General features: G+C 45.4%; 4 protein-coding genes, 3 long non-coding RNA genes and 2 pseudogenes across 8 annotated transcripts; 4 read left to right on the forward strand and 5 right to left on the reverse strand.

Moving 5' to 3' along the window:
• Positions 1-2394: 2394 nt before the first annotated feature.
• Positions 2395-25397, reverse strand: LOC101065807 (thyroid hormone receptor alpha). The gene is given in 14 exon segments (XM_029836721.1): positions 2395-5214; positions 5217-5249; positions 7231-7489; positions 8537-8565; positions 8568-8601; positions 8603-8670; positions 9470-9619; positions 9622-9687; positions 10225-10372; positions 12315-12388; positions 12391-12426; positions 13620-13681; positions 20412-20628; positions 23894-25397. Coding segments are annotated over 13 exon segments (1230 nt in total). The 5' UTR covers positions 20468-20628; positions 23894-25397; the 3' UTR covers positions 2395-4999.
• A 6336-nt stretch (positions 25398-31733) lies between these two features.
• Positions 31734-53798, reverse strand: LOC115249992 (uncharacterized). Its single transcript, XR_003888571.1, has 3 exons — positions 53472-53798; positions 32211-33154; positions 31734-31805 (listed from the first exon to the last, which is right to left on the reverse strand). It is a non-coding gene; the product is annotated as an uncharacterized lncRNA (long non-coding RNA).
• Positions 53799-54719: 921 nt separating this feature from the next.
• Positions 54720-81333, reverse strand: LOC101068366 (vesicle-fusing ATPase). Of its 2 annotated transcripts, XM_029836720.1 has the most exons (21): positions 81183-81275; positions 69634-69651; positions 64681-64766; positions 62757-62856; positions 62642-62681; positions 62217-62383; positions 62023-62130; positions 61568-61643; positions 61037-61192; positions 60741-60940; positions 60491-60656; positions 59853-59927; positions 58833-59020; positions 58599-58694; positions 58372-58528; positions 57981-58114; positions 57672-57818; positions 56999-57133; positions 56810-56923; positions 56538-56593; positions 54720-55883 (listed from the first exon to the last, which is right to left on the reverse strand). In XM_029836720.1, exons 1-21 carry the CDS (start codon positions 81192-81194, stop codon positions 55862-55864), a joined length of 2253 nt encoding a protein of 750 aa, XP_029692580.1. In that variant the 5' UTR covers positions 81195-81275; the 3' UTR covers positions 54720-55861. The 2 variants fall into 2 exon arrangements, with proteins under 2 accessions (XP_029692580.1, XP_003964450.2); XM_003964401.3 differs by lacking the exon at positions 69634-69651 and having other exon boundaries at positions 81183-81333.
• A 4788-nt stretch (positions 81334-86121) lies between these two features.
• On the reverse strand, positions 86122-91213 carry LOC101066331 (cyclin-dependent kinase 5 activator 1-like). The gene is made up of 3 exons (XM_003964393.3): positions 90535-91213; positions 89010-89613; positions 86122-88740 (listed from the first exon to the last, which is right to left on the reverse strand). Exons 2-3 carry the CDS (start codon positions 89523-89525, stop codon positions 88249-88251), a joined length of 1008 nt encoding a protein of 335 aa, XP_003964442.2. The 5' UTR covers positions 89526-89613; positions 90535-91213; the 3' UTR covers positions 86122-88248.
• A 1835-nt stretch (positions 91214-93048) lies between these two features.
• On the forward strand, positions 93049-95068 carry LOC115249940 (RPA-interacting protein A-like; annotated as a pseudogene).
• Positions 95069-95539: 471 nt separating this feature from the next.
• LOC115249913 (26S proteasome non-ATPase regulatory subunit 11A-like) lies at positions 95540-106510 on the forward strand (annotated as a pseudogene).
• A 1598-nt stretch (positions 106511-108108) lies between these two features.
• Positions 108109-113031, forward strand: LOC115249912 (homeobox protein Dlx3b-like). Its single transcript, XM_029836509.1, has 3 exons — positions 108109-108821; positions 110769-110953; positions 111862-113031. The coding sequence occupies exons 1-3, from the start codon at positions 108455-108457 to the stop codon at positions 112294-112296; spliced, it is 987 nt and encodes a 328-aa protein (XP_029692369.1). The 5' UTR covers positions 108109-108454; the 3' UTR covers positions 112297-113031.
• A 1556-nt stretch (positions 113032-114587) lies between these two features.
• On the forward strand, positions 114588-117333 carry LOC115249921 (uncharacterized). The gene is made up of 2 exons (XR_003888529.1): positions 114588-114854; positions 116730-117333. It is a non-coding gene; the product is annotated as an uncharacterized lncRNA (long non-coding RNA).
• A 584-nt stretch (positions 117334-117917) lies between these two features.
• Positions 117918-121481, reverse strand: LOC115250053 (uncharacterized). The gene is made up of 2 exons (XR_003888632.1): positions 121421-121481; positions 117918-118913 (listed from the first exon to the last, which is right to left on the reverse strand). It is a non-coding gene; the product is annotated as an uncharacterized lncRNA (long non-coding RNA).
• Positions 121482-122533: the final 1052 nt, after the last annotated feature.

A 122533-nucleotide genomic window follows, 5' to 3' on the forward strand; every position in this document is an offset into this window, starting at 1 on the left:
GCTAATTGTATTAGCTGTTAACTCCAAAAGCTAGGGTGAATTTTTACAAACCGCTATTAGCTGTAGCTTGCTAGTCTGACTGAATACAAGCTAGCAGGAAACAGGCCTGAAAGTGACATAGTTTCTGTACTCAAATGGCTGCAATTCTCTGCATTTGTTGTGCTAGTTTTCTGCAGATGTTTTGTCATTTTAAAGTTCTTAACCCAACAAAGAGCCAATTTTGTTGTAGCAACACGATTTGTGAAGTATTGATTGTTTTAGCGACCGTAACAACACAGGTCAGAAGATGTGCATGAAGAGTGATAACAGTTTACTTTGATTCCCAAATCGTGTGAAACGAAACAAAAGACAGGAAATTTCAAGAGGTTTCACAAAAAGATGATTGAACCTGACCCCATTTGGAGTCACGGCCATTTTCCAAAGAGTACCGCTAATGAATTTGGACAGTTCATTGAGTTTTAACAAGGGAGATGGACAACTGACAAAGACTCTGGAGGAGGAAAGAATATCACAATGAATGTAAAAACAGAGAGTTTACAGCCTGATACAAACCACTGGGAACATGCGAAAAATGTAAAATAAAAGTAGACTAATCTAATCAGCTGAAACGGAGACAAACTGATAATAACATGAGAAGATGCCCTTCGCTTGCATCCTTTCCTCCTCATCGGGTCATTGCCAGAAAGACAGAGTCATTTGGTGACTGAATATTTCTGCACCCTAAGACGCAACGACCAATAAAAGCAAGGTGCACCAACACTTTTGGGCCCCTAAAAAATGGGAGGGGCGCTGCAAAAAACAGCAAACGACACATATTTTTGTGAAACTTCTGAAAGTCCGCAATTGGATCACAACTTGATGACTCCTTGATCAGGGGATAATATCGGCAACACTGGTTAGTACAGATGAACCATCGCTCCCACTCCACCCATGCTAATGGGTTTCCTCTAAAGGGTTTTTGATTGCAAACTGTAACAGATTTTTAAAGGGGCCATTCAAAGATTTCGTCCAGCTGAACCTCGAATCTCGGGTGACGTCTCAGAACGAGCCACTGCTACACCGACGATGGTTTCAAAGTGCATGACACGGCCACTGGCTCACAGTAAAGCATCAACACAGATAAACATTCACTTACCAAAATGCAAAAGAAAGGAAAGCTAGGAGAATAGTTCTGAAACAAACAGCCTTTTGCTCCTTCCAAAATAAGTTGCTTTGCCTCCCGCTCACCTCTAGCTTAGCTATTGACATGCTAGTAAATTGTCACACGTACTATTGTCAATTGACAACGTGCACTTGCTGCACAACGAATGTACGTCAACAAAGTCCAGTGATGAAGGTGAGTGCGGGACTTCACCCGGTGGCTTAAACTGTACGGTTTTCAGGATATATTACATTCCACGTGCGGGACGGAGTCCCGTGGCTCGTCTGTTTCCACCAAACTGCTAGCGGGGGGCTGTGGAGGAGAGACCGCGTAGACGGAACCTTCCGCGTGTGCTATGGGCGCACCATAAATATGGCGGTCCTGTAAGCGAGTGGTGCTCAGAGCCGTCCTTCCAGGTTCACATTATCATCAGCTGTAAACAATACAAAACTCTGACGCAGCAGGCGGCTCCGGCCAGGAGGACCGTCCCATCGGGCTGAAGGCCTCCCTCCCCACAGACTTTGTTTGGACGAGCAAGTTCTGAGGACCCCGATCATCAGGGCCTCAGAGCAGGAGGGGTGAAGGGGCTCCAGACGTCGCCGTGTGGAGGAGCCTCTCTGGTGAGGAGACCTGACAGGATAAAGTTCTTCACTCCTGCTGATGTGGAGAAGTCGGAAAAGTGCCTGTTTCAGGATTGTGGGGGACGGATGGATGGATGCGATGCGAGGGATGGGCGGGGCCCTGCAAATTTCCAGTGGAACAAATTATTGCCTAAGAATAATGGTGTGATTCTGGGGTGACTTGGGGGTGAGGGGGTCACGCCACCATGGCAACCGAGGTGGACCTGACTCCGGTCTGCTGTGAGAAGGAAACCCTGGCAGAGAGGTCCGTTTTTGGTGCGGAGGGGATTTGATCTGTCTCTGCTAAATGCTGGTGCAGCGGATCATGGCTGAAGGCAGTGTGCTCTGTGCTGCTGGTGTGTGTTCTTGTTGTTTCATAAGAGGACGAGCGGAGAGGTCTCCAATGATCATTTGGCTGAAAGAGAGAGAGAGAGAGAGAGAGAGAGGCGAGAGAGAGATAGAGAGAGAGAGAGAGAGAGAGAGAGAGAGAGAGAGAGAGAGAGAGAGAGAGAGAGACCCTATAGCTCTGAGGACCAGACCTGAACTCCTGCAGGGGCAGAAAGGAGGGGTAGGAAAGCTTGTGCCAGCTGTGCAAGGCATCAGAATCAACTCAAGAACGGCTTGAAGTTTGGCTCTGCTAACGTGACCGGTCCCGCCGGCAGCCATACATTCAGCCACTGACGGCGAATGCCACTTAAAAGCCTCAGAGCGTGTTCTATAGATCTATTCTTTCCGTGTCGTGTGTGTTTGAGCATCTGTTGGATGCCGGAGAGTCGACGTCTGCCTGTGGCGTGACCGGGTTTCAATCACCTGTGAGCTCAGAACCACCAGCTCAGACACGCGTGGAACTCCACTCCTTGGTCATCTATGCTGTGCATCTGTGCGTATAGACTCTATATTATTCTATTTATATCCCTGTATAACTTTACCCTGCAACATAGATTAGGTAACACTGAGAGTGTCCCCGCAGTGCTCGGGACAGTAAGGTGTGTGTGTGGGGGGGGGGGGGGGCTGAGGGGGGTGAGAGATACAGGACATCGTGGCTTTAAGTGCAACAGAAAAAGACCTGATATTGGAAAGGGATGGCGAGTTGGGATCTGGACCAGGGAGCTCGTTTCAGTAGTTTTCATTTAGAGCGAACAGAACTCAAGGAGTGGCGAGGGAAAGTTTCTGGGAAGTGTTCTGGTGGTCCTCAGGGTGCTGCGTGGCGGCCTGCTAGCTCCCCACATCGCCACTTCCTTTCCCCGCGGCTGTAAAGACGCCATTTCCTCTGTCCGAACCTGCTGATTCTTCTGTTGCTTACAAGTGTTCTGTTCGCCACCCACATGATTTTGTTGGCCGGACCCGACCGGGCCAAATGGCTTCCCCCGGTTGTCCCGGCTGCGAGCCGTCGTTCCCCACAATGACAGTTCATCCCCTGCGGCGGGCTCGTGGCAGCTTCCAAAAAGAACGGCAGGATGCGTATAAGTGTTGGTCCAGTCTGATGGGATAAACGTGGGGGGGGGGCAATAAAAAGACAAAAAAAACCCCAAACAAACCCCAAAACAAAACAAATAGACACCAGAATCACTTCACAGTCCAGTAGGTTTAAATATTGATTCTTTGCCCGTTTGTGCCAGTAAACCATTTGTGTGTTTCCTGTGTGGCAGCTCGGAGATGAGAGGTGAGGTAGAATCTGTCGGTTTCAGGCTGAGCGTGAGGTCCCGGTGACGGGAGGGGGGTGGGGGGCAGATCCGCCATCACCGGGTTGTCAGCGCTGAAAGCATCACAGCGGCGAGGAGAACCTGCAGGAGCGACTGTGAGAGGAGATCGGGGGCGGGGTGTAAGTGGCGAGTGAGGTAACAGTGACAAACCATAGTGTCAGGACATCAGTGGATCTATGAGGTAATGACCAACGGAGGTACGTGTCAGCTATGTTTCCTAATGACTTTGGAATCTACGTGATTATAGTCCAGTCAGAACTAGAACAGCAGGGAACCCCCCGCCTACATCGCACTATAAACAGTGACAATGAAATGTGGTCACGCTGAAGTAGGACAAGATTTCTACGATAACTCCTTAACGTAATCAGATTGTTGGGGATTGTGTACATTAACCAAACCCAAAAAAGGGTTTAAGTTGCTTGGTAATTCTTATGTAGCAACAACATGTTCGAAGCAATTAAGAGGACGTTTGGCTGTCGATCGGCGAAATTGTCTCTTCCCACACGACAGCACGCTGGCACCAGTAAATGACCGACCGGGTTTGTCCACTGAACGGCTAGCACACGCGGCTAAAGCTACACCTGAAGCAACCAAGCTAGCAAACCTTCCCTCCAGACCGCCGCGCTGCCAAACAGATCAGATGGAATCAGATAGAATCAGGTGGATTCAGGTGTGACCTGCTGCCAGCCGACCTCGTTAAGCGCCCCAGCGTCCTCTTGATCTCCCCGATCCAGCCGTTAAAACGTATCTCTATCGATGTGCATCTCTGCGACCTTTGGGTCGTGCACACACCGAAGCCTAAACGGAGCGCCCCCCCCCCCGACAGAGGTTGGTAACACATGGTGCACAGGTCAAGGGCCTCGTTATGGGACAATGAGATGATGGATTACTGAGCCTCCGTGCAAACAATAAAAAATGAAAGTACATTTAACCAGCTATGAGGTAACGCGGGGGTGTCAGCAAGTGTGTCTCTGTGTGTAGGTCGAGACCAAGAGGTCAGTGTGTGAGGGAGGTAGGTCAACGAACAGGAACTCGGGGGGGAGGGGGGGTGAGGAGCTGTAGAAGGGTGCGGGGGGCAGTTGGGAGTTGGGTCCAGTTGATTTAAAAGACACTTTTTTAAGCGGAGATGTTACTGTTGGGGGCAGAGAAATGACCGTGCCCCCCCCCCCCCCCCGTTGACATGAGCATGGATGTTTTGTCCGTACTGGTGCGTAAAGGGGAGCTACGTTTGCATATCTATCGACTGTATGGTCGCGGCGGTGTGCGTGGAATCTGTGACTCTTTACAACGGAAGCAGAAATCCAGAAGTTTTCCTAAGTTTCCCGTAAGGTTGAGGTGCGACTGCTGGTGGCGGGGGTTGTGGGGGTGTAAAAAAAAACCAAACACCAACTGAAAGAAGAAGTTCCCAGGGCACGTTCCCAATATAGACGCTAACGCTATTGTCCTTTTCTCGTTCCCCTTCTCACTTACTCTACTGCCTTTCTCTTTAGTGTTCAGGCTTCTCTCAGGAAGGGGGGGGTCACTCAGGAAATCAATCACACTTCTTGGTCCTCAAAGACCTCCAGGAAGAGAGGCGGAAACAGTTCGTTGGGACATTCCACCTTCATATGGAGGAAGCGGCTAGCGTGGCAGGCTCCGATCATGCGGAGGTCCGTCACCTTCATCAGCAGCTTGGGCCAGAAGTGGGGAATCTGGTGTTTGCGGTAGTTGATGTAGTGCTCGAACGCCAACAGGTAGGCCTCTTGGCACGTTCGATCTTCTCCACGCTGGTCAGGCTGAGCGGGTCTGAGCAGACAAAGGCGATAAGAGAAAAAAACGGCACTTGAGTCAAACACGGAGGGTTCTTCTTCTCTGAGAGGTTCATGGTTCTCGGGTCGCTTCATAAAAGGTAAACTAGAAACCACATTGATGCACTCAAGCTAAAAGACGGAGCAGGCAGCTGGAAGCAACTTACTGTAAATAAGGTTGTGTGTCTGAAAGTCAGCTGAGCCATTTATTTTTGCCGACTGGTGGCTTCCAAGTAGAGGCTAAGCTGATTTGTTTCAGGCCCCATTGCACGAAACTTTCCCTTTTGAACACTGACACCACTTCTGCTAGCTTGCCTATTCCCCCTCAATGGTGTGGAATAGACAGGAAACTTGTTCTGGAAATGATTCTCTGCCTTTGAAAATATAAAAGACCGATCTGAAAACAGGTCATCATAAGGGAAGAGGTTACCCCACTCAACTCCTATACTGACAGCTTGTTATAATGAATGTACGTATTTCCCTGATCTCTGCCTATTCTATCCTCTACCTGTCCTCCCCCCTCTCCTCTCTCTCTTCCCAGCCCCCCATCAGCAGGAGGGTCCCCCTACATGAGCCTGGTCCTGCTCAAGGTTTCTTCCTGTTAAAGGGGAGTTTTTCCTTGCCACTGTTGCTTGTTGGGGGTCAGGCCCTGGGATTCTGGAAAGCGCCTAGAAACAGTTCTGATTGTAAAAGACGCTATATTAAAAATGGTTGGCTGAGAGGTCCGATAGGTGCCCACCGAGACCAGGGCGCCTCATGACGTTCCCGCCTGCTGAAGGCTCTATCTTGTCACTGCTCCGGAGCAGAAGTGCCGGCACGCTCTCATTTAAGCCACTGCCGCCATCTGTGGAGTGATCTCCAGGAAATGTCAGCATGAGCAAATAGATGCCAGAAACATTCTACCTCTGGAGCACTAAAGTCAAGAAACAATCTTTCCTGCTCAGGTCCAGGAAATCCACCATCCCTGACCCACACTGTGTATCTGAGGCCTGTGGATAAAATACACATCCTGGCTAAAAAAAAGAGTCGCTTCCTGGATTTAACCGAGCTAACAGGTGGGCCATTTTGATTCAGCAGGGTAACGAGCTGTTTAACCTAAACTGAGCTTCTCTTTGCTGAAACAAGCATCTTGGAAGCCTGGTGGTGGGGGAACCCTCATCAAGGAAGGTTCTGAATGATTCAATTCTTAGTGATTGTGCTCACGATCAAGTGAAGGTTTGGTGACATCATATTATAGATAAACAGAATTAGAGGTCAGCACTGTGTTTAATAGTGAGAGGAAGAGCATGTACCCCACAATGCAACGGGAATGTAGTGGAATAGGTCTGAACAGCTGTGCAGCCTCAAGAAATCCACTAATCAGTGTGGCAAATTGGGAAAAAGGCCTCAGTTTTCCTGGGAGCATAATGATTGGACTCTGGAGCATATGGAAGAAGGTCAGGTGACCTGATGAGTTCACATTTCCCCTGTTCCAGACTGATGGGTGCATCAGGGCAGGAAGAGAGGCAGCTGAAATGATGCCGCCTGAACCAGCCTGTGGGGGGCGAGTCAGGTCCAGGTCCAGGTCCAGCGACATCACGGCCCCAAAGAGTGAGGTCAGCTGACTACCTGAACACACTGAACCACCAGGTTCTTCCATCAATGGATCTTTGGTTCCCCGGTGGCTCGGGAATATTCCGAGATGACAATACCAGGATTCACCAGGCTCCAATTGTGAAAGGGTGGTTCAGGGAGCATGAGACATCGTTCACACCTGAGCTGTCCAGACCTTCACCCCATTGAGAATCTTTGGGACGGTGCTGGGGAGCAGTTGGCTGCAGCCCAAACGTCTTTCAGCATATTTAAGGGGAACATCGGCCCACATCTCTAAGCTGGAGACAGTTGTGCTGAGTCGGCCCTTATTCCCATTAGGACAAATCAATCGGATCAGTTCAGTGATGAGAAGAACGAGCAATGGTTAAAAACTCCTGCGTTCTCACCTGAGCTCATAAGCAGCACCGCCTGCATCAGCGCCACCTCCGTGTCGTCCAGGTTAAACTGAGCCAGGCTTTTGCCCAAATCAAAGATGGCGTCCGACACCACGCCCAAGCCGCCGTTCTTCAGCTGCTCGCGTTTCACCGCGATTTTCCCGCTAAGCGTCAGCGTCTCGCTCTCCGGGTCGTAGCGCACCGCGGCGCGCAGCGACATGATCTCCATGCAGCAACCCTTCAGGAGGATGATCTGATCTTCGCATGGCAACTGGAAATCACCGTGGCAACAAATGAGGTCATCAGCAAGTGTGTTTTATGATTGTTGTGGTTGTGAATTTAATATGAATTCTACAATTCTAGTTTCTGTCTAAAATCCTCATGTGCTAAGCTAATGTGCTAATGTGCTAAGCTGGATTTTGATCGTCAAACAAACCTTTCAGAAATTAGCTTTTTTTTTTCAAAAACAGAAAACTTAAAATGCACCGTTTCAAAACATTTTCTAGGTTGTAAAGAACTGATTTGCCGCATCTGGAGGTCACGTGCACGGAAATCAAAATCCATTTTAATCGAAAAGTTACTTCAATTTAGGATTTTAACCCTCGTGTGGTGTTGGGGTCTGTGGGACCCGTTTTCACTTTTTATTAAAAGAAATAAAAATAAGTAATAAAAATAAGTTCAAAGAAATAAAAGTCAGTAGTTTTGAAAAACCTTGCTTCACTTGTACATTTGTTTCCACTCATATCTTGATTTTAATTGATTTGCTTTATTATGTTTTAAATAATAAGTTATAAATGTGACCCAACAAAGGTAAAGGGCAAATTGGGATAAGGTAAACATCTGTTCAGTATTTTACCATAAAAGTGTTTGATTGTGAGGCATTAAAAGCCACAAAATGCAACGGGTCCATCAGACCCCCAAACACTGGCTGAGGAACAACAATATGAACATTACAGAAGGGTTAAGAGCAGATTCTTGCCTCCATTGAACTGGTTTGTTTTTGGAGGGTTTCTGCTTGAATCCTTCTAGATGCCAGCACAGCCTCCCACTACTGCTGCTGGCCAGGCTCACCCAGCAAACGCATGATCACAGGTGTCTGACACTGTTTTCAGTGATCCAAAGAGCCCGGAGACACAATTATGACACGTAAACCCAATTTGAATAACGATTTCCAATGCGGTGCGCTGGAGGGATCACATGACTGTCCTCTGGTTGCCACCCCAAAGGCAAGGAAGCATTTATCAACGTAAGCTCTACATGTCAATGCGGAAGCAGCAGTGATGTGGACTGAGGTGTTGGAGTTAAAGGAATACCGGACCTCTGAGAACATGGGCAGCTTCTTGGCAAGTCGACGACGCGGGTGATGGCAGGAGTCATGATCTTGGGTGAATTCACTGAAGGCCTCCAGGTCCACCTTATCTCCATCTGAAGAGGGCACCACTGGACCCGTCCAATGTCTCATCGGACTGGAAGCGAGAAAGCGCATTTTGCGTGTCAAAATTCCAGATCAGCTGCAAGTTTTCCCAAAACCAAACAGAAACAAAGCCAGGACAGGGAGGCCCGTGATCGAAGGCTGAGGCACCACTTTGACAGATGGGCGGTAATTATGTTTGCTTTCCAAAGATGCTTTAGATGTTTCTGTCATTTCCAGCCACAGAACTGGGCCTCAGCAGTGTAATTAAAGTATCAGAATGATCAGGCATGTCTCAAGCAACCTTGGCAACAGTAGATTTTGGAGTATTTTAAGGTGATACAGGCCAACCTAATGATCCCGGGGACACAAGGAGCAAACATCCATGAGAACCGTCACACGCGCGCAGAAAGGAGCTCAAAAATCGGATTTCCTGAGCTTTAAGGGACAAATGTTGCATGTTTGCATCGACTGGCTCTGTTTCACCCAACAAGGCCTGTAGGTAAATTTCCATTGGATGCCGTCTGCCCATCAGGGAACCTTGGACAGCCCTTCCCGCTCCCTCAAGGATTTGAATGATTCCAAAATGATTCCAAAAATAAAAGAGTCTCTTTCATATTTTCAGGTGTCGGCATCCTTGTGCCAGAACATTCTGGAATAATGAGCGGAGCATCGGGAAAAGATAATCACTAAACTACTGAACTTCATGAAGATATGACCAATAAATCCACTTATCAAAATGAAAATCAGATCGCTGGAGATAAACTGACGACTTTAATCATCCCTAATGGCATAAACCAGGCTTGAGAAGCCCTATTCAAAGAGAACTTTAGCTCGTTTCGACAAGGCTCACCAGAAATTTGCGCTTCTGTTTCCAGGTGGAGCCTTCGGCGTTGGTGTGTCGGTGGGCTTCAGTCACCATCCTGATTAGCTCCCACTCCGCCGTGTCCGGCTCCGGCCTCGCTTGCAGCATCCGAACCATCTCCTCCTCTTCCTCCTCTGTCGGTTCTCCTCGATCAGACGGCGCTTGGCTACGCGCTTTGAATCATCCAAGACCACTGAGCGGAAGGGGGAGAAGATTCATCACTGATAAAGCAGAGACGAGGAGGCTCCACAGAGTCTGTGGGAGAGTATCGCCCTGGGGTGAGGGTGCCATCGGGTCCCTGGGGTCCAGAGACAGCTCTTCCACCTCAGGGGTTCCACTCTAACATGGCGGCTCTAAGAGCGCTGACAGACGAGTGCTTTTTGTAACCAGGATGTTAAAGTAAAGTCCGTTCTCCAGAAATGTAATTTAAGAGTCATTCGTGTGCTGACACGTGTTCTGAATTCGTACTGTCTTAACTTTATTTCATTAAAGGTCGCAGCTGTGACTGAAATGGGATCATTTTGTTCTGGTTATTGTGCATGTGTGTGCCTGAGGAATGGGAGAGAGAGGAAGGAGACTCTGCTTCTTGTTAAAGAGCTAGATGGACCGGTCCCTGAAGTGACATTGACGCGCTCGGCCCACTTAATTGGAATGCAATCGCTCCTGTGTGTGATTTACATCAATGTGCTTATAAAAGGCCTTTTATATGAGCCACATGAATATGACTCACAGTCCATGGCCATGCCCACGGAGGTGCACTTTTTGAAGCGGCACAGCTGACACTGGTTCCGTGTGATCTTGTCAATGATGCAGCAGCCTTCATACTTGCAGGAGTAGGCTGGATGAAGGTTCTTCTGAATGGTTCTACGGAAGAAACCCTGAATAAAGACAATACAAAGACACAAGTGTGTAAATAAAGAAGAGAAAAAGAACAGGTAGTGACGAGCCTCCTCAGAGGGAGGAAATGCTTCTGCCTTTTTATACTATTTATGTGATATTTGTGAGCCAAAATATCAATTTAGTTCGTTAGTTAATCGTCCCCAAAGAGGCTAACATGCTGAATTCTATTCGACATTGTGGATGCGCATTAGAGCAACGGGACCGAGCTGGCTGAACGTTTACGTGCGACACATCCAAATTAGTTAGCTTAGCTGCACGTTCATTTAGTGCAATTAAAAGCTTCATTATAACCTTGAATTCTCTCGGATTAATGAATATCAGCAATATGTTCTGGCCTTAATGTATAGCACATTTAATATATTCACTGATCTGACGGTAGCTGGGAACTGTTACTAACTGAAACGTTCACAAGGCCTTGCAGAGGGTGGTGAAAACTGCCCAACGCATCACAAGGACTACACTCCCTGCCATCGGAGATGTCCAGAGGAAGCGCTGCCTGCATCGAGCACGCAGCATACTCAAGGACTCCTCCCACCCGGCCCACAGACTATTTTCCCTCCTGCCCTCTGGGAGGCGCTACAGAACCCTCAGGACTCGGACCAGTAGACCGAGGAACAGCTTCTTCCCCAGAGCGGTGTCCCTGTTGAACTCCTGCTGACCCTTACACACTCCACACCTCACTACACTACAGCAGTTTACACAACAACTCACTAGCTTAGTAACCAATGTAGCTACTGTTTAAACCTGTCCTGCGCACTCATGCACTTTATCATCTGTATACACGTAATTTATAATTTGCACATCTCCTCTATCTTATGTAAATAGCTAAATAGCTCCTGCACTTATAGTCCAAGGCATTTAATGTAAACACCATCTGTAAAATATGTTTATAGCACAAACCGGTAAACAATTGTAAAATAAACCGCCCATACTGTATTTATTAAGTATTATCCTCACTTGCTGCTTCTTTTGCACTTCTGGTTTAGATGCTAAACTGCATTTTGTTGCTCTGTACTGTACATGTGCAATAACAATAAAGTTGAATCTAATCTAATCTAATCTAATTTGGTGTTAACGGCTCAATAACTCAATAAGAGGAAAGATTCATTTTCAAAAGAAACCCTCATCTTAATCGTCGCGATCTATACTATCAACTATAACCTGATTTTGAATTCACGATGAGAACTTCCACGGATGAACACATCTAAAAGAACCACGTCTGTTTGACATCAGTTCTTGTGGTGGGTTTTGTTAAATTATTAAACGTCATATTTTACAGTATAATTTACTTAAACCGCTACCGCCTCGTGACAGTCGCTGTCTTCAACGGCTTGACTACAATCAGCCCGTTAACAGCAGTGGTATCGGTTCTGGGTGGGTATACAGGTCAGATAAACATAATACAATCATGATTAGCATACATTAACAGACATACATTAAATATGTGTTATCAACAAGGCAGACTGCCTCTTGTGTTGAGACTAGCATATCACTCTCCTTAATGGGAAGTATCTTTGCTAGCTGGACAATTCAGACACGAATGTTCGATTTTAACGTCACACCAACGTGTTGCGAGTGCAGGAAGCACGACTTTTGTTGCAGGATCATATCAAAAATTGAACGTTCGCGATTAAAAAAGACAATAAACCTAATTAGTCGGGACGATCTGCTTGCGCCGGAGAACAATCTTTCAACGGGTGACAGAAAGCATGTTAGCAGGACAGTGTTGAGCTGTCTGAGAGCACCTTTTCCAACCTTCTCTAAAGAGATGGTGGTTATTTATAATAGTGTTTATCATGGGAAAATGGCTGCCTCAGGCTCTGCTCTAGGACTGCAGTAGTCTTTCCATGTAGCATGTACAATAGCTGTCCAACGTCAGGACAGCCCCCACCCTTTAAAGCTCCTCTAATATCAGAAGACTCTGCAGTACCTTTGCCACCCTCCACATGTGATGCAGCGATAGTGGTAACCAGTAGCTTTATCCCCACAGACACACACGGCTCATCCTTCTCCAGGTAGCTGGGGATGTAACCTGGAACAGAGACACTAAAAGCTAAAGTAAGGAAAGAGGAGAAGTTTGAAGAGGAAGACGGCCGGAGCGGGGAGAGAGAGGGAGAATGGGAGCGGGGGAAGTGGTCGACAACGAGGAGGGGGTGGGGGTGGTTCGAAGAGAGGAGCAGAAATGTGGTGGTGAGAGGAGTGGTAGAGGAGACGGAGGAGCAGAAGAGAAGAGGTGAGGAGAATTAACATCGGGGCCTGAGTGAAGCTCCTGTGCTCGGGGCCCCAAGAGGCTGACATGGTGTAGAAGAGAGCGGCGGGACTCACAGGGGTCCCAGCTGCAGTCTCTCCACAAACCCTCACTACTGTCATTTTATATCCCGCCGAGTTTTGATTTGGACCTTTTGACGACCATCCACCCAAAGATTAAAGACAAGAAGACAAGGCAGGACCTCAGCCACCATCCGTGTTCAAACGGTCCATTAAATGTCATGAAAGAGATGAATCAATGCCACTTCTGCACATATAAATAACTCCTGACAACATTTGAGCCCATATCAGGAAAAGTGTCAACACCGAAGACGTTTCAAAATATTAATGGTTTTCTTTAGCACTCGTGAATACACAGTAATCAGATCAATGGACATACACCGGACAGTTATCAAGACCTTATCAATAAAAGGCAGATCATTAAATTGACCAATGTTGTGCATCACCCCCCCCCCCCCCCCGGAGGGAAAATATACCTCAGTTATGCTCCGTTTTGGGGGGAAGGAAACCTGATTGAATCTGTGGTACATTCCATTGAAAGCCTCAGCTTATCTGTGAGTTATGCCGCTTAAAGATAACGGGGTGGGGAGATGATTGCTTTCCAGGCGGGGGCCAGGATGAGTGCGGCCATCTTCACCGGTGGCAACAGTCTGGGTAAAGCTCAGAGAACGTGGCGCGGCAGCGCTCGGCCGCTATGGAAACGAGCCTTCAGTTTGCCAGAGTAATCACATCCCAATGAAGCAGGAGCAAAGACAGATTTAGTTCCCTCTAAGTTTCTCTGCCTGCCCCCCCCCCCCCCCCCCCCCCCCCCTGAGATTATCAGAGCAGTGAAACCAACCCCTGGGTCAGTCTGGATGAGGGGCTATATGTAATGAGCCACAGTGGACACGGGTTTAAATCTCAAGTCAGAACGAAGTGGGCAAAACCAAAAAGAGGGCGATGATGGTGTGTGCTTACCAGACATACTCTTCTCTGAACAATGGCTGTTCTTGCACCTCCTCTTCGGCACATTTGGCCACCTGGGGGGATGAGAAGAAGGCTGCCATTAACACATGTGCTCATCAGTCAGTGGCCGGCAGACTATTTTTGCAGCGCCCCCTTCTGGAGATATCTGTTTTCACCCCCACCTCAGGCAATCTCAGACATGAGATTTGAATAGAACACATTATAGATCCTTTTCTTCCTTCACCATGTGCTGCAGTTTTTTCAAATTTGAGAAGTTTTGTTGCCAACTTGTCCAGTCTAGTGCCATAAATGGTGTGTGAAGTGTTTCCATCTTTAAATGGCCCTTCTAAGAGTAGCCTCCTGATGTTATTGTGGGGGGGGCATTTGAAAACCACTGGGCTGAGTACTGACCAACTCATGACAATATTGAAATATGGGTAATTGTGTGACTTTTACTAGACATTAAAGTCATGAACTTGACATGCTTCTATATGGAGCTGGTGTATTGTCTTCTGGACTGTGTCTCCTCTAGATATTCCAGTTTTCTAATGGAGTCCTCCAGTTTCAGTTTGCTGTTAGCGTTAGAGTTCTCCTAAAGAGGGTCTGATGCAGTACTAAAATATTTATTATTATAATATTTATATTTATTATTAAAGATATCAAATTAGTGGGGACGGTTGTAGCTCAGTCTGTTGTGGACTGTGCTGAGGAGTGGAGGAACTGAACTCCCAAATGCTCACATTTGCCCTGTGATGAGCTGGGGTCTCCCATCCCAGCATCCCAGCTGCAGCCCCCCCCCCCCCCCCCCATGACCATGAAAAAATGGTCCAAAAGAATTAAAAAAGAAGAAACTGGCAATCAGTTCTCAAACCAGCAGAGGGAATCCCAACTGAAAAGCCAGGAAGGTTCTACTGCAGCTGTTGGTAGCGTTAGCGCTAACACAAGCTACACGTGTAGAAACCAACACGTGTTATTCACTGTGAGCTCCAAAAAAGGTGTCAAATGTACATTACATATACATTTCATTCCACATTTCTACATTACATCTACATTTCCACCTCCTCCCCTGAACAGTTCCCATATATTGGACTCCCTGCTACTAGCCACTCATAATGCAGCACATAAAGCCAAAGCGTTACACCAATACACACAGGCTGACACAGCAAGACGCCTTGTGCCAAAGGAAACACACACACCATGAACTCATATTGACGACCGAGGTTGTGAACACACAACCACGGGGTCTCACAGTGGTCTCCTGCCTCCCACTGTGTCTTTTTATTCTTATGTGAAAGAGCTCCTTTTGAAAATGGTCCCTCTCCCCTTTTTCTTGCATCCTTGAGTCCTTTTCCCTCGACTCGCCCTCTGTCCCACTTTGGTTTATTCGCTGGCGGTCTTTTCCTCGCCGTTTACTCGTGCGGTTGCTGCTGCTGCGTGTTAAACAAGCAGGTAGTGATCCGGCGCTGCTCGGACTGCTGATCACCCTGAGGTGAGTTAGTTGCCGAGCTTGGGAAGTTTGACACGGAACTCCAAGCACAACTATCTTCACCGCCAACATTACATTTTATACATGATGCCTTTCATTTTTTATTTTTAGTATTAATGTGGGATATTTACATTCAGATAAAATGCATAGTCGGTTCGTAGTGGTGTGAATAATCTGTCTTCTACGACAGCACCAAAGGGCAGATCAGATCCAACAGGCAGTTTCCAATAGGTCAATAAATGCTGAGTAATCAGGAAGCTGTCAATCGTTTCGTCCCTTAGCCAGCGTTGGTTATTTTCACCACTTCAGAGGCAGAAAGTGAGCCTTGTTTCAAAGACGGTGTGTGAGAATGAAAGGAAAACAGCCGGGGGGGGGGGGGGACAAACGCTGTACCTGCAAACGTGCCTCGCCAGCACAGCAATAGTTCGGCTCTTAATGGATCAAGGGGCGCGCTTTAGTTGTTAATAATACGACCGCTGGTCCTGATAAATAACTGGATGCTTCGTCTACGGGCTGCCCCAGTAGTCAGGAGTCACACAACACGAGTGCACTACAGGAGGACACAAACACACCCACCTGTTGATGCAGTACGGCTGTAAAATATGCATGTTTCTCTTCGTGCAGGAGTCTCGCTGCCGTAGAAAACGTTTGGCCAGCGGGTCGTTCTGCTCGTCAACGCCCCGATCTTCACTACAGTCCCATTCAGCCGCGGTTCAATGAAAAACTCTTCTTCCCCCTCCCCGCCTCGCCACTTTTTAGGTGTTTCTAAGTCAGAAAAGTGGCCAACGCGGCTCTCGGGAGCATCGTTTCAACTTGTTGTGGCTCCGGAGCTCAGTTGGCTAAAGATTAGAGCTTAGCACGACCTCAACCTGCTGCTGGCAGCTGAGACGTCTGAGCCAGTGAAGCGCTCTGCCTCACACTCGCAGCTCGGAGGAGAGGCTTCCCTGTTTGTCCTTCCCCTCATCCTCTTCCTCTCTCCCTCCCTTCGGGTTGTTTTTGACCAGCCTCCCCTTAAACACCTCCCTGTCTGCCCTTTCCTGTCTGCGTGTCTGTGGAGTTTCTCTCTCTGTGCCCTGCGTTCTGTGTCATAAACCTGAGCTTATGACAGTTAGTCGACCGTCTTACACCCCTTTTCCCTCTTTACTTATGTGGTGTATCTTTCTACACCACACAAATGTGACTTTTGTCTACGTCGCCTTTATGTTGTTGTGTTTTTTCCTTTTCTGTAGCCTACAGGAGTGTACACATAGCTGTGGCGTCTCTTGTCATTGCAGGCACACTTTAAGCTAACTAGATTATTGTAACGCAGGCTGATGCGGTCTCTCTCTAGTACAGCCTGCATCAGGTCCTGTAAGGACAAAGAGCCCTTTCCCGTGTTCTGCGGTGCAGTATTTGCCCTAATTTTCCATCAATTCAAGTATTGTGAATGTCTACGCTGACAGATGAATCCAGCATTGCCTTAATGAGTGAAGCTAAAAGATGCCAAACAGGATACAAACTGAGGCAAAAATGGCTCTCAGACATAAAAAGTCCACATCAAAGCTTCCCTCCCGGCGGCCACTAACACGTAAATCACTGGCAGGCCGCCTGGCGCTGGTAGGAATAATATTATTAGAGTCACTTTCATAACACTATCGTTGCTTTTGCTTAAATCAACATGCAAATTTCCCTACACTCTAAAAATAATTTGAGCCTTAATGACTTCATTATTCTGGTAAACATACTTGACATTAAATACTCATTACAGACAGTAATAAGCAGTATTGTAAGTTTGCATATTATATTTAGTTTTGCTATACTGTTGAAGTAGGCCAACAAATCTAGTATTCCAATGAATTTTTGAAGGGACGTGGACAAACTTGAAAAGGTAAAAGTGCAACATTTACCTCCAACATATTACCAATAAAGGTCAACAGCAGCTTAAAACACTGATATCATGATACTTATGGAGCTTCTTACCCAGTAAGCTCTCACATTTGCTTTACTCTACATGAACCATTCACATGGTAACTGTCGATTACATTCTGTCATTTTCTTTCACGTCTCTCGCCGGTTCTGATTTCCACCGGCAGCTCTGACATTTTGCTGACGATGCGATACTTTATGAGGCGTCAGTCTGGAGGTTCAGCAGCACCTTGAGGCAATTTCCAAAGTGTCAGTTATCTGTCAGACGCATCAGTGGATGAAGAAGGAGAAAGCAACGTGTTTTTGGGGTTTGTTCTATGTTCTCTCCCAGAGTTAGGAAGCTGTTGAAACAACAACAACAACAACAACAAAATAGCAAAAGGATGCCAAGACTCACAGAAATACTGATTCCCCTGGTTTGAGTTCCACAACAACATGTATATCTGAGATTTGTTGTTGTTTTCCCACCTCTATGTGAGCTTTGGCCAATTTGATCCCTTCCTTCTGCTACAGAATGGAGGAGGGGACCGTTCTGAGGTTCCAGTCCTGCTTTCCTGTCTAAAAAAAAGGATTCTTCAGAGTTTTTCCAGGGCTAAAGTTGCCCACCGGGGTGCTTCTTGGTTCACCTTAAGACTGACCAGCAGCCTTCTGAGACCATGTGATGTTCATGTTTAGACATGTATATACTGTATAAGAAAGACACAGACATGTTATTCCTAAACGGTCATTTTAATAATCCAGCTTTGCAAATTCCGCTTTGGAAGGAAAACACCTGTCAACTGAGTAGCTCTTCCAATTCTGTCCTCGGCATTTATTTAATATGAAGCTCAGAGGTGGTTGCTCGTGACTACAGCTCTCTTAAGCGTCCTCCTACATCTCACACACACCCGAGGACCTCGGGGAGCCGTGACTCTTTCTCTCTCCTGTCTTAATATATGGATGCTGCATTAATCCTCGCCACCTGCTGGGTCTTATGGATGTTAATTGGAGAGGTTTATCCGGCCTGCGCGAAAACTGTTGGTAGCATCAGGCATCGCTGCAGGTGTGTGTGCTGCTGTCCTCACAGTGCACGACAAGAAACGTTGGCGTGCGGCCTGACATGCTTCCAGTCATAGGGAACAAATCCCAAATTCACACTGTACAAAATGGCATAGAGTCAATAAAGCTCCCCATCTCAGCAAGTGGGTCGCACGTAGAGGCTGTGCGGGGCACACACACACACACACACACACACACAAATCTAAACTATTATTGTAATAATTATTTGTGTTGTACCCCGTTGAGCCCTCTCTGTAGCTTCCAGACAAGTAATTCCAGTATTTGCTACTCTACACACAATGGACCCCGATCGTGCACTTGAGACATGCAGTGCTGTTAGTGTAGTGCACGTTTAGAGGGACGCCAGTCATGTGACGTTCGAAGTCTTGCTTGCGGTGATTCAAAAGCAGTCAACACATTGTCCCCAGCTTTCCTCGCTGTCCTGAGTCTGACTCTTGTGGTGATTGTTCTCGGCTCTGCAGCCAAATCCAGCCCTCATGGTGGATGTGTGAGGGGCGTCTGTGGCCTGTTAATGTGTTCACCCGGGTTTAACCACACCCCTTGACCTGTGTTGCTGCTGTTTGACTTTATGCTCCCTTAACTTCTCCCTTCAGGTTGAAAGCACCAAATGGAAGCAGCAGATAATCTAAAACAAAGGCCCGTCCGAAGGGATGGTCAAACTCTTTAACCTTTGACTGTACTGCAGCTTTTATTTCCCCTCAATCATCACGCAGATTTAAAAAAACTATTCTTTAACATATCTTTAGGCTGTAGCTTATTGGAACTGTGAAAATGAGAGAGAAGGCTGCGGCTGATTCAAGCAGGCTGTTTCAGCTTCAGCCACTGGCTTTAGGGTATACGGTCGCCTAGATCTTCGAGATTTGGGTCTGAATGCAACATTTTTATTAAATTTCTCACTCAAACATCTCGTCCCCTAAACCTGTCAAACACATTTTCACCCGCCCTGCACTCCAGCCGTCATGTGTCCTTGTGTGTGTATCCCAGAAAAACTCAGTGAGTCGGAATTTACAGTAGGGAGGAGCTGAGGCATGAGGCAGGTCCACGTGCGTGCTGTCTGGCAGGGAAACGTGCACATGCGTACAAGCACATGGCAAAAATCCGCTGCTGTTGTCACATCGACTATCACATCCTAAAACTGTTGTCTGTGTTCTGTGGCTCCATCTGCTCTCAGCGCTTCTAATCCAGCTCTCTCTGCTAAACTAATCTACGCTGGCAGGTTGCGCGCGCACACTCACACTCACACACACACACTGACACACACACACTCACACACATAAATGCTTTTATTTTCAATTCCTCAAGCCCACCTGTGCAGATACGCCCGTGCATATCAAATACAGACAAGCTAGCGGGACCCCTGCCAAACCCAATTACAACCACAGGTACACCGGAGGCTAAAAACATGAGGGTAACCATAGCAACGGAGTGGCCAAAGGTCAAAGGTCTGGTTCCACTAGAAGGCCGGTGGTTATTGCATTACAACTAAGTAGTTTTGTGGGATTATCCTGACAAAAGGTGACAAGGTCATCTTTCTTTATTCTGTGTCTGAATGATGAGAATACACTGACCTCTTTATCCAAGTGTCCTCACTGGTTGTAAAATCCTTTAGGTGGTGGGAAGTTCTGCTAATATATACTGAAGGAGGGGGGAGACACATCCCTGACTTACAGTAAATGTGATTTCGGAGACTTTTTTGCTAAAATAGTGGGTGAGTTTTTCTGCATAAACATATCTGAGGCGTATTTGGTCCATCCTACCAGCCCAGACTAGATGTGTGAGAGGGAAGCACAAAGAAAAGAACTGAAATGTGGCTCCCAGCCATCAGACGTTTTCCATGAAGTGGACAAACACTGTCAGGAATGGTGATGAGCAGTCGAGGAACTATTTGAGATGCCTTTGTGATATGATGGAAAAATAACATTCAAGAAAATGGCACCACAAACTGCTGTTCTACCTCTTGTGTCAGGCCCCTCTAACTTTTAAAGTCTCAGGATTCCAAACATTCCGGAATCACTTTTGAAATGTCTTTAGACTCGAGCCAGAACCCCTCCTGGAGTGCTGGCTTTGACTGTTGACTTGCATTCAACCATCATTTTCTTTTCTCATTCATATCAGCCCACTGGGCCCTTCAGGTGAGTTCTCCTCTACACAAATACTCGCACGTGTGTGTGTCCTCTTCAACTGTGAGGGTGTGTTAACGCACTTTTGTATCCGTCCATTCATCCATCAGTAAAAACATCAGTCTTTCATCTGTCACAATCAATTTTTATCTCTTCTTTCCTTTCAAGTTGACATCAAAGTTAGTGCAGATGTAGAACACACACACACACACACACACATGGCGGGCGTCTCACCCTTTCTCATCTCCCTCTGATGTGTTGCTTTCCGGCTCGTTTGACATTGGCTCCATCCGGCCTCAGTCCCGTCTGGCTGCCAATCACAGGACGCCGAGGCGGGCCTCAGTCTCTCCAGCCTGCTCAGCATTCGCTGGCGCCCACTTCAGTGGACAACCATCGCGAGCCCGGGGCGGTGCGACAGGTAGCGCAGGATGGACACGGAAGCTACAGACTGCTGGAGAGATTGAAAGATGAAAGCAAAAGCAACGTTACTCTGAAACGAGCTTCACATCACCATCATTTTAGGCTCATTCATCCTTTCTTTAAATGCTTTGTGTTCTGAATGAGGCAGACAGATGGTCTGACCCAGGGGTCGACAACGCAGAAAGAGTCATATTGGACCAAAAAAACAAAAAACTAATCTGTCTGGAACCGCAAAAAATTAAAAGCCTTATTATGAAGGCAACACACGCTGTAAGTGTCTATATTAGTTGTATTAGCCTACTTTCAAAATGATGAGTAGGAGGTTACAAATCCATAATGAGCATTCATGATTAAATGTTTATTTTCCCTGCAGCATCCTGGAGAGAATGAGGCACCACGAGACTACGCTGTCATACGATGCTGCTTTAAGTTTAACTTCCATTTTAATGGGATGTTGAAATTAAATATTTATTATACACATTTTTACAGCATTGGAAAACTTTAAGAATGTTTGTCACGTTTTTCCTCCTACAGAAATTATATTAAAACACTTTCCATTTTCATATTCTTGAAAAAAGCTCCAGGAAGCCACTAGGGCGGCGCTAAAGAGCCGCATGCGGCTCCAGAGCCGCGGGTTGCCGACCCCTGGACTAACCTAATGATGCCACGACAAACATGGGATCGTTATTATATCCAACGCATGATCCTGTATTCCTATTATGACGGTTAACACTTATATAATATATTCCTCAGCTTTAAATCCCAAAGCTGCCATGTTGTTGCTAATCACAGGTGCAGTTGCTGTGATAGAGCCGCTGGATGATGGGCTTGGTTTGGGTTTTATGTTTATAAAACCCAAGAACTTAAAAACACAAAGCGAGGCTCTACGAAGCACGCGTTTAATATTGGAACAACGTGTCACTGGGAGCACCACCGTGGGCTGTGAGCGCTCTGGCTGCCTGTTCTTGAATGACACACAACAGCTCCCCAGACAGTCAGGCAGCAGTCACACAAAGGAACGCAACAGCCAGTCAGTGAAATATAAAGCTTAAATACTTTTGATAATCATTTTTTTAAGGTTACACTGGAGATCCAGTGTTTCAAAAAGCTGCGAGAACGAACAGCCGGGGGAGAGACGAGGGTGTGAATGGTGTTTTTAGTTCATCTGTCACTTGTTCTGGCATTTTTCTGACGTCACACTAAGAGTTACGGCCCCCGACAGACACAACAGGTGGCCTCAGACACACAAAAACCCACCGGGTAAAGACTGGGTGCAGCGGTTCCTCATTACAAACTGTTTGGGGTCCGCTTTTCATCCAAAAGCTCTGCTCAACTGTGAAGGCAACAATCCCGCCTCTATTAGCAGCAACAGATTCCTGCCAAATCGAATTTACAATAAGCCACTTCCGCATCCCGAGGAAGGAATTTGGGGTAAACTGTACACCGCAAGTTTGCCCCGGCCTTTCTTTTAGATTATTCGGCCAGTTTTCCCTGGGTTAAGCTGAAAAGCTGCAGTTAAACAAACTGCTTCAAGGATTTAAAGTCACTTGGAACGAGTAGCCACAAGGTGAACGTCATGTTTGATATTCACTAGCAGCTGGAAGTGATGGAGGAAGGAAGCATTCTAACCTCTGGCAACACTGCAGAGCTGATGACAGCCCCAATACTCTCATCTTAAAAAACCAAAACCAAATAGCCCCTCCATCCCAGCCATAGTGCAATCTGTGGGCCCATCTAGTGGCACGTTGGGTCCATGTCATGTTGCCATGAGCCCGGTGGTGTACTTCATTACGCCACGGTTTTTCTTGCTTAGGAAATAAAATCCGAGTGTGTTTCTGCTCATTTGTGGCCAACACTCCACCCTGCTCATGAACCGCGACACATCCCATCATCTTAAGTGACCAACATCCCTGATGAACCCTTCTGTGCCAGGATGCACCATGTAGTCACCAGTGTGATGATAAAATTCTGATATATAATAAAACATAAATGCTATATAAATAAAGATTGATTGATTGATCCAGAGTTACACGTGCCTGGACTGTCTGTAGACTATAATCCCTAATCAATAATCCTTAATGAACAATAAAATACTTAAAAACAAAGTTATATATATATATATATATATATATATATATATATATAGATATATATATATATATATATATATATATATATCATAAGATATATCATAAGAGCAGGAGAAACTCAGGTTAGTCGAAGCAAACCTGCCAGCGAGCAGGCCAACGTCACGGAGTCTGTTGCCCGGAGTAACTGACTCCAGGGCGATGCTGTACTGGCGAGTGAAACCAAAAAAGCCAGCCAAAAGAGCCAGTTTCAGCCTTACCTGAGTTCTGAAAACAGGCTCCTGGTCTGAAACTGGCTCTCATGGACGGATTAACTTGGTTGCTCATTCGCTACCATCATTTTTTAAATTATGACGTTGTTAAATTCAGCTTTAATTAGCAACCGAGATGCTGAGATCTACAGTGTTTGAGGAGCAAAATGACTAACAGGTCAAAGTATTCATTGACCCAAGAAGCTAAGAGCTTCCATTATTGTTATACACTAAACACAAAACTAAATTTAACAACCATACATAACATAACACAACAACATAACTTGTTGGTTGCGTGTGCTCTGTACAACTTGCAGTTACGCGTGAGGTGACAGCAGGGGGCACCAGAGTGCGGAAGTTGAGAGTTCACCTACGTCAACAAGAAATCTAAAGTCACATTCCAGAATTCAGTGTCCGCTCAGGCTTAGTTTCACCAGAAATGCATCTGAAATAAGAGACAGTGTGGACATGTACTGCAGCTTTTCTTCATATTCCAGGTTTTACTGTGAACAGCTTTCTACTTTGGTATTAAAATGTCTACGTTCTACCTACCCAACTAACACTGATTTGTATGTTTACTCATTAACTTCTGCTGTATACTGCTGACTCTACTCTGCATGATTGTGGCATAATTCTCTGTACGATTTCAAACATGTTCCACACCAGCTCCAAATATAATAATAATAATAATAGTTTGTTGCTGCTAATCGGCTTCCGACCACTAGAGGGCAGCTGCTCATTATCCAGCCGCTGCTTCACATCCTTATTCCATCAACACAGCTGTAATATAAGTCCAAATATGCAATGTGGCTTAGCAATATATCCAACAAATGATATATTGGCTTCATCAAACAATATTAAAACCTTTGCAAACCAGGACATTGATGTTGTTTCAGCAAATGTATGTGAGAAAATGTTTTCTTGAGCGGGAGCAACTATAATGACTATAGGAACTTACAGGAAATGTATGCTGTGTTTCCTAAAGCGCCATTTGGAAAAGTGAAAGAAAGCTCAGTCATAGTCAGGAAAATAAAAAACGCAACTGTGAAAAACAGAAGTTCAGTAAAGCTAGCACGATACAACATAGTCAAGGGCCGAGGTCTACGCCGCCAGACCGGCTTTTCACTTGTTGCTGGCCGTGTAAACAAGCACAAAACTTGCTTTGATCCCGGATGACTAGTTTCTATAACTCGCATTTACTGGGTGGGGCTCGTTACACCGCATTTTTCAATAGGCCTGGAAAAGATCATTTTTAAGAGCAATGGGGCGATGTACGGACTCCATAGGGACGGGTTAACGGGTGTGCCGCTGCGTATGTGCTGCATTCAACATTTCCCAACCAGTTTGGCCAGTTGAAAGGTGTAAAAATGGGAAAAGCTGAGGGGTCAATTTGGGACGATTTGGTCCTTTGTTTATGAGGACTGAGTAATTGATTGGCCAGCCTCCTCATAAACGACCAGCACACGTCTTCCCTTTTCTACTGACATGTCTACAATCAGTTGTTTTGAAGGTATTTGTTTCCTCTCTCCTGTCTATTGATCAGTGTTCCGCAGGGGGAACAAGCAGCTCATTTCTCCAGCTATTGTGGCTGAAGCCTGCATGACAGTAAATACTGTATAAAGGCAGCAGTAATGCAAGGTTACATCACAATGAAGGCTGTGTTATGATTCATTACAGTGGAATTTTGTAACAGTTAATACAAAGACCACTTTATTTTAATCTCGGTCTTTGATCTTTGGAAGATCAAAGTCTCTCGGCAGCCAAGAAAATCACCAAAATTGAAGCGTCTCTTTCCCGGCTGTGTTCCGGCAAATTCCATTAACGTTCAGAAGTTTTTGAGGTTTTTGCTCAGACGCCGGCTGTCGCCCACCCTCCTTGGTGGAGGTAACGATTGAAGGAACTACTGGAAACAATATTCACTTTAAACGTGGAAATGTTCAAAATCTAATCAGCAAATTTTATTTGCAGTGCAAGAAACGAAAATTTTCTATAATCGAACCTCACTAGCAAAATTGGGGCAAAATTGTGGGATTTATCCAATAACCATCAAGTTTCACCACAATGAGAAAAAAAACAAAAACGCTCCATTCAGTCTCGTTGAAGAGCCGATTCTGAAGCACTGCTAAAACCACAGGACATATTTGACTATTTAATTTTTGACATTTTACGGGAGGCTGAGCAGGTTTAGAGGAATCCCCTCTGCTCTATGCACGACCTTAACAATATCTACAGCACAGCAACACTAGTAAACAAGTTCAACAGCAACTCTGCTTCTAACTGGCTAATCTTCTTATCTTATCTTGCTGTGGCACACATCCAGAGGAACATTTAACAAATCCAGTCCAAACTGCTTCAGAGTCTTGAAAGTTCCTCTTACCTGTAATTTCTCTCAAGATGTTTCCAAGCATGGAAACATGTTCGCCGGGTAGCACGAGGGACTTATGGCGGCTAACATAACAGCTAGCTCTAGTCAACATTAATGCTTTTATTTTATTGGCTGCTATATCCTGTTCATGCATCACAACTCAAAGTACTTTGAGCATATGCATATGATTTCTAGCTCCTCATCAACCTGAACAAATGCTTAAGGGCTTGTTTGACAAAAGACTGCTATTGCCTGTCGCGACATGCACCAGAAAATGAGACAGTGCTAGAAAAATGCTAGAAAAACGTACAGGAAAATTAACTGTGGCTTTTAATATGCAAATGTAGTCACAGCAATTATATTGGGAATAAAAAAAACAAATATCTGAGTGCAAGCAGCTGCAGTTCATACATGAGTGTATCTCAAGTGATTTGTGCTACATTTATTGCATTTATTGCTATTCAGAATAATAAATAATACCTATCACAATTTCTATGGACTCAGTTTCGGATATACAGTAGATCCTCCTCTCCTTAGAAGAGGCAGAAGCTACCAGCTATTTTTTTTTTTACCTTGTTTTAAAAATGTATTTCAAAATTGATTCTAATGAAATTAACTTTTACACCGTGCTGTAAGCCTTGCTAGCAGCCTAAGCTGCTGCACATAAATAAAAAAAATGGTGAAATCATGCAGGTAAATGTCAGAAATAATAATGACCGGTGGCTGTGAGCTGAGCTCTCCCAGAGTTCACCCAACGCGGCCGATTGCTCCGATGATTCTCCTCCACGCGCTCGTCCCAAGTGCATCTTAAAATGTCACGGTTTAAGCTGCCAGAACCTGCTTTTCTGCTTCTTCTGCCAGCAGGCTTCTAACACCAACTCATTCTGTCTGCAGTATATTACAGCGTGTCGTCTGCTCAGGACCACTTCCTGCTGCATTACGCTGCTCAGGCCTTCCTACATCATTGGAAAACCAACGGGGGGGGCCTTGAGTGAAACGCACACGTATCAGCTTAAGCCTTTATCCCGTGAGAAAACGTCTCGCAGCAAGTTAAAGCGCGAGCGGATTTTCATACTCGGGATTTAACTTTGATGTTAAAGCAGCAAAGATTGCAACGTTGGGGCGTATCCAAGAAGATCCTGGTCAATATTCCAATGAATCAGTCACATCATGGTTAGGCTTTTGTACCGTTTCAGACAGCTAATCATACATATCTGGTTATTTCAGGTCATTTCCTATGCAGGAGCTCTACAAGAAAAGAGATTCTTCCCTAACTCCAAACAACAGTACTTCAGTGTTGTGGCAAATGTATGCATCAAAGCAAAAATGTAGGTTTTATAATGATAAACAGTTACAGATGAGGAAACATGCACTGGTTGTGTTTTCAGTGACATGCCACCTTTTATTCCTATTTACGCACATCAATCTCCACACGGAGCAATAAAGAGAACATATACACTTTTTTTTTTTTTTTTTTTACAAATTTACAAAGTTTTCCAGACTGTTGCAGGCTGCTGCCACCTCCGACCGCCTGCTGGCCCTGACACAATTAGCAGATATGAAGGTCTGAAGTGATGCTTCGCTAATATCAAATGTGCTAGCGATTATTTCTATATCAGAGAGGAGAATCTGAAGCTTTATTTGAGCGGGGGAAAAATTGCAACTTAAGGCCAAAAAAACCCAAACCTGAGGCGACTATTCCAACATTAGCATTCATTTTAGTATCATCTGTATCATCTATATGCTAAAAACAGCTGATCTGCTGTTGCAGAGGCCATCTTCCAGTCCATCCCCACACATCATCCTGAGACCTTCAAAGGGCTTCACTTCCAGTGACTTTCCTCCTAATTACGATGGATGAACGTCACTTTAAGTCAGAAGATCTTTGGTGTTTTGCAGACACGTATGTTTACAGGCACAACTGTGCTACATGCTGCCTACACCACCGCTAAGAAGATGGCTTGAATTCAGCTTTCTGTCATATTTGATGGACGATGATACATAAATAAATAAATACTTCATACCCTGGCAGATGACGTGAAACAGGCCCGTCTGTTGCCGCTGTCAGTTTCCCCTGATCTGTCGTTATTGATCAACATAATAGCATAATAGCAACGCAGCTGCAGTTTCTGGCTACAGTGTAATGCAAAGAAATAGGACATTTGAAAGAGGGACCATCGTATTTACTCAAAAACAACAGCAACAGAACATAAGCTCACCTTTCTGAAACCCACTGCTGGTCCTCACATTTATTTTATTCCCATAATAATAAATTCCCATACTCCAACACTTTTGCCAACAGAGCTGTACAAATATTTACCCCACAAATACCAGAGAGCACAGCGTCACAAGCATGAATGCTAAACGTCCCAGACGTCAATACCCAGCACGTTACACACACACACACACACACACACACACACACACAAAACTGTCCATCGCTGCATTACTTTACCATCTAATCTGGGTTTTGTTCCAGCCACTGTGTCAAACTGAATTTGAAGCCAGAACTAATACGAGAGTCTGTGTTTCCAATCACAAGCTTCTAATCGAGCTGTTTACTGTGAGTGTGTGAGAGGACGACCGACAGAAGGGCCTCAGCTCGTGCTGCCACACTGGGAGCCAGCTGAACCGGACCACAGACTCTGTTAGCTTCACACGCCAAGGTTCCACAACGGTCTGTGGAGAGAATGGTAAAGGCCAGCAGAGGAAAGGCCCTGGATCCCAGATGAAAAAGCCCCGCGAAAAGAGAGATGAAGGCCAAAGGTCGAAGTGGGCTGAAGATGAGGGGGATGAAGCAAACTGTGCCGGTCCTGCACCCCCACGCGCGTCACACTGCAGGTGTCCTCCCAGGTTTACCAGGAAGGGCCGAGGATTAAGTTAAGCGTGGATGTTTTTGGGCTCGAGGCCTCATACACAGAAAGCATGTACATGTGTGACCTGCTGACCTCTGACCCCACTGACCAGCTCAGCTTGGTTTGATTCCATGTAATTATTTTATTTGCCTATATGACGCATGTCTATTCTCTCCTGTATCTTCCTCCTCTTCACCTCCTCTTTCAGCCAGCCCCCAGCAGGAGAATTACCCCCCCCCCCCCATATGAGCCTGGTCCTGCTCAAGGTTTCTTCTTGTTAAAGGGGAGTTCTTCCTGCCACTGTTGCTTGTTGGGGGTCAGGCCCTGGGATTCTGGGAAGCCACTTTTGCTTGTAGCAGACGCTATATAATAATGATGATCAAAGCAACTTGATATCAAAGAACCAAGACTCCAAAACCTTCAATGTGGATCATTCTACTGCACCCTAAAAACAGGTTAACGTGTTCTACCCGTGCACTACGTCAGGGAACACTCATTTATAGGTGCACAGTTACACACAGGCATGGATGCAAACACAACCTTCTTCCAGCATCTTTGATGAGAAGTCAAACACGGGTCCAGAGACAACGATGAGGAAGCTGTAGGAACCGACCGGTTCTGACTGAGGCCCGCGACTTCTGCAGCACTTTATCAAGGCTGCTCACACCCAACTGCAGGGTGCTTAAGCCTCAAGGTGAATGGGTTATTCTGTGTTTGAGGTCGTTCTACATCCCACCACGACATTCTGTTAACTTCAGATATGGATACCAGCACTGTCGGGAGTTCTGAACCCATCGGGGTGGATTTCAGAGGCCGCTTTCAAAGTGCTCTTTCATGACCACCATACCCCAAAAGGGGGTCGTTGCTGTGCTCAGACATCACAAATGGCTCAGTCTGGAAAGAAAGCGTCAAAGAAATGTGCATTAAAAACCTGAGATTCCATTTACCGTTGACATCTAACTGGAAATCTGGCTCATTGGGTTCATTTACAATCCTCACTCATCATTTCTGGGCTTTTCTAATCGCTGCAGCATTAAATTTACAGGAACAAATGGGAGCAAATGCAACATAAAGATGGCAAACCCCCCCAGATGGAGCCCGTTCCCTGACAATGCAGCCGTTTTCTGCATCCAATATTTGTGTTTAGTGTTAATTCAACCATTATCTGCCCCCTCTGTCGCTTCCATAAATGCAAGCTGTTTACCTTTTAAATGATTCAGTCCAATGTTAAGGCAGAAATCCACTCCAGAGTCAAGATGTTCTCAAACCGTTTGCGAGGGAGTCAGAGAGTGCACGCCGCAGAGCAAACACGATACCACGCGCAGTTTAATGGCACCTTTCTGGTCAACAACAATGAGCGAGGCAACAAAAACAAGAAAACAAAGCACCAATTAAAGAATATAACATCATCAGAGTTTCTAAAACAGCTTCACTTGCTTTAAATCTGCCCACCGGCAGCTAAAAACCTCCTAATTAACTTTCGATATTGTTTGGGCACAGGAACCCAAAGAAGCCCCCGAGTGTTTTATGTCATCGGAATATTCCCCCACCAGAGACGTGAGCAGTCAGTAGTAAACAACAACACTCATCATCCACCGTTTGACTCAACAACCTGTAATTAAACAGCAACTAAACGCACAACTCCTCCAGCACGACTGCCGCAGAAACAGACAATAATGATGGGAGAGCCACTCGGCGACCCGCCAGGAGGCTCCCGAGGCTCCGCTCCTCCGTCAGGGTGGTCCGGCACCAGGAATCCGATGGGCCACTTCAATACTTTTGGGGAAAAACCCGAATCTTCTTCCGGCAAAGCGTGAAAATGACTTTATTGTTCCAAAGTGGGCGTTTTCTACTTCTCATCAAGAGTGCAGAAATGTTCAGTGGTCCATCTTGAGCTAATGTTCCGCCCCAGATAGCACCAGAGTCCAAGTCCTCACCGGTGAGCAGAAAGCCTTCATTCATTTAAAATATTAATCATATTAATCGTGCTATTTAAATGATTTTACAAGCCCTAGTTTTTTTCCCAGTTCCCCTGGGGGTGGACCCTGGGTGCAGGTGGCCCAAGTGGACCTTCTGGTGCTCCTGGATCTGCCTGAATTATAAAGGCATCCGTCTGTTCTACTGCAGGTCTGAGGTGGTGAAGCAGAGGCCTGTGATACATTAAATAATCTATGATGACAAAAAGGAGAAGCGACATCAAAACTATGCTCCAGTTCATGCTAGAGCCGGGAATAATCCGAGCTCCTGGCGGTCCGAAGCTCTACCTGGCACTTTGTTACTGAAGCCAAAGAATAAACGGAACAAAAGCACCAACGATCCTATTATGACCCGGTTTAACATTCTCAGTCAACTGGATCAGAGGCAACTTATTCTGGACTAGACGGACAACGAGACGGCTTATTTTTAGGCCGACGCACCATGGAATAGGCAGCACGACACAAGCGGGCCAGTTGTGCACCGCGCACGCGCACGTCCATGCGCACCCCGCTGCGCCGTCGACCTCGGCCACGCCGTGCAGCTTCAGCACAAACAAACATCCGCTGTGATTGGCTGACGTGCGTCGACGCGTGTCTCGCACATCACCGTAAATCAAAGCCACGAGTGCCAAAGGAAGGTGAATCGCCATGGCAACACAGAGCAGGGGTACGGAGAATTTCAATGATGAGCAATACGTGCACGAGTCCCTGTAGGCGACAGAAGAGCAGCTCCTTTCCGAGTCCACTCTACCCTCGTTTCAGCCTCCAAAGTTTATTGGAAACAAACGTACGAGACACTTTATTTGCTAAACTTTAACAAACGCTGAGTTTGGTGGATTCAGACTGTGCAGAGACGACGTTGCCGAGTCACAGGCGGAGCTGAGCCTGTGATCCGGTGGAGTTCCACCATATGGGCGGAGCTCCTGCTGCCGTTAGGTGGTGCAGACGTCTGTGCCGCTCATCGGGCCAGTAAATTTTGTGCGTCTCGCCGGAGCGTTTGGATTTTATTCGCTACTTAAGCACTTCTGGTTGGATGCTAACTGCATTTCGTTGCCTTGTACTTGTGACATGTGTAATGACAATAAAGTTGAATCTAATCTAATCTAATCTAATCTAATCTAATCTAATCTAATCTAATCTAATCTAATCTAATCTAATCTAATTTCTGAATTCTGCTTTTGTGATTAGGAATAGGGAAGATCTGTCTGCGTTCCTGGGTTCCTCACGACCTGGTTGAAGACCCGGTTGAGTCATTAAGAATTCGAGCCTGCTTGCTGGTCTGTCTTCACCGAAATCTCATGATTTGCTCGTCCCTCTGCTGCCTCTAACAGTGTCAGAAGGAGACGTCGGACGTTTGTCTCCGTCCACCCACCCGATCCTCCGTGCTTCATCCTCTCATCCCGACTTAAGAAAGAATTTCAGCCCATAAAGGACCGACTGGCCTCACGATGTTACAGAACATCTCCAAAGCTGTCCTTTTTTATGCGGCACGCTCTCATGGTTAGAAATATCAACTTCCTGAAGGTCTAATCAACAAGTCACAATTGTTCTCTTTATTTCGAGCAGTTTGCAGCATTTAAAGCCTCGTTGGAGCTGTTGGAACTCGCCTGTATTTCATCGACTTGTCCGCCTCAGTGCTGAGAGGTTGGGTCCATTCCCAGTCAAGGCGATAAGCTGCACAGGAGAAGTGGGTAAAACAAATAGCTCAGTTCAAAAAGGAAGAAAAAAAAGTCAATAAAGGCAAATAAATCAATCGAGAATGCATTTAAAAGGCAAGAACCCGGGGCAACCTTTCATTATCGTTATTCTTATGATTATATGCTCTTTTATTCTCTTTGTAAATCCAAGTATATCTGTTGGAAGCTTCAAATTCCCCAAATGGCCTTTAGTGCAACGCACTGAGTGGGACACATCTAATAAAGCACAAATGCCATTTAAATGTCACGCAGGGATATGTGACTGAAAAAGAAAAGGAATAAGACAGGAAGCCGCAAATATATCCAATAGAATTACGCAAAGATTCTGCCATCAAGGGTCGGACACAAAAATAGGCATTTCGATTGAGGAAAAGGAACTCACCGCTGCATTCTCCTCTTCAATCTCAAGCTTATTTCCAGCCGTTATCGCTCTTTAACTGTTGCCAAACTCCCTTCTATCTGCCAGGAAGCTCCTTCTCCTTCTCTCTTCAGGGTGGATGATTGAAGACAAAACACAGGGAAAAAAAGAAGAACAAGGTACCTTCTGAGCCTCTGTGGTCCCTGTGGGCTTGACTGGATAAACTTTGTGCTTCTGCTTAGATCACAAAGGTGCGTAGGATGTGACGCTGAGAAAAAGAAACTGAGCGCGTCTGGCAGCCGAGGATCCTGAGTGTCCCCCCTCCCGTCCTTCTCTGGGGGTCTCCCCTGGTTACTCCTGTTCACCTCCCACTTCTAAGGCAAATGGAAGACGCTGGAGCGAGGTGTGTTTGGTCGACTGGGGCACCTGGTGTGTGGTTCCCAGTTACCTTCTGCGTCGGGTGAAGCGCTGGGATGCAGACAGAAGTCTGTGTTCACTGTAATTCTGAAGCTGTTGAGGTATATAGTTGGTCGAGACGTGAGGCTATTATGAGCGCGTGGCCGCTGAGCTAACTATGCTGTGTCTTCTAATGATGGATCGTTACGATCTAGGCTTTGGGTGGGCATGAGCTGGCAGGCGGCGAGAAGACCGAGGTCACTGCTGCTCATTACTTTTGCACCGAGGTGAGCTTTAAGAGGCATGGAGGTTGTCACTGGTGAGGAGAGCGTGAGGTCACAGGTAGCTTCTTGATCCGCTTGGCTGATCTGGTGGAGGAGGTAGGCAGTGGGAGAAAAATCCCTGAGGTAACAGAGGAAGCAGAATCAGACACTAAACCATCCTGTAGGTCTCCAGGAGGCAGAAAGCAGATGAGGTTGGCCTGAAACAAGGGAGGGGCGATGGCGGCTGGAGGTCAAACTGCGCTGCATCTGGCTTGATTCGGTTCTTCTTAACATGCATTGGGTCTCCACCTGTAGGACACAAAAACATGCAGACAGGTTACAATACGACACAGGAGAGGAAAACATGGCGTTTTACGATACAGCGTGCAGTCAAAGTCATCTGTAAACACAAAAAGACTGGATCTTTTGCATTTCTAGGACAGGCTCTATTCAGCCACAGGCAAATGTCCCATACAACAACTAAGACCCTTCGTGTCACTGCAGCAGTCACCTGACCACCTCAGGTCAAATGTAGATTAATGTGGATTACTATAATTCAACCATATCTCCATCACTAATCTAGTTATCCACACATGTTTATGACTGTGCTATAAGAGAAAGGCTGTATTTTCAGGACACCACGAGCGTGCACGGGCCAGGCGTGCACGCTGGACAGTTCCAGGCACACACATTTGTGGTGGCATCAACAGGGCACTTGAACATCTTGCTTTTGGCCCCGCGGGCCACCAAAAACACGGATCGAGTGGCAGCTGAATTAGAAGAGAGGGAGTTTTTTCCTGCTGTAATTGCAGTAAATTAGGAGCGTCGCGCTACAATCCGCCAAACACGCGACTGGCTGCAATTATACGCATACTAAAAAAAGACGTGCGCTGTCAGCTGCCAGCAACGTGCCCATCATAACAAGCCATTGTATCATTTGCATATACGATGACACAGGCCATGCTGCTTCAGCTGTACGATTTTCTCAACAACAACGACAACAAAAAGTGACAAATAAAAAGGGTTAAATGAGTCTCTATGATCAGCGACGGCTACAACCTCAGGGGAACGCGCTGCGCAGCAGAACATTCCGACTTTCCAAAGATCTACTTAAGCGTAGCGATGGCTAACGTCTTTCTATTTCCATAAAAATAACTGAAGGATTCAAAAGGGGGGGGGGGTGTCTCCAGTGTTGTGTATTTATGCTGGGGTGTGTGTAACACACAGCAGGGCTGATTGAGCTGGGTTCTCTATTTCAGAAAGATTTCCAAGGCTCAGACATGGATTTGAATCCGAATAACCTTTCAGGAAGCGCAGTTCCTCTCTGCATTGTCTTCACAACAAATGAAACATGCAAATGAAGACACAGAGCGATCTATGGGAAATGTCAGCATGTTCCATACATTCATGTTGATTAGAATTTTTAATTCTTTACCCTTTGGTACAGCTGCATTTTCCGCATTGGGAAGTTTATCCCTCACTATATTTGAAGAAAAGCCTTTGGTCTCTGTCAGACAAAATGAATCTTGTCTTATTATATTTGAAAATGAAATACAAATGTGCTACATATACATTCACATCATGTATAAAATGGGCCCTAATCAAGAACATGAAAAAAAAACTCAACTCAAGCGGAGGTGACATTTGTCGAGTCCCTCTGTGGTTTCCACCTTAAGCAAGCTAGTAGCAATAACATGACTGCACTCCACAACGACGGTAGTTTGTAGGCTCAGAAGTCTGTCTGACATTCAAGAAAGGGGCAGCAGCAGGATGGGGGGTGGGGGGGGCGGGGGGGGTGGGGGGGGGGGTGCGGAGGAGCTCATCGCTGGCTGGAGAGCAGCTGCAGAGCAAACGGTGCTATCAGTGTCAGACTGTCTGTGCCAAATCACACTCGTCAACCAAAATAAAGTGGCAAAGCGAGTTTATGATTGGCTAACCTGCTACGAGTCGATTCGTATCCCAACACGGTATTTAAGTACAGAAGATACAACACTGCTCTTCTGGAAACAGGAAAACATGGACACAGAACTGATTGGTGGGATGAAAAGGAATTAGAATGTATCCTTCAACCGCGTCTGGAAACTAATCCCCATTCACCTATAGGACCCCCTGGGAAAACGTGCATTATAATGGCGGCCATGTTGGTTTTCTGTCATTTTGGGAGGAAACTGTGGAAAGGCGGGAAACCGAACCCTGAGAACCAAACTCAGAGGCCCTGGACCCTGGACCGTCCGCAGTCTTTGCCCCTGTAGCCAACACTGGTTTAGCACAAAGACTGAAGCCCAGTCACAACATCCATCCTCGGCTTCAGGATTTTTAACCCACAGGTCTCAGCACGGGAACGTCAGTGGGGAGCTATCGTCTCCTGGATGACCAGGGGCGCTGATGTTCATGGCGACCCGATATGGACGCCACAACAGAATAATTCTGCCTAAATACGACTGTCTTTACCTGAACATGGACCTAAGTGACTTTGGTTTTCATTTATTTGCCTGGAATGTGTTAATAAGCCTCAAAAACAAGAACTGGCCGCAGCGTCCTGTTAAGTTAGGTCATTTTAAACAAAGGTTTAGAGCTTCGCTCCTGCAGCAAATGGATCTCTGAACAACTACAATAATGTGTCCTTATTCTGTATTAATACTTTTCTTGTCCAGGCTGAAATTCACAGCATTCTGGTACAAGCAGAGTGTGTTCCACAGGTCTTTTATATACAGCAGTGGTAAATAATCATTTTCTCCGTTTCAGAGGTGAAACTTTCAAAGCTGGACTTTGATTTCTATTTTTTTTAACTGCAAAAACGGGTTATGTATCAGCTCTATATAGTGTGATATACTAGCAGTGGCTAAATCCGAAGATAAAGAATGCGTTCCAAATTCTGAGCTCCCCACGGTGAGCAGGAGAGCCTTGAAGGATTCTGGATTTCAAATGCAGCTCTTGTCCATCATGTCTCTCACCAACACAACGAACCTACTGTATGATGATAGAAATGAAGTGTGCTTCTGTAAAAACCCTCAATCCCCCTAAAATGGCCCAACAAAGTGGACTATGATGCTTTCATCCTGCAGGTCCTTGTCTTCATATTCCAGGTGTGTACTGCTCTCCCAGCAGCTTCTTCATCTTCTGGAATACATGATTAATAAGCAGTAACTCAAAAAATATACAGCTCTAAAAGCTCCCAATAAAAGGTCATTCTGACACAGAGGTGTTGAGGCTCTACTGTAGTGGTTCAGAGAGTCCAGGGAAGGACAAGTAGGACAATGTAGGACAAGTAGGACAATGTAGGACAATGTAGGATAATGTAGGATAATGTAGGACAATGTAGGACAAGTAGGACAATGTAGAACAAGTAGGACAAAAAGGATAATGTAAGATAATGTAGGACAAGTAGGACAATGTAGGACAAGTAGGATACTGTAGGACAAGTAGGATAATGTAGGACAAGTAGGATAATGTAGGACAAGTAGGACAATGTAGGACAAGTAGGACAATATAGGACAAGTAGGACAAGTAGGACAATATAGGACAAGTAGGACACAAGATGGACCAAATTGGAAAAAGCTGAAGAATGTTGATGTTAGAAGTCTGGAATATTCCCAAGAGTTCTGATCAAACAAGGAATGTTGCTTATCACTGTCGTGTCGTTGCATCAGGCCATTTTTCGCCTCTGTAGTTATTTGTGAATGACCTTTGACCCCTGAATCACAGTCTTCTGCTCTACTGACTCAGTTTAAAATTCTGGATAAACAGCCTCCAAAAATGTAGTTTGTTGCCCTGATTTGCACAGAATTTGCACAATTCCTTTGTGTTGGTTGAACAGCGGGTTGTGAAATATGGTTAAAGTTGTTTGGGGCTTTGAAAACCCCAAAACCCCCAAAACTAGACACCAACTTAGTGATGGAAAGTGAACCAACCAGAAGATTCTCTAAGCTACCGCTGGAGCTACGCAGCTATAACGGACACTGCAACAGAAAAACTCTCCTTCAGTGTTTCATAACCATTGTTGATTCAAAGCTGAGCGCAACCAAAGTGGGTCAGCGCACAGATGTGGCAGAGCCCTGGTAACCTGACCTTTGACCCCAGATTGACGGCGGTTCATCCCGCACTCAGTTAGCAGCTATTGATGCGTTCATCAGGATCAACAAAGAGACAGACGGACGATGGATAAAAGAACAAGAATTTTCTTGTCACCCATTCTGGCTCTAATTTCTGGCTCTGGCGCCTCGTGCACGATGATTAAAACTGAACCGCCGGCATCTGACGTTGGGCTGAAAGCGCTTGGAGCAGCAGAACACAAACACAAACCCTGTTGAGACGGGACGGCTGGATGACGTGAGCCGCTTTATTAATGCCTGATGGATTGGAGCTGCAGGCTTTATGGTGGAGTCAGTGCTGCAATCAAGCCTCAACAAAACAGAGCGATCCCTCAAACGATGAGCAGAAACCAGAGCTACTATTCAATTTACATCTTTTATTTATGTTTACAACAGCGTTCTTTAGGCACCAAAGTGGGCCAGAACAGATTCAAGAGGAGAGGAATCAGTAAGACGGCATCTCCTGCATGGTGTCGCTATATAAATAAAGATTGATTTGATTTTGATTTGACCTTCACAGGCAACTTCCAAAGCTCAGGAGCAGCAGCAACACTGTTCTGAGGAGCTTCTTCTTCCCCCTTCAAGGATGAGCCCGGCTGCCCACCAGGAGACTCATCTGCCTGGAGGTGGGATCCAGTTGGACCATTCCATTGTCCCACTGCTTGTCCATAAGATTCCGGGATACTTGAATCGTTTCCAACGTTCTCATCTTAATCAACCAACACCTCTCAATAGCACCTCCATAATGTGAGGAAAGAAGCTCCTCTGTCGGCTCTGTTCCACCCTTAGTGATGTAATGAAAATGCACTGAGCTAAAGTGCACGTGTTCCACAAAGTACAATTACGCCATTTTAATATTTTATGGGACTCTTGAGACCTGAAGGAATAGTGCGAAACATCAGGGTTCAAAGACTAATGAGCTCCAACTGTGTTGCACTGTTAAAAACACGCCTGTCCGGATTGTGTGTGCACACACACGTGGATGGACACAGACAGCTTGACCCTTTCCTGACTGTCTGCTCTACTTTATCCAAGGCTTTGCCTCGCCATCAGGTATTGTTCACGCTCCTTCTCTTTTTCCTGGTGGCACCAATTAACAATGAAGACATCAATTTAATGTGAAACCAGGCTACTTCTTAACCCAATTACCACATGTATTACCAGAGGTTTAGATAAATCGTGGCTTTTACAGTACATTTCAGGAAAACATAAAAAAGACCTCATCGAGCAGCAGGGGCGCTAGCAGGCTAACTATGTACAGGCTCACCATGTACAGGCTAACCATGTACAGGCTAACCACATACAGGCTTACCATATATGTACATTTTAAAAATTGTTATTTATAATTGTTACTTATTAATTATGATGTACAGATTTTAGTGTGTGTGTGTGTGTGTGTCTGCTGTAAATAAGTATGCAAATTCAAAGGGGAATAAACGCATTGCAATAATGTAAGGTTCACTTGCCACATAACAGTGATTATTAAACATAAACACGTACAATTTTTCATATTAAGACTAAAAAAAAACAGAAAGAAATACAGTACAGTGAATTAAAACTCTTGGCAAGTATCTTTGAAGAGCCCTCACAACATGATACTTGCCCAAAAGATTGGTTTCCATCTAAATGCAAATTGGATGTTTCTCAGGTTCCAAATTCAAATTAGTCCCAATTTTGTCTAATGGACTTTTAAAGTGCACCAGTGCTCCCAGAACATCTGGACTGATGAGTTTATAAGCACAAAACTAAACTCCAGAGTCAAAACACACAAGTGGGAGTGAAAAAGGAAAAGAATGTGAGGGAAAAAAGAGTTCTTTTTTAGATGAGCAGGAAAGACAAAGTGATGATGATGATGATGATGCTGATGCTGATGATGATGATGATGATGATGACGAAGCACGTCATCAGAGCAACAGCCATCAATGTTGCTCTGTAAAATTTGGGCATTTTCATCAGACTGCGTGACCCACAGACTCTCATACATATTTTTGATCTTGTGATTATAAAAAAAGCACAAGAAAAAAGGGCTCATTGAACATTAAAAAAACCAAACAGCACTGTGTATTTATAAGAAGAAAAGAGCTCATGTGGTTGAAAACAGTAGCAATTTTTCTAGAATGTCCCCTTCAGTTGCCTGCTCACAGCACTGACAACTGTCTTCATTACAAATAATAAAGGAAATGACTAAAAACTGGTGGATTTGGGGCCGTGGACATTTGGTCAGCCCTGTGGGTCCCTAACATGGCGCATGGTGCATGATGTGCACCCCACGCTACCCATGATGCACCTGGTTTTCTGTAAGTCCTTTCACACCTAATGTTGCAATCACACAACTGTCAGCTAAACTACTGCTTCAATATGAGTTAATCATTGTCGGAAATGCAACTTTACACCCAGGCACACGTCACCATTTAGTCTAGAGAACCACAGACAGAAGAGTCCAAGAGACTAAAGAGCACCTGAAGACATGAAGGTCTGTAGAAGCTCTGCAAAGAGTGCAACACAACAGCAGCAGCAGTGCAGCCAGTGGTTCTGGCGCAGCAGCCAGTGGTTTTGATACAGCAGCCAGTGGTTCTGGCGCAGCAGCCAGTGGTTTTGATACAGCAGCCAGTGGTTCTGGCGCAGCAGCCAGTGGTTTTGATACAGCAGCCAGTGGTTCTGGCGCAGCAGCCAGTGGTTCTGATGCAGCAGCCAGTGGTTCTGACGCAGCAGCCAGTGGTTCTGGTGCAGCAGCCAGTGGTTCTGACGCAGCAGCCAGTGGTTCTGGCGCAGCAGCCAGTGGTTCTGACGCAGCAGCCTGTGGTTCTGATACAGCAGCCAGTGGTTCTGACGCAGCAGCCAGTGGTTCTGGCGCAGCAGCCAGTGGTTCTGACGCAGCAGCCTGTGGTTCTGATACAGCAGCCAGTGGTTCTGGCACAGCAGCCAGTGGTTCTGATGCAGCAGCGGACCGCTTCATGCCAGAACCCTTCCCGACCAGCCCCATTCTCAAATCTCCATTGGAGGCTCATCATGTTGTAACTGCGGCAGAAGAAATGCAGCCGAGCTTGAATGCAGGTTCGTACATCCCTTCGCTGTGTCTCTGATTGGATTCTGGCTCCACTACTTTTTTAGGATCTCAACAAATTGGATTTCACAAGATCACATGATTTTAGTTAGATTTATTAACCTATTTTGTCCATTTGGAGTCATTTAAAGAGCCTCCAAGTCGACCCGGGATCAGGAACATCGTGCCCTCTTTACTGGGGTTTCATGTCTTATCTTGTGGATCTTTTCTCTGAAGATACTGAAACTTTGTTTAGAGCTGCGGCTTTATTAACATCTCGTTAAAGAACCGCAGTTTACTCAGTAACATTTTGGCTTTTACACTGTAGCTTTTTTCTTATTACCTCCACTAAAAATGTGACACAACGTTGTGTGGAGCACCTGTGCATCCTGCTATATAAACTTTATTAGCATTAGTGCTAATAGTGCTATCGGTAGTAGCAGTAGTAGCATTGTAATTATCTTTATTATTACTAGACCTGTTGTGCCAACACTGATTTAACACAACAATGTATCAAAGACGATCTCTGTGCACCAGGAGCACACCTGCCAGGCCAGGAGTGAACCTGTGATCAGGTGCTGTGATCAGGTGCTGTGATCAGGTTCAGTGGTCAGGTGCTGTGATCAGGTTCAGTGATCAGGTTCAGTGATCAGGTGCTGTGATCAGGTGCTGTGATCAGGTTCAGTGGTCAGGTGCTGTGATCAGGTTCAGTGATCAGGTTCAGTGATCAGGTTCAGTGATCAGGTGCTGTGATCAGGTTCAGTGATCAGGTGCTGTGATCAGGTGCTGTGATCAGCTTCTGTGATCAGGTTCTGTGACTTTTCTTCCATAGTGATACTACTCAGCATACATGCCAAACATGCCACACCTGTGGCCGAGTCTTTAACGTGGCTCCATTTCACCTGATTCTTGCTTTAAGTGATCCACTCGATCACCTAATTGCTATGCCCTTCTGCAGGCGCTGAGTCAGCTGATCGTACACAGAGCCGAGGAGCTCTTAAGTGGTTCCATCAGACATTAAAATCACTGTTGCAGGCAGATGTGGATGAACGTGACAGGAGGAAGGTTTGTCTGGTTGTTGATGGCAGCGAGGGAGGTGATGCAGGGGATCGTGGGGAGATCTGGAGAGGATTACTGGCTGCCAGGAGGAGGAGGAATCAAACTATGTTAATGGGGGTAAACCTTGTGTTCCCTGCGTCTACAGAGCCGACAAAAGAAAAGGAAGGGCATTTAAGAGCGACAAGTTGCAGCTTTACTTAATAGGAAGGCGCAAAAATGGTCCCTCATAAGATTTGTAACAGATGTTTGGTTGTATTTTATTTATAGTTGGAATGACAGTGTAATGAGAGGCAGATAGGCTCATTTCTGCTCTGGTAACTGACTGTTGCAACACTGAAAACGTCCCCACTGTGGGACGAATAAAGGTTCCTTATTCTTATTACGGTAGTTCAGTACAAAACGACACCTTTTGTTTTAGAAAACAAAAGTAAACATGCTTGGTTACCTTCTTATATCGGCTATGACTTCAAATCCACTACAGAGTTGGTTGTTTTCTAAGCTAACGTGAGCTAACGTCCACTCGACTCACACTTGACTCGGACTTGGACTGGAACTCAAGCTTGACCGGGAACGTGGTGACCTGAACTCCCCCGCTGGCCCGATCCGTTACAAGGATGGAGCTTCAAGGCCGACCCGCTGGGCTTCACGCATGAAATTAGCAGAGCATTAGCTTGAATCATGGATTTAATTCCGTTAACGTCTCTGTGACGTTTATACACCGTTAATAATTGAGCAGCTTACATCACGGGGTTGTTTTTCTGTTTTTAATCAGGTTTAGTACTTTTAGATGCTTCAGTCCAGGGAAAACTGACCTGCTTCATAGTCCAATTTGATTAAGAAGCCCTTGAGAAGCTACTACCTACTATACATTCGTCTTTTTTATTTAGCATATTTATTTCTCCTAACTTTAAGGCATAAAATCCAGCTATGGAGTAAACATCCAATCAATAGACATCAATGTTGGAGGAGTCCCAAATTGGGTCAAATCAAATATTGAGAAAAGGAATTTGGCTCCCGTCAGTTGTTGATCGTTACAGAAACATGCAAATAATAATGAGATTGCTGATTCATACAGGCCTAATTAGGCAGAAATTCTCACAGCCCTGAGTGTGCTGAAAGATAAATGGATTTGTGTTTGTGTCCACAGCTCCCGTTCCAGTGACGCCAGGCTCGTTTCGCTGCATTTGACGCTGTCTAGAAAGCAAAATAAATCACCCTTCTTTATTAAAAGGAAGCCAGGCGCCGGGTTTGATTCATTATGACAACTGATTGTCAGATAATACATTTCTGAGCAGATTCCTGAAGGCTGCGGCTCCAAATCTTCCTCTTATTAAAAGCACCGACCACGTTGCACAAACTGCAGAGCTATTTTTAAAGAACGTGCCAGACTCCAGCTCTCACACCTCACAGCATCAGGGAGGTAGCGGCAGATTCCGACTGCTGCGCCGGGCAGAATCCCAATGATTACCATCATTCCAATGATTAGCAAGCAGGAGGAGAAGCCCATTTCTAACATGCGCTACAACAGTCGGCTGCATCTGATGGGATGTTATTTCTTGTGTAGTTTTTCTGCCCCCCCCCCCCCCTCCTTCCTTCTGTATTCATCTACAGGTATCGCCGCCTTCAGAGCTGCATACTGACCTCCGACCCCGCTGACCCACCCAACTTGACTCTAACGGCAGCTTACTTTACTTAGTATAATGTATTTCTGGATGTATTTTCTATGAGCTATGCCTATTCTCTCCTCTACCTCTCCTCCTCTCCCCTCCTCTCCTCTCCTACCCATTCTATCCTCTACCTGTCCCCCCTCCTCCCCACTTCTCCTCTCCTCTACCCCTCTCCTCTCCTCTCCTCTCCTCTCCTCTCCTCTCCTCTCCTCTCCTCTCCTCTCCTCTCCTCTCTCTCTACCCAGTCCCCCATCAGCAGGAGGGTCCCCCTACATGAGCCTGGTCCTGCTCAAGGTTTCTTCCTGTTAAAGGGGAGTTTTTCCTTGCCACTGTTGCTTGTTGGGGGTCAGGCCCTGGGATTCTGGAAAGCACCTAGAAACAATTTAGATTGTAACAGAAGCTATATAAATAAAGGTTGATTGATTGATTGAATCATTCCAATCTGCAGTTTCCTCCTGGACACCTGTCAGGGGAGGAGACGCAGGTGAGGAGTGCATCGAGTCAGTGGTGACTTGTGATGCGTCGCATCTCGTGCGCTTCATTTGCAGCGTGCTGCTGCGTACTTGGGCCTAGAGTTTCCGCTAGACAATAATAAATGATTAAAGAGCTTGGCATCGTATCCGGACACTGGCTCCACGTTTCTGTAAATCACCTCAATTTGAACCGTTTCCCGAGGAGATCTTAAGGACCGACGTGCACGTCATCGGTCCCATTTGACAACATTTGACCCCTCAAGCTGCAATAAAGCGGTAAAGACCTGAAAACTCAGACTCATCATCTTTCTGGTCATCATTTATTCATCGCCCACATCCAGACAGGGGCCATCCCATCATTTCACAGGTTATGCTGAGCTCAACACCGACTCTACTGGATGTTCTTCTTTTGTTTGTTTTTTTTTCGCATTTTTATGGTTCCCCTGTGCCATTGAGGGCAAAATCAGCTTTTTTTCCCCAACTTATTTTATCGGGCAATCGGTAACTGCAAAAACGGGAAGCACATGGCCCAGATGGAGTCAGCGATATTAAAATAAAGTGCATCCAAATCAAACCCTGAATCACATTAGCATTGCTCGGCGATGCCAGATCTGACTAAACGAACCCTAATAGGTTCAAAATGTAATCAGTTCCTGTTGTGTAAGGCTAACTTCCTGACCGTTGCGCTAACACTGTTGCCCTTAAGGAAGTTTTCTTTGAACTGGTTTTCACAGATGTCATAGAGGATAAAATAGATAAAATATGGCCTTTTTTATTTTTATATCTGACCCCATGAAGGAAAAACTATCGGCCTTGGGGTCCGTCCCTGTTTCGTCTGTTGTCAGGAGCAGAACAACCAAAATAACATCCTCAGTTACGTGGATATTGTTGATTGGTGGATAAATCCCACGTAAACCATGCAATATAACTGCTTATTCAATGAATATTAACTGCATATTCATTCTAAATGGGACAATGCGAAAGAACTTGTGAATGTTAAACACAACCGGGAGACATGCAAGAAAACGTTACGCCAATTCCCCTTGATCTCCAGAGCTACGGCCGCGCGTTTCATCGGCGAATTGCTCTTCTGGCACTGAAATAAAATCAGTGAGCGCCGCTCTGTCGGTTCACCCAGCATGACTAATGAAGCCAAACAAGCACTAGTCATTTCCAACATTGGTGGGAAGTGGAGCGAGGCTGCAACACTGCGGTCATAGACGGTCGCCTGCGTCAACATTGGTGATGGTGTTGAGGCGGAGATGTGAAGGAAAGAAAAGAACCATTTATTGCTTTAACAGGCACATCTTATTATCCCTTTAAGGTCCAGTTATACTTCTACAACACAGAGGTGATGGTCTGCCTTCTGGCTGAAGTTTGGCACTTCCTGTCCTAAAGTGATGCAGAGATTAGTCCAAGCATTCATTTCTCCCAGGCTGGTTGACTATAGTTCACTGCTACTGGTCACTAGGAGCTGTGAGAGGCTCTACAGCTAGTCCAGAAACTTGGAGCTCCTTATCATCTAACTCGAGTGCTGCGCCCTCCAAATGCAGGTTTACTTGGAGTTCCTACAGTTTCCAAAAGGAGTACAGGGGGCAGAGCCGTCAGCTATCCTGGTTCTCTGGGACCGGCTCCCATTCCTGATCCATGTTGCACAGTGTCAGTTTTAAAACCACGCTAATAACCCTCCTCTGTGATGCACCTGCACCTCTCCCTCTTCCCCCACGTCCTCTATCCCTTGTCACACGAATGTGCAGGTTACTGCTGGAGCCTGTCTTGTTTTCCAGCCTTGCAGATCCCGGATATGGTCTATCAAGATCTGAGGGTCAAGTGGCCCAGAGCTCTGTATGAGGACATCTGGAGCAGAGCTATAAAACTAATGCTAAACTCATACGTGGGATCTTCTGTAGAGAGCGGATCTCTAAGGATCTCCTGTGTGACAGCCAGTGCCACAACTGCAGTCTGTAAAGCTCTCTGAGCCAAACAAGTGATCCAGTTTGACTTGAACTGATCCTAAAAACACGCCTGCATGAGCCGGTTATGATGCAGCCTGTACGTACAACATACGTTGTTTTTGAGGACATTACGAAAACAGCTTAGGAGTTCAAGTCATGTGTCTGTACTTAATTAAAAAGCTTTCAGAGCAAAAATGCCCCCGGGTTTCTCCTGTCAACGCTCAGAAGAATGCTGCTGTTGACACCCTGCAGTAGGGTGCTGCGCCCTGCAGCCACCACGTGACACGCCCACTCCCTTAATGTTGAGCTCACCTACAGACCGCATGGAATAACTACTGCTACCACAGACCGACGTTCGAAATAAATGAAGTCGGTGATAAATCTGCAGACCTGACTAATTCCTGCCTTTCGTTGATTTTAGTTAAACTCTTAGTTAATTGGTTTAACCCGATTTAACAGGATTTAAACTCCTGAAACCTGTAGTCTACGGGCTGGCCTAGAGCTCTGCCGCTCAGGATGTACATTAAATCATTTATACATGAAGGCAGCTGTGACTGCTAAATTAAGCATCCGGTACCTGTACTGAGAGATTAGACAGTTTCTGTCCTCCAACCATAATCAGGGAACCTCAAAGAGGTGAAAAGAAGCAACCTGTTTCAATGCAGATAGAGCAGGGGGTGCTCTGATGCAAACAACAGCGTCCTCACTGAAACAGAAATACAGCCCCGACATCTGGCTTAAAATGTAAAAGGGAAAGGAAAAAATGATCAAATGCTTGGCTTCTTTTTATGTTCAGCTTGTTGCAGAAACAGCGGTTGGTTTATCTTTCGTTCACACGAGTAGCGCTGAATTTGTTCAAAAGGGAAGCTAGTTAACGTCTAGCTAACGCAGAAAATCCTTTATTCCGTCGGTTCAGAAACTCTTCGTGAAGCCTCCGCTGCGAGGAAATTCTGAGTTGCTTCCATCACGATCGTCAATCATTCCACAGCAGCTGCTTTAATCGTGCCGATGCAGCACATTAAACTAAAATCATCTTTTACATTAAACACAATGGTGAAGCTAAGGCAGCTTTACAAAACATTTATTTTTCCTTGTTATAGCAAAACAAGAAAATCAGGGTGAATCCCAGGGTACACGTTCAGTAAATTAAACCAAAAAAACATGCTTGATACGCACTTACTTTGAGAAATCAAAGGAATTTTGTGGTGGAAACATTCTAAAAGACTCCACCAAGTCCAAGACTCTTCTCATTATCCACTGGGATCATCACTGACAACTCAACGTAACCTGAACAACACATTACACTTGTAATAGTGGTCTTCTTTTAAACAAATGGAGAGAAGATAAATCCAGGATCTAGACGTTTGCATCGTTTATAAGGTCAGCCATAACCTCCAGTCACGCCACGTCAGTCTGGAATCGGGATTATTTCCTCAACTCACATCACAGCAACCCGGATAAAGACTACTGCTTTAGACCTCCCAGTGAATACAGCTTTGACCCAGATAGAAACAAAGGAGAACACGCTTAATCAGCTAACTATAGCTAGAGCTTGTGCATTTGCGATGTGGCGTTTGTGGTAAAACAAATAAAGCTGCTGGCTTGAGGCTAATCCTGCAATCCTTTGGACAGCGAAAACAAACCGACACAGAAATAATAAAACAGTCTAGATTACCAGTGTCACATGACACGATCGCTGTGAAAGTGTTACGTTATTTTGACTTCATTTAGATTCCACAACAGGTCCAGATTGTGACGACCCACATTTGAGTCTTTTGCTACAGTGATGAGGCTACTAAGAAATTGTCTAATAAAACCTTTTTTGAACATTTTCCTTTGCAAAAAATGCCTCAGTGTTAGAGTTCCTGTCGATGGTATCAGATATCAGCTTTGTGTTCATCCTGTCAACGACTGTGTCCAGCGACAGGTAGCTACAGCAATGACACCCGGCAGCTCAGCGGTTTGACGGGGGTGGCTAATTTCTGGGTCGTTTGCAGGTCAGTTCGATCCAGGATGACATGCTGCAACAACCCTGTCAGAGTTTGGGAATTTAGATTTTTGCGTAGTGTGAAAGAGGCCTAATAAGTCCACACACACATTTGCTTTGAACTTGTAAAACTTGCAAAAAGAACAAAATGGCAAAGTGCGAAACAACACGGCGACTGCTGGCCATGTGAAAATGCCTGTTGGAAAATCCCACATCCCAGGAAAAGCAGGAGAAAATGCTCAGAAATCGATGGAATGAACTTAATGAAAGCTCACTACGTCTACGAGCAATGTTCCCTCTAAGCTGCGCGCTTGCGCAGTCGCGCACTGCTTGCACATACTCAGCGCACAAGAACATCTATGCAGCGCACAAAATAAAATTCAACAGAAATGTATCAATTAATATCTAATTTTAGAACTGACATGATCTAGTTAATTAGACCAGTAATATTGTTTTCTGTACCATTTTACATAACTCGATGAGCGACAGGTGTCCAGCCAATAATCCGATACAGTTCACTTCCGCTACGCAGCCAATCAGCATTGACAGTGTTTGCGTATGTGCCCTGCCTTTACTCGCCGTGCACGTTAGCTAGTTAACAACAGTGCAGCGGAGTTAAGAGACGGAAATGCTAATCCCTTATCATGGCTAAACGAACGGCAGAGCCACATCCACTCATCAAGCCAAAGTAAAAAAGAAATCTTTTAAGATGGAATGGATGTCGGAGTATGTGCAAATAGAAGCGGTGAAACTGAGTGAGATTTAAAGCAGGACTCTCACATATAACATAGTACACATCTCATGAACAACAAGATTTTTGCCTTTTTCATTTTATGTGCTGCTGTCATTTGATTCTTTTAATAAGCCATGTAACTTGCTATGATCCAAGGTTTTGAACAAGCGTGATACTGGTGTGGCCACAGCGTACCCATCTGATGTTGCTCACAGTGGTCCTCAGGGAGCTTGGGAGTCTGCTCAGACACATGAAAAATTAGAGGGAACATTGTCTACAAGTTCAAGCCTCCTCAGAAGTATTTAAAATATTCGCTGTAATTAGTCTTATCCCTTCAGAAATCAGTGCTTTTTTAACACATTTTCTCTACACTGCTGCGCTCACAGCAGCTTGTTTTCATGCCCAGCACCGAATCTCTTCCTTCTATCTATTTCCTGTCCCTCAGAGAGCAGCAGACAAACAGGACCCTTTAGTTATGATGAGAGCTTTACTGCACAAGACCACCAGCCCCCCCCATAAAGGCCTTGGCCTCCTCGCAGAAGAGCACTGGGAGCAGGGAGTCTGTTCTTTTCATGTAATCTCTGGAACACTTCCTGTTATGGCCACTCCTAATGCCGGTCTCTGTTCTTTTACAGGCCAGAGAATCCACAAGTGTTTCATTAGCTGCTGTATGGGAACGTTTGTGCGTCGGGGGAGTTCTGACATCCCAGCAAAGCAGTTTTGGGGTTTTATATTGCTCTTGAACAATACACGCCCTGGGAAAGATGCTCCTCTTTTAGACTCTGCACACAGAGAGCCAACAACAAATATTCTTCAGTAATGCTGCTGACCTTCCTCCACATATGCAAAATATACAAAATACAAACAGAATAATTTCTTTTCATCTTTTTGATTAGTCTCCCTGCTAGTACCAGGTATTATAATGTTGTGCTAGTGCGGTATCACACCAGACTGGTGCAAAAAGTTCCATTTGTTGCCCTCCTACAGACCACTCAACCATTCCAGGTGGACTTTTCTGATCTGGCAACTCCTCCAGACTCTGAAATAGACAGCGAACCTTCCAGCCCTGGCATATAAATACACACCCCCCCGCTGCTGCGCTGCCTCAGCGGGTTGCAACTGATGCTAACGTCAGTGCGTGGAGGGCTCTGAGAAAATGCTGGCTGGGAATCAGCCAGAGACAATGACGTGCAAGAAGCTTTTCCTAATAGAGGCTGCTGACCTGGCTGCCCTACTTGCACCATTATGTTCCATTTCAATTTTGTCATTTTATGCTGGGCGGCAGTCAATATATACACTTCCCGCTCTTTAGCCGCGTTGATGTTCCAACAAATGCTAGGCAAAGTTTGGAATTCTCCTTTAGAAATCCAAAAATGTGTTCTGAAATTAATTAATTAATTAATTAAACAATTAAAAGTCTCATTTTGGAACCCCAAGTTTTTCCCTTCAAAACACGATTCCCATCTATTGTTTGTGGCATTGAGCGTTGACCCACTTCTCGCAGCTGGCACAATTCTGCTGGGGAAAACACAAACGCTGACTCGATCAGTGGCCGTTTCAAGCTTAAAGTTGCACAACGCAACAGTACACACGAGCAACATCCGTCATATCAGGCCGATAAATGATTACGTGCTCGTCACATCACGAGCAACAAAACCTATATTTTCAGGCTCTCCTGTCATGTCATGGCTGGTGATCACCACTGGAGCACCTGACTCGGTCCAGGCTGTGGGCAACGCAACTTTTGTGCGTCTAAAACGTCATGAGGTGAAGACGGCATGGGCGAGAACTTTGACTGCAGTCAGGCGGTCGGCTGCAGCCCGACTCTGAGTCTCAGACTCGACCTGAATGGGCGACAATGACATAAAAGGGGCCGATGAAACGTGAGCTTTGTTATTTAGCGCTGCTCTCACCGCTGGTCTGTCAAGCACAGTGCAGCGTGCCTCATTAACATACATCCTCATGTGGTCCCAGATTGTGATTTGTTCTCTGACGTTGGCTTTGTTGTGATTTAAATTAAATGTGGAAGCGCCCCAGAGCAGCAGCAGCAGCTTTCTCTCTGGTTTTTTACTGCATAGTAGCGCACAAACAAACCTTTCTGCTTTACAACTACAGTGGGACCTCTACTTACGAACGTCTCTACATGCGGAATTTTCAGGTTACGAAACGTCTCAACGGGAAAATATTTCCTCGTTACGAAAGAAATTTCAGGATACGAAAGGCAAAAATATGCTACCGCTACTCGCAGCTCGCGGAGCTTAGCGAACACAAACATGCTTGTAGCTGCTCTGCCATTGGCTATCGCCTAGCATCTTCCTGTAATCCCATTGGCTAGGAGGGACGTCAATATGTACCAGTTTGTGTGTATCCCAGCGTCGCCTTCGTTTAATTTTTATTTATTGTGGGTGTTCGTATGTTTTTCCATTAGATAGCAATGTTACCACAAGTGTTAACGTTCGTTGCTAGTAATGACAGCTAATGTAAGATTAGCCTGTAATAAAGTTCATTTTTTTCCTGGAGAAGCCTTGCACTGAATTCCTACATTTATTGTACGGTAATCTAATTGTAACATCTATTTGTTACATGTTTTGATGCATTTTTATGATTTATAAAAAGAATTATGTCCGAATTTTTGGGGGCTTGGAACGGATTAGGGCATTTACATGGAAAACGCTTCTCTACTTACGTAACTTTCAGGTTACGAAACAACTTCCGGAACCAATTAATTTCATAAGTAGAGGTCCCACTGTATGTTCACAATGAAAAACATGCTGCATGAGTTCTGGATACATGTTTACAGCCTAAGCAGAGCAGTCGGCCACGCCTGCAGATGGCGTGTAGCGTGACCCCCCTCCCGTCACCAACCAGTCATGTTGGCATTAGACTCTCCTTTTTCTCTGGTTAGCGTTTATTTGCCTGTAAACAAGGTGTAGTCCGTGCTTCTGGCAGAGCGGCGTTCTGACTTCGGTTGTTCCAGGAGATTAAAGACAAGTTTAAAACAAAAACCACACCAGTGTAAAGTATTGTTCCTTTCTGGGGACAAACAAGAACATTTTTAGACAGCTTATTCTAATTTTGTTCTGGAGATAAGGTGCAAAACAAAAAAGTCCAGTTTCATAAAGGGAGCCTTGTTATTCAATCATGATTTCTGAAACTACCGAGGGCCCCGAACCAGACGCCGGCCATATTTTGTGCTTAATAGGAAAAGGGAACGTTATCACCCCAAAGTGTGTAACGATCCCCTGGACATGAGTGGGTGTGATCCTCCACGTCCTGTCTGTCTCCTTAGGTGACCCGCCCCACTGGATCCTGGCAGCCGCTCCTTCCACACCTGTTATGTAACTCCTTTTCCCTCAGACAGCCAGGGGGGGGGAGTCTATTTTCCTGTCTCTACCCCTCCACCCTGCTCCTCCCCCATTATATACATCCAGCCTCTGCTACAGAAAACCACCACAGAGCCTTTCAGCAATGAGTAATGTAAACAGAGGGAAGGGGGGGGGGGGGGTCAAAGGAGGTCATGTCTGGTTTAATACACACACACACACACACACACACACACACACACACACACACACACACGTATGTATGTATGTATGTATGTATGTATGTATGTATGTATGTATGTATGTATGTATGTATGTATGTATGTATGTACGTGTTTCTTTAGACTCTCTGCTAGTTAAACTGGTCCAGTCAGATATCAGTTGCACTGGAATTTACATTGGAGGACAACAGTCATATAATCTGTTTCCATTATGTCAGTGAGCACAGACACTGATGAAAGAGATAATGTCACATTGTATGTGGCCATATTGACGCTTCGTTTTACAAAACATCGTAGAATTGGTGCAAAACATATCGGGAATGGGAAAAGAGACAGATAGGGCTTCCTTGCTTCCTTCCATATTCCACTATATTTTCCCTCAGCACGCTCAGGAGTGGGTTAAACATAAACTTTGACTAGTTTTCAAACAATTTTCCTACTTTTCTCTTTTTTTCTTACTTTATTTTTCACACATCCAGTGTTTTTTAATCACTGTTATTCAGATTTTTGGGTCAAACTAAACTCAAAATTGAATTCTTTGTTATTCATTTTTCTAGACACTATTTACTTTAAAACCTATCAACTATAATCTATAATTGGGTCTAACTAAATAATGATAATAATCATTATTTATGTGCACTATAGACATGAATACACCTGCAAAACAGGTTCCACACTGTTGCTGTCTTTCAACTGTTGTTCTTGGCTTAACTTCATGTTATGACTATGTCGCTTCCATTTTCCAAGGTTTTTTTTAAAACAAATGTTCAGATTATATAGAAATCATATTCAATTTTATTCCATCTGTTTAATTTTGATAGAGCCAAATCTACAGCAAATCTTAAATCATGACAGCTGAAACATGCACTACATACACTTTATTTTAAAAAAAGTACTTCTCCAAATATAATATTTTGGGGTTTGTGTGTTTTTGTTTTTGCAAAAGGGCAAAAAGTACTGTACTAGAATCATTATGCATGAACATTTTTCCACATTTCACAGACACTTGTGCATGACTGCAAAGTTTTATGGCACAAAAGGGTAAAACGTTGTTGCAAAACGTATTAAGAGTAAACGCACAATTTAAATGTTAAATGTTATCAAAAATTGTAATTATTAATGAGTCAAAGCAACCATGTCTCCAGGTGTGATTCAAGGCTCAGGGGCCTGGAGCCTGTGTGGGTTTTCTCCAGGTACTCTGGCTTTACCCCAAAGCAACATAACGTGCACAATCATTTGACTGGTGACACGAAATGCCCCCTAGACATGCCTGCGCCCGTGTGCGTGTGCGCATACACAGACTGTATGCCCCCTTCTACCAGATGATTTCGGGTACTGTTAAAAGTCGCTCTCTCTCTCTCTCTCTCTCACACACACACACACACACACACACACACACACATACACACACAGATGCACACGCGCGCCACTAATTAGGGATTACCTACGATTAACAGAAATGGAGGCACGGAAGTGTAAACTAGCTCGAACAAAATTCACATTACTGCACATCACATTAGCACGCTCATATGCTTTGGAAGCTGCTTAAATATGTTCTGTGCGTGCGTGTGTGTGTGTGTGTGTGTGCGCGTGTGTGTGTGAGAGAGAGAGACAACAAAAACAAACGCCGATCTTGTAGTTGAACTTTGTCACACTTTTTCACGCGCACAAACTTGCGGAAGACGCGCTCGTGCAAGCTCTGCGCGCGAGCGCCGCGTGCCCCGCTGGGTGTCATTACTCTGTTATGTAGGACACAACGTTCAGGTTCTCTTATCGCTGCGATCCTATACCGCCGCCCGCCCGCCCGACCCTCGCCGCGAACCCTTGACGCTCCCGGCCCGGGTTTCTCCGCGCTACGTCCGGCCGCGGAAGCACATGGTCGGCTCGCTTTCGCTAATGACACCCGGCAGACGTGTGCGCACGGCGGCGCTGACCTGTTTTCATTCCTCTAATTGGACGGTACAGTAAGCGGGCCGCCGGGTTGACGTGAGGACAGCGTTCGCGTCCCGGCCACCGCCGCCCCGGAAAGCAGCCTTCACCTGATTCTGCAAATGCAACGTAGTGACACACTTACCGATGCTCGACTTGTACAAAGCCACCTCCCGCGCCGTCAACATCTAGCCCGGTGTCAGGGCTAGGAAGTCAGGAAGGGGGTGGAAAATAAAGCAAACAACACGCAGGCGAGTCCGGTTGATAGCCTTCTCTACGACATCGCTGATAGCTGCCCCCCGTAGGTAGCCGCCTCAAGAGAGGCGTGGAGACGGGAGCGCTGGATCTTCCCAGGACGGGCAGAATTCACGGCAAGCGGAGCTCCACGGCGTTTATTTGCTCTCTGTGCGCGGTCCTCCCCCCTCCTGGTTGTGTCGTACAGGGTGAATGCGGGTCAGTGGAAGAAGAGCCTCCGAGTGGGGGTTATTCATTCGGAAGTGAAACAGCGCCCTCTAGCGATCGCACGGGGGCGCGTAAGCACATTGCGTAATGAATGGATTCAGAATGACAGGAGAAAACAGGGAAACGAGGACGAGCAGTGGAAAATAAAACTCCTCCTTCCGACCAGGTTTATCGCTGGAACACTATTCCCCGCATTTCTTTCACATTAATGAATGTTTTCACAAGAAAGCATGTGTATAGAGTAGTAATAAAACAACTATGCCTGACCCTCATTGCTGCCCTGTTACGCAGTGTGGCATTATTACTGGTACAGACATTAATATTATTAGCCCATATTAACAGTTCTGTCATGTGTTTTAAAGATGTACATCTGATGAGAATTGATTCCATATGCTATTGTGCGTTGTGGTCATGTGTTGAAAGGCATTCATAACTGCATAATTAATCCCAATTTTAGTTTTCAGTATCAGATTTACATTGGCATTACCAGTAATGATTATGGCGATCATGGTTTGTGTCTGTAAATGTAATAAGACTCCTCATTGAGCTAATGTGTTGAGCTAATGTGGGTCCATATATGAATTTTATGGAAGTAAAAACAGTGAAGGTTTGAAGGTCAAAATAATCACAAACGTTCTTGTGAAATGTGTGCCAACATCAAAACACCACATAAGGAATCATCTACTCCATGTTGTTCTGGATTGCTTGTTTTTCCTCTTGCTTGATGGCTTTTCACCTGTCATTTCTGATGTGTCCTTTATGGTTTTCAGATGTACTTTTTAGCACACGTAGGGACTTTTTGCCTGTTTTTAGGTACCATAAAAACACAGCAGAGCAGACTAAAGACACACATGCAATGAGATGGCACTTATATTCTCAGATATTTGTTATTTAACTTCAGTCAAAATAGGAACAGAGACACAGTTGAGTGTTTTTCCTGTGCACCTGCGGCTTTTATTGCAATAATACATCTGCATGTTAATATATTTTCACATCCACACACACACACCCGCACACACTGTAAAAGATCAAAGCCAACACAAACATTGGACACAAAAGAAAAAAAAACAACACAAAATGAATCACCAATTATATAACCCCCCAGATATAGACGTTAATGCATGCATGCTCACTCACATAATCACATTCCACGACCCCGCGTGCGCTCTCCCACACCAAACACATGCAGCATGTGGTCTCGCCACACATGCACACGAGCGCACACCAAAAGGGACTGAGATAAGTAGCAAAGGTCTCTCGATTCTATCATAAAAGTGCCGAGTATTTTCTTGAATGTGTAACACTGACGATGTCATACCTACAATAGCTAGACTGAACTGAGCTGTACTGTACGAGCACACAGACAGACAGGCCGACAACTCAAACATTTACTTTCACTATTACAGTCAAGTCAACATCTGTGGAACAAGAGGGAAGAATCATACTGCTATAGTATGAAATCAACTTGTGATTATCGTTTAAATTCTTCTCACGATATACTGTTTTGTCTATATATACTATTTACAACGACCGGGTTTCACACTGTATATTTAAAGGGTTAACATGTACACATGGAACAGCTTCTATGTTCTTTGACAGCCACTACACATCAACTAAAAGCCTGTTGCCGCTTCACATTGTCAATATTCAAAGAGCTTTGGGATTTTGGCCAGTTTCGGATGATTTTGGTCTCTGGTTAGTCAAGACTTGCAACACACCTGCAATAACTACCTGCAGCAGGACGTAAGTCCGTTAACGAGTACAGTGAATACCAGAGCAAAAATGAAGAACTAAATCAAACATACATAGTTGCATTTTTTGCTATTTCTTTTACACACAAAGCACAAAACAGCACTTTTTACAATTATATATTTTGTTTTGTTTTTTACAGATAACAGATCTGGAGCGGTACGACTTGCAGTGGTGTGTGACGATATGCGGTTCAGTGCAGTTTTCCATTAGTAGGGAGGACGGCGGGACAGTAGCGGGCTTGTGTGGACAGCGATACTCCGTTGTGCGTTCGGAAGGATGGATTCACCGGCGGCTGGACCTTCAGATCTTTGTCTGTCCCTTTTATTCATAGAAGCTTCGACCCCTGGGGACAGAAAATGAAGAGAAATAAGTAAGACAAGTGTTTGTTGCTTGTCTGTTGTTCCCATGTGGCAGGGCGGCAACCTCGACCCCTCGACCCCTCACTGATCTCCAGTCTACTCTACATGACTCAGAATATGTGTCACACAGTTACAAAACACTGATTCAGTGGTTTCCTGGGGTTGCAACCATGAAAGTCTGCCAAAATGTGGACTATGGACACATTTACATCTAATCATGTGCAAAAGCTGATAGCGAGTGCTTTGTGAGGTGATAAACTATATACATCAGTGAGGCATAAAGATTTTTTTCCTCCCATTTTGTTCTGTCACAAACACCATAAAGTAAAAGCGAAACCATCTAAGGGGAGGTGAGGATTTTGTTCTAAGCACTTACTAAGAAAACTACAGGGGGTACTAGAGACAGGTCTCATTGGCGGCTGTGGACCTTACCAGGACACAATTAGTGAGACAGAGAGCTTAAATGCGGATTTGATCGCCTTCATTCAACCTGGTGATTGCAAAATAAAGCTGTTATGTTCAGAGGTTGGCGCGGAAATGAGAGTGATCATTTAACCTTTGACCAAAGTACATCTGTGCTGCAGAGGAGATTTGACATACAGGGTGTTGGCAACACTGAGCATGGGTGGTGTACTCACGCCCCCTCGTCTCTGAGCAGGGACAGGAACTTGGACACTCTGTAATCCTGGTCCATCTAGACAGTCAAAGGAAACCCAGGGGAAAAAAACAGGAATTTGTACTATTTATCAAAGAAATATTAAGTTGCTTCAGTTAAGTGTCAGAAATAATAAAATAATGGCTAAACTTGGTATCATCCAACATTTAAGTATCCAATAAATAGAAATATGGACTAATTATTTAAAGGAAAACAAAAGGAGTTGCCAGGCTTTTTCTGTTGAGGGTTCTTTACCTGCAGTGACATCTCAATGAGCACCAGGAGCTTCTTGATGCCGATCCAGACGCGCTTCCCTTTCAGCTGTTGAGCGATGCTGGCGCGTTCTTTATCCGTGAAGCTGCCCAGCAGCTACAGAGGACACGACACTTTCAGCCCCACCTTCATGAAAAAGCCTGCTGTGTGAGGATCTGCCATCACCCGTACCTCTAAAGCGTCCACCAGCTGCTCCCCAGTAGAGATGTTGGGGATGTGGATGGTGGTGCTGAAAGCGTCCAGCATCTCCATCTCCTGTAACACATCTTTTCTGCTGGTGGTCCCGATGATGAGCAGCTTGCGACCCTGCAGGAGGTAAACATGGCAACATGCTGAAATCCATTTGAAAGCAAATCTACCATTATGCCACAAGGGTTTTGACTTTAAAATCACTTTTACATCAATACTGTATGTGCATTATAAAGAGTACATAAAAACTGGTACACTACGTCTGTAAATGATTACAAATCTTTGATGATATTTCACAAACCCAACTCAAATATTTGTTCACAAACAGGGGGACCAACACAACAGTGTGGTGTTGTAAGATGCAGGTGGGCACGACGCAGCCAGTCAACCCATCAGCAGAAAATAACCCCAAGTGTTTTCACATTTTCTCTGTGGTACTTTAGTGAAGAGGAAGCTCCTGACAGAGAGGAACGTTGCTGTTTCTCCTTTAGTAAAGAATTCAGCCCGTGCCAGACGTTCTTCAGCCTCACGTTGAGCTTTCGCCATGAATTTACTGGCTACACTGTCTGAGATTATTTGATACTTTGACTTTAGCTGAACACGGAGTATTCAAATGCGTGTTGAGTCATACAGAGTTTTCAGAGGACCCACAGACCTTTGGTGGAGCCTTTTTCAGCAGCACAAGGAGAGCCTGAAGCACCAGGTTAGAGAAACGAGGACCGATGGGGACGTAATCCAACAGGCGCTCGATGTCGTCGACCACAACGCAGCTGAGCTGAGACTTGTAGGCATCATCAAACACCTGGAAGCAACAAACAAACCAGGACAAAAGGGAAGACAGATGGAGAGGAGCCAGAGGGAAATCAATGCATAGACCAACAAGAACAGAAGGGAAGGATTCAATTCCACCTTTAACTGTGAGTTTGCCAACACGTGAAGGATTAAAACGCGCAGCAGCACTTACCTTTTTGATTGCCTGGCACTTAGAGATTTCTGAGTGTCCAATCATCTTGTCTGGAGAGCAGATCTTAATGAAGGGGAACTGTGAGTCCTCTGCAATCTTGGCAGCCAGTGCAGTCTTTCCACTGTGAGGTGGGCCTGTGTGTGTGTGTGTGTGGGGGGGGGGGGGGGTGAGGGAGGGACAGGGGTAGCAATTTACTGTCTGCATATTTGAGTAAGTATGTAAATCAGCAGGTGTCACAAGAGGCCTTTAGTGCTCTATGATTGTTACTATTACTATGTATAATAAATGCTAATAATGTGCTCAACAACGCGATGTTTGCTGCTTATCTAACTCATGTCATATGTCACGGTACATTCAAAATTCACAGGACTTGCTGTCGTCTTGTTTCTACCTTCCAGTAACACCGTCACTAGCGGTGTGCGATCGCTGTTCTTGGTCTGCTGCACCAGCAGCTCGCCGTCGTCCAGGACGTGAGTGACGGGATCGCCCCATTTGATGATGCCGTTCATGATGTAGCTGGAATAGTCCTCCTGGTTGGTGCCGAACGCCTGGGGGACAAAGCTGGAAATGTCGCGGGCTGCGGTGTTGCAGGCGGGTTCACGCGCGTTGAGTACGTACGGGTTTGATGTCATTGTTGAGGGATCCCTTGAAGTCAGCCCTGGTGACCTGCAGCTTCTCCGCCCGCTCCATATCCACTTCCACTGTTGACGTAGCCTGTTGGGGGGGTTAGCGTTGGAGTCGAGTCAACATTCAAGATCAAATCAGCTCTGATTTTCTGGTTTCTGCACTTTTATGGATGCAGAAATCAGTTCATCGGTCCAGAATGTGCAGGATGGGAAAGAGCTGAGGGACCTTGATGTGTCGGTTCATCGCTGTGGACTGAGCTGCCCTGACCAGCCCTTCCAGCTCGGCACCACTGTAGTTCTTCGTCTCGGCCGCCAGTTCCTTGATGTCCACATCTGTGGCGAGCAGGTTGAAGTTTTTCATCTTGTTGGTGTGGATGTGGAGGATCTGGACACGTCCCTTCTCATCAGGCAGACCTGGAGGTCAGAAGATGAGTGTGGGAAACATGGAAACCAAGATATACCTCCAATCACTCACGCCTTGCTTTGTTTAAACCACTGCTCCTCGACGCACAGCTGAATTTAAGGGGAAACTAAATCTCAGAATCTCATTTTTATTTTAGGAGTTTTCACAAATGTGGGAGTTCAATTAGGAATGACAGGCTTTTTACTGAGAATGCCTCAGATGCATTCCTTTGGATGAGAGAATGTCTGGGAGTTGGGGCACAGCATTATCAGAGGCTTGGATTCCTCCTTGCAGATGCTTTGGAAGGCCATTGTGTTTAGCTGTTGCTTGTGTGTTTTTTCTGCTATCTCCACTGTGTCTGTCACAAGCTGTTTTTCTCCTTCTGTCACATCTGTTCAGCTTTACGTGACAAACAGATTCAGAAGTCTTAATGGACACAGCAAATGCATTAAAAAGAAAAATGCATCCCAAGTCCCATCCAAAATTGAAAGAGCCTTTCCTCGGCCCTGGCTGAGCTGTAGGCACGGGTGTCCCCAGACCTGTTTGCTGCAGCTTTAATTAGCTGTAGCTCCTTGTTTGGGCCTTAAGTGAATGGTGGTCTGGCTGACTAAAGCGGGTGACGTTGGTCTCACAAATGCTTTTCACATAACTGTCCCATCTGACAGATTTTCCTTTCCTATCCTTGATTTTCCCAGTACGAAAGACAGAACGTATCAAACCATGAACCAGCTCTCATTAGTTAATTGAATTTTATTAAAAAAAAAAAAAAAGCTGTACCGTTTGTGAATGGTAAATAACATGCTTTTGTAATATCCTTGAAACTGAAGAAGAAAGAACACGTACCAATCTCCATTTTGACCTCAAACCTGCCAGGTCTCATCAGGGCATCGTCAATGAGGTCTGGCCTGTTAGTCATACCTGCAAAGACGGGGAAAATGAACAGATGCTTACACCGGCTCCAGCACACGCCAGAGCTCTTTTGTTTTCATGGAGCAGCCTGCCATCTGCCAATCCTTTTGATTGAATTTATTAAGCAGATCAGTCCTGAGAAAGAATGAGTGCTGCAGATTTATAGAATAAGGTGCAACACCAACACATTTTGATTACATATATTAATGCCAATCTAGTTTTAAGAACTAGTAGTTTTGGTGTTAGTGAATTTGTGTTTGATTTCCAAGAATTACATATTTTTAGACCATCTCTCACAGTAAAGGTAAAACGGAAGCCATAATAAACAGAATAGGCTGACTTATAGGGTTGTTTTTTCTTAAATCAAGGACAGGGTAAGATAATAGAGCTGAAGGAGATTAGAAGGAGACTGTTTCCTTTCTTCTTATTTTGAACTGCTTAAGCGTGTCTGTTCTTTCCATTTCTCACACTTAATCATAGCCCCCCCCTCTCAGTTTTCTTTAAATGTGTTACTTTCTTGTAAATCTGTAACTTTTCCTTAGAAAACTGACTTCCTGTTTGGTGGTACTGACCGATAACCAGGATGTTATTAAGCTGTTCCACGCCATCAATCTTGGAGAGGAGCTGGTTGACCACCGTGTCGTGCACGCCTGTGCTGCTGGCGCCCGTTCCTCTCTGCTTACAGATGGCATCCAGCTCATCAAAGATAATGATATGGAGGCCGCTGTTGGCCCCGAGCTGAAAGAGTTCCACATAAACCAGTCAACTCAGACAATCATGAGCATTATCTTCCAAATCTAAAGGATATTTGACCTCTCTCACCCTTTTCTGCTCCTCCTCTGCTTCGGCAAACAGCTTGCGGATGTTGGCCTCCGACTCTCCCACATATTTGTTGAGAATCTCTGGACCGTTCACAACTTTGGGCTCACGTGCGTTGAGCATCTTACCGATCTGCCTGGCCATCAGAGTTTTACCACATCCTGGGGGTCCGAACAGCAAGATGCCCTTCACGTGCTTACATCCTGAAGGAAAGAATGAACAAAAGTGTTACAAATACAATCTCTGAGGAATAGACGGGAAAATGGTGAGAGGAGAGCCAGAATAGCCGGACTACTCACCCATCTGCTCCACAATGTCAGGAGGAAAGACTCGGGATGCGAAAGCTCGACGGAAAATGTCAGAGAATTCCTTGTCCAGACCTCCAATTCCCATCTTCTCGAAGTTCCATTCTGGGTTGATGATCGTCTGCCGTGCCTCCTTGGTTTTGGCCTTACCTGCAAACACGCAACAGCATTATTTACTTAATTATAGTTATAAATGTCTAAGTGAGAATCAGGAAAAGATCCTCGGGATAAAATAAACCCCACTAAAAATCAGAAAGAAAAAAGCAACATTAGAGAGAAACGAATATTCTTGGGATCTTACTGCCACCTTCTGCACAAAAGAGATACTACATGATCCAAAGTTTGTCTTTAGCTGCTATTCATCACTACATGTGCACATTTAATGGAAAAAAAAAAAGAATTGTGCTTTAAGCTCAATTATGTGCAACTATCCGTTACCACTATTCAAAAATAAAGAGGCCCCAGTTTATTTTCAAATATGAATGTGTTTAGCGTTTAATAACACAACTCTGTTAAGGAACCTACCAACAAGCGTCAGGGATGAATTCTCCACTTTCTCGAAAATCACCTGGCTGTTGCCCACCATCAGCCCAATCTCGATCTGTTAGCGAAGACAGGTTCATGTACAGAGATCCATTACCACTAAATGGTGAAAGAGCTCATAAATATCCATGGAAATTCCTCATGCGCATGCAGATCAGCATGCCGAGCACAGGTAATGGCTGCGAGACAGATCATCCTGTGTTATCAACATGAATAAATAATGAACATTTGCTGCAATAAATTAGGGGTTGCAGTGCTCATCTGTATTACAGTGGTCAAACTGGTCGTCCCTTCAGTATGTATGAGGATAATAAGGATTAAATTAAGTTCAATAATATACTCAACAGTCCCAGCGGTGGACAACAACTCCCATTTCCTGTGTGTTCCAAGTTTTCTCTTTAAGCTCAAGTAGTAATTCAGGGCATCTGATCAGCTACCTTCTGTTTCTTTCCGGAGGCTGGTTCTCCTCTGAGGATGCTCGCATCCATGGCCTCAATGTCCTTTATCATCACGCCAAACATCTTGTCGCAGAAATTAAACACCAGCTGAGGGAAAAGGGAGGGATTCAACAGGGCCAGAGCAAAGATGAGATGTTTTAGTCATTGATTAACTGGACGGCACCAACACAAACCTGCTGGGAGACCGAAAACGCCTGGTTGTTGAACTGCTGGATGAACTCGGCAGCCATCTTGTCAGAATCGTAGGGGGAGGAGTCGGTGCTCTTCTTCTGCAGGAAGTCTATTTCGATTGTCATGGCGCCGATGCACTGCTTGGACTTGTCAAAGTTATAGTTGCAGACTGGGGGGTTACAGAAAATGATCTCAGATGATGCTGGCTAGAAAAATACACCACAATGAAACTTATCACACGGCAACGCCGACAGCTGTAGCGCCAGGTTTTGGATTATTGGTTCCGTTCTTCAGTAGTAGCACTTTTTAATCCTATAAAAGTGATTTTTTTTTTTGTAACAGTTGACTGGTTGGCTAAGTTAAGAAATGGAAAACCCTAATTGGGACTAAAATATTTACCAAAAAGTTAAATATAGAAATGCTATACCTTCCACCTCTTGACCAATGGAGATGCCAGCCCATTTCCTCTATAAGAACATTTGAAAGGTTAGAAAGAGTTAAACCAGTGCAGTGTGTGTGTGTGTGTGTGTGTGTGTGTGCACCTGTGGCAGGTTGAAGCCGATGCTCCCTGCAGCCATAGTGTGGTGAGTCTTGACTGTAAACACATATTTGTGATTGGGCGTGGTCTTTACGATCACGTGTCTGCAGAGAATAGCCTGTTGTTAGCATTTCGTTTTAGGTTGAAACGTGTTTCATATTGCACAGCAACATGTCTTCATATGAGGATGACCTCATCATAACTATTAAATTAGCCCTTTCATCATTACTCATTTCGCATGAAGCACCCTTTCACAAATTTGCATCATTTTCTGAGATTGCAAGACCTCATCACTTTACTCTTCTGCCTGCCTGCCTGTCTGTCTGCCTGCCTGTCTGCCTGCCTGTCTGTCTGCCTGTCTGCCTGTCTGTCTACCCATCCATATTTATCCATCCATATTTATTTCCCATTTTAATATCTACCTACAAGCAGGCTAACAAAAGAAACTGTTTGAAGGACCAAATCCACCACAAAGGCTTAGAAAAACACTTTCTGCATCTGCTTGGGGTTTTGTGAGGTCCATTTTGAGTCAGATACCAGTGTCCAGAATGCCTGCTGCAAAGAAACAGGGCCCAAATGCCGTAAGCCACATGTTAGTTTGTGCACAAAAGCCACTAAAATCCCCCAACCAGCTGTGCTGCATCTGGCCACACAAATGTGTTGATTGTGATACCTGACTGTCAGAAATGCAGTAACATATGCAATAGGCTGGTATTTCATACTGTTTGCATGCATAAACTTAGAATCATTTTAATTCTGCCTTTTGCAGTTTAAATGAAAGATTTAAGATGAGATGTTCACCCTTTTTTCAGGAATTGGGGAACATTTAGGTTGAACTGCAGACTAAGGCAGAAGATTACAGGGTGGATTTCTGGGAGACGGTCCTCAGAAATGCAGAGTCATGCAGACTTCACTTCCTGGAACCATATTAACAGTGTCAAAATGTGCTGCAGGAGCTAATTTTGTTGTTAATCAAAGGTGAATCATGATAGCGACTGTGGCCACAACTGTGCAGCATTTAAGATGTATGCTAGATTTTATTCCAATATCAATAAACATAATTACAGAAGTGCATTTCTGCACTGTCGATACATTAACTGTGACTCAGCTGTTGCTTCTTTTTAACATAAACGCCTCTCGTTCTCCAGCAGCCAATTGTCTGTGTGCATCCTGGTGCTGCACAGGCGGCTGCATCCTGAAAACGAGGGGGGATCAAATACAGAACATGGCTTATCTATGATAACCAGGGTACTTCATAGAGACAGAAATGAGCAGCTCTAATTATTTAATATCTGTTGGTTACTAGGATACTAATACTTCTCAGCTCTGTTCCAGCAGGGCTCATCCAGAGAGTTGAAATTAAAATCCTGTAAGGTTGATGATTGCATGATTACAGTTTATTGCCAGTAATATATTTTAGAAAATTGATTCAAACTATATATCTGTAATGTTCTGCTCACAATGTCAATAATCTAAAGCAGGCAACAGCTGGTAACTCCTCTGTGGATGATAAAGAAAGTGATTCCATTGCCATGGCAGCAAAAACAAGACTAACTTCTTACTGCCTGACATTTTAGAGACGATCCAATGTACACCTTTTTTATCCATCTGGGGTCTAATCTCCATCTACTCCATGAAATTTGCTTTGTGAATAACATGGACTTTGACCAGAACATCAAGGATATTTTTCTTACTTACAGTTTCTTCAAGTCTCATACGTGTCATATGACATTTAATTCAGTTATTTTTGCTCATTTCCATCTGAAATCCTTGACATGACCTTGAGACTTCATCTCTATTTGGCCTTACTTTCATCCTAAGCTGCCTCCTATTGTGTTTTTAACTGTTCTCAACAGATGGAGAGTTGCTGATTAGCTGGGTGCACTGATTGAAGAGACGACTGGCTGCTGGCCATAATGACTACTCACTGTCCTGACTGCAGATCTTTCTCGCTCACCACGGCGCAGTTAGTCAGTGACAGCTCGTCTGTCGGGCAGCGTGCAGCTTGCATGGACTAGAGAAGGGATAAGAAAGGAGGAAAACACAGAAAACACAGCTTAACAATTTAACATAAGGAACACCTGCTGCACAGTTTACTTAAACCCAAATATAGTGGAAAGCAGAGCATCTCAATTTAACCTGAAACATATAAGCAACATGGTGAATAACGTCATTGTCAGTGACATTATACTCCATCCATCCATCCATCCATCCATCCATCCATCCATCCATCCATCCATCCATCCATCCATCCATCCATCCATTCACCCATCCATCCATCTATCCATCCATCCATCCATCCATCCATCCATCCATCCATCATCCATCCATTCACCCATCCATCCATCCATCTATCCATCCATCCATCCATCCATCCATCCATCCATCCATCCATCCATCCATCCATCCATCCAGCTTCCGTCCCATATTCCTGATCATGATATAGTTCACGCCAGTGTATTCAGGTCGCGCCGACATATTTTACAGAGATGTGATCTCATCTGAAGCTTTTACAGGATGTCCTGCTGCTGCAGGCCTGACTGAGGAAATCTGGTCCTAATAGCAGGTCACCCTGCCTCCATCCACACTGCACAGGTCAGCTTGGAGACAATTTGAAGAACAATCAGAAAATATGTGGCGAGGCTCTGATAAGATAATGTACCGAGGGTCATTTGCCCTGTTTTACTTTCAGTAGTGAACAATGGGAACGCTACTGCATTAATAATATAGTACATCTATTTCGTGGCATATGACAAATAAATATTAAACCCTTAATAACTCTATTAAAATGGTACTACATGAGTCAGATGGAAGCAACAGGGACTAAGATGCTTCTCTCACCATGTGACTAAAGCTGAGTGTGTCTGACACTGTTTCAGCAGAGCAAGTGTGATTTTTCACTGGCAGCAGCAGCAGAAATGCGGCGCGGTGTCTGTTCAGTATTCTCATCAGGTCTCATCTGTTTTCCTTCACTGTTCCCGGGCAGGACACGAAGCAGGGAAGCCCCGCGTGCACCAACATCCCCTTGACTCTCCTTGTATCCTGTCAGGTTTGCATATCGTCAAGTCCGATGACCCTGTCGACACTCTGGCCGTGCACTGAAAAACAACCATCGCCACCCGCACAGTAGCGAGAATCAGCTGCTAGTTTCAGCAGATTCCTAAGTAGCCGCACGGTAACCATGGTAACTGCATTCAGCATTCAAGCGGAGTGCCTGAAGATCAATCACGCTTTACTGCCTGTGGATATATTGCTGCGTTTAAATTACAGCGTTGCGTGGAGGTAGCAGAGATTACAGCAGCAGAAGGTTCAAAAGTTCTCTCATACCTGAGTTCTTCCACACCTGCACGGGGTGGATCTGCTGTGGGCCCAGAAAGCAAAATACACCTCCTGGCAGGATTAGTGTCTTTGCAACCACTCATCCGGAAATCAACATTACACCAGCTTTTAATCTGACGAGGACTTGAATTTCCTGCTAGCACAATGACCACGACCTGGCTGCAGCTACAGAGCAGATATAAAGCCTGCCTTTATGCTGGTAATGCACCGGTGAAATGGCCCCCATGGCGTATTCATTTCTGCTAAAAGCAACATAACTGTCATACCAATGTTTATGTTACATCAATGTAAGCGTTTTTTGGCGTCTGTATGTTAGCATACTCAATCCTTTCCCTTGTCATGATAAAATGGATTTTACACAAATGGGTGCGAATGAGTCCAGTCCAGAGGTTCAATGTTGCAGATATATTTAACTGAGTTTTTAATCTTTAATTTTATGGCTTTTTACTGCAAAAGTAAGAGATTGTTTTGACCTGTTGCAGAGCCCTGCACAGCAACATTCAAGCACCTATGGGTAATGAGAACATGAGGATTGATTGATGCTTGACATAGTATTCATTACTGAGTCATGACAGTTGGCACAGCATCAGCCGTCCTCTTGTTTTAACGAGGATCCAGGGTTAATCTCCCTCCCCAGCACTGCTGATGCTCAGCTGCACCCACTGCAGCAAACCCACATCAGCATCATCTTTGTTGTGCTGACAGAGAAATGCGTAAATAAGCCAGATATTTTTGGCATCCTGTAGCAGGTCTCCTACCTGGAAATTAAAAATGAATGTAAAACTGTCGACGAGAAGGTTCCTAGAATGACCCCGCCTCCATGTGGGGCTCGTGGTTCTCCCCATGCCTGCATATGTTTCCTCCAGGCTCTGGTTTCCTCCCACACAAACAGGCACATTAGGTTGATAGAACTACCTAATTGCCCCAAAGTGTGTGAGTGTGTGGGCGTGTGGGTGTGTGCACACACTTGCACACCCTTCTGGATGATGGATAAAGAGCTGTTAAGAAAAGCTGGATGGAAGCTTGTATAAATCTGTGTTCGTTTTGGATCAAACGCAAAGATTTGGAGATTTTTTTCCCCTAATTATTAATTATTAATCAATGCAGGGTGTCGTTAGCCATGTCACACTAAATGTGTGTTTCATTTGAGAACTGTTGACTCAGGAAAGAGAACGGCATCATCTGGCAACAAAAATCAATAGAGAAGTCAGTTAGACAGTTCCTCATCCTGGCACGTGGTGAGAAATAAATAAATAAAAACAAATAAATAAAAGAGTAGTTTGATGACTCTCTATGACTCAAACCAAATTGTTACAAACTATAATTACCTAATTACCAGTGTGTTGAATTTAATGGGATAAAAGTTCCCAATGATGTCAGAAATAAACTGCAGAACAAGTAATATCGCTTCTCAAAATGCAAATTCAATTAATTCCCAGCAGCCCTGCAATTAATATTTTTAATGCAAAAGTTTAATCATTTGACAGCCCTATTTTTGGTGATAATTCTCCTAAACAGCAACTTATTCCTTAAAATGGCTGTTGAATAACTTATTTATATAGCTTAGAATTTTCTAAAGCAGAAATTCTATGATTTTCTTTTGAGACAATATTTGACTATGAAACAACATGAAAGAACTTTATATATGATAAATATTTTAGGTTTAATCCCATTGTGGTTACCCCAGAAACCATCTGGTAACCTAAATAAAGAGATTTAAATGCCAAAGCAGGGATATTTTAAAACGGTCCACTATGGACTATCCAACCCCACAGCTTTAGCAAATTAACCATTTCTATTCATAAATAACTCGTTGCTATAAAGTAGCAGACAGCTGCCCTGAAAAATGTTCACATTGGTAGCAACTGGCATTTAATCAGCCAGTTTAAATCATCTTCAAACCGTGTCCTCCAGTGTCACAAGATGAAGATCTGACCCAGAGTCTGCCTCTTCGTCTTGTGTGAGCCCGGTGATTGTTGTCAACGCCACATCCAGTGACAGCTGCAAAAAATAGCTGCCAGGAACGAGGGGTGAGCTGTAGGTGCTGAGCAAACTGAAGGATTGGGGAGGAATCGCTGTGTAAAGCGCTGCTAAAACAAGGTCAACATCTAAGAGGTCATTCAATTTCAAGTTTGGGGGGGGGGGGGGGGGGGGTTGAGCTTGCTAACAAAAGGTTTTGACCTTTTGCAACCTAAAAATGAATTACGAAAACAGAGCTAATGCAAAAGCTATCGATGGGGCTTGAATGGAAAAAAAGCAGGTTCCAGTGGAACAAACTCACTTGTTCTGTCCTGTCTATTTTTAGCTGCTTTGCAACATTGAGCCAAAGAATTCATGTTGACGAGTTGGTGACCTGTTTACTCATTTGGTACAATTGTGATATGGTTCCCTGTCTACTGGTGCTAAGCTGTTGACAGTGAGATATATTTATATATTTATATATCTTCTTCAGAAACACCTCCACACTTTGGTGAAATGCCATCAGGTTGGCAAAGAAACTGTGCACGAAAATCAATTCAGCAAAATATTAATTTCATTGGCAACAAAATGTCAATTTTAAAAAAAAGCTACACTGTGTTCCTTACTTCTATATATACGTTTGATATGAGTCAAGGTCAGATCGAGAGACGCTACACTTATGTCATTTAAATGTAATATCTTACAACGTCAAGTAGGCTACAAGATGTGTGAAAGCAACGCATCATGCTACTATGAAATCCAAGGACAAATAAGAAAAAAAATGACTGAAATCTATCAGTCTGTAAAAGGTTACAAAGCCGTTTCCAAGGGTTTTTGACCCGGCAAACCGTGGCTAAAGAAACTGGTAACAATGGTGAACCTTCCCAGGAGTGGTTGGCCTTCCAAAATGACTAAGAGTACAATAACGATTCATCCATGGTGTCACAAAAAACAGCCTTTAAACAAGTTCAGGCCTCACTTGCCTCAGTTACAGTCAGTGTTAATGACTCAGCAATGACAAAAGGACTGGGCAGAACTGGCACCCATGGGAGAGTTTAAGGCCAAATATTGTGATCCTGGACAACAATATCGATGAGAAAGTGGAACTTTAGATGTGACCTGTTACAACTGGCATAGAAACACCACAACAAGGATGCTTGTTGTGAATGATGGGACCACGAATCTCGTCTACCACAAAAAAATCTGCAATTTGTATTTACATGGAATATCTCTGTCTAATATTAAAATTGCGTGATAATCTAAACATTTAAGTGTGATATATACACAAAAAAGAATTCAGGATGCTTAAAGACCTGGAAAGAAGGAACGCGCCTACTTGTTGATATAGCATAGGCTAAATCGGCTTTCATTTTCAGCGGTCCGTTGCTATGCCTACCAGGTGGAACAACAGCTAGCTTATCTCACTTCAAGTGAAAATGTCAACAATGGTGGACTGATAGCCTGCACAATAATGCGTGATGTAAAACATTCTGTGACCTGGCCTAGCTTATCTTGAGTAAAATGGTCAATGCCCCAGGCCTTCAGATAAAGGGGCCCTTTATCTGAAGTGTATCTATACCTACCTTGTAAAATATTACGACCTGGCGGGCACCAGCAGTGGCAAGCAGAGAGGAAGGACAGAAGAAAGTATTTAAGAGGAAAGGGCTCTTCGTATGGAGTTGGGAAGGGCTGCAGGCTTCTGAGGGTGTGAGAAGCTTATAGCAGAAGAAATGCACATTCAAGCTCCACCCACTCATGCAGATCACACACACCACATGATGATGGCATGATCGCGAGGGCATGCAGCAGAGGTGGAGGGTCTGCTTGAATGATGGTTTCCTACGTCCATGACATTGACCAAGCAGCCATGCAAAACAAATGTTTATTAGTGTGTTTGTGGCATCTCTTCCCCAGCATAAAGATGAATGAGCAGTGAGCACTTAAGTGTCTCACTCTTGTTGGGCATGTGGAAACATTTCTAGAATCTTCTCCCACCATAAAGGATCCATGTTAATTACTAATGTATAGAATGGGAAATAACCTCCACTCCTGAAGATCTCCTGACAATCAGCCTTTTTCATTTCCCCCACAAATGCAGCACACGAGTGTAGAGGTGTGGATGGCGTATTTTCACAATTATTGTAGACACTTGTGAATTGTGGGTGAATCCAACTCATCACAGGCACCAACAAACTCAACACCAGCACCACAAAAAGCTGTCGCATCTCTTCATCTCTCCAATTAGAGGACACAGACTAGCCGTCATTCCCTCTGCCATCCTGCAGTATTTATTTTAACCTATTTACAACATAACAGTCATTAATATAAGTTAAAATGTCATCAGTGGGTTTTTTTTAATTGGCCAAAAATACCATCAAGAATCAAGTACTTTGCTGTCCTATATCTTAGAACCATTAGCAACAATCAGCTACTGGATGCTAAGCTGCTAGACGCTAAGTGAAAACTCAGTTTGGAGAAAAAACAACTATTTGTATTTATGTTTGTTATACTGACGTTTACACAATAGTCCCTCCCTCCTGATGTGTGCTGACAACCGCTTGATAAAACTCTCCAACCGTCGTTTTATTGGATTTACTTTGAGAAACAACAGTTTTTGCCACTGGTTGGCTGTTGTGCTGCTGCGATAACATTTGCAGTCCCAGGATTTGTATTGAGCGGCCACAGGTTCGGGCGTGTCTCTGGTGGCAATAACTCCGCATTTCCACCAAACATGTCACCTTTTATCCCCTCAGTTTTCAGTCTACTGCTCTCTTCACCAGTGATCCAGAAAGTCCAGTAAGCTGTCCCTGCTGGGGAGAAATGATCTGGGGTCACTGTGTAGAAGCAATCTAACAAGTTACTAAGCTCATGCCATTAAACAATAATATCATCAGGGAGGAAAGAAGTGTAATTTTAAATTCCATTCAGTCCCCCTGAACCTTTTAATCAGGACATAATAATATTCATCTTTTGCTGGTGGAGTTACTGTTCCTCACTGGCATGTTGGTGATATTCCTTTCTGAGTGTGCTGTGTATAAACCTGAGGGGTGGGGGAGTGGCAGAGAAACTGTTCCATCATTTCTCCAGGCTGTCCTATAAATATGACTCTTCAAAGATTACCTTTGAATTATTCATCTTCCCTCCCTCTGGAGGCAGATCAGGTCACATGTCTCCACGAGCAATCAATGGATGAGCGGTGGCTGATCGCCAGGATTTATGGTGCGGCGTTAAAACCCCTCAGCAAAGGCCGGTCCAGGTAACGCAAGAGAAATCAATAAAGCTTAGCAATAAATACTCCTAAAATAAATTCTCCTAGGATCCCATCATCCAGGTGGCACCTTTGGAGGGGTTTGCCCTTCCTTTATAAGTCAGATCATCCAAACAAACACTACCACTCAAAGATGTCCCAAAATGCTTTATCATCAGGCAGGGGGACCGTACCACACTGTTGGGTACTTTTACAGTAAGAGTATTCCATATGGCACAGGGAATGTATTTCAGGAGCAATTAAAAGGAAAATGGATCCAGAAGGGTTTCAGGCAGGGATGCAGCCACACCTAGAATGCCAGTTGTTTATCGATTGTTGGACGGCATTTTTGCCTGGACTGAACTGTGCTCATCATGAATGAACATGGCTATAAACAGATCTTTGATCCACATTATAGTCTTGAGTGTTGGGATGGTCAGAAAAGTCATCTCTTGAAGGACTTCTATTCAACAATTTGGCAAATCCTCTCAACCCAGCAAGCTCAGTGGAGTCTCCCTGTAGAAAAAGCTATGATGAACAAATATGTTCCCCTCGTATTACTCAAACAAAATCTGACACTGCTGTTTTCTGTCTGCATGATCCACAGAAGAGGCCCATTGCCTATTTGCGTTCACTCTCAAAACGTTTTCCAGCTCGCGATTGGAGTCAACAGCAAATACAACAGCATAAGTATCAACAGCATAAGCATCAACAGCATAAGCATCAAGCCAACATTGAATGTGTTTCTTTTTCCCTCCCTTTTGGACACCGCCTTGGGCAATATGCGTCAGAGGCTATGGCTGTGCCCACTTTTGAGGATTAATATAAATAAATATCTGATATTTGAGTCAGTTTCACAGCTAATAAATGACATACCTTTGATCAGTACTGTGTAAAGACATGACTACAGCGAGCACAGCAGAGGGACATAAAAGCAAATGTGGCAGCAAGTGCTGATTTCACCGGCAAACGGACGCAAATTTGAGACACAGCAGCATTTGTTTTCACATAATCCGAATTGTAGCGCAGGCGTTACACTGCATATTAACATAGCTATAATACAGCACTTGAGTTATCAATGATTCATCCACTGCCTAGACTGTTCCATTTGTTTGCTCTTGAAAATACAGGAAGTGAGCGTGAGCAGGGATTAGTGCTATTGAGAGGTCAAGGGATGACATCAGCAAAAACTCACACTGCTCTCACATTCTTAGTCCTTATGGTCTATGTTTGTTTCTGCTGTCAGTCGGTGTGGTTGCGTCTCACAACTTAAGACGTGCCTGAAAGAAATAACATTAATGACAGCTCTGGTTGGAGCAGGACGCCATGAGGCTGGCTGCTACGTTCAGCTGTTACGATACATGGTGGTAGCGGACCCGAACGCAGGCCAGGACACAGAGGTGGAGAGGTCAAGGGCTTTATTTACAGGGAAGGGAAGCACACATTAACAGAAACAGTCCTCCTGGACCGCATGGGGATCGGGAGGCAGCGTCCGCCCGTCCCAGGTCCATCGGCGAGTCCCCGAACCAGACGCAGTCCCCCTGGACCGCCGGGAACTCGGAACACCGGTGAGTCCTCAAACGGCTGCAGTCCTCCTGGACCGGCGAGGACTCGGGAGTCCGGCGCGACACGCTCGCCTCACGAACGTGCCCCGAGACACTGAGGGCAGAAGCAGTCCCCCTAGACTGCAGGGGAGCAGGATCGGTCCTCCAGGAGACACGGAACAGGAACAGGAGCGGCCCTCCAGGAAAACCAGGAATAGGAGCGGCCCTCCAAGGCAACAGGAACAGGAGCCAACACCAAGGAACCCAAACAAGCTCCCACACCAGACCAACAAACACACTCCCAAACACGAACAGACACCCCGGCACTGACAGGCAGGCACAACCTGCTTAAATAGGCAGCAAGATGTAAATTGCCTACAGGTGCGCCCACCTGGAGTGCCAGCTGCAACCAATTGTGCTCAACACCACACCCTGCAGGCCAAAGACAGACACAACCCAGAAATCCCAACATTACCTCCCCCTCAACGGGCGCCTCCTGGCGCCCAACAAGGACCATCAAGCTGAGCACAGCAAAGGCGACAGGGAAGGTTACTGTCAAGGGAGGGGAGGGGAAGGGAGGGGTTGTGTCCTTAGCTCCACCATCCTGACCCGCCGGGTCCACACTGGCCGGGGTGTTCTGTTACGATACATGGTGGTAGCGGACCCGAATGCAGGCCAGGACACAGAGGTGGAGAGGTCAAGGGCTTTATTTACAGGGAAGGGAAGCACACATTAACAGAAACAGTCCTCCTGGACCGCATGGGGATCGGGAGGCAGCGTCCCAGGTCCATCGGCGAGTCCCCGAACCAGACGCAGTCCCCCTGGACCGCCGGGAACTCGGAACACCGGTGAGTCCTCCACACGCTGCTGTCCTCCTGGACCGGCGAGGACTCGGGAGTCCGGCGCAACACGCTCACCTCATGAACGTGCCCCGAGACACTGGGGACAAAGCAGTCCTCCTGGACTGCTGGCGATTAGGAGGCAGCGTCTGCCCCTCCAAGGTCCATCGGCGAGTTCCCAAACCAGACGCAGTCCCCCTGGACTGCCGGGAACTCGGAACACCGGTGAGTCCTCAAACGGCTGCAGTCCTCCTGGACCGGCGAGGACTCGGGAGTCCGGCGCGACACGCTCGCCTCACGAACGTGCCCCGAGACACTGAGGGCAGAAGCAGTCCCCCTAGACTGCAGGGGAGCAGGATCGGTCCTCCAGGAGACACGGAACAGGAACAGGAGCGGCCCTCCAGGAAAACCAGGAATAGGAGCGGCCCTCCAAGGCAACAGGAACAGGAGCCAACACCAAGGAACCCAAACAAGCTCCCACACCAGACCAACAAACACACGCCCAAACACAAACAGACACCCCGGCACTGACAGGCAGGCACAACCTGCTTAAATAGGCAGCAAGATGTAAATTGCCTACAGGTGCGCCCACCTGGAGTGCCAGCTGCAGCCAATTGTGCTCAACACCACACCCTGCAGGCCAAAGACAGACACAACCCAGAAATCCCAACATCAGCTTTCTAAATAAGTCAGCCGAAGTGTCGTAAAAATCGTTACGACACTAGCTGAGTCAGGCTAAGGTTCTCATAAAGTCAGAGGTTCGGTTTATGTCCAGAACCAATCGTTTTGCTCCATGCTCATCTGAAACTGACTGTGCTCATTGTGTTCCCTTCTAATTTGTTCTGGGCTCAATTCCCCATCAGGCCCAGGAAGCTGATCGATAATCGATTAACTACAACTCTGTCCTCATGCAGTGTGTTTGTAGAGGTGTAGAATGTTGCACTTTTTAAAAGCTTTATCCTATCCCGGTTATATAGTAACGCAACTGTTTTGGTCAAATTTGCCAATGTTATTATTTTCAGAATAGATCATAATAGACAATTTTTAATAACCATTAATGTTTATTAAATAATAAAAATAGAACCACTGAGGCAGAAGTAGTTGAGACCATAATTCAGCCCAACAACTGGACCCAAACTTTGAAAATACAGTTGTAAACAGTAACAGATGGGACCTACTGACAGTGTTCAGCAATGTGATCCAGACATGTCAAACTCAGTCCTCGAGGGCCACGATCCTCCCGGGTTTTCTATCCCACTGAATGCATTTTCAGCCTGGTAGGACAGAAAACCCGGCAGGATCGTAGCCCCAAAGACCCTGCGGTCACAAACGCTCTGGATGGCCTGAACTCATCTAGGATTCTGTTTAACCTAAACTCTCTAAAGTTGATCCTAAACAACAAGCCCGGTCTGCCACTGAGGTACTCTTGAGCAAGGTACTGTACCCCCAAATGCTCACGATTCACTGTACCCTGCCTTTTCTCATATGCAGTGAGGATAGGCTCCTGCTCCCTCCCTGTGACCTCAAAAGGGACAAATCTCGTGAGAAAAACAAAGAAAGTCAGCAAAAAAGTGCTATAGAGAGTAAAAGCGACAAAGCAAGAAGACCCAGTCCTCCCACTCCTCCGTATATGCACAAAGTAATTCATCTCCATGCACAATCACACAGTCACAGATGCTCACACACACAGAACCACACGTTCACTAGTTGTGCACTAAGACTGAGGCTTGAACTAAGGAGATGCTACCTTTGGGGGGGGCAACCAAACCGGAAGAGGTCATGATGCATTAAGGCAAAAGGTGCCAACACAGAAACCCCCCCCCCCGACCTGGGCAGACCTCCGCACCGAGGTGCCGATCTCTCTAGGCAGCCAAGCCGAAGCAGTTCTGCGGGACATCAACCCCATCAGAAGACCAGAGACAACTCACAGTCTGGCAGGCCCTCCTGAGGAAACACTAGAGCTAAAATGATGGCATAAAAAGGGTAAAATAAAGTAAATATATCAGAATAAATGAAAGTACATTTAGAAAAAGTAAGACTGCATGATAGGGTAAAAGGAATAACACATGGAACAATGCGTAAAGGCTGAAATCCAGGGGCCTAAACCAGCAAAATAACATTACAGATATAAAACTAAAGCAGTAGAATAAAATGAAAAATATGAAAGGTAGAAACTGAGGAACTAAAAAAAACAAAAACAAAATGCTCCTCCGTGAACCATCACCTTATCGTGGTGGAGAAGTTTGCATACCCTGCATACCATGAGCCTGGGAGCTATGCTGTCCGGGGCAGTTTGCCCCTGGTAGGGTCTCCCAAGGCAGATTGGTCCTAGGTGAAGGGTCAGACAAAGAATGGTTCAAGACCCATCATGGAACATCTAAAAAGGGAAGCCGCGTACCCAACCCGGAGGGTTACCGGGGCCCCACCCTGGAGCCAGGCCTGGGGCTAGGGCTAGATGGCGAGCGCATGGTGGCCGCGCCTACGTCCATGGGGCCCGGCCAGCCCAGCCCGAACCAGCTATGTGGACACTCCCGTCTCCAGTGGACCCACCACCCGCAGGAGGAGCATGAAGGGTCTGGTGCAGTGTGGATCGGGCGGCGAACCAAGGCGAGGGCCTTAGCGGTCCGATTCTCGGTTATGGAAATTGGCTTTTGGAACATGGAACGTCACCTCTCTGGCGGGGAAAGAGCTGGAGGTTGTGGGGGAGGTTGAGCGTTACGGACTAGATATGGTCGGCCTCACCTCCACACATAGCGTCGGCTCAGGAACCCAAGTCCTTGAGGGGGGTTGGACACTCTTCTACGCTGGAGTTGTAAGGTAAGAGACGGAGAGCGGGGGTGGGCTTTTTGCTTGCCCCCAGACTCTCTAGTTCGACGTTGGGGTTTTCGTGGTTGAGCGAAAGGGTTGCTTCCCTGCGCCGTCGGGTTGGGAAACGGGTATCGACGGTTGTTTGTGCGTATGCACCAAACAATAGTTCAGAGTACCCGCCCCTTTGTGGGTCTGTCGGTCTCCGGAAGCAGCTGACCGGTACAGGTTGGCAAACTGTCCGGCGTCTTAGGGGCGGCAGGCCGCAACTCGCCCACACCATGTTAGGTGTGCATGGGGAGCTGCTGACGTCTCCTTGGGCAATTATCCGGTGGTGGAAGGAATACTACCAAGAGCTCCTCAATCCTACCAACACATATCCTCAAGGTGGAACAGAGTCGGATGACCAGGAGGTTGACCATCCAATTTCCGGAGCGGAAGTTGCCGAGGTAGTGAAACAGCTGCCCGGCGGCGGCGCTCCGGAAGCGGATGAGATCCGCCCCGGGGTATCTTAAGGCTCTGGATGTTGTAGGGCTGTCCTGGTTGACACGCCTCTGCAACATTGCATGGACATCAGGGGCAGTGCCCTTGGACTGGCAGACCGGGGTGGTGGTCTCTATTTTTAAGACTGGGGACCAGAGGGTGTGTTCCAACTATAGGGGGATCACACTCCTCAGCCTCCCTGAGAAAGTCTATGCCAGGGTGCTGGAAGAGAGGATTAGACTGATAGTCGAACCTCTGATTGAGGAGGAACAATGCGGGTTTCGCCCCGGTCGTGGAACCACGGATCAGCTCTTTACCCTTGCTGGGGTGCTTGAGGGGAGTTGGGAGTTTGCCCAACCAGTCCACATGTGCTTTGTGGACTTGGAAAAGGCTTATGACCAGGTCCCCAGGAGCACCCTGTGGGGGGTGCTCCGGGAGTATGGGGTGGAAGGTCCCTTGATAAGGGCCGTCCAGTACCTGTGCCAAAGGAACAGGAGCTTGGTCCGGATAGCCGGTTGTAAGTGGGACTCGTTCCCAGTGAGGGTTGGACTCCACCAGGGCTACCCTTTGTCACTGGTTCTGTTCATAACTTTTATGGACAGAATTTCTAGGCGCAGCCGGGGAGTGGAGGGTGTCGAGTTCGGTGGGCGGAAGATCTTGTCGCTGCTTTTTGCGGATGACGTAGTTCTTCTGGCACCATCAAAGAGGGACCTCCAACAAATGCTGGGACGGTTCACGACCGAGTGTGAAGCAGCAGGGATGCGGATCAGCGCCTCCAAGTCAGTGTCCATGGTCCTTGCTCGGAAAACGGTAGAGTGCCTTCTCCGGGTTGGGGAGGAGGTCCTGCACCAGGTGGAGGTGTTCAAGTATATCGGGATCTTGTTCACGAGTGAGGGTAGGATGGAACGGGAGATCCACAGGCGGATCGGAGTCAGCAGTGATGCGGGCGCTTAACCGATCCGTTGTGGTGAAGAAGGAGCTGAGCCGGAAGGCAAAGCTCTCGATTTACCGGTCGATCTATGTCCCAGTCCTCACCTATGGCCATCAACGCTGGGTGATGATCGAAAGAACGAGATCGCGGATACAAGCGGCTGAAATGAGTTTCCTCCACAGGGTGGCCAGGCTCAGTCTTAGAGATAGGGTGAGAAGCTCGGACATTCGGGAGGGGCTCGGAGTAGAACTGCTGCTCCTCCACATCGATAGGAGTCAGTTGGGGTGGCTCGGGCATCTGGCTAGGATGCCTTCCGGACACCTTCCTTTAGAGGTGTTCCGGACATGTCCCACCGGGAGGCGGCCACGTGGCCAGCCCAGGACTAGGTGGAGAGATTACATCTCTCGCCTGGCTTGGGAGCGGCTGGGGGTTCCCCTGGAAGAGCTGATGAAAGTGGCCGGGGAGAGGGCTGTCTGGGCATCCCTCCTGAAGCTGCTGTTCCCGCGACCCGGATCCGGATAAGCGGGAGAAAACGAAACAAAACAAAACAAAACAAAATGCAAGAAAAAGTAAAAGATATAAAAAGAGAAAGAAAATGACACACCCAGACTTATTCAGTGTTAAAGTATCACTATTGTCACGTGGGAATAGTTTTTCCCCAATAAAAAATTCCCCCAAGACATGAATTACTAATCCAACGGTCAGCTTGACCAAGACCAGTAACAGCTGCCACAGTTAAGTATATTGGAGATGAACAAGAAATGACAGGTAATCAGAATGTGGTCTTTCCTGCGTGCACATGTACAAGCATCACACTAAATTACTTGCGAACTGGTGTTTTAAAAAACACAATCCAATAAATGTGTAGTTAAGATGCTCTGCATGCATTTATCTACTAAACAGTATTAGCTTCAATTGATTGCTGCTGATGTATTTATTTTGTCCCCTGTTTATCCTTAAAGTTTTAACACGCAAAGATAAAACCTGACAAAGGAAAAGGTCCAGCCATTTTAAGCAGTATTGACTGCGCTCCCTCGGGTGGTATGCCTCATACAGTAGTCAGACGGTTCAGACGATGCAGAGGTCTGTTGAACTAAACATTGCTGAGCACTGCGGGAAAAATAGAATTAGCCCACTGGAATTCCTCCAGCTTTTATTGAATCAAAAACAGAGCCATTCTGAGCACAAGGACTGATGTGAGGAAACAAATGGACGCCCTGATGAATATCTACACACCCCGCACTGCCAGGTCTCTGTGGAAGAAGCCTTCAACTCAAAGATGCAGACTCATTTATGCCGGTAACGCTACAGTTAATCACACTCTGCATTAAGAGGCGCAAAAAATGAGTTTTTTCTGTCCTCTTGAAGGTCTGTTAGGTGGCTTTTTTATGAAAATCAGAAAAGATTAAACAGATACAAATTTGCAAGGTGAAAAAGATCTGAATTGGGATTTAAACCAATAGCAGCGCTGCGAATGTCTGACACAGATGAAATAGTCTGACCAACATATATGACTGTAATTACAGTTACATCAACCATGTCTTCCCCCGCAGTTTCTACTGCATGTTTGAAATGGAAGTCTGTCACTTTTGAGACGGAATTCAGCTGTCAGAGCGTGCAAAAATCAAAAAGTGTGTTTGGGAGAGTGAAGGAGACACACCTCTGTCATATCTGCCCACAAAGCCAGTTTACTGGGAGAATTCCATTCCTGATGAGTTACCAGGCAACCAGGAAGAGGCTGATAGAAAAGAGTCCCTTACAGGGTGGCGGAAAAATAAAATACTGAGAAAAAAAAACATTAAACGTGCTTATTTTACAGACAAGAGGTAGGATACACCATAGACGAGTCACCAGCTCATCCCAGGGCTAACGTATAGAGACATACAGCCGTTCACACCCCATGCAAACATGCAGAGAACATGTAAACTCCACACAGATAAGCCACTGGTTTCAAACCACGGACTTTACTTGAATTTATGGCTGTAGAAATGTGATAATATACTATAGCGATAGAAGCTCTAAACAATATTGGCACTATAGAACAGAATGCTACTTCTATTTTGTATTGTCACTTACAAAATATAGCACAACCAACAGAATAGAATAAATTGCACATATTACTCATCTTTGCTCCTATAAGCGACAGCTCATGGCCCTGCCTACTTGCCCAATATTTAGGAATGCACCACCACGTTGCCCTTTTTTTTCCTTTTGTAGTTACAATTATTACAATTTCAAGGTATGGCACTGATGCCACTCAAACAGTAGAATTGTGTGTAACAGAAATGGTTTCTAAAAAATTGTAGCGATTTTTTTTAAACCTCTGCTTAGCCCTCTTCTTTCTTCATGTTCCATCTATTCTTTGGACAGGTGGTATAAATACAAAATAACTACACCGAGTGCATATTGTGACAAATATTCAGATTTATATTTTTAAAACATCCTAACATCGGGTCCCACTTTGTATTCCTATAAATATATAGGAATTCTGGAAAAAAAAAACTTTAACATGTGCTTCCACAAGGTAGAGCACGTAAATGATTTTAATATTATCGTTGATTAACAGGTTTATCTGATGTTTGATGAATACAAAGCTGATAGCCGTCACTGAAACAGCACTGCCTCCATGTTACTGTAGATATCCTGCAAAACCTGCATCCACCTGGCATCAACAACCACCAAGTAACGGCGATGGTGGCTGAAACTGTCTGGTCGATGAAGAGAGTGACACCAGACAGGTTACACAATCAGCGGAATACACAGGAACACAATCCAGCCGCCGGCAGCTCTGCTCCGCTGCTCTCCGCCGCAGACAGATCTACGCCGTTGTTCAGCGGAACCATCACGTGCATGCTGGGTCGCTGCACGCGCAATGGTCGTGCACGGAGATTCTGGCTATTAGGTGACTAGTTCCACCTGGTTACGGGCAGGTCGTCGAGGCTCATATGCTGACCGCTTAACGGTTCAAGGGCAAGCAGAGCTCGGGATTAACCTCCGGAGAAGGGTCCGGTGCGAGGGTCTGATGCTACAGTTCAATTTTGATGGCAATGACATCCCGCTGACACATGCTCGGAAGGTGTGTGCGCAGCGAATCACGTGAAATAAACCGATTCGGATGTCGCGGTGACATTCAAGCGCTGAAGGCTGCAAGGCTCCCCGGAAAGAGGCAACACTCGTCCGACATTTTACGCACAACGTGTGCTTGATCTATTTCCCTCTCGCATCGGCAAAGATATGAGTTAACAGTTACCAAGTGAACCTTATTCATATAGTTATGTCTTACCCGGGCCGCCATCTTCACGGTTGCGTTTGCTTCTGTGATGCAGCTCGGTTCTGGGATGTACAGGACGGCGGGGTCGAGGAGCGGAAAAGGCGGGCACCAGATGGGCTTATAAGATGCAGCGCACCCTGCTCTGATTGGTCGATCCCAGCGGAAGCGAGCCGATTAAACTCGCGTGCGGCTCGGGGGGGTCTCGAGTCGACACGCGGTTTAATCTGACGCCTGTGACGGTGTTTGCGCATCTGACTGGGCTGATTTTTAATCACGGAACATTTGCAAAATTAAAGACGAAAAGGACTTATCACTCTTATCTTGGAATGTGGGAGCATTAAACTAATTTTAAAAAAGTATATTACTTTAACTAATATTCGATCGGCTTTCATCCAGAGTCTGTGGGACAGTGTCACGTGATTAACAAAGCTTTTTGAGCGTACGTTAGCTGTTTATAGTTAGCACCATGCTATTTCTGAACCATACTGAATACTTTTTAAATGCATTCAAAAGCAATCCATCTATCGAATGTCATGTGCACGCATTTATATGAGCTATTTTCATCCTCTAGCCATGACTGGCATGTTTTGGAATCCAAATATTTTATCCTCTGTAAATGAATAAATGAACGCATCGCTTTTGTTATACTTCAGAGCTGCTTCAGGACCATGGACAGCACCCACTACGGGCGGTACTGGGGTAGCATTCTGAAGCCTAAAGTGCTTCTGGAGTCATTGGTTTTGGGCTGATAAATCAAATCAAATCAATCTTTATTTATATAGCGTCTTTTAAAATCAAAATTGTTTCAAGGCGCTTTCCAGAACCCCAGGGCCTGACCTGGAGAGAGGAGAGGAGAGGAGAGGAGAGGAGAGGAGAGGAGAGGAGAGGAGAGGAGAGGAGAGGAGAGGGAGAGGAGGAGGGGAGAGGAGAGGAGAGGAGAGGAGATGAGGGGAGAGGAGAGGAGAGGAGAGGAAACCATGACCCAGTGGGGTGACGATGCGTCAGCCTCCCGTACCTGGACCTGATATAGCACGATAAGTGTTTAAATGATCTACTTGTTGTTGTTGTGTCTTCTGCATACCTCAGTCTCTGTTTATTTTACAGCAGGCAGTTGTGCAGTTTGTGGCAGGTGTGTGGCATCCCCCCTGACACCTGTAGTGGACGCTATTGAGAACCTGTTCTTATACATCTCCTGGTTTTTTAGTCGCCCTTTTCCTTCTCCTGAAGCTGGTCTGCTGGTGTGCAGCTCCGCTGAGCTGTGATGTTCCAACGTGGTGTGTCACCTGTGTTCATTCTCCTGGACCTGTGTGTCTGCTTCACCTTCTGGTTAGTTGCCGCAGCTGCTAGCATTTGTGGTATTGATATGCACAGGCTACAGCAAGCCACACAGGTAAACAGTGTTGCACGTTTAGCACTATTTGAATGTACTGCCTCACAGCTGGCTTTGCTTCTTTAAAGCGCGACCAACTGCAATTTTCCTATAAAGCAAATAAGGCAACAGCTGACACCATTACCACAGTTCTCCACGCTGCACTGAGCCACACGGACAAACAAGGAAGCTATGTCAGGATTCTTTATGTAAACTTTAGTTTGGCATTCAGTACCATCCTGCTGAACATCCTCACCAAGAAACTGACTGACGGCTTCCTGACAGACCACCCACAGGCAGTGAGGGTGGGGCCCTCCACTCATTCAACACTCAGAACAGGCTTATATACTCAAAACAGGCTCTATACTGAGTCCCTTTCTGTTCACGCTGTATGCACATGATTGAGACCCCACCACCACGTGGTCATGTGGTGTCTGGTCAGGTAATAACCTCTTGAGAAGGCTCAGGAATTGTCACCTGGAGGCAGATCTGATTAGAACGTTCTACTGTTTCACAGTGGAGAGCGTGTTAACATATGGTATTATATACTGTCTGCACTGTAAGGGACAGGAAAGCCATGCGTGGAGACATAAAATCGATGCAGAAAACTATCGACCACACTTCCCCTCCCCGGAGTACACTGCAGAATCTCAGGGGGGCAGCAGGGCAAAGAGATGATCCATCACACCCCAGACATAGCCTTTTTAATCTGCTGCCTTCCAGCAGAAGGTCCAAGGTTTTGAGGCAACATACAAACACTTTTATCCATGGGCTGTCTGGCTTTGAACAAAATTATAAGCAATACAGGAATGACATGTGGGTGAGACAGTTTGCAATTATTATTATGTTGTATATGTATTGTTTTTGTATTTATTGTTACTAACTTGTTTTCTTATTGCACTATGGGGGGGGTGTGATGAACCAATTTCACTGTGACACTGCGTGCAGCGGCAATAAATTCTATTCTATTCCACCTTTCCTCTTGGGTTTTGTGTGTGGTTACTAAGCTCACAAGCAGATATTCTTTGCAGTTAACCAACACACTCCTTTTATATTCTCCCCATCAACTCTGTGACAACAATCAGCATCACCTCTTTCTGCCATCACACTCGTGCCTAACTTCTACATGCATCACCTCCCCCTTTAGTCCCTAAAGTCCCTGCAAACCTGGCAGAACCTTATTGGGGCAGCTACCTGTTCAGGGGAATCACCTGCACCTGAGCCAGTGTCAATAAGGGACACATCTGCAGGGCTACAGGTGTGACAACATACCCCTGGATACAGTGGGTGGAGGAGAGGCGAGTAGATTTCTGGGCGGGGCATCCCGATCACAGGCATACCGCATTGCTACAGCCTGTCATAGTGGATGGTCTGAAGAGGGGGTCCTCCCCAAATGTGCTCCTCATTTGATAAGTGACTCCGACATCCATTCATCTATGCACCAAGTAGCCAGTTTACCTCTCTGACATCACGCTGACTTTTTTCCTTTTTATTCAATGATATTTTTGCTCTTAAAAATCCCACATTTTGGGAAAACTTCCCGTCAGCTCCTTTGTCTCTTTCATTAAAAATATTAACCCACAAGATGCAGTGACTGATTATAAAACAGGCAATGCCCCTGGTCAGTGATTCAAATACTAACATTACTATGTATAAATGTCTAATCTCTTTAATACATTACCTGATTTGTATCGACATTCATTCTTTATAAGTGTTCCACATCTGACACACTGATCCTAACCCATACAAATACCTGCATTTTAATTTAAGATTTTTTTTGATAATACTAGACATCATCTTTTATGTCTAGTATTATCATCTTTTTTTAATACAGCGGTGAACTAATAATGATACAAGAAAAACAAGGACATGCTTATAAAGATTTTTATATAAAGAACCTGTTACAGTTGATCAAATAGTTCTTAATTCTCACTTACATATTCAAACATCCACATAGTAACAGACTGCGGCATCAGCACTCTATGAACACTAGTAGCCTTGATTTTTGTTCAACAAAGATTGTTGTTTATACAGTATCACAAATGAAAAAGGAAAGAAAAGATAATAATAACTTCATCATTATACATCATCACCATTATGTTGGACTTTTTTTTCTTTTTTTTCGTCTTGTACTTGTGGCAAGATAAAATATGGCACATATGAGTTGATCGATGATAGGAGCACAGGTAGGCTAACCACAGTCAACCCCTGGAGCTCATTCTAAACCTAGAAAAAAGTTCATTCAGAGGTTACGTAAAACCATCTTTCTTAGAACAACTGGATGGACTGAAGCAGGAGGAAATAAAATGAGAAGCAAATCACAACAAATTACTATCTGAGCCTAAATATCTGGTAAGCTTACTTCCCATCACTTATTTAGAAGATGTAAAAGAAGTAGAAGAAGCCTTTTAGATGAGAGCAGAAAAGCTTTCAAGAAAGAAGTGCCTTTATTTTGTGCACTTTCAACTACAATAACCAGGCTACAAAAGAAGAATCCTTGCTCTTTTAAGAGTCTCAAACTGGCAGGAGTAAATAACAGCATATTTCTCAAGGTGAGCTCTAATCAGCATAGTAGTTAGCGTATAAGCTAAAGACATTGCCCAGCTTTACAGAAGTTAATCCATAACGGGACCATACAGCAGGCATATTCTAGAAGCCTGTTTCAGTCCATGATGTAAACTCTACAGCCTCCTTGAGTTTTCCTTTAGGGTGTGTAATTTTGGTTGGCTGAGTATACCGAAAATAATCTTTCAAACTGTTTGAAGAACCAGGTGTTAATTCAATGCAATGTAACCTAGTATAAATGTTATTCTACCATTCTGTTAGTTTCATCCCAATATTACATACTCTGCACTTATATCACCCAGTGCATTACAAGTATTATTTTGCCAACTAATCAAACCCACACGGCTTACTTAACTAGCTAAAGTCTGAACTTGTTTGAGGCTCCTAAACACGTGTTTTGACTACCGTTGCCAAAGTTAACCGCCTATATTTAGAATCATCACAAAGTCCTTTTAAGAATTGTAAACGGTGAGTTGTCAGTACAATAAAGCAAGGAAAATGTGATTATGCAACAGTCATCTTGGGAATGTCATTCAGAGAAATGCTACTACGTGTTCATCAGAAACAGCGAGGAAGAAGGCTGTGCAAACGAAAGCTTGTTTGCCACGTTTGTCATTCTTAATATGCATAATTGTCTCATGAGGTCTGACTCTGTATCAAGGCTACATTATTCTGACAGCGTGGTACCCACTGCAGCCCATCATCAGAACGAGCAAGAAATACAGATTTAAAATTGTCTGCATTATGGAGACACCTAATCTGGAAAAGAGTATGATATTTAGCTTAATTTTAAAAAATCCAATTTGCATATATATCTTTTTTTTCTATTTTTTTTTTCCAATAGTGGTTTTATGTATGAAAACAGGCCAAATATACTTGTTCAGAAACTACAAACCCAATAAAAGAATCGGTCCAGGTTGGGATAACACCAATTTTGACACATAAAACAGTTGCGTATTGATATCACAAGTTTCACTCCAAGTGCTTTTATACTGAAAAAGTCTCAAAGTCTTTGAGTTGGCTCATGTTGCTTTATAATGTATTTCTAGACATGGAATGAGTCTTTATTATGGCACAATATTTCTGCCCTTTTCTAAAAAGGAAGGGGTTTTTAAACATGTATGGTTGGACTGAGTGATGTGACATCATTGAGGTTGTTGTTGAGCCTTCATTCAGTGGCACCGAGTTGTCGATGGCTCCAGAGGAAGCCTGTGTGCTGCTCCTTTCTCCTGTTTTTCCACATCATTTGCAGCTGGAACTCCACCTCCATTGCCACCATTGGACAGATTCAGCTTGATATGTTTGCAACCAACTTGAAATGAGCCAATTAAGTTTGACTCTTGTTTCTATCTCTGGCAAGGTTTCAGTTTCCTAAAGACACTGTTCGAAGTAGGATGAGTGAATTTTGAAGCCTGTAAATAAGAGATTCCAGGCATGACAACGCAGCAACTACATCTTGTTGCACGGTTCTGCCATAACTCTGAGCACCATGGCGCCAAGCACACCAGTGCCGATGAGAGTTGTCCTCGACTGGTGCAGCATTAGTTAAGGTTCAACCCTCCATTCTCCTGCCTGGATGTCACATCACAGAGTCTAACGTTCAGCAGTTCAGCACAGCGACCGCTCAGTCTCTTCTGCAACGCGTGGTGCGGCGTGCACAACACAATGTGGCGTGTGAGGGAACCAACAGGAGCACACATGCATGCCAAACAAAACTGGCTGGCTTAAAATGACGGACTGGACCGACGGTACCGGTTCCTGGAGCCGATGGCAACTGTCACTTTAGCTTGTGGCTGTAGTATGGAATGGCGGAAGGAGGGTGTGGTTGTCACGGTAACCAGTAGAGGAGCTCTCTCCAGGCCAGCGGTGGCAGAAACATCACTAATTCGAATTGGTCACATTTCTCACCCAGGTAGCCCACACACACTAGAAAAATAATCTTTTCTTTCTTTCTTTCTTTCTTTCTTTCTTTCTTTCTTTCTTTCTTTCTTTCTTTCTTTCTTTCTTTCCTTTCTTTCTTTCTTCCTTTCTTTCTTTCTTTCTTTCTTTCTTTCTTTCTTTCTTTCTTTCTTTCTTTCTTTCTGTCTTTCTTTCTTCGGGAAGGGGGGGCAGATAGGTCATTGCTGGGTTCCCTATTGCATTTGCCCATTTTTTTCTCCATTGTAGAAGATCTTCATCATCATTGTCAATCTGTGCCAACTGGATCAGCATTTCATATTATTAAAAAATAAAACTCCGATGAATCCATAACAGATTATAGTGGATGAAGCCATTTTCTCTTAGAAATGTATACAGTACTTTAAGTGACATGAATGAGTGCAGCGATGCCACCTCAGACCTTTCTGTAATCTGTAATCTAAGTTGTGCTGTAGTCGATCACAGCTCATCTATGCTATTGGATTTTTCTACATGTTTTATTGGTTTGAATGTGTTAATGAGTGCAATAAATTTGGAATGGAAATAAGGGACATTGGAGTTGGCAATAAGCAGGTGCTCATGTGCAACGACAGGTAAAGTGACCCCATGCAAGGCTCTTTTTCATGACTCTGGCATTTCTTTATAGCGAAACTGCCTCGACACCGTCACACTTTTTAAAGTTTAGGATATCCGTTCTTAGCAAACTTATTGTTGTCTGGCATTTCTAAACTGATCAAACATCAGGAAAACCCAGTTTCCACCTCAGTGAGTCAGGCTGATGTAGGTCTCTGGATTCAGGGCAAAGATGCCAGTGGTGCAACTCTTGCTCCAGCCTGCAGGCTGTGCTGACAGAACCACAGGAACCAAACGTTTGTCACCTTCTGAGCCCAGAGACTGAGGGACTGGTCAGCTTCTATGCTATCTTATAATGGTGGCTGATGGTGCTGCCTGCATCTCAGGTGACCTGACAGGATCTGCTCTGTTGTGGTGAACACGTCCTGGAGGCCTGAGGCGGCCGTCAGGTCAGACACAACAGTTCAGTCGCTCTAAAGGTCTCCTGGTTTAGGTGGTTTGTTTGTTCTCAGCTACCAGCAGGAAATGTAATTACACATCAGTTAAGAAGCCAGACAACAGTGCTACTCCTAGCTGCACTCTATTACATAAAGTCCAGCCTTCCTCAGCCTCATCACGCCTTTCTTCCTTTCTTCCCTCACCCTCAGCTCCTTCCTATCGGTCGAGCCCTATAAGGAGTTTGGTCTTCTCCTCCTCTTTCTTGCTCTCGTTCTTCAGGTCTGCAAACACCTGGGTGAAGAAGTGAGGGTCGGTGTTGATCTGGAGCATTTTGCCACTCATGCGGTTGATGATCTCCAGGCAGCGGTCCCAAAAGGCCTCCTTCTCCGCCTCTACTAGGAAGGGCTTCAGCGGGTAGGAGATCTCATTGCCCATGTAGGAGTAGGACAGGTACAAGCAGGTGAGGAGCGAGGCCTGCAGCTCGCGCTCCGAGGCCACCTCAGAGGAGACCACGTCACGGCACAGCATGTAGAGGAAGACCACGTTGGCCGGTGTGATGAAGCCCTGGTCCTGCCAGCCCTGCAGGAGGAGGGATCGGTCCACGCTACGCAGCCACAGCACTGGATCTGTCGGGGACAAACGCTTAAGGCGGTAACAGCGGCGGCACAGGAACTCACCCAGGCTGCGCATCAGTTCATTGGTCGAGGCCTGTGTGGTAAAGTGCCAATGAGAGAAGAGCAAATGAGGGTAGGAATCACAAATCTAAAACAGGGATCAATCAGAGCTAAACCGAAAAATGGGGAAGTGTGTCTGGAAAAAGGCTTGTTGATTATTGCCGATTAAATTAAAATGTATTTTTTAACAGGAACTGTGTGAAATATGGATGGACCTGGCTGGGTTTCTATGTTCCAGAAATGGCTGGACACTTATATTAAAATTCCAGTGTGCAGTTTAACACTTTTCTCTGCTCGGCTCACCTGGACAATGACCCGTTTTGGCGTTCCTGTGGCAGTAGACGGCTGTATCCCAGATCCTGTGAGGGAATTCTTTTTGGCAGTGACTGTAACTACATTAGCCAGGGTCTTGGAGGTGGGCAGCTGGGACGAGGTAGTGGTGCTGGTGGCTGATGGGTCCTGGCTCGACGAGTACGATGACAGGTTGGCGCAGGACTGTGACTTCTTCAGCTTCAGGCTGTGTGACGCTGAGTTGGTCATGGCGGTGGCATGGCCTTCTGGAGAGCTTCCTTTCCCCCCATCTCCACCATCCGACTGCAGTTTCTTGGACCCCTTCCTCTTCGCTGATACGGCCACGATGCGTTTCCATGGCAACACATTAATTATAGAGGGACGCTTGAGGGACTTTGCAGCCGCGGTGGCAGCATCTTTAGAATTCTTACTGTTCTGGACCGCCGTGTAGTGGCCCACAGTGGCGGGGCCATCCTCAAATAATACCGCTTTGCGGTAGCTGGGAGACAGTGACAACACGGTACCCATGATTCCCGGGTAAAAGACGTCAGAGGAACACAGAAGAGTGTAGGCAGCAGTGAGGACAAATATGAGTGTCTAGATGAGGAAGTTGACCCTGCAGCAACAAACAGGAAGCAATATTATCTGTTATATTGGCTAATAATAATAATAAAATAATGATAATATATGCATTCACCAGTGGTTGTAATGAAAGTCAGAGTATAGCTGTGAATACAACATGGAATAAATTCAGTATTTCTTCATTTATTGTATACATTTTCAGGAAGACTGTTTTGTGTACAAGTAGCACAGTGCGGTTAGTCCTTTTTTGCATCATCACCCTTTTTTACTAATGAATTCACAATTTCACCATTTGAAATCACGTCTAAAGTTGGTTTGCACATGTCAAGTTGCCAATTTTATTATTTTAAAAAAGGGATGTTGCTGCATTTGCTTTTCCAAAACAATCTTGACCTAATGAGCTGACGCTATTTCCCCTCGGTTATGTCTTTAACACGTTACATACAATAATAACGCCATTCCTTCACACCATATCGTTATCAGGGGGACATATAATAAAGGTGCTTGCGGTTTCTCTTGCAGTCAAAGAAAATAATGATACATCAAATACGCTCCCTGCGACCTTTTTCAATGACAATAAAACCTATGATCGCATTCTGAACGAGCTCTGGCGTTATCTGGGGCCTGCATTCCGCCGCTCATGGGTGTTATATAAGAATCGAGACGAGGGCACGGAGGCATGAGAAAGAAATGTGCGCAAGCATCCATCTTAGCTTCAAAATGGAAGCCTTAGAAGGCAGCTTCTATGCTCTCACGCCATTTGCGCACCTGCAGAACAGAGACTATCCGCAATTCAAGCTACGTTCAAGTGCACAAAATTGTCGCGGTCAAACACCTGTGCGCGAATTTTTGCGCAACCGTTTGGGGCCTCATTCGACCCTTTCGTCATTTGTTGAGCTGACATTAGACAATACTCCGCTTGTACTCATCAAGACATCCCCCTGTGTTTTCCTACCTTCTAATAGAATCTTCTTGCGGACGCCATAAATCACACCTTGACCCCCCACTGCGTTTGGCAGAATGCGGTCAAAATGTACAAACGTCTGCTAGCTTTTTCACACGGGGTGTGTGGCTTCCAGGTTGCAAATGCGTTCAGTTTATATGCTAAAGGCGACAGGTTTGCCTCTCTGGGTCAGTTGCCTTTGAGCAAAGCTTCATTTATAAAAAGTCCCTGGCTTATCGACGCGCAGCAGATGTGAAATGCGCTTCTCCTCTTCACTCTCGGAGATTAAGAAGATGTCTTCCATTGAGAGCTGAAAATGTCCACCGATATCCCGATATGATGCTCAGTGTGACGAGGAACCCCCAACGGAGGTAAATAAAAAAGCGCCCATCCAAAAATGCCTGCTCACAACAAAGACGGAAAATACCGAGGGGAAAAAAATGGCTACTAGGAATTCCAAAAATAGCCAGCAGCTTCCACCCTCAGCAAACCTGTCAGACAGAGAGAAAGAGAGGGCCCCGATGCGTTGATGCGGGCATCTGCAGTTATTCGGGTTGGATGTGGGAGGAAAGTCGGCGACATCTGATTGGCTGCTGGTTGTGGATGCTGCCGCCGCTGCTGCCGCCCACCGTCACTGCAGCGACACTGCTGAGGCGGGGGTTCACTGTCCGAGGTGCTGAACCAACCCATATGGACCGACGCCGCTGCTGCTGGCACTAATAATAACAATAACAATAAGGAGGAGGAGGAGGAGGAAGAGGAGGAGACTGAAGAAAGCAGGATTTAAAAAGATGACTGTGGCTGGACAATGCTTACTGAGGCTTGGTGTCATTACATACATGCATGTGAGAAACAGCAAATTCAACCTGTAGCCATTTAAAAAAATAAAATATAAATATATTTCAAATCTTTTAATTAATCATGGGACATCAACACAATTCTCATCTTTTTGCCTGATTTGAACTGAAACAAACAGATGTGCTTTAACTGCAGATTTTCAGCTTTACTTTGTGGGTATTTACACCCCAATCAGGTGAATGATGCAGAAGCACAACAGTTTCCATGTGCCAAAATCCTAAATCAAATGTTTTTGTCTTTATATATGGTTGCAAATCCTTTAATTACAGGTCTGGAACACAGAAATATTACCAGATGCTGTTTTTCACCCCTGGCGATGCACTGCTTCATTTTCAACTGGTTCTTAGGGCACATTACCTTCAGTTCAATCAGACCAGTTGATTGACTTGGCCGTGGCATAACATTCCACTTCATTACCTTAATAAACTGGTTGCTTTACGCTGCGGGTCATTATCCAGCGACACCCTGAAGCATTGTCCAATGAATTCTAAAGCATTTAGTTGAATAGGAGCTGATACTATTGCTTGAAACACTTCCGAATTCATCCTGCTGTGTTTGTCAGCATTCACATCATCAATAATACAAGGAAACCAGTTTCACTGACAGCCATACGCGGCACGCCACGACACTGCCCCCGCCACCAAGCTTCGTTGATGAGGTGGCATGTTTTTGGATCATGAGCGATTCCTTTCTTTTCCCTCGTCCCATGACTCTGGTACTGGGTGATCTTTGTCCTTATAAATGAATGTAAATGAGAATTGTGTTGATGTCCCAATATTTATTGACCTGACAAAACTAAACACTATCGTGACGACTTGAACATTTAAAAATGCTGTGGACAAGAAGCCCCAGACAGCCTAATTTGATTGCTATTAGATATAATGGTACAATTAAACCAATTCTAATGATGGGAATGTGAAATATAAAGATATGCAAGCTGTCTGTGAGAGAGAAAAAGGTAAATGGTTCTGAGAGTAAGTATGACCCTATCAGTCATTAATGCTACATGACCTAAGGTGCGAGAAGGAGATAAGGCAAAGGTGACATTGGTGTGATGCTGCAGAAGGATGGTGGGGTTGTCATAAGTAGGTGGCAATCAAGAGCTACATGTAGACATTCTGAGACTATTTGTGGTGATTTATATAATGCATTACAATATACAGTATGTGACCCTTCAAGAAATAACAGTATTGTATTAAGATTTTGGAATATATATTTTTTTATTTACCAGGTTTTTAAAAGAGAATGCAAGAATGGAGTCCAATCAGAGAGATTTAGAGATTAAAACATGTTTACTGAAAACAAACAACTTTGGAACTGCAGATTAAAGATGACATGAGTTACATGTGAGATTGTCTATATAATCCAAAATTGAATTGATGTTATTGTTAATTGTATTTTTTATCTTGGTAATGAGTTTTTTTCTTCATTAAAGAGGAGAATTTATATTGGATTTAATTTTGTCATCGGCCACTAGATACAGTATACAGCCACAGATACAGCTGGTGTTTTAACTACATATCCCACTATGCAACGCTCTACACATCAACTTCCGGGTCTCGAGGTTAAAAGTTGGAACGTTCCGTTTTTGTCGATCGTTGCGTCTCCAAACAATTTATTTGGAAGGAAAAAGTTGGATTTATGTAATTCGACACCGCAGATTTAAAAGTCCAAATGGATGCCTTGGACAGACACCGTTCACTCTATAAAGGAAATACTCCGCCATGGAAAGAAACGTATCGCAAGGTTCGTCGGTAACACAGCTTGCTTCGTAGCAACGCATTGGTGAGCGTTAGTGCCACAAGTCGAATAATGGTGTGTTTCTTGTTCTCTTCTTAGCGGTGTGTGGACAGACTCAAAAACAGCCGGTCGAGGCTGCTGGAAAATACCGTCAGATGGGAGAAAGGTGAGCTGGGTAGGGGCTCCGGGGCCTCCGTCATCGTCCAGGAGGTGATGGAGGAGGAGTGGACAGCCCTGCGGTCAGAGGAGCGGGGGACTGCCGTCGCTGTGGGGACCAGCGGGTATGGCAGAGGTCGGTGTCTGGCAGTCACGGACAGCCCTAACCCTAAAATAACCCTAGTGCCGGAACAACACTGCATATCCCTTTCATTACAAAAGCTGTAGCATTCGTCTGAGAGCTGCATGCTTCCATAATTTAATCACTGTAAGGTTATTAATAGATCCAAATGTTGCAGTGTGAAGACCTGAATGTTGAAACCTTGGTAGTGAGCGAATAACACATATTAAACCAGTCTGGATCATGTTAGGAAGCGAAGATATTTGCCAGACAGCAGCTCCAGAATGTCAAATTACATACTAGCCAAAATTACAGGGACTGTAAATAGTTAAGTTTGTGGTAAATTGGGAATATATACACATGTTATTGTTCAGTCATAATCTGTGTGTACAGTGTAAATTGACTGGATGTTTCAGACTTATTTCATTCCCTCATGTAACTGGTAACAGATTATCTTTTCTTTGCTTCTATAAAGATGCTCAATGTTATGAAAGAATATGATGAACTTGCAGTACTTGAAGAAATCCAGCAGGAGCTCATGTCTCATGGTAATCTCCTGTCAAGAGTGGATTCAGACATACTGTATACGTGCATTTTGTAGTTGACGTTGTGTGGTGTGTCCTTGTTTCACAGAAATGAATATAATTGAGGAGTATGAGAGGAACCTGCAGTTTGAGGAGCAGTACATCTCATCTGTCGTGGAAGGGCTGGATGAGACGCACGTAATCTGCCCCGTGTGTCGCATGTCAGTTTATTTTAAAGCTTTTATGACATTTAGCAAACGTTGACATGGTATTCTTTAAGTCAGCAGTTTCTTTGGGCTTCTTTTAAATGTGTTTCTCCTATTTTTCATGTCTGGCAGGAGAAACTTGAACATCAGCAGCCATTTCATCTCCTGCCCCTGCGGACTGTACCTGAACACAACGGTTTGTTTACTAGCACAAGGGGGGCGCTTCTTTGTGGAACTTACAATTTATAGAATTATTAAGAAGATGGGCAAAATATCCAGCTTAATTAATGGGAAGGTGAGCAGGGGGTATTTTCCTGCCGTGGAACTGTGTTGATTGAGTGGAAGCTTTGGCATTCCAAATAAAGGGTAGAGATGAACATCAATGCTGCCTTCAGATGTCCGGTCAAATACATTAATGTGGCACTTCTCATCATATTTGATATAGATTCCTCTGGGGTTGCGTTAAGATTGTGGTGTTGGCTCTTCCATGCTATTTGCATGAGTCTCCCCGATCTGATTGATAGCTCAAAGGGGGTGTCAATGTGGGGGGTGACTATTATAACCTTGTAAGCAAAGCTTTCTTTAGATAAAAGCTAATGTTGCTAATTCTGTGCATTAGAACATGACTCCGGGCATCCTGAGACATCTCCTCGAGTCCAGGATGATGGAGCACATGGAAAAATGCTGCAAAACCCCTGTTTTCTCTGTAACGGCCGGCACTGACAGCCCTTCCTGCTTATGATAAGCTGCCAGGTAGGAGAGCCTTCATCAGTACTGTGGTCATGGCAAGATAAATCTATTGCTGTTCCTTAAACGGACATTATTGTATCGTTTGACCACATCTCTGCCACTCTGTCACAGAAAATATTGTGTTGAACTGAGTCTTTTTTTTTCATGTCTTCTGCTTTCAGGTGTGTGACTACCTCTCCGTTGTCGTATAAGCTCTGCTGATTAACCAAATGTGCAATTTGATATATTTAAGTGGTATCTGTTTTTCTCATAATAAAGGCTATTTTTGTATATGTCTCCCATTCTAAGGCAAAGAATCAATATAAATCTGTATATAAACGTATATGAACTAATTTAAAGTGTGTGCCACAGTATTTGAGCGGTAAACTGGATTGAATTTAGAGAGCATCACAGATCATTTGTCAAATCCTGTAACTTGGAAATAATTATAGCTATTTTGGCTACTTTAAAATTGTAACCTTTCTGTAATACAGTACCACTGTGATGACTTAACTAATTATTTAAAAGTCTTTTTAAACCAATACCAATGCAGCAGTAGTCGTGCTATTCGGCTCTAAGACGTAATTTCTCTGGCCAAGGTGAAGTAGTCGCACCCTTCTGGAGCCACAGCAGCAGGACGTCCGCCGCTCCGGGAGGGGGCGCTGTTGCTCACCTGACGACCTGACCGGAACTCAGCCGTGCGGAGCGGAGTGGACCAGCGTCGGCAGGAAAGATGGCAGCCGCGGCGGTGGCTGAGTTCCAGAGAGCACAGTCTCTTCTCGTAACAGATCGGAACGCCTCTATCGACATTCTTCATGCGATTGGTAATGGTCATTTCCACAGTCGAATGCTGTAACGGAATCATTGTCCGAGTTGGGGAAACGTACGCCGGGGTTTTGCCTGTTAAATCTGAAGCTTTGGGTGAGCAGTTTTTGCTCCGAGCCTAGCTTGCTAGCCCAGTGCCGGCCGCTTCGTTTTCCCGTTAGCATGCACAGTGAGTCAGCAGCAGTTGCGCTAGCCGTTTAGCAGCATACGGCTAGCTTATTAGACAAGCTAACAGGAGGTGCCATGCTGGTTTTGACAGAAACTCTGCTGCCAGCTTTGTTGGCAGGTATGATGAACCTTGACATATGTCACTTCGAAAAGAAATCAAAATTGAAAGCGACCTTTGGAATGTTTTCACTGCGTTGTTTCACACGCCGTTAAGTTTCGCCCAAAATTCGCCTTTACCGTTTTACTAATTTGATGAACATCCCCTTGAAATCCAGTCCAGGACATCCAAAATTGCACTGACACTATTGCAAAACAATCATTCAGTGACATTTTTGGCCATGTGCATACCCCAATTTAGTGAAAGCGGGACATCCAGGACAGCGATGAGGAAGCGGTGCGAGGTTAAGGAGCAGAGCATCCTGGAGCTGGGTGGACTGCTGGCCAAAACAGGACAGGCTGCAGGTAAGATCACCTCAGTGGGTGACAACTCGAGTATAATTCTCTGTTATTGATGCATCCATGCTGCTGCTGCATGTTGCACGTTATGGAGGCTGAGCCAGAAAGTCAATGTGGATGGGATGAAGCTGCAGGAGTTCCAGTTTCATCTCCGTGCATGTCGAGATGAATGAAATGTGACAAATCCAGCATCGGCGTTGCAGCCAAGGCTGCAAACTCTTCTTTTCTGTAGCTTCCTCCCTCCTCCGGTCTTTTTTATTAGCTCCTGCTGTTATGTCGACAGGAACGAGTGTTCAAATCAGCTATTTCAAGTTTCCAAATACATCTGAGATTATGCTGCTCTTCAAACCACCCCCCTCCATTTCTTGAGCTACCCAACAGTCCTTGAGCATGATTATTGTAAAAATAAACCTGAGATAATCTGCCGTGCGGGCGAGCAGACAGTGAAAGTCTGCCCTTGCTTTCAGTGATCTGACCCAATTGAGTGAATTTTAAAATTTTCTTTTGCATCCGTGGTTCTTTCAGAGCTCGGGGGCCTGCTGAAGTATGTCCGCCCCTTCCTGAACTCCATCTCCAAGGCCAAGGCAGCTCGGCTGGTTCGCTCTTTGCTGGACCTCTTCCTGGACATGGAGGCTGCCACAGGTCAAGAGGTGGAGCTCTGTCTGGAGTGCATCGAGTGGGCCAAAGTGGAGAAGAGGACCTTCCTCAGACAGGCGCTTGAGGTGAGACCTCTGCCACGGCTCTTCCCCTGTCCTGGTTGGTTTGAGACAGAAGCTGAATTTGCTATTGTATTTGCACTTACTTCACCACACCGATCTGAGTATCATCCAGATTTTTATAATCTAGTCGATGCTTCTTTAAATGACTTCCGTTGATTGTTCGTCTCTCTCCTCAGGCTCGGCTCGTCTCATTATACTTTGACACAAAGTGCTACCAGGAAGCCCTCCAACTCGGTGAGTGTCCCATCGTTAGCTCGGACCTTTCCACAACACCGGCTTATAGTTTCTTGTCATCTGAACTCAAATCATCGAGGTTCAGCACATGTGCAGACTTTGATTGGACAGGTTTTAATGAGTATAAAGGCGCTCTGCAGGGTTTACAACCATTTACTGTAAAGCGCCTTCAGCTTATGGAGCATTTCAAACTTATTGAAAATGAAAACTTTCACTCTTGGAAAAATGACGTGTTTTGATTTGGATTTATGATGGAATGGAGGAATAGATGGACGGACTCCAGTAATCCCCAACTGGGAAGCTGTTTTCCAGCAGCATTAGAAAACCAGAAGCAACTACGCAGTAAGAACATACTGTAGAAATTAAAATATATACTACGCCAATATAAACAGCACGCAATTAGCAAAGTGTGGCTGAAAAATCAACATACTCAAACACTACATGAAAAGGCTGAAATGAAATATCTAATGTGCAATAGAGTCAATAAGGGTGAAGTTGTGCTTGAATGATGAACAGGACGGTTGAATTAAGTGTTGGGCGTCAGGATGAGAGGTCTTTGCTGCTCTGGGTCACCGATGGAAAGTTGGCTTCAGTTTGGGCTTCCCACCACTGTGAAACCAAGGTATCCTCTGGTCTTACTCGAGCTTTCACAGCGGTGCCGTGCCCCCCCCCCCAAACACAAACGGCAGGTTTTTACCTTCAGCACTTCTTGAGAGGAGGGAGAAGCTAGCCGTTGCCATGACGCGATGGACGGAGAAGTGCAAGGATTTGTTGCCTCGGCGCCTTTCCTTCACACGTCTTGAGAAACGTTTGAAACCAGGCTTCAGGGTGAACGTTATTTCCGTCTCACCTAGGAACTACAGCAGCAGCTACGGCTGCCTTCTGAACAACATTTGTACCGTACTGTGAGCAGCGGAGCCGCGTTTGTTGTATTTTCCAAGGACTGAGTCAGTCGGGTGGCATCACTGACTGTAGTTCTCTTCACTTTTCCCAGTCAGGCAGACTGTGGTCTATCTGTCAGCTAGTCTGTAATCCAGGAGGGACTATAGAGGGTCTCCAGGACCTTTATCGTATGTGATGTCAGAGGAACTGGTTTATAGTCCTTGAGGTCAGCAGCGGATGTCTTCTTTGGCACGTGAAGCAGGCAGAACATCTTCCACAGAGAAGGTCCTGTTTCAGGTTTGGGTTGAAGAGGCTTTTCCAGGACGGAGGACAGCTGGTGAGCACAACCCCTCCATCAGCCTCGGGCTTGGTACCATTGGGAGCCGGAGCCTTGACTGGGTGAAGTGTATCCAGCTGTCTTCTCACCTGACGGGTGGTTACGGGGTGGAGCAATTTCCAGGTGGGGGTTCAGAGTCTGAAGAGATCACTGCGGGGGGTAAAAGCAACAGGGGATGGGGGTGGTAGGGTGTCAACATCGGGGGCAGGTGAGATGTTGGAGGCTGGGGAGGCAGCTGCTCACTGTTTGAAACCTGTTGAACAGGTTTAGCTCCTCTGCCCTGTCCAGACTGCCTGTAGCTTCTCTGTCACCTTGATCCCAGTGTTTCCTTCATGCCGGGCCACACATCCCCCCACTTTGTCTGCTGGAGCTCTGCCTCCGGCTTCCTTCTCTTGGAAGTCCTTGCACTGCCTCAGCTTTTCCCTCAGGTTCTGATGTATCCTCTTCAGCTCCTCCCAGTCACAAGGCTGGAAGGCTTTCTTTCCTCTGGTTCAGAAGGGTTTTTCAGGTCCTGTGTAATCCAGATTTCTTTATTTGGGACTCAGAACACAGTCCAGTTTGGTAAGATGGTGTTCACAGAATGGAATGTATTCTGTGTCACAGTCACTCATGCTATTAATGTTCTCTGCATGTTATCATTGTCTTTATATCAAAAGGCACAATAGATACATCTCGTGTGAGCTCACTATGTAATCTCATCTCATCACTAATCTAAAAGTGCTTGTAGTTGATCTTCTGTGTTTAAGTTAATAGTCCCGTTAGGAAAGCTTCTTTTTCTTTAAAATAACAAATGATCAGAGTGGCCCAAATGTCCAATCAAATGCTCAATTATTTTAGCCCAATCAGCTGGGCACCAACTGCTTTTTGCTCTCCTGCCCCAGATCAGGGGGAGGTTGATATCAGCTCGGCAAGCCCGGGTCGTTAAGTGCGAACCTCGTGGACTCGGGACTGAATGTCGAGCATGCTAGTTATCTAGTCGGGTCTGGGTGGTATAAAAACAACTACAGCTCAGGGCGCAGCAAGCTGCAGCGACAACAGCAGCCCAAAACAGAGTCTGGGCCTGTTCACGCACTTCCTGTGTCACTTTTCTTGAGTTTTTGATACAAAACATTGCTGAGAGACCCAGTAGAGCAGTCGGCCGTGCCTGCTGGGGGAGACTTGTGTCATGTACTGTGGACTCCCCACAGGCCTCAACACTCCCAACCAGGGTAACAGCGTTGTGTATTGTAAACAGGTGTGAGATGTTCAGAGGGTGGTTGAATTCAACTAACACATTTAATCTTCTGTGTCTGCTTTAGCCCCTCACTCCCTCGGTTGTATATTTACTGTAAAGAACATAAGTCATTTAGTGGCTATTCTAGATTCCATCTCACAAATCTTTGCTTTTCAACAATATTGTGTCCTGGCATCAGAACTGTTCCCCTAAGTTGGAAACCTTTGCACTTGCATTCATAAACGGCATCTGTCGACCGTGGACGCTGCCAAAACTAACGGTGTCAAGAATCTACTTCCATTTGATTTCAAAGTTGTGGTTTACGTATAGAAGGGCGTTGACACTAAAACGTGCGTTGTTGTCCAGGCTCCCAGTTGCTGCAAGAGCTTAAGAAGATGGATGACAAAGCCTTACTGGTGGAGGTTTCAGCTGCTGGAAAGTAAGACGTACCACGCCCTCAGTAACCTGCCCAAGGCCCGCGCTGCCCTTACGTCTGCCAGGGACCACTGCCAACGCTATATACTGTCCCCCCAAAGCTGCAGGCTGCTTTAGACTGCAGTCAGGTATGAGTTTTGTCGCACCACATGACAGGATTTGGAGGATGATGTTGACCTGCTGAAGGACGTTTGTCCTTGCAGGAATCATCCATGCAGCAGAGGAGAAAGACTGGAAGACAGCGTATTCCTACTTCTACGAGGCCTTTGAGGGCTATGACTCCATCGACAGCCCCCGAGCCATCAAGGCCATCAAATATATGCTGCTGTGCAAATCATGCTCAATGCGTGAGTAGTCTGAGACGGCACGTGTGCTCTGTGCTCCGCGATATCAATGAGAATACACCGACCCACTTTAAAATACTTGTTTGTGACCTTATTTGTTGCAGGCCTGAGGACGTTCAGGCCCTCATCAGTGGGAAACTTGCCCTGCGCTACGCTGGCAGACAGGTATCACATGTCATTCCAGCCAGTTTAAATGCAACACTTATTCAATTCGAACTTTATTACCAAGATACATATGAGAGGGCAGTTAGGATGAGTTAAATAGCTTTACATGGGGTCTCTCTTTTGTTACCTTGTCCATGAAACAAGTTCATGCATCTAAACGCCATGTTGATGGGGTGTTGTAGGAGGTGTTTCTCAATCCACCGAGCAGTTTCATGAGTACCGTATTTTCACAACCATAAGGCGCGCCGGTATTATAGGGCGCACCTTCAATTAACAGCCTATTTTAGAAATATTTTCATACACAGGGCGCACCGTGTTAGAAGGCGCATAGCATAGAAACTGCGTAGTGCCTGTGGTTTCATGACGCGTTCACTAGATCGAGCTGCGCTGAAGGAATGTGAATATAACAGCCAGATAAGTCAGTCAAACTTTATTAATAGAATACAAACCGGCGTTCTCACAACTCCCACTCCCAAAATGAATAAACAGTCTGTTTTATTATTTTTCCCGAGTGACGTAGTGTTTTCGCGAACACAGTCGTTTAATAACAGCGAGTTATAACAGGCAGTGCAACATTTTATCACAAGTGGATAGTGGAACATTTTTATCACGTAGTACTGTTGCGGTAAATCAAACGTTTAGTGCAAACACAATATACGGTAACTCGAACTCTCGAAGTAGTGCAAAGCAATAGCAATATAACAATAGCAATATAACAATAGCAATATAACAACGTTGTTCAAACGGTAATGTCCATATTCACAGTATGACCAGCCTTGTTAAGTTGTAAACACACAAAAGAAACACGTAAAGCTCACTTTATCAGTTCATTCTCATCCAGGAATCCCTCGAATTCTTCTTCTTCGGTGTCCGAATTGAACAGTTGTGCTAATACGGCGTCCAACATGGCCGGCTCCGTCTCGTCAAAGTCGTAATCAGGGTCAGTGTCGCTGGTGTTGTCTGGCATTTCAGTGACAATCCCTGCCTTCCTGAAAGCTCGGACCACGGTCAAGTGGCGTATGACGCTCGGCGCCGTCTCCCCATCTTGGTGAACGTGTGTTCGCCGTTCGTCATCTACCGCTCCCACGCAGTTCGTCAGTTAGCTTCGAATGCCCGTTGACACCAATATCTAGCGGCTGGAGTTCCTTTGTTAATCCACTTCTTGCTTTGTTTCCTCGGAAGCTCCGTTGAGTCTTCTTTACCTGGCGCAGGTCGTCTTGTTGCTTCCTCCACTTCCGCACCATTGATTCGTTCACGTTAAATTCTCTTGCCGCTGCTCTATTTCCGTGTTCAACTGCGTGACTGATAGCCTTCAGTTTGAACTCTGCGTCGTAAGCGCGTCTCTTGCAAGGAGCCATTTTGGGGTCTTTACAGACAGAAATGGTTTGGGACTGAATTTACTGCTGTTACCTCGGCCACGACTACTGACTACGGTAGCCGCGATTAACCAATATTACCGTAACCCATACAAAAGGCGCTCCGGGTTAAAAGGCGCACCGTCGATTTTTTTGAAAATTCTAGGCTTTTAGGTGCGCCTCATAGTCGTGAAAATACGGTAAATGTAATTGCAGCTCAGTCCAATCCAATTTAACCCCCAGGATCATCACCATTGCGGTGGAAAGAGAGATAATTAAAGATAATTAAACTAGAGAGTCACACTTTTCAAAATCAAAACACGTTAGCTGGTTTGTTGCAAACGCCCCCGATCTGCCAGCAGATCTGACTGATAAGCTTTGCTCATTTCCATTTCCCATGCTGATCTGTTTGCTTTTCTAGACAGACTCCCTGAAATGTGTGGCGCTCGCCAGCAAGAATCGATCGTTGGCAGATTTTGAAAAGGTTTGTCTTCACATGTTCATGGAACTTCTCCCCACCTTTGGATTAAAACTTGGTCCCCCTCTCATTTCTAAAGGCATTAACAGAGTACAAAGCCGAGCTGAGGGACGACCCCATCATCAGCACCCATCTGACCAAGCTTTACGACAGCCTGTTGGAGCAGAACCTCATCAGGGTCATTGAACCTTTCTCCAGGGTCCAGGTAACCTCTGGCTTACCTGGCTCTCCTAATATGCTACTGCTCATTCATAAGTTGGATACAATAGTGGTTCTTGATGACTAAACACTAATACTGAATATTAGTAAGCTCATAAAAACAGGAGTTTGTAATTTTACAGGTATTTTTCCGAATCTTTCAGCTTGATTTGTGAGTTGAGATGAGAATTTGACTCTTTATTGAGTCAACATATTAAAGCTGCATCCAGCTATGTGTGAACTACTGTTTGACTCCTCTCACATTTTAAGGCTACGTTTACCACATTTACATGACACTCCAATAAACAAGTTATTGCCTCAATTTGACCGTAACTAGACAACTGAAGTGTATGTAAACACAATAGTCTGACTGATGTCGGTGTTCTCCACATCTGACTAAAATACACCGAGAAAATGACATGTTCCAGCATGAATATGTCTTCATTAGAATTAGAGTAGGCACGTGCGTGTGCTCCACATCCTCGCGCTCGTGTACGGACCTAAACCACTCAAGAAAGACGGCGTTGGCACACGCCATTCTTTTCTTCCTCTTGGATCAACATGGCCGTAATGGAAAGTGTGCATTTTTGTGCACAATGAGTAACGTGCACATTCCACAAGAGAGCAACAAAGCTGTGCAATCAGCCAGATGTTCAGTGGAGTAACATGTCAAGCAGAAAAGAGTCCCACGTGCTGTTGAAGAGGACGTGTTTTCATCATTTATCTGAGTTTCTCTGTTGCATGTAAATATGCAAATTCTGACAAGATGAAAAGTCCAATTCTGAGAGCAGCTCGGTGAACCTGTGCATGTAAACGTATTGTGTAATTAGTGAAATGCTTCAAACTTTACATGCTTTTCACTCTTCTCTCTTATAGTTAGCACACATTTCTTCGCTCATCAAACTCCCCAAGGTAACATCTACCTCCTCTCCATCATGGTTTGCCTTTACAGTCCAGCTTCCATTTTTAATTCAACTTTAAATGCCTTGTGATTTTTGATCTTTAGGGAGATGTGGAGAGAAAATTGTCACAGATGATTTTGGATGAGAAGTTCCACGGTACGTGCGGCTGATTGTTTCCTTTGAGGTGTAACAACGAGACAGGGGTTGATTAGAATTCCCCTCATCATCCCAGGAATCCTGGACCAAGGAGAAGGTGTGCTGATCGTCTTCGAGGAGCCGGTGGTGGACAAGACCTACGAAGCTGCGTTGGAAACGATACAGAACATGAGCAAAGTGGTGGACTCGCTTTACAACAAAGCTAAGAAGCTGACATAAGGTCAGTTTCAGGGAGAAATGAGAGACACTGTGTCAACCTCAGCTTTTCAACTGGCTTCTGACTGGGTTTATATTTTCATTTATAAATGCTTGTGAAAGTCAACAAACATATAAAGCCCCAGTCTAATACAAACCAGGTCCTTTTAGCTGTTTCTCTGTGTTTGCTCCCACTCAAGACTCTCAACTGTCCAGTTTCATCAACTGGTTTTCATTCCTGTTGATGAAAGTACTGAGTTTTGAGTTAAAAGAGGTGAAATCTCCCGTTGTGCTCTGAGAATAAATGTGCAGCTTCTATTTCTTCCATTCCCTGAAGGCCAGACATTTGCTTAGAATGAATAATTCCCTCCCTATTTTGTTCTTTTGCCTTGACAATGAATTGAATTGGCTCAAATGTATCTTCTCACAAAGACGGTGGAACTGGTCTATCAGAAATGCTGGAATATTGATTCATTATTGGCTGCTTCTCTCTGTTCTGCCCACATGTTTGTAACGGGTAAATATGAACATATGCTGATTATCGGTGTATATAACCAAGTCTATTGTTTCAAAGACCTTAAAGGTTTTTATTTGTGCAGACACCAGACCGTCCAGACACACAACATCCTTGTGCAGGATGAGTTAAAACCACTGAACGTATAAAAAAGTGAACCAATGTTGATTAGAAAACAAATGTGTGTAATTGAATATACCCTAATGGATAGCTGCAAGATTACGCAATATGACTGTATATCCACTTATTACTGCGCATGGGAAGCAGCAGTGAGGGGTTGTTGCACGCTGAGATGTGTTCAGGCACACAGTTTGGGGTTCACATGTTCCCCGTCTTGGCCTCAGTCTCATTCTGGCAGCAAAGAAAGCTGCTAAGAGGTTTTGTTGTGTGTAATGAAGCTGTGCGCTGCTCTATTAGAGGTTGTGTGTCTGAGCAGAGGGGGAGCTGGGCGGAGAGGGTCTCTGGTGAGTCTCTGCTCTGTTCCGGCAGCTCTGCCTGTAAATGGTGTCCATGGGAGGAAGTGTGATCCCCACCATCCTCTCTGCAGGCTTTAGGACTCTTTGGAGACTCTTGGAGGGCAGATGTCACCTGCAGGCCCAGGAATCTGTGGCTCTCGGCCCTCTCAGTCCCTTTGGTGATGAGGGGGGAGGGTTCTTCCTGTTTCCCTGGAGATCTGGGCCCCTGTATTTCTGAATGAATACGTTAGTAATGTCTGAAGTTATAATGCAGTATATTTAGAATGTTTAAATGAATGTTTAGACGCCCAATCGGCATGTGTTTAGTACAGCATGTGTGTACCTGTTAGCCTTTCTGAAATGTTATTTAAATCAGGCAATTTTGTTTGCAAAAGAGACTCGGGCAGTTTCACCTTTTCCTACATTTTATTTTTTATTGTGCATCGGGATTTGGCCGCATTTATTGAGAAGAGGAGCCTCTCGCTCCTTAACGTCTGCGTACATTTGTGTCTGAAGAGGTGTTCAGTGGAATCTGGCAGCAGCCTTTGCAAACCATTTCCTTAAACTGGCTCTAAATACTCTTCCCCTGTCTGGTTTCCTTTGTCTCAGGGAAAGTGAGACCAACAGCTCTGCCTGCGGTGAAGAGGGCCAGTACATTCCTACCGATCGACCGCTCAAACCTGGGAGGGACAAGGGAAGGAGGGTGAGGAGACGAAGAACAGTTGAAGAAGCAACAAACCCGCTGGCCACAAAGAGAAACCAACTCTGTTGACTCGCTCCTCTGCTCTCCCTCCCGTCTCCTCCTCCTCCTCCAGTCTGAGGAAGGTCGATCTGCCACAACGTTCTCCTCCCTGTGAACACTTCATGGCGCTGGGCCTCCTCCTCTCTTCCTTCCCTGGTTTCTAATGTAAAGCTGGACCAGTTTTCTTCCCCCCTCTGTTTCTCTCTGCACTGGCCATCAGGGAATCTTGTGATATAAAATACATAACATGAAAAAAATCCATATACAGTACTTCTACATCCATGTATTATACATATAACTGCTTTGTGAGAGAGTAACCAGAATGGAAATGATTTATCTTACTGGATTCTGTCTGCTGACCATCCCTGAAACTGACTAAGAATCCCTGCACAGCACCGCGATCATCAACCTTCGCCCTTCCCACGCTTGTTTAACCACAAGTGATCTCACTGGCCCACGAGGAATTCTGGGATTGAATTACCACGCATGGAAGTTGCGCCTGGTGACGATACCACACGCTTTGTCATCACAGTGGGGATCTCTTGGGTGTAACCCCCCCCCCTCCTTCCTTCCTGTTTGTATATTTCCACATCTCCTGCTCACGTCAGCCCCAGTGACGTCACGCGTCAGTGTTTTGGGTTTTTTTGTTTTTTAAACCATGTTTCAGAGAAAACAAGGCCTCTCTGAGATCTTCCACTGCTTCATTCCCGACCGAAGCAGGAAATTAGCATTCTGAGTTCTGCTTTCTGTTGCAGAAGAAGGGAGCCATTCGCTGAACAAGAAAATCCATATGTACATTTTTGGGAACTTCATTTTGCAAGGACTCAAGGGTTATAATACATGAAGAAAGACATGCTAATAAAAACAACCTTTGAGTTTGTGTATGACTCAAACAGCATTTCTTTGACACGTCCAACTACAGAGAGATCAGGAAGTGAAACGTCACCGTGCTACATTTTAACCTCTTTTTTGAACGCCTCAGGTTGGAACTGAGTGTTCAGTGTTACGGTGATTTTTGGGTGACAATGTGGGAGCATCGGTGAGGCTGGGGTCCCTCCCCTGACCGGCCTGGCAGTATCGCAGCTGTCCGTAAGGCAAGAGGAGAGCTGACTGAGCTGAGTTCAGGAGCAGGTTACAAAAGCAGCCGTTCCTCTGGGATGCTCTAAGGAAATAGGTTTAGAACCTGACTAACTGTGTGTCATTTACGAGTGTTTCAGAATGGTTGGTCATGTTTACCAGGCTGTTGCATCAGCTCTTTTAATAACACACTTTGGGAATCAAATGCTGTAATTTGGCACACAGATATATATATACACCCCCCCCCTCCATTCGTGCACGATGCAGGATTTCAGATAATCAACACTTGTGGGTATTTTGATGTTTCTGATGTGCCAAACATTTGAGGCGACATGCTGGGGCTGCAGACAGGCTGCTTCAACACCCAGACACTTTTTCCCCCCTTTTCTATGGAGCCACACGGCTGCAGCGAGACATTTACAATGTGGTTTGGCCGAAATGAGGAAAAAAAAAACCTTTCCCTGGAAAGGTCAGCTTGCACTGAGACTTGGAGGGCATTTTTAGATGCGGGGATGGGTTTTCCAATGCCTTTCCAAGCCCATCGAGTCGGGAACCACATGAAACCATCATGGTTTTAAAATTTGGCAGCCGCCCGACGGGGCAAGGGTCACGATTGGTTTACCTCCATTCCTGTCACCATGGAGCCATTTTTTTTATTAGATTTTCAAAATCAAATCATGGTGTTATGGTAGATAAAGGTATGCATGTGTTCTGTGAAGCTGGATCTATAAGTTTTAATGACAGAGTTCATATATGACAATAGTGGTGGTGATCTAAATGTAACTGACTTCTTCTTTGCTGGTTTCCTGTAGATTCTAATGACCTTTTACGTTAATTTACGGTAATAATACTTCTCTTGGCTTAAAAACGAACAACCAACCTTTTATTTTAATTTGTGAGTCCCTACAGTGACACCTGGTGGTGAGATTGTGGCAGCTGAATTCACTCTTCAAGGAGCCATTTAAGGATTAAAGGATTTGAGGAATTTAGACAACACAGAGAGGGAACGGGGCACTTGCTGAATATAATTATTAATTTGGATGCAGCATTAAAAAAAAAGCTCCTCCTTGAAATGAGAGTTGAGGCAAATTGAATGCAGCAGCATGTGTGTGAGAAGGTTTTGGGGTTTTATTGCAAGTTTATGGTAGCTGTTTACCCTCCCCGGGGCATGGGAGAATCCCGGGGCTCAAGTCAACACATGTAAAGCGGGAAAAGCTTTGTGAGAATGAGGCACGATGAACAGTAAATAACTCCCCACATGGGCCGTATTTCCATACCAATGGGAAGCAGCCCCGCGGGGCTAATGCGTAAACACTCCTTATCACAACACCATTATGCGCGGCGTGGCGGGCTGAAACTCGGACACACTGTTAAATCTCTAAAAGGTAAACGTTTGGAGACTTTACTGGCTCGGCCAGCTGTTTATGCGCTGCGGCGCAGGTCTGAGAAGAGGCTTACTGGAGGTTTCTGTGGGGAGAAGAAGGGAGCCAGACAGGCGACAGTCGGCACTGTCTTGGCCCCAGGGCAGAGGCAGAAACGAGCACGCCAGCCAATGGGAAGGAGACGTCTACTCCCCACCGTCCTGCCCGGCTTGACTAAGCTCGGCGCACCCTGTAATTACCAGCTCTCGTTGGGTTGGGCGCCGCCACGGTGGACAACCCGGGTGCTGCAGGGAAGGAGGTTCGGGACGCTCCAGACTGCGCGCACGTCGCTGGCAGCACGGAGGCAGACGACTAAAGTTCGGAAGAATGAACGGGCAATCCTCACCTGCCTTTGAAGACGAGAAACCTTCGCTCCACGTTGCTGGGACCTCCATCTCGGCCACCAAGAACTCTCCGACCCTGCTGGAGACCTCATCCACAGACATGGGCTTCTACAGCGGCCAGGGCGCGCACCACACTTCGCAGGACTTCTTCCAGCAGCAGCAGCAGCAGCATCAGCAGCCGTACTCGGCTCAGCACATGAACCCGTACGCGTACCACCACTACAACCTGAACGGACTGGGTCCAGGCGGCGCGTATTCGGTCGGCAAGGCGGAGTACCCGTACCCTCATGCGGGATACAGAGAGCACGGCGCTTTCAGCAGGGAGGCGCAGACAGCGCTGCAGGACGACGGTAAGGCTCCAGCAATCACTCATTTAGGTTAATAATAGCTTTCTGTGTCCTACCGCCACCGTTACGATTAAAGATCCGCGCGCCTCCCGCGTATATCTCTTGTGGACGCACGAAGGCTTTGATGGCGCACGGGTTTTTACGCACGAAAGAAAAGTCGATGTTTTTTTTCCCCTTTTCTCTTCAGTTTGAACCATGTCCAAATGTTGAGGTTTAAAATAAATTCCACAGCGGCAAAAAGCTGTTGATGCTTTCAGGTCGAAACTTGGGCTCAAAAATCTAAATCTCTGGAAAGCTTTCAAATGCCAGAGGATCTGGATTTGATTTGGCAGGACGAACCACTGGAAAATCAACAGTTTGGACTGCACCCTTGGCTGCACCCTTTCAAAATGACAAATACAACCATGGATGGGGGCCAAATGGTGCCAGAGAAAATAATTTTACAGTCACTCTGGAGCCAGATTAGATGTTAATGTAGCTCCCTGGTCCCCCGGGTGCCCTGAACCCTGAACTACTGGACCAATCTCAACTCTAACAAACTCCTGCGAACACATTTTAAAACAACAAACATCTTATTGTTTCCCCGCCATGTTTCTTTTCTTAACCGAAAAGGGTGACGAGAAAACAACAACAGCACAAAACTCAACCGACTGGTATATGTGACGTGGATTTGACATTCCAGCCCGTTGGAAGTTGCCTTCTTTCTGCCCCTGGGGACTTTGGCCCCGAGCCGCCGTCTTCGGGTGTCACGACATGTCAGTCAGCCTTGGCTTTTAAATCATCCCACAAGGATTTCTCCTTCTTGTATTCAGTACACAAAATTTTAAGCATTCACTCTTTAAATAGGTGAACTAAAATCTCTTTTAATCCCTTGACATCACAAAAGGATATAAATTTGCAGGATTATTGGGAAAAGCACAGGAAAGTCTAGTTTTTTCATATTCCAACCACAACTGTGGATCAACCGTACAACCACATCATGTTTATTCACCGAATCTGCCAGATTTGTGCTCAAATCTTTGCTGCTTGTGCGTCTGTAGAATCACGGCTCAAACAGGGGAGTGACGTGCACAAACGGGCCTCAGGGCAACATGAAACACACCTATAAATCTCCGTCTCCCTCCCAGCTGTGGGACACTCAGACCAAAATTATAAGTCCAGGGTGCTGCTGGAATTTCTTTGAAAGTTGGACTTGGAGTGGCTCCGGCTATGTTGGAGCCACAACTTCTCCACACGAATTAGCCCGCGGAGACCCAGCAACCTTCTCAGTCAAAAGGAAAAGAAGCGCGGGCACCAGGTGCCTGACGGGAGCAGAATGTCGTGGGATACAGGTCATTTTCTGCTGTTCCAATTTAATTACACGTTGTAATATTCTGCTCCAAATCAGGCGTAAGTATGGAAGAGTTAGAACCATTTCACACTCAACTTCTGTTTTAGTTAATATGGATTCCATAGATCCCCCCCCCCCCCATAGAATTTATGAATAAGGGAAATTCCATCAATATAACATGGAAAGCTCATGACTTTTTTATTTTCTTTTATATTTGACAGTCAGATTCTCACCTTTATTTGACCTAATTCTCCTACAGAACATTATTTCGAGGCTACAGTACAGCTTATGGATGCAAATATTCCCTTTAACCCTTTCCTGCACCAGTTGTGGTGTTACAGATCAGCCTCAGAAATTTCTTTATAGTTTTATAAGAAAATGAATCAATCAGAATATAGTCTATGATCTATGATGCCTGTCTCATAGCAAATGATACATTTCAGTCATCGTCCAACAATTAAGACACGACAGTCTCTAATTCTTCCCACAGAGTAACAGTCATAAACATCTGATTCCCTATTCTAATCCTGCATTATAATATTATAGTCCGCGATCAGGTTCCGAAACGGTTTCCACGGTCACAAACCATTTTCTAAAAGTGTTTCTGTTTTCATGTTTAGTAAAAGAAGAGCCAGACACCGAGGTGCGCATGGTCAACGGGAAGCCGAAGAAGGTGCGCAAGCCCCGGACCATCTACTCCAGCTACCAGCTGGCGGTGCTGCAGAGGAAATTCCAGACGGCCCAGTACCTGGCGCTGCCGGAGCGGGCCGAGCTGGCGGCACAGCTGGGCCTCACGCAGACGCAGGTCAGGCTGCAGAAGGAAATCTGATAATCTGATCAAACGTCGCTCAAGAGTCAGAATTTCTATGATACGCTTCAAGTGTTTGCTTAGCTTTGTGCTGATGTAGCACTGCTAATGATGTATAGATAAAATGTGCATCAGATAATGACTAAACCTGCTGAAGATGCAGCGCCGTCGCTACGAGCAACAGCAGGGATCCAAACTGATGAGTCAGACTTTTCGATGCATTAATTACAAGTTCATCTTTTTATTTCCTGCATGGCGTTAAAAGGAGGGTTGCCATGCTAAAAAAGGAAGCAGGGCAGCTTCATAGTAACTCTAATCCTGTGGTGTTTCCAGCGATTACTTGCAAATCTTTTAAACCTCCCTCACACTCCCTCAGCTTGAAAGTGTTTCCCACCTCTCTCCTTTTCAGTTCCCTCGCTTCGCTTCACCGTCTTGCTTCACTTTCACCGCGTCCCTGCTGCTCAACAGCAGCAGCTGAACCTCATGCGGCCACAATGACAAATATTCACTCTGACCTGTGGAAGAACAGAACAGAGTCAAAAGAAATAATAATCTGGAATAGCTCGGAAAGCACAAGACTTGTGCCAAGACACATGACTGCTGGGTTAATGGGCTCGTGCTCTGCACGCAGTCTGAGGTCCGCGCATCGACCTCCTGACCGCATCTTTGTTTGGTTCAGTCAGCGCTGGTATGTGCTGAGCGCTAACCGCTTTTGGGGAAGCAGGAAGTTTATTTGGGAAGTTTAAAATTCCCGTACCCAGATAGTCACCCTCCCAACGCCTCTGAGATAAGCTCCCTTTAAACCTTGGACAGTTTGGAAACCGGTCCTGGATAATTTGTCAAACAAAACACCTGCCATCACCAGAGGCGGGAATGTTTTTTTAACGTTGTTTTCCCTGGCGCAGGTCAAAATCTGGTTCCAGAACCGTCGCTCGAAGTTCAAGAAGCTCTACAAGAATGGGGAGTTTCCACTTGGGGATATTCCTCTAGAACACAGCCCTGATGCCAGCGATTCCATGGCCTGCAACTCTCCTCCATCTCCAGCGGTGTGGGAAAACAACAACAACAACAACAACAGCAGCAGCAGCAACACTAACAACAGCAGCAGCAACAGCGCAAACAGCATCGACACAAGTAATTCAATGACCGTTCCGACCAGCAGGGGGCAGGCTACTTATCAGTCTTTAGCCGATTCCTCTCAAGTCTGCATGGGAGATTACTCGCATCAGAACTGGTACCAGCAGCAGAGTGCACATTTAGGGCTTCCCCACTCGGGCCCGACGCACCTCCCGCCATCATCGGCGCCGTCGGCCGCACAGAGTATGGGAGCTGTGTACTGATCCCGGACTCTGAGGCCTCGCAACATTCTCTGGATGCTTGCAGGTGTCGCTGCGACCACAACGCCTGGCAGGCTGCCCCAGAAGCTAACGAGAAGCGCATCACGCATGCTGCAAAACAGGCTGCGCCGCCGCCGAAATCCAGATTGATTAGTGCTCACGTCACCCTGCCGCCTCCAGCTTTCAGCTCAGTTATGAGCCGCCAGGCTCGACGGGTCTCATCGTGCTGATGTCTTTTTAACCGGTGAATTCTAAAGTGACCACATGTCCAGCCGGCAGGTCTGATTTCTTTTTTTTTTTAATCCCCTTTGAGAGGGTCATTCCATCGTTTCCAGTGTTCCAGCAGAACCCAGACATAATTCTAGTGTTTATTTTGATGGCCAGTTCAAAAGGAACCACTGAAATCTCCAATCTCGAATTCGCCGAGCCTTCTGATGGTTTGGGCCACCGCTGTAAACTAGACCGGGCGTCGTTTCCTGTGAGAACACAACGTCCCCTCGAGGCAACAGTGCTCTCAGTTCTCCAGCGGGGTCCTTTAGCCTTTATGTGTGGGGTTTGTTCTCTTTGTTTCTCCTGAGTTCCTCTCTGGGCTCTGCAGCCTCAGTAGGTGCGGGTGTGACGTCTGCGGGGGGGCTTGCAGATTTGTGAGTCGAAGCCAGGACCTCATTCATGTATTTATAGTGAGATCATTGAAAGGCTGATAGCCGTGTAGTAATAATAATAAAACATGCTGTGTGTTTGGAAGGACTTCAGAGTGTTTCTGAGCTCTGCTCTTTGGTGCTGAGGTTTACTTGAGTCTAACATCAGGGGTCTAATCTAACAGTTTAGAAAGGAGTGACCCACAACCGAGGGCCTTAATAGCGGCTAGCATCAGCTAGTGACTAATTCAGAGATGAGAGGGTTCAGACGTACCGACCGAGCGGACGGTCCCTAGGACCCTCTCTGTCCCTTCACTGGGATCATTTTGACCAGCTATCATCCAACAGCCGCAGCAGCGCTGACAGGAAATCAGGGAGTGATGATTCACGTATGTCGACCAAAGAAAAAAGCTCAGGTAGGACGTGCGTAGGTCCAGTAAATCCCCTGGCGTGGCCTACGTCCTTTTAGGTGAAGCCGAGGGAAGCACGAGATGGACGGCAGCGCGTTTGTGTCAGCCTGAGGTCGGGAACTTACAGCGGGCGCCGTTTGATGTGCACTGAAAAAGGCCCCTCCTGGGAAGCTTCTTCTTCTTCTTCTATTATATGTGAGGCTGGTGACACGTGTGAAATAAAAACAGCAGAAGCCAATCAGCAATAGCTGGACGAGCTAGCAGCGCGCTCTCATGATCTGAATCCGTTTTAAAAGTGTACAGTTTCAGGAACAGCAAACTTAGCAGGATATATGACTCTGACCCCTGAAATAGTAGCTCAACTGAGCTGGCATTCAAATAAAAGGTGTATATATATGTTCTGTTGATGTACTCAGGTCTCCTATTTATAGTTTGTAGGTGAAAAAAAGTGAATACTTTTATTGTTGACAATTTGCAAAGACAATAAAATGTTATTTTGAATTTTATTAGTGTTTTATTACACGCGCACATTTATGCTATCAGTGACAGGACTCTCGCTCTCCCTCATCCCAGTCTGGCTGAAACCAGCCCTTTAACTAGTCTCACAACTGTCCTCCCTCCCACAGACGTCCTCAAGCGATAATATTGTCACTCGGCAACGTGTGTAAACAAAGTCTGGCCCCCGAAGTTCATCGATGAAGTTGTGACGTCCGGGACTCAACATTAACAACAGGGATACGAGCCTTCGCGTTGACGCGGAGTTTTCTGGGTGACTCACAGCGCCCGCGCCTTATAATGGCATATACACGTGCGCGGGAGTGCATGCCGCAGAGGCTGGGGGGAGGCGACGGCGCGGCAGACATTCTGGAGTCTCTGGATGCTAATAACACACCGCTGACATAGAGGGATGGGCGTACGCCGCTTTCATGTGGCACACGGTTGGAAAGTAGGAGGTGTGCAAGTGTGCGTCTGCGTGCGCGCCATCAACTAGACCCACAGGTTAGCCAGCAAAAAGAGGGCGCAATGGCGAAGGAAATGAAGAGATGCTGCGAAACAACGTTGCCAGCTCGACCCACAATTCCTGAATGCGAGTCGGGTCAGCGCTCCTGACTCAGATGAGTCTAATTATATGGTTCTTGAGTGTCAGGAGCTCTCGTGCTCATTGGCAACGTGAACTTCTCGATGACCTTGATAACCGCGTACAGCAGTGGAGCTCAGAAGTCAGGAAGCCCCCCGGGCCACTGATCCACCAGGACGCCGTTCCTGTTCGCTGGGGCTCTCGGCTTCCTGCGCCGGGCCGACTTCAAGGTGTCAAGGAGGAATGTGCGCGAACATAGCGGGAGACAGGAAGACGGGGCCTGACGGAGACTTGTAACAACATGTGACTGGTGATCCGCCGAGGAGAAACAAACCCAAGCTGAAAGGTTCCCAGCGAGGGATCGCTGGAATAAACCCGCAGACGCTGTGGTGGAGGTGATTCCTGCGCCCTCGCACGTCACCAGCACCAGGAAAGGTAGGAATGGGAAGACCGAGGTTGCTGCGAGGGGATGGGATGTGGAACATGGGAGGAAGGTTTCTAACAGTGTAATGAAGGAGGCTGCTCCACGTGCACGTTCCCTGCCTCCAGCCATTATTCACACTCTGAGTCTGGACCCACAGAGATCCGATCGCTGGCTGTGATCTTACACATTTATTCCTGAAATCTAATGAATTTAGAAACATTTGTTAATTAACACACGCACAAACACACACACACACACACTCAATACTGTGCTTCACTAAGCTTCACTAGCGTGTTTTTTTGGCACAGCACGGGTCACATTTAACAACCAAATATAAAGTGACCCCTGATGTTTGCAATTTCTTTTAATTAATGCTTTCTCTCTCTCTCTCCATCTCTCTCTCTCTCTCTGTCTGTCTCTCTCTCTCTGTCTGTCTCTCTCTCTGTCTGTCTGTCTCTCTCTTGCCACCTCCAGTTTTCTACCTCTGGGAGGTGCATGTTGCCATTTGCCCAGTAGCGAACTAGTTTTACAGCTTTTTTTTGGTTTTGTTTTCCATTTGTGTCCTCCCACAACGTCTTCAGGTTTGCTCACTGCCTCCTCTGTCCCCTCTGCTCCGGCTGGTGCTGCGTCAACTGTAGCAGCATTTCACCTTCCTTTTTTGACGTTTCCACGCTCAAACATGCGGTAATTAGACGTATTGTGGCCACAAAATCGAATCCGTAAATCTGTAAAGTTGCTATTTTTGACACAAATACAGTATTGGTGAAACGACGTTATAACCATCAGAAATCTTGGCTACTGTAGCTCTGCTGTTGCCGTGTGACCTGGAGCCAGTTGCAAGTTTGGGTTGCTGTTGCTAACAGGATTGACCAGCAGGTGGAATAAAGGCGGAAAAGAGGCTTTTAATATTTTCAGCTCTCTTTCCTGGGTTGTCGTTACATTATGCAAATTGGACAGGAGGGCGAGATTGCTGAACTTGTGTGGATGTCGTCGCCCCCCCCCCCCCCCACACACACACACACACACACTGAAAATAAACAAGTCTCTGTTAGCAGTTTTGTGCACATGCAGACTTTTCCAATTTGATTTTACTGGCTTTTCAGCAGACAGCGTTGCGTGGTCATGCTCCCTCTCACCACAGCGGCCTTTCATCCACTTCATTAAGACAATGCTACGTGTGAGACGTCTGCGGAGCAAAGTGTTCCATAAAACTCCACCGTGTACCTGACCAGAAGCAACAGGATGCATCTCCAAGTAGCAGATTCAATTAGTCAGGGCCGCCTGAAAATTCCAGCGTCTGGTTTTACAGAAAGAGCTTTTTGATCGCTGTTGGGGGTCCAGGCCAGAAGATCGCACGAGTTCTTCTGACGTGCGCAGGAGAAGTTATCGTGTATCACGTGTCTTTTATTGTTAGATTCTCATCAAGATGTTCAGCTGCAGACTGATGAGGGATTATTGCTTCTGCCAACAACATTCACTAGGTTCAATTCTTTATTCTTATTGGTGTACAGCAGCTAAAGTGTTGACACACCTCTGAACCGTTACGACATAAATATGCTAAGTCTGATGATTCTGAAACAACTGAGCAAATACAACTCGCAGAACTGTCTGCTGCATCTTCCAAAATGGAGGCTTCAAGGTTTGGAAACGACTAGAAGTTGCAATTTTTTATATACTGGTCTAAATGTTTGAAAAATGTCATTTAAAATAATTATTTTTCAGTTTGTCATTCTGAGTGTAGAGTTCATTGATTGGCCCAAGTTGACTAAGCTCCTAAATGGCCAACTGCTACATGTTGCCCATTGTGGACGACATGAAAAGCTCTGGGTACTCATTATTCTCACAACAATTACACAACTCTGAAGTACATGTATGCATTTAAAAAGGCTGAAGAGCTGCTGCGTTTGAGAAGACAAGAAAGGGACAACACAAGACCACGATGACGCCTCTTGAATGGAGATAATCTTCCCCCACCAGTGAAGGAAGAAGGAAGTCCTCGACACAGGAAGTCAGGTAGAGGCTCTAAGATCAGATGGGAGGACGTTACCCGGTCAAATGCTCCGTCTCCACCTCTCCAGAAGGATGTGGATAGTTTTCTGTCCATGGAATGAAGGAAGGAGGAGCAGCAACTGTTTCTATTTATGTTGTGATATCCAGCACGGCACAGGAACCAAAACCCAACCAATCAATTAGTAGCGAAAGGAATCCAATTTGATGTAATCCACTACTCATACTGCCTGAACAGCCCAAGGCAACGAAATATTCCCTCGACTGACAATTACAGATAATTACCCCGTCGCAGCGAAAGCCTTATTTTACAAGCTGCGTCCTAAATTACCCATAATTGACACAGTCCTTCAAAAAAATAAAAAAAATCATTGATGCTGGTTGACCTTTTTTTTTGCTTTTCCAGATGTTTGTAAAAGATGTGAGTGATTTATGGAGAGAAAATGGCTCCAGGGAGAGGAAATAAACCACTTAACAAATGGCTAAAAACTATATTTAACATGAGGTGGTGAATGTCAAAAACAAATAATAGCTGAGTGGACAGTGAAACAATGCATTTTATGTGGGGACATATTTTGGGGGGGGACACCCTCATTTGAAAACTATAATATACACCAAGGTGGACGATGCTTCATTCTGTCTGTGCGTTCTTTTTGATGAATCCCTCCAAATAGAACAAAAAAACAAGCCTAACTTTCAGGACATTGACAATCCCTGACTAAACTACTCTACGCTCTGGCAAACTTAGCTTCCAACCAGCCTCACGGGTGAGCTGGACCACCTCTCGTCTTGTAAAAATCCCCTAAAAGTCACCGTTCCAATAATGTGTCGGAGATTTCATCCCTGTCCTCTGATAACGGGACAATATCAACCACATCTGAAGACTATGACCAGCAGTTTATGCTGGAATTTGCTGATATTTTCTTCCTCCGGTTCGATGAAAGTGGAAAAGCGCAGGCGTCTGTTACCCTCTCGCCTTTGTGGGTACGTGTGCAGTATCTGCAGCACAAGCTCATATTAGCCACCCCGGCTAAAATGTACTACAAGAATTGACATTCAGTAACAGGCAAAGGGAATAGCAAAATAACTTTAATCCATGGAATGAAGTAAAATGACAGATTACAAATTAAAGCACGAAACCCCATAATTTCCTTTCTCTGAAACTCGGAACATAACAAATCAGGCCGGCGAACTCAGATGTGGCTTATTTGCATCTCGGACAGAAACGTTTGTGGCTGGAAAGCTGGATTCTAACCGGCCCCACCTTCATCCTGCCGCCGCCCCGCCGTATCTGATTGGCCAGAGTTCAGCGCTCGGTCAGCGTTACAGTCACATGGGTAGAGTTGGAAAAGAGAAGGCAGGAGCGCCAGTCAGAGGCAGAGCAAAGCCGTGTCATTATGGGATGTGGGTGTTGGGGGGACCAAAAAGCTCGATGTCATTCGTTCGCCCAGTATTTACAGGAAGCTGATTCCAGATGTGAGTCAGGTGGTTGGTTCCTCGAGACGATGGGCTGCTTCCCTGCTAAAAGGACGCTAACTCCATACAAACAGGTTATTGCATTGTTAAAAGCCCCGAAATAAAGAAAATTCAAGCTTTTTCCATACTTCAACACGTTTCTGCTTTGTTGTGTTATTGTTGTTATTGTTGCCCGCAGAGTGGTCCAACCAGGTCAATAATGGATATACCGTTCACACACCCTAACCCTGTCTGAGCCTAACCCTAACCTACGCAAACACACACAGAAACACACACACACACCCATGCACCAACAGTATATCCATTACTTCATCTTAAATATGTTTTCTCCTTCTCGGCTCTCACATCATCTGAGTCCTCGGCATGGAATCCTGTTGGTGTCCAGGGTACCAGTGAGCAAAATTGTTCATGTATCCTCCCGAGTGCACCGGCGCCCCTTTGGTGGCCATGCTGATGTCCCACAGCGAGCATGGCGAGGAGGAGGACGGCGGAGGTGGGGGGGCAAGGTGTTCTCCTTCAAGTCCACATGGCCCGTTCTTCATGATCTTCTTGTATTTGGATCTTTTATTTTGGAACCATATCTTCACCTGGATGTAGGCAGAGAGAGAAAAGAGAGAAGAATTAGAAATGACAATATCACCATCTGATGTTGGACAGCGAAAAAAGGTGAAGTTACACATTCACGTCCAATAATAAGAACTGTAATCATTTTATAGGTGCCTTTCAGGACACTGCAAATAAGAGTTCCAAAAAGGTGAAAAGTGAAAATAACAAACAAGACTGAAACAGGCATAAAATATAAAGCAAACTATAAAAAAAAAAAAGTCTGTGCATCTGAAAATAAGTTGAGGTCAAAGGGTCAGTGTACAGAGTGGGAGACACTGATGGCTTCTCAACCATTTGAGTGTCCAACCACCATCAGAGGTCAGATCTGATCATGCTGAATTACAGCCGGCAAAACCAACAAATGCCATCTTTTGGGACGCTACCTTGGTCCAAGTTCGACCCAGAATAAATGAGGTCGTTTCCATTTCTCCTCCCTTTTTTTGATTAAAACATGACTGAATATATAATATCATTTTTCTTTATCCTCCTCTACCTGACTGCTGGTTGGTCTCCGTCTAGACAGACAGGCCAGTTTCATCCAGTTACGGATCCGGTGGCCATAGAAACCAAAAACTCCAACCTGGGGTGACTTTTACTGTTCGTTTATATTCAGGCGCCGTTTGCGTGTGTTTCTATGTGAACTGTGTCATTCAGAAGCGTCTGTTTTGCACGTTTCACCTTTGATATGGAGATGACAGAACAATTAGGGCAAACAAGAATCTGAAACCACTGTTTACAAGAAGGCTAATTTATTTACATTGCTACATGTTGTTCCGTACATTCATCCGTTCCTGGAGCTCCCATAATTGCAGAAATCCAACCGACGATCGAACCGAGTGAAATTTAAATTCTGAAGTTAGTGATGAGGATTTTTTAAATGTTGACCAACCACGGGCGTATCTACCTTAAGGAATATCTTTACGGGGAATCAATAGGTCAGAAGAACACAACAGGAGTGTTAATGTTTTTACAGCACCGCTGTAATTAAATACGTCATTCTCAGCTCTTCAAAGGCAGCGACCGCCTGCGTGAGCTCCGTGAACATATTGAGACAACATCTCATAATTCACCTGTGTTGTTATTAACGTAATTACCACTCAGCAGCGCAACACACAAACAGCCTCTCGTGCCAACCGCCACCTCAGCGACCCATGAGCGATCCATCTCTGCAGGCTCCACGTGCACGTTTGTGAGCACGAGTAGGCCTAAATCTGCCTGGAGGACACTCCCTAAACACTTTGTATCCTTCACAGCCCGGCAGAGCTTCGACACATCACACAGCTCAAGAAGGCTTCTTCTATGGGCTGATCTCTTGTTAGGGCCACATCCAATAAGTCGATTTTTCTGTTTCTTAGAACCACCAAAAAGACAGAATGGAAATAAAATAATCTGCAAAAAATGACTGAGAAAACCCACCGACGAATCCCATCCTGAAGTTCACGTCCTCAGAGGAAATTCATGAATTTGTGCTGCTTTTGGGTTTTTAATCTCACGGAAAGAATGTTCCAGGTTCCACGTCGGTTGAGTGGAGACTTAATTGTGTGACTGAATGGGGTGCATGTGTTTTTGCTGCATACTGAGTACCAAAATCCAAACTCCACCAGCTAAGGGAGCAACGTTTAGGTTAGGGTAGGGGATGTGTGTGTCTAATAAAAGCTGCAACCTTAAAAACAAGTTGAACAGTTTGAATCTGCGACTGTTTCCGATGTTGAACACACAGGCTCCATATCTACACTGACAATTATCCCCTTGTAGAAAAGGCCTTGATCTTAAACGGCTCTCGATACTGTATATGAGGAATTAGCCTCCGAGCTACAGATGGACGCCTGTCAGGTTCGCTCAATCAACAGCTCGACGACTTAATGCAGCTTCACTGAGAGAAATGTGGCGAGAAGCCTCAGCTGCAATTATCAGTTTCATATTCCAGCAGCAACACGGAGCTGACAGCTTCCCTAAGAGCGCGAGTAATGACACCGACATTAGCACAGGAGGAGGAGGAGGAGGAAGACTGAGAGGCTGACCAGGTGCTGTGGGTGTGTGAACAGGATACACTACACCAAAGCTTCTTGGCTTAAAAAAAGAGGTATTTTGTGAAGAATTTCAGAAGTAAAAGGCTTCCATGTGGTGGCAGTATGGCCTCTGTACGTGTGTGTGTGTGTGTGTGCGTGTGTGTGAGTTGTGCTACGTGCAGTTTCTCAGTTACGTCTGGGAACATTAGCAGCCCTGATTGATAGCGGTCAGCGTTGGCCGCCAGCCTAATGGTGTGGAGGCCGGACAGAGACGTAGCGTGCGATCACTATCTGAGAGTGTGTGTTTGTTTCCGTCTGTATGAAAGTGCACACGCGTCGCACAAGTTCGCGCCCCTTTACGTTAGCTGCAGCATACATGTGGAGCCGCGTGTGATTATACTGAATTTACGCTGAAGGAAACATGGGTGTATTCACATATGTTGCAGCAAAAACTTCCGTTTTGCTGAGCGAGATCCCACCTCAGGGTTCAAGGCGGCCTGGAAAGTCCTCTGCCGTCCTGCACCGCGACCAATTACATTCAGAATTTTCCTTGAGACAATGAAATCTTGTGAAATGTTAGTTAACAAATCCTCACGATTGAAAACAGCCTAAAACAAAGCGACGGTGTGTGAAGCCAGTATGTTTCAACTACAAGCCTGGAAAATGTCACTCATTTATCAACTGCCTGGATGCCTCGTAAAAAAAAAAAGGCTGCCCTTGAATTCCAGGTCTAATAAGCAGTCTGGAGAATCATGTAACTGTCACAGTGGATATTAGCCAATGTAAACCATCATTAATTACTTTAACTACCCTGTTCGGATCACTTTTTTTTTTAACCCACATTAGTTAGAAGCGTTAGCTTAGTCATGGCCGTTATATAGAAATTAATTTTCAGTTGATCCCGACCAATGATGGAGTGTGTAATCATTGAAATCAGGGTTGGGCCGCTGCCGTGCAAGCTAACAGCATCCACCCAGTAGTTTCACCTAAGAGCGCTAATTAGAGTGTTTTATTTATTTAACACTACTAAAGCCAAACTGCTGAAGAACTGGGGTGTGTTTTCAATGGGGGTTATGAATGAGGCTATTTCTTGGCCTTTCATTCCAACGATCCCAGACTGAGTAGTGGCACTGAACAGAACATATTCTTCAGATTCAGGCCTGTTTTTAGCATTAAGAAAAAACACACAACAGTCCACAACTGGAATATGAACTAACCCAAAAGATTTCTGAGCGGGAAAAATGTGGGAAATCATTTTCATAACATCGCCACCAGAGATCTCTCATCCTCCCCCAACGAGGGCTTAAGAAAGTAAACGAATCCCCTTAGAAGATCGACGCTAAGTGTCTGCATCTTACGTAGCCCACAAAAATGTGTGTGTATCCCTCAAAATGCTGCCGCTGATCCTTTAATTGCGCTTGAGTTTACACACTGACATACTGCAACGGCTGCAACACGACTGCTTTCCCTGTCAAAAACACACAAAGAAGAGACGCCGCTTCTCTGGTGGCTAGCCATGCGTCAGAGGAACACTCACACACACACACACACACAATTCTATATGGGGTATATCTATTTTTTATTCTCTCTCT

This window comes from Takifugu rubripes, chromosome 5, assembly GCF_901000725.2.
Source record: "Takifugu rubripes chromosome 5, fTakRub1.2, whole genome shotgun sequence".
Classification (NCBI taxonomy): Eukaryota; Metazoa; Chordata; class Actinopteri; order Tetraodontiformes; family Tetraodontidae; genus Takifugu; species Takifugu rubripes.

Coding starts and splice junctions, on each gene's coding strand:
- LOC115249912 (XM_029836509.1), top strand. CDS start 108,455: ATGAACGGGCAATCCTCACCTGCCTTTGAAGACGAGAAACCTTCGCTC. Junction 108,822..110,768: donor GACAGCGCTGCAGGACGACG/GTAAGGCTCCAG, acceptor TTTCATGTTTAG/TAAAAGAAGAGCCAGACACC. Junction 110,954..111,861: donor TGGGCCTCACGCAGACGCAG/GTCAGGCTGCAG, acceptor TCCCTGGCGCAG/GTCAAAATCTGGTTCCAGAA.
- LOC101066331 (XM_003964393.3), bottom strand. CDS start 89,525: ATGGGTACCGTGTTGTCACTGTCTCCCAGCTACCGCAAAGCGGTATTA. Junction 88,741..89,009: donor CAAAACGGGTCATTGTCCAG/GTGAGCCGAGCA, acceptor TTTACCACACAG/GCCTCGACCAATGAACTGAT.
- LOC101068366 (XM_029836720.1), bottom strand. Junction 56,924..56,998: donor AGCTGGTGGACGCTTTAGAG/GTACGGGTGATG, acceptor TGTCCTCTGTAG/CTGCTGGGCAGCTTCACGGA. Junction 56,594..56,809: donor TCATTGAGATGTCACTGCAG/GTAAAGAACCCT, acceptor TTGACTGTCTAG/ATGGACCAGGATTACAGAGT.